Source organism: Coregonus clupeaformis, chromosome 24 (assembly GCF_020615455.1).
Source record: "Coregonus clupeaformis isolate EN_2021a chromosome 24, ASM2061545v1, whole genome shotgun sequence".
In the NCBI taxonomy this organism is placed as follows: Eukaryota; Metazoa; Chordata; class Actinopteri; order Salmoniformes; family Salmonidae; genus Coregonus; species Coregonus clupeaformis.
In genome coordinates, this window is record NC_059215.1 from 10,779,161 (window position 1) to 10,899,730 (window position 120,570).

The following is a 120,570-nucleotide window of genomic DNA, read 5'->3' on the forward strand; positions in this document are numbered from 1 at the left end:
CCTGTCTCGTGTTCATTCTGCTGTTGATACTGGTAGTAACCCTGAACCCATCTTGCCTCCTACCTGCAGTATTGCGGCCATTACATGTGACATCGAAGGGATTGTTAGACAGGCTCAACATCATCAAGCTGACCCTGGGAGGGGCCCTCCTAACCGGTTGTTTGTCCCTGAGTCTGTTCGCTCCCAGGTACTTCAGTGGGCTCACTCGTCTCCCCTTACCTGTCACCCTGGAGTTACTCGGACCCTTGACTTTGTGCGACGGAAGTTCTGGTGGCCCAGGATGGAGGCGGACACTCGAGCCTTCATTGCTGCTTGTACGGTATGTGCAAGAAGTAAGAACTCCACCCAGGCCAGCGCTGGTCATCTACGACCTCTGCCTATACCCAGCCGGCCCTGGTCCCACATTGCATTGGATTTTGTCACTGGACTTCCCCCCTCGTCTGGAAAGACTGTCATTCTTACTGTGATTGATCGTTTTTCTAAGTTTGCTCATTTTTTGGCCCTACCTAAACTGCCCACTGCCAGAGAGACGGCTGATATTTTGGTTGAACATGTGTTCCGCTCTCATGGTCTACCCACTGATATTGTCTCTGACAGGGGTCCCCAGTTTGTCTCCCAGGTATGGAAAGCTTTCTGTAAAGCTTTTGGCATCACATCCAGCCTGTCCTCTGGATATCACCCCCAGACCAACGGGCAAGCCGAGAGAGCGAACCAGGAGATGGAGACCGCTCTCCGCTGTGTCACAGGATCTAACCCTGGGTCATGGAGCTCCATGCTCCCCTGGGTGGAATATGCTCATAACACCTTGACTAACGCTTCCTCTGGTTTGTCTCCCTTTCTGTGTGCTCTGGGTTATCAACCTCCCCTGTTCCCTTCTCAAGAGAGGGAACTGGCGGTACCCTCGGTGCAGTCCCACATGCGCCGCTGCTTCAAGGTCTGGAGGAAGGCCAGGGTAGCTCTGTCCCGAGCTTCGTCGTACATGCAGAGGCAAGCCAACCGTCACAGGTCCCAGGCTCCCGGTTACTCTCCTGGTCAAGAGGTATGGCTTAAGTCACGTGATCTTCCATTGAAAGTGGAGTCTAAGAAGATGGCGTCGCGTTTTATAGGACCGTTCAAGATACTGTCTATTGTTAACCCCTGCGCGGTTAAACTACAGCTTCCTGCCTTCCTACGGGTTCATTCCACTTTTCATGTTTCCCAGATTAAGCCTGTGTCGGTTAGCCCTCTGTGCCCGCCCTCTCGTCCCCCTCCTCCGCCCAGGATCGTGGGTGGGGGTCCTGTCTACACTGTCCGGCGACTTCTGGATGTTCGCCGCCGGGGTCGTGGTTTCCAGTACCTGGTGGATTGGGAGGGTTATGGTCCTGAGGAACGTTCCTGGGTTCCCAGGAGCTTCATTGTGGATCCTGCTCTGGTCCGTGATTTTCATACGTCACATCCTGATAAACCCTGTCGGCCGCCGGGTGGCGTCCGTAGAGGGGGGGGTACTGTTAGGCCTACTGCTGCTAGGTAGCTCTCTCTCTGCTCTCCCCCTCCCCTCTGTCTGTTCTTGATTGCAGGAGTGAAGTCTGGTGTGTGGGAGTCAGGGTTCCAGCTGCAGCTCATTCACCATAATCACCTCAGCCTTAAAGACCCGGTCAAACTTGCCACTCATCGTCAGATCATAGTCAAGACGACCATGTTAGTCTCGCTGTTGACTCAACCTGCTTGTTTTCGCTCTTTGTGTTTTTGGCCTGTTCTAGTTACTTTTCTCCTGTGCCACAGATTATTGGAACCTGACTCCTGCCTCCGCTTCACTCCTGCCACCACCATCCTGCTTTCCACTACCGGACCTCCCTTTTGGACTCACCACGGACACTAGGATGTTACGGTACCACTCCTGCTCAGAACCTGGATCTGTTACCCTCCCTGTAAACCTGGACTTGCTCTTCCCCTATTTTTGGAAACCTGGACAATTGAACTTTGTAAATAAACCTGTTAAACCTTCTCTGGCTCGGTGTAGTTGTCTGCATTTGGGTTCATATCCAGTTAAATCGTGACAGATAATGAGGGGTGTTGAGAGGTGCCAAAATAAACAGAGAAAATAAACGAACAAAAAGAAGCCACAAAATGCCACAACAAAAACCAACAGCGTGTCTGCGTGGCGAGAGTCTCTTCGATGTACGGGGGAAAGGTGTATTTATCCCCGGGACACACCCGAGCCCAGATGTGTCACATTTCGCTGACGACCCTGGATAAGAGCGTCTGGATAAGAGCGTCTGCTAAATGACTAAAATGTCAAAATGTCAAATGACCCTCCCAGCTCCACCCACCGACATCCTATTAAGGAAAACAAGAGCAGAGAAAAATAATATGGCAGACAGAGTGGGAGGGTCGTCACATAAGAAATGGGCAATACAGTGACTTCAGCACCCGTATCTACTAAAAAATCTACTGCAAAGTTGTTAACTATCATGTTCACATATACAGTGGCTTGCGAAAGTATTCACCCCCTTGGCATTTTTCCTATTTTGTTGCCTTACAACATGGAATTAATTGGGATTTTTGGGGGGTTTGTATTATTTGATTTACACAACATGCCTACCACTTTGAAGATGCAAAATATTTTTTCTTGTGAAACCAACAAGAAATAAGACAAAGAAAAATAACTTGAGCGTGCATAACTATTCACCCCCCCAAAGTCAATACTTTGTAGAGCCACCTTTTGCAGCAATTACAGCTGCAAGTCTTGGGGTATGTCTCTATAAGCTTGGCACATCTAGCCACTGGGATTTTTGCCCATTCTTCAAGGCAAAACTGCTCCAGCTCCTTCAATTTGGATGGGTTCCGCTGGTGTACAGCTATCTTTAAGTCATACCACATATTCTCAATTGTATTGATGTCTGGGCTTTGACTAGGCCATTTCAAGACATTTAAATGTTTCCCCTTAAACCACTCAAGTGTTGCTTTAGCAGTATGCTTAGGGTCATTGTCCTGCTGGAAGGTGAACCTCCGTCCCAGTCTGAAACAGGTTTCTCTCAAGAGTTTCCCTATATTTAGCGTCATCCTTCATTCCTTCAATTCTGACCAGTTTCCCAGTTCCTGCCGATGAAAAACATGGTGTTCTCGGGGTGATGAGAGGTGTTGGGTTTGCGCCAGACATAGCGTTTTCCTTGATGACCAAAAAGCTCAATTTTAGTCTCATCTGACCAGATTACCTTCTTCCATATGTTTGGGGAGTCTCCCACATGCCTTTTGGCGAACACCAAACGTGTTTGCTTATTTTTTTCTTTAAGCAATGGCTTTTTTCTGGCCACTCTTCCGTAAAGCCCAGCTCTGTGGAGTGTACGGCTTAAAGTGGTCCTATGGACAGATACTCCAATCTCCGCTGTGGAGCTTTGCAGCTCCTTCAGGGTTATCTTTGGTATTTTTGTTGCCTCTCTGATTAATGCCCTCCTTGCCTGGTCCGTGAGTTTTGGTGGGCAGCCCTCTCTTGGCAGGTTAGTTGTGGTGCCATATTCTTTCCATTTTTTAATAATGGATTTAATGGTGCTCCGTGGTGTTATATCTAGCCTAGCTGTAGAAGAACGCACATCTGCACAGTTTCACGTTGTACATCACTCTGTCCTTTAATTACATGTGCCACTCATTCTGACAAACCATTCATCCGTAAAGCAGCACACTGTCGTAAATCATAACAACGTACAGTACGACGTACAGCACGTCGTACCATACATAACATTTCTCCCCCCTTTCCAAAACCAGGGACTGGTACCATATATAAAAATGTCCATAGTGCAAGAACCTAGAGTGATACCTGTAAGAAATAAACATTAACCCTTAAACGGAAGGACTCTCCAAACTAGCCAGTTCAGTCCATTAACCTGGAGGTTGACTAAGACACCTAACGGAGCCTAAGAATGAAAAGAGGTTAAGTAGTCCCCCAGATGAGCAGGGCGAGTTCGTGCCCGCATAGGCCTTTGTTCAACCGCCACCGCTTGTGGCTCTGGCCCTTGGGGAACCCACAGAGGCTGGGGCTCGGGTGGTAGTGGTGGAGGAGGTCCATCAGGTGGCGTCTCTGGCCTGTATGTTTGTTTTGTGGGCATTCGTATTCCTTGAGGGGCAGGGACTTTCCTGAGGCGGCTGGCGTGCCAGCATGATCCATTGCTCATCATGAAGGTGGCGGGCCCCAGTTGTCGACTGACCTGCAAGGGGTCCGACCAGAATGAGGCCATTTTGTTGCACCGCTGAGGCCGTCGGGCTCGGTCCCAGTCTGACACTTGGATGATTGACTTCTTCACCCTGTGTGCCTTGTCTAAACGCTGTTTCATTGCTCTTTGGTGCCTGGTCACTGCCTGCTTTTCTTGGGTGCACCTAGTCGCCGGTTCTGCTACTCTCTGTGTTCTGAGTCTGTCCAGTGGCAGTTCCATCTCACGACCTAGCATGAGAGATGCCGGGGAGACCTGTGTTTTTGTGTGTTTGCTTGCTCTGTAGTGCATTAGCGTTTGATTCAAAGCAGTTTGGAATGTGCACCCCTGGACCAGGTGCGCTCTGATGCCGTTCTTCAGCGTTTGATTGAAGCGTTCCACCCCTCCGTTAGTTTGTGGGTTGTAGTAGGCCGTGCGGATGTGTTTGATTCCCTTGTTGCTGAGATATGAGGAGAACTCAGCAGAGGTTAGCTGGGGCCCATTGTCCGTGGTGAGGGTGAGGGGTAGGCCCCACCTTGTGAACAGGCTGTCTAGGATGTCCACGATGGCCTGTATTGTGACAGTTCCGACAGGAACCACTTCTGGCCACTTAGAGTGGAGGTCATACGCCACCACCAGGAAGCACTGATGGTGAGGGACTGCGTGTCCATGGATTTCGCCACAGATGTCCAGCTGGATGTGCTCCCAGGGGCGGGACTGCCATGAGAGAGGCTGCAGGTGGGGTGGGGTGTCGTGGTCGATACCTGGACACCACACAAGGTCTCGACATCGCTGTTTGACATTCACTATGCCTAAGTGACCTTCGTGCGCCATGGATAGAACACGTGCACGCAGGCCACTCGGGACCACAGTGCAAAACCCTCGAGAGACACAGACTTCTTCCCAGCAAGAAAGTTCATGCTTCACCATGGCGAAAGTCGCCAGCTCCTCTGGCACCTGTGCTGGCCATCCAGTGCGTATGTAGGTGCACAGGGTAGACAGTGTGGGATCCTGTTCCGATGCTTGCTTCAGCTCCTCCAGTGAGACGACTGACTGAAGGGGAGCGTAGAGCATTTGTACGAGCTCTGTTTCGTTGTCGTCTGGCAAGACGGTTGGATTAGGAGTGTCAAAGGAGCGTGAGAGGAGGTCTGCCACCACGTTATCCCTCCCCGGAGTGAACTTCAGCTGATAGTCATACTGTCTGAGGCGGTTGGCCCATCTGTGCAGCCGAAGTGGCTTGTGGCCAGTTCCTGATGCCGACAGTAGCGTCGTGAGGGACTGGTGGTCGGTTCGGAGCGTGAACAGCCGGCCATATAGGTAGAGGTGCCACCTTTCGCACGCCCAGACACAGGCCAGTGTTTCTCGTTCGCCCACAGAGTACCGTTGTTCAGTGGGGCTCAGGGCCCTTGAGGCGAAGGCGACGGGCCTCTCAACGCCATTCTGCAGCTGTGAGAGGACAGCTCCTTGTGCTCCAGCTGAGGCGTCACATGTGACAATGGTGGGGCAGATGGGGTCAAAGTGAGACTGGGGCTGTGGTGAGCTGGCTCTTCAGTGAGCGGACCGCATCTGAGCAGGCTGCCGTCCAGGCCGATGGCTCGTCCTTCTTGAGGAGCTGGCGAAGGGGCGCTGTGGTCTGAGAGTAGTGGGGCAGAAACCGGAGGTAGTAGGCTGTCATGCCTAAGAATGAGGCCACCTGAGAGGCTGAGGTCGGTTCCGGGATCCGGTGGACGGCTTCAATGTTCGACATGAGTGGGGCAATGCCTTTGGCCGACAGGCGGAACCCCACAAACTCGACGGCTGGAGCTGCAAAGGTGCACTTTCCACAGTTCAGGGTCAGGTTGTTCCGCAGTAGAGCACTGAATACTCTGTGGAGTCGATAATCATGGATGTGGAGGTCAGGGCCGTGGACCATGATGTCGTCCAGATAGACCGCCACACCAGGTATTCCAGCAAGGATGGTGCTCATCACCTTCTGGAAGCAGCTGAGGGCGGAGCTAAGTTCAAAAGGCATGTGTTTATATCTGAACACGCCAGCATGTGTGACAAAGGCCGTGAGATCTCTGCTAGCTGTATGGAGGGGTACCTGAAGATAAACCTGATGCAGGTCGAGCTTCGTGAAGATCGTGGAGCCATGAAATTGTGCGGTCTGCTCCTCAGCTGTAGGCAAGGGGTACTTATCCGGGACAACGGCCTTGTTCACAGCATGGAGATCCACACAGGTCCGGATTCCACCTGACTTTTTGGTTGCAATGACCAAGTTTGAAATCCAGGGGGCAGCATTGACTGGCTCAATATTGCCTGCCTCCAACTGTGACTGGAGATCTTTTGTGATGTCATCACGCAGTGCAAAGGGAAGGCGCCGCAGGGGCTGCATGACTGGGGTCACATCCGGGTTCTCTAGGGGCCTGTGAGTGAAGGCTGTGAGGCAGCCCAGTCCATCAAACAGAGTTGGCCAGTTCTGTTGCCATATGCAGGTAACTTGGTGGATAGCTGACCCACTGTCATCGCTCAGTGTGAATCCCAAGCCTGTAAAGAGGTCGAGACCCAGGAGGTTGGCACCCCGCTTTGAAACGTGAAATGTGAATGATGACAGATGCTTGGTGCCGTAGTGTACTGGGACCTGGAGGGTGCCTACAATGTCTATATTGGATCTACCATACCCACACAGGGCAGTGGAGGGCTGTTGGAGTGGTAGGTAACTGAAAAACTTGTAGTAAGTGGCAAGGTTGAGCAATGACACCGCAGCGCCAGTATCCAGTAGCAAAGGCAAACCCACCTCGCCCAGCTGCACAGTGCATGTCCTGAATGACACATGGTTGGTGGAGACGGTTCGGATTTCAGTGTGTTCATGTTGAGAGTGAGATTAAAATAAGGGCCTGTTCTGGGTGGACCTAGTAGCTGGGGCAGAACGACACACTTTCGCAAAGTGATTATATTTTGAACAGTTCTTGCATATTTTCCCACGGGTTGGGCAGTTTGAAGCCCTTGAATTGTGAGAGCTAGCCCCACAGTTGCCACAGCTACTTCTGTTTGTTTGTCTGTGTGCCTGCTGCACGGGCATGCAGGTGTCAGTGTCCATGCAGCTATCGACATGGGAGGGCGTGCGCAGCGCGTGATCGTTGTAATGCGCCTGCTCGGGCTGAAGCTGCTGTGTGAGAATGGCTGGGGGCCGATTGTATGCTGCAGAGCTGTCTGTTAGCATAGTAGAGCATTCCAAAGCCGCTTCAACCTGGAGTGCTATTTTAATAGCTCCATCAAGTTGTAAATTATCCGATTCCAAAAGCAGTTTCTCCCTTGTCTTTTCACATAACGTCCCCTCTATCAACTGATCCCTGATGATCTCATCCTGAAGTGTCCCGTAGTTACAAGAGCTAGCCAAATCCCTCAGATTAGCCACGTAGCTTTGAATGGACTCACCTGGCCGTTGGTGTCTTTTCCGTAGCCAGTAGCGTCGAAGGAGCACTCGCTCTTTCCCGGCGAAGTGGTTCCGTAGGAGGCTGACTGCTGCCGTGAATGTAGGAGTCGATCCAAGCGCTCTGAAAATCCTCTGTCCCTCTGTACCGAGGCAGTGACGGAGCAGTGCTGTCCTCCGCTTGTCGGAGATTGTAGAAAGGTCCATAGCTTCGAGATAAACGTTAAAACTTTCAAGCCAGTTATTCCACGGGACTGGAGGTTCACCAGGCACGGCGAGGAATGTTGCTGGTGGTGGTAAGCTGAATTGAGCCATCTTCGTCGCCAATGTTATATCTAGCCTAGCTGTAGAAGATCGCACATCTGCACAGTTTCATGTTGTACATCACTCTGTCCTTTAATGACATGTGCCACTCATTCTGACAACCCATTCATCCGTAAAGCAGCACACTGTCGTAAACCATAACAACGTACAGTACGATGTACAGCACGTCGTACCATACATAACACGTGTGATGTTCAAAGTTTCTGATATTTTTTTATAACCCAACCCTGATCTGTACTTCTCCACAACTTTGTCCCTGACCTGTTTGGAGAGCTCCTTGGTCTTCATGGTGCCGCTTGCTTGGTGGTGCCCCTTGCTTAGTGGTGTTGCAGACTCTGCAGACTTAGTGGTGTATACTGAGCTCATGTGACAGATCATGTGACACTTAGATTGCACACAGGTGGACTTTATTTAACTAATTATGTGACTTCTGAAGGTAATTGGTTGCACCAGATCTTATTTAGGGGCTTCATAGCAAAGGGGGTGAATACATATGCACGCACCACTTTTCCGTTATTTATTTTTTAGAATTTTTTGAAACAATTCACCAATTTGACTATTTTGTGTATGTCCTTTACATTGTGCAGCAAACTCTGCTGCTGAGCCGGAGAGAGCTTCTTACATTTCTGCATCAGCATTGTGTCGTTGGGGCTGTTGTCCTGTTTCCATTTTCCCTTAGACGGCCCCTGCTTCTCCTGGCCACTTCTCATAAGGACACGCTTTTTTCCCCGACATTCTCGTTGCCAGTGACCAGAAATTCCGCAATAATGACATGCACCAGGTTTCTCTTCTGCTGAACGAGTAATGTTGTTGGTTTCACTCGGAACCTGCACAACTCTGATGACAGCCGGTTAATTATGTTGATTGATGTCTCTGTCCAGTCATGACAACCTGTCGGTGATGTCGCCGTAGCTTTGTCTCTCCCAATCTTCAAGCTTGGCACACCCGTATTTGGGGAGTTTCTCCCATACTTCTCTGCAGATCCTCTCAAGCTCTGTCAGGTTGGATGGGGAGCGTTGCTGCACAGCTATTGTCAGGTCTCTCCAGAGATGTTCGATCGGGTTCAAGTCTGGGCTCTGGCTGGGCCACTCAAGGACATTCAGAGACTTGTCCCGAAGCCACTCCTGCATTGTCTTGGTCGTGGGCTTAGGGTTGTTGTCCTGTTTGAAGGTAAACACCAGTCTGAGGTCCTGAGCACTTTGGAGCAGGTTTTCATCAAGGATCTCTATGTACTTAGCTCCATTCATCTTTCCCTGATATCCCAGTGGGGGACCCTCCTGACATCCTAGTGGGGGACCCTCCTGTCCGAGGTGTTCAGTGTCCTGTCGTAAGAGACACCTCACCCTCTGTCCTACTAGGTCTTCAGTCTATAGCCCCTAAAGCCCCAGTAGGTCCAAAGCATCTTAGCCCTCAGTTCCCTGATCATCTAGTGGTTTCACAGTTTCCTGCTATGCTAGGCCCACAGTTTCCTCTCCCAATAGGCCCAGAGCTTTCTGTCCTGGTAGGTGTAACATCCCCTAGCTCATAGTCTGTAGCCCAGTCAGGCCCCAAGTCACTAGCTCTGTCAGGCCCCAAGTCACTAACATCTGGGCACTCAATCGGTTTCTCCTGGTCCAGCTGTCTTCCGTTTTTGGGTCTTTTTCTCCCTTTCTTTCAAGTGTGCAGCTATCTCCTGTCCCGGGGGCCCTCTCCTGTCGCTGACGTGGCGGTCGGGCCACGTGCTGTCCTGAGATCACTGCCCGTCCCTTCTGTGGCAATCCAGCCAACCTCAACTCCAATCTCGGAGCCCTCGCCTGTCGTCGCTGTGGGGGCCCAGCTGAGCCCTCCTGCTGCGTCCTGGCCTTGTGATCCAGGGCCTTCGTCTGGTTGCCCTGCTGCGGCCTGGTCTCCTGATCCTAGGTCCTCACCTGGTCCCTCTGCCTGAGTTTGCCACCCGTTGCTGCTTCGTGGGTCCAGCCACCAAAGTATCCAGTCTTTAGAACGTTGTCAAGCTATGGTGCTGCGGCTCTGATGTCTCCAGTCCCGGTGTCCTCAGCTGACTCCTGCTCCTCCTCTGGGGGCCTTCCCTGCCCTCACTGCTGAGGTCCTCCTGTTGCCTGTTTCTGGGCAGAGGGGGTGGCCGCCACCAAATCCACCACTGCATCCTGTTGGATCCCCTCTTCCAGAACTGCTGCACAGCCTGCACTGGTCTCCGCCACGTGACTCACCCTGGTTAGGTGACACACACCTTCCCAACGGGGTGGCCAGATGCACCAAATAACAAATCCTGTTTGGCCAGACGCATATGCCCAACGTTTCTGACTGGGTGGCCAGACACACTCAAGGGCTTTCCCTTTTTTGGCTCCTTCACAGCTCTGCCTCCCTGTCCAGGTGGATGAACACACACTAGTGGCCTTATGTCATCTCCTTTAAGTTAGAGCTTTTTGTCTGGAGTTCACATTTACACAGTAAATGTGGGGGTGGCTGTTAAAAGGCCAGCTCCTATTTAGCAGTCTCAGCACCCCTGAACTATTAGTTGGTTGTACTTGCCCAACACTCCTTATTTTCTCACCATTCCACGTGCACCTCACTGAAACCCATTCCTACCGTCAGAGTGAGATTGCGTCAGAAGTGAATGGGCTTGTTGAACTGTACCTCATGTTTATCTGTATTTGACTTGTGTTAGTGTGTGCATCTAATTAACCACTCCTTATACACTCTCACTTGTGGTTGAACCCAATATCTAATAAACCTGTTCTGAAGACATCAAGACTTGATCCATTGGCACCTAATAGCTCTCTACTAGTGCCCGTTCTACATGGTCCTCCCGGATCAGCCCTTTAGTATTTTTCAATTACAAAACTGCACTATTACAGGAATGCTGCACAAAACGCAAAATATCCATACTGCCCTCTTGAAGAGGGACTCATGGAACAATTTTTTAATGAGAGCTTTTTTTCTGCCCTTTATAAACACATTCATACTGAGACTGTCTCTCTGTAGCGTAAGGAGATGATTGAAGAAACATAATGTGATTGGATTAAGTAATTCAAAGACCCCTGGCCCTAACAATATTATATAGGCTTATAGGTCTGTTGACCAAAAATGTTGGGCTGTAACAAACTGAAGTAAAACCATGACAGATCATCAGAACAATGATCTGTAAATAACTGACCAGCTAAATTACCAGCTAAATGCAATACCCTTTACATGTTTATTTATTGATTTAATACCCTAGGCCTAGACCTAGCTCTAGTTTAGATCCCTGTAATATGGATATCTTCCATACAGGGTTCTAGTGCAATGCGCCCAGAAGAGTGTAATGCTACTACATGAGTTACTTTATAAGTCGATACTTGTAAGAATGTACATTCCTTAATGATTTCCTTCTACCTATGTTAGTCCTGTGTAAATGCTGGCTTTTCTTTGGGTGCTGAAATAAAATAAAAACTTCATTTTATGTGACGTCTGTCAAACTGCTCCTTGTAATCTACTGTGTTACAATGGAGTAGGAAGTTACGACTCAAGCGCGCACTACCACTCAATACTTTCATAAATATCCATTCTTAAACGCTTAGGGCCTTCTGTGTACCTTTGCTTGTCCTGATTGTTATAGAGTTGTCATTTCGATTTGGAATCCATCATTTTTTATATATAAAATATATTTTATGCATCCCCTGCCCAAACAAAAAAATCTGCTGTGCAATGATGGGCTGCTCCTCTGTTAACAAACAATGGCTACCTTGGCAGGGGTCATGTAAAATGCTACTTTTATCAAAAACTTCGGATTTCAGCACACAAACATAGGTACAAGGGAAGCACGTTTTTTTTTTTTTACAAGTATCTATGGATAGCGACTCGATGTAGTTGGAGGTAGTTCGCCCAGACTCATTGCAACTCAACTCCCATCAAGATGCATATATCATGGAGTTGAGTATACTCCTCTGAATAATTAGGGTCTACTTTCTGCCAATTAGTGACTGACAAAAGTTTTACATTTATCAATAAAAAATGGCTGCTCCATCCATATGATTTGTTATGATGTAATTATCCATCCCAAAATTGTACCTCTGTAATGGTAAGCAATATAACGAGTCCATTTGTAGCCCAAACTATAGTCGTCCACTTTCAACCTTCCACATGCAAGCACCGGGGCACGCACCGCCATCTTCTTCTAAACCATGGGATGGACATGCCAATGATGCCTGGCTTTGCAATTTAGCCTACGTGTTTTAAATGTTACAAGGCTGTTTAATTTCAGTGTAGTCTGGTCTTATGCTATGCTATATGTTGACCTTTGTGATATCCAGTGCTTGACTTGAACAGGAGCTCACCGGAGCTGAGTACCGGCACCTCAAATGTTCTACTGCTTGAGCTCCTGTTCATCTTATAGAATGTTAGCTCAAAAGTATTGTGGAGCTCCTGCACCTAAATCGAATCAGTACCAGCACCCAAAATGAGTACAGGAACGTATTTCAGTCCAAGTCTAGCCCTGGTGATATCCATATGGTCAGGTGATTTTTCAGTCGTGCTCGAGGCCCTTTATAGCCTACGACTGGTTTTCCCTGGTCGGGCAACGTGGTCGAGACCACTTGCCCTCATACTGCACATAAAGTTAGAGCCGATCAACCGAAGTCATCAACAGGACATTACGCACAAGCTTTTAACAGTGTTTCCATAAATCGCCGCGCAAATGCCATTATCGAAATGCGAATAAAATACAATTGTATAATTTTGCACAATTTCAACATCTGGGCCTTGCCTTTTTTTAAACTCTAGCTACCATTGTATGTATAGCCATATGGGACGTCCCCTTTTCGTACAGTCCGCCAATCAGAATAGCCAGGTTGGAGAGACGTCATCGGAGAGTATGGGGGAAGAAGCCCGTGGTTCTCCAACGGGGTGGCAGTCTACCGGGAAGAACGACAACAAAGGTAGGTGACCCATGATTCATATTTTAAAGGCACTAGTTATCATTCTCCACTGTACGATTTCGCGTGCGCCAGGACACGAATGGTGACACTATGATTACGTGTATATTTCTTATTTATAGCCAACATTGTGTATGCCTATTGGTCTACAACCACCTATTAACAAAAGCACAACGACTGGTTAACACAAAAGACAAGTCAACAGCCTAGGAACCGGTGTTCTTACTCCTTTGTTACTGTATTTGATCATACAATGTCAGTAGAAGTAATGCCCTGTCTTTTATAATTAATAGGCCTACAGTATTTGTTTACATGTCTGTTTGGGGACATTAGATGGCAATGCTGAAGTTTAAGATTAGATGAAAAAAAGTACAGTAGTGGTCCTCTGTAGCTCAGCTGGTAGAGCACGGCGCTTGAAACGCCAAGGTAGTGGGTTCGTTCCCCGGGACCACCCATACACAAAAATGTATGCACGCATGACTGTAAGTCGCTTTGGATAAAAGCGTCTGCTAAATGGCTTATTATATTATTATGTTTTGGATTACCCACCAGTATAAAGGCAACAGTTTTGTTGACAATAGAGGCTAGGCTACAGTATTACCATATCCTGAGCTGCAGTGTGCATGTTAGGCAATTTGTTACAAATAGCAAAATGGAAAGATGCCGGCATCTACTTTGTGGTAGGCCTACCACGACTGTCACACTTTGTCAAGAAATGCAACACGTCATAACCTGTATCGGAGAAAATATGAAGAAAAGACTGCTCTGCTCTTCCTTTGCATGAAACATTCGCGGCAAAAATTACCCCGCGAGAGTTCTTTATACATATTGGAAGGGGGAGGAGAAATGAAACCAGCTGTTGGTTGTCATTAGTTACCACAGCCACAAAGCCAAAATTGGCTATATCTTAAAAATGCATAAAAACTTCATTTAAGGTTACGTTTAGGCATAGGGTTAGCAGTGTGGTTCAGGCTAGGGTTAGGTTTAAAATCCAATTTTAAGAAGATCAATTGTAGAAAGAGGCGGTGTTTAGCCATGATTAGGACTGTGGCTGTGGTAACTAGTGATGACCCAGCGTGTCGAACTCAGAACTGACGGAGAAAGGGAAAACAATGTGGTTTGCACATTTTGCAAACGCGTGTCTACAATAGTCGCCCATGGATGGGATCATTTGACTTCGCCTATGTAACACCCATATACTTACACAATAATTAAACCTAATAAACTACCCGTTGCGTTTGGCAGTTTCCCTTTTCCGAGTCCTTCAGTCTTATAATGAACCCCTAAAGGGGTCGGTTTTATATTGTACAACCATTAGGCCTTTATGAAATAAGTTAAAGCAGGATTGATTTGTCGAAGAACTATCCTTTGACTATTGCCACACAACAACAAAAAGTCAAGCAGCCCTTTCTCTTTAGAACAAAAGATTGAGCGACCTCATCCATTGGTCGGTTGTCTACCCCAATACCCCATGCTGCCCCCTGAAGCAGAACAGGGTTGGTTTAATTATGGGATAGGCATGTCAGTTGTTATGACAACATAGAGCTTTTGACCTTCCTATGAAGGAGTGGTCCCCATCTTCTTTTTGCCTGATTGGGGGCTGTTATGGCTTCAGATGACAGATATACTATTGTCAAGAAAAACGTGACACTGGTAATTACAAATTTGACCCAAGAAAATATAGGCTTAAATACAGAAGGATTGTCATTTAGTTGTTGGTGTATAATATTTGAAACCAGTACTTTTATTCAAATTATTACAGAGGTGCAAATGTTATATTTGAAATAAATGCTATGATTTCCATGTGAAATGTCTCTGTTTTGTGTCGTTTTTTAGATAACAGAAAAATGGCGACAAATGTGGACCTGGACCAGACCAAAGATGCCACTGCAGAGAAATGCAGCCGTTTCGAACTGCTGGACTGGCTCAATAAGACCCTGGACATCAAATTCACCAGGGTGGAGCAGATATGTTCAGGTACTGTCTCACTAGGTCACACAGCTTCATTGCTATGCTATAACAAGAATCCTAGAGCTGTCTACAATGCTTTTATCACATATACAAATGCAGACTCCTGACACTTAGTGGACAGGTACCTTTCTCTCTAATGACTGATGAAAAGCACATGTTTCACTATAGCAGGGGTCTCCACTCATTTCTAGCATGAGAGCTACTTAAAAAAAATGAAACATGTTGTGATCTACACATTTTTTCCTAGCTTTCAAATAGGCACATTCTTCTCTCCCCTGCAAACTCTTCCGGAGGTCCTTAGTGTACAAGAGAAAGTAGTGCACTATGTTTTCTGCCATTATACCTGGTAAAATAATTGTTAATAGACAACTCTAAGGGGGCCCCTATAAAATCTATGATTTCCCCCCCAAATTCTGTTGTATATTTTCCCAAATTCTGTTCTCAGTTATTTTTCACTCTTCAAATTACAATTGTTCATAGAGAAACAACGAAATTGGATGTTCTGAGTCCATGTCAATGCTTAACCCATAAGAGTTTAATCCCTGTCTAAGCCTGGGGGGTACAAACGCATTGAAGAACATATTCACTACATGGAACAACAGATAGTCCCCCAAAAAAATCGAAAGGAAGTTTGTTCTGAAGTGTCTGTCATATATCTGAGAGATATAAGAAAAACCAGGAAACATTTGTAATTTTTGTACATGTATTTACGCCCTTATTTTTGTCATTAAACAGTATCCATATACTGTATAGTTCCATACATTTTTCCGACTGGTACCGTGGGACCAGTCTTGTGAGGCCTGTGCTACAGACATAAGTTGGCAGATCGGCTGTACCGACTTCAGACGAGTCCCAAGATGCTTGTGGGAGTCGTAGAGCAAAACGGAGAACACCACCGTGTTCGTGTGAGTCTGTGGGCGTCCTAGAGCAAAACACCTTTACATAGAGGTGTCATAATGTTTTTGTAGGCCAAACCGTTCGGATGCTACAGACGATTTTGTGAGAAAAACGGTTTTCGGGATGTCTCATGGTCTGACAAACACTGCTCTAGCTCTGTCACCTTTCTCCGCAGATGCGGAAGTGTTACGTAGGCGGATGCAGTGGATTATCTCAAGCTTAAACTGACAGATTTTATGGGGATGTTTTTATAATACTAATTAGATTTCCGCGGGGTGCGGACATCAACCTTAGGGGGTTAAATCACATCAGAAGACACATTTTTTTAGGTCTGGAAGAACATTTTAACACATTTTGATTGTTTTGTGTAATTCCCCTTTAACTGCGCATCTAGCGAACGAGGAATGTGCCGTCTAATGAACGGGTCTAGCGATGGTTCTGTACTGCTGCTGCTCATTTCATGGCAAAGTTTGCAAATAACCACTACAGTTAACAAAAATATAAACGCAACATGTAGGTTGGTCCCATGTTTCATGAGCTGAAATAAAAGATCCCCAAATGTTTCCATTTGCACCTAAAAAAATGGTCTCTCAAATTTTGTGCACAATTTTATTTACATCCCTGTTAGTGAGCATTTCTCCTTTGCCAAGATAATCCATCCACCTGACAGGTGTGGCATATCAAGAAGCTGATTCAACAGCATGATCATTACACAGGTGCACCTTGTGCTGGGGACAATAAAATGCCACTCTAAAATATGCAGTTTTGTCACACAACACAGATGTCTCAAGTTTTAAGGGAGTGTGCAATTGGAATGCTCACCGCAGGAATGTCCACCAGAGCTGTTGCCAGAGAATTGAATGTTCATTTCTCTACAATAAGCCGCCTCCAACGTTGGTTTAGAGAATGTGGCCGTATGTCCAACCGGCTTCACGACCACAGACCACGTGTATGGTATCGTGTGGGCAAACGGTTTTCTGATGTCAACATTGTGAACAAAGTGCCCCATGATGGCGGTGGGGTTATGGTATGGGCAGGCATAAGCTATGAACACAATTGCATTTTATCGATGGCTATTTGAATGCACATAGATACCATGACGAGATCCTGGGGCCCATTGTCGTGCCATTCATCCGCCGCCATCACCTCATGTTTCAGCATGATAATGCATGGCCCCATGTCACAAGGATCTGTACACAATTCCTGGAAGCTGAAAATTTCCCAGTTCTTCCATGGCCTGCATACCAACCAGACATGTCTCCCATTGAGCATGTTTGGGATGCTCTGGATCGACGTGTATGACAGCGTATTCCAGTTCCCGCTAATATCCAGCAACTTCAGACAGCCATTGAAGAGGAGTGGGACAACATTCCACAAGCCACAATCAACAGCCTGATCAAATCTATGCGAAGGAGATGTCGCTCTGCATGAGTCAAATAGTAGTCACACCAGATACTGACTGGTTTTCTGATCCACACCCCTACTTTTTTTTAAAGGTATCTGTGACCAACAGATGCATATCTGTATTCCCAGTCATGTGAAATCCATAGATTAGGGCCTAATTTATTTATTTCAATTGACTGATTTCCTTATATGAACTGCATGTTGCATTTATATTTTTGTTCAGTATAATAGATAGAAATGATATCAATACTCATGATATACTTCTGCCAGGCAAGCCTACTTTGCAGTTAACATTTAATTGAGAAGGTTTTGGGGTAAGTATTTATGTCAACCCACAAGACGGTTATCACATCAAGTTATCACGGGGTGATAAACAAACGCGTGCACCACACCGACAGACAGGGGCAATATTGCTGGAAATTAATTGGCAGATATTGTGTTAGGTTTGTCTTTTTAAGCCAACAGTGGCTAACCAGGGGTGGGATAATGTCAATGTTGTGTTGATTAGATAGTAGCTGGGAGCTTGCAGTGTCTGATACTTGTGAGATTTGTTTATGACAGTTTGCGGTGGAACATGTGAAAATTGCATGTACTTTCAGAATTGTTACTTATAAGTGAGTGGGCTGCGAGCTACTGGTAGCTTGTGATTGACCTGTTGGAGACTACAGCCTATTCTGTCCTGCTCTCCCTCGTTACTAGAGAGCCTTAAACGTCTATTGTGTGTGTGTGGTGTGCAGGTTCCTGCTACTGCCAGCTGATGGACTGGATCTTTCCTGGGTGCATCAACCTGAGCACAGTGAAGTTCCAGGCCCAGGACATGCCAGACTTCCTCCACAACTACAATCTGCTCCAAGCTGGCTTCGACAAGACTGGTGTCACCAAGGTTAGACTACACCCCATTTTGTCTCTGAAAATAAATGACTTACACCCATAGCTTTTTGTCCATTACATTTAAGTCAATGATCTTTTTTATTGTATGTTAATATTTTATATATGAGCAGAGATTTCTCCTTTTGTTTCTATGTGGTATTTGCTTATTGTTCTAAATCCCTCCCCTTTAGTTTGTTCCAGTGGAGGAGCTGATAAACGGAAAGTTCCAGCCCAACTTCGTATTCCTGAAGTGGTTCAAGAGGTTTTTCCGGGCTAACCTGGCAGGGCAGGTGTATAACCCTGTAGAGGCTCGCCAGGGCCAGGACATCCAGCCTGCCAGATCCCGCTTCCGCTCCCCTCAGAGACTTGACCTCAAAGGCCGCAATTCTGCCAGGCGCAGCTCCAGTCAATCAGGTGTTCATTATTTTACTTATCATGGGTTGAAATATTATTTGTGCTGTTTATGACCTTATATTCAAGATAGATTATTGTTGATCTTTTTGTGTTAATCAATTTGTGCTTTCCTATTTTTCGCGACAGGGGGGTTGGAAACTGACACAGATGAAGAAGCTTTAGGGAAGTATCAAAGGAAACATATTATTTATGAGGATATATGGAGGGAGACTTACTCCTGGGTGGGGCCCAGCACTCTGGGAGAGATCTATGCCTACTGCAGTCTGTGCGACCTGAACCTCAACATCTATCACTCAGGCCTGTTGGACCTGAAGCGTCACTCACAGTCCAAGAAGCACCGCAAGCTTTCCCTGGCTGCCAGTGATGGCACCCTAACGCCAGAGTCAGGAAAAAGCAGACAGGGCAGCTGCAGCGACCCTCCGCCCTGTAGTGAGTTGGTCATGCGCTTCATTCAAGCCAACTGTGTCTCTGGTCCCTCCGCGGCTGGGGACCAAGTGTCTAACAGATACGGCCAGTATGTCCTGGGACTACAGTACCCAGAGGACATAGTGTCTGCCTGCCAAAAGACTCCTTACTGCATATACATGTACGGAGGAGTGGTGCTAGGGCAGGCTGACATGGCTTCTGTAGTTCTAGTGGGGTATTTTGATGTGAAGGCAGCCAGGCACTGCATCAGGCTGTTGGATGTTCTGCAGCCTCCAGGTGATGACAATGCTGGAGACAAAACAGCTGCAGCTCTGGTGGAGACCATGGAGAGGTTTGGGCTTCCTGCAGCTAACCTCGCTGCTCTCTACTCAGATGGTAATGGTTCTGCCTCGGAGCCAATTTTCTCACAGCTCAGGGAACTCAACCCCAATGTGGTGGTGCTAGGTGGGCTGTATGGAGTGGCTGATGCAGCCTGCCATGCTGGAGTGGCGGAGCTCTCCACTCAGGCCCAGGAGCTTATTGTCGATATCTACTCCCACTACTCCTCCTGCTCCACCAAGGATGACAACCTGAAGGAACTGTTTTCCCGCATTAGCAGTGGCCTCACCCTTCCCCTCACCACCTGCTGCCTTAACTTCTGCATGTTAGTCAGGAAGGTTTTGGGAAAGTGGACCGATCTCATCTCCCACTTCAGCTCCTGTAACAAAAAGGATGACATAGATAACAAGAACAAGCTGATCTGCACACAGCTGCAGGATCCCAAACTCAGGGCTATCTTCATGTTTCTGGACCAGGCCCTAGAGCCCCTCCGTGTCTTCCAGGAGCGACTGCATCACCATGAGGGCTCAGCCCGGGCCGACTTGGTGCAGATCCTACAGGACGCCAGCGGCCTCCTGCGCTCCTATGCCTCCAGTTTCCTCCGTCCTCAAGCCGTTGTGCGCTTCCTCAAGGAACGTGACACCTTTCTCCTCAAGACCACAACGTTCCACCTGCCAGGGGCGGAGCTGAATGTGGGCGGGGCTGCAGTGGAGGACTTCCTGTGTGAGTCATCAGAGAAAGGAAGTGAAGCCCTGCAGTTGTTACAGGAACAGGCTCTGTCGTTCTACACAGCGCTCACAGCCAGCGTGGCGGAGGGGCTGCCTCTGAGTGACGGCGTGTTGAGGAGCATGGCCCAGCTACTGAGCCCTCAGGGCAGGCTGAAGGTCACGGGGAAGGCTGTGGGAGATCTGGGGGCCAAACTGGGGCTCTGCAGCTCACCTGAGGAGATCAGCCAGCTGAACAAGGAGTTCCTGGAATATCAGCTGGGAGAGGAGGACGAGGGAGAAAACGGATGTGATGGAGGGGTCCAGAATGGCTCGGCAGCACCCTCACTGGAGCAACATTGGAGCACTGTGCTGAAGGCTTCTGGGTCGACCACCATCTTCAGGAAACTTGTTTTGACCCTCTTAGCCATGCCCTGCCCCCCACTTGAAGCTCAGAAGGTCTTCACACAGGTATGTGTAGACAAAAAGCGTCACACACTTGTATGTCACTGCATGCCTGCATGGAAGTTATTGCATTGGTACAGTCCCATTTATGTACAGTACCAGTCAAAAGTTTGGACACACCTACTCATTCAAGGGTTTTTCTTTGTGACGACATAAACTATGAAATCATGGAGTAACCAAAAAAGTGATAAACAAATCAAAATATATTTTATATTTGAGATTCTTCAAAGTAGCCACCCTTTGCCTTGATGACAGCTTTGCACACTTTTGGCATTCTCTCAACCAGCTTCATGAGGTAGTCACCTGGAATACATTTCAATTAACAGGTGTGCCTTCTTTAAAGTTAATTTGTGGAATTTATTTCCTTCTTAATGCGTTTGAGCCAATCAGTTGTGTTGTGACAAGGTGTGTGGGGGGGGAGGGGGGATAGCCCTATTTGGTAAAAGACCAAGTCCATATTATGGCAAGAACAACTCAAATAAGCAAAGAGAAACGACAGTCCATAATTACTTTAAGACACGAAGGTCAGTCAATACTGAACATTTCAGGAACTTTGAAAGTTTCTTCAAGTGCAGTCACAAAAACCATATTGCGCTATGATGAAACTGGATCTCATGAGGACCACCACAGGAATGGAAGACCCAGAGTTACCTCTGCTGCAGAGGATAAGTTCATTAGAGTTACCAGCCTCAGAAATTGCAGCACAAATAAATGCTTCACAGAGTTCAAGTAACAGACACATCTCAACATCAACTGTTCAGAGGGGACTGTGTGAATCAGGCATTAATGGTCGAATTGCTGCAAAGAAACCACTGCTAAAGGACACCAATAAGAAGAAGAGACCTGCTTGGGCCAAGAAACACGATCAATGGACATTAGACCGGTGGAAATTTGTCCTTTGGTCTGGAGTCCAAATGTAAGATTTTTGGTTGAAACCGCTGTGTCTTTGTGAGACGCGGTGTGAGTGAACGGATGATCTCTGCATGTGTAGTTCCCACCGTAAAGCATGGAGGAGGAGGAGGTGTTATGGTGCTTTGCTGGTGACACTGTCAGTGATTTATTTAGAATTCAAGGCACACTTAACCAGCATGGCTACCACAGCATTCTGCAGTGATACGCCATCCCATCTGGTTTGGGCTTAGTGGGACTATAATTTGTTTTTCAACAGGACAACGACCCAACAGACCTCCAGGCTGTGTAAGGGCTACTTTACCAAGAAGGAGAGTGATGGAGTGCTGCATCAGATGACCTGGCCTCCACAATCACCCGACCTCAACCCAATTGAGATGGTTTGGGATGAGTCGGACGGCAGAGTGAAGGAAAAGCAGCCAACAAGTGCTCAGCATATGTGGGAACTCCTTCAAGACTTTTGGAAAAGCATTCCAGGTGAAACTGGTTGAGAGAATGCCAAGAGTGTGCAAAGCTGTCATCAAGGCAAAGGGTGGCTACTTTGAAGAATCTCAAATATAAAATATATTTTGATTTGGTTACTACATGATTCCATATGTGTTATTTCATAGTTTTGATGTCTTCACTATTATTCTATAATGTAGAAAATAGTAAAAATAAAGAAAAACCCTTGAATGAGTAGGTGTGTCCAAACTTTTGACATTTTGTTACGTTACAGCCTTAATGTAAAATTGATTAAATAAAAACATTTCCTCTACAATCTACACACAATACCCCATAATGACAAAGCTAAAACAGGTTTTTAGAATTTTTTTGAAATGTATTCAAACAAAAAAAGAGAAATACCTTATTTACATAAGTAGACTCAAAATTGAGCTCAGGTGCATCCTGTTTCCATTGATCATCCTTTAGATGTTTCTACGACTTTGATTGGAGTCCACCTGTGGTAAATTCAATTGATTGGACAGGATTTGGAAAGGCACACACCTGTCTATATAAGGTCCCACAGTTGACAGTGCATGTCAGAGCAAAAACCAAGCCATGAGGACGAAGGAATTGTCCGTAGAGCTCCGAGACAGGATTGTGTCGAGGCACAGATCTGTGGAAGGGTACCAAAAAATGTCTTTAGCATTGAAGGTCCCCAAGAACACAGTGGCCTCCATCATTCTGAAATGGAAGAAGTTTGGAACCATGAAGACACTTGCTAGAGCTGGCCGCCTGGCCAAACTGAGCAATCGGGGGAGAAGGGCCTTGGTCAAGTTCCTCTGTGGAGATGGGAGAACCTTCCACAAGGACAACCATCTCTGCAGCACTCCACCAATCAGGCCTTTATGGTAGAGTGGCCAGACGGAAGCCACTCCTCAGTAAAAGGCACATGACAACCCACTTGGAGTTTGCTAAAAGGCACCTAAAGACTCTCAGACCATGAGAAACAAGATTCTCTGGTATGATGAAACCAAGATTGAACTCTTTGGCCTGAATGCCAAGCGTCACGTCTGGAGGAAACCTGGCACCATCCCTAAGATGAAGCATTGTTGTGGCAGCATCATGCTGTGGGGATGTTTTTCAGCGGCAGGGATACTAGTCTAGTCAGGATCAAGGCAAAGATGAACGGAGCAAAGCACAGAGAGATCCTTGATAAAAACCTGCTCCAGAGCGCTCAGGACCTCAGACTGGGGTGAAGGTACACCTTCCAACAGGACAACAACCCTAAGCACACAGCCAAGACAACGCAGGAGTGGCTTCGGGACAAATCTCTGAATGCCCTTGAGTGGTCCAGCCAGAGCCCGGACTTGAACCCGATCGAACATCTCTGGAGAGACCTGAAAATAGCTGTGCAGCAACGCTCCCCATCCAACCTGACAGAGCTTGAGAGGATCTGCAGAGAAGAATGGGAGAAACTCCCCAAATACAGGTGTGCCAAGCTTGTAGCGTCATACCCAAGAAGACTCGAGGCTGTAATCGCTGCCAAAGGTGCTTCAACAAAGTACTGAGTAAAGGGTCTGAATACTTATGTAAATGTTATATTTCCGTTCTTCAAACCTGTTTTTGCTTTGTCGTTATGGGGTATTGTGTGTAGATTGATGAGGGGAGAAAAAACAATTTCCTCAATTTTAGAATAAGGCTGAAACCTAACAAAATGTGGAAAAAGTCAAGGGGTCTGAATACTTGTTTCTGCATCTATATTATTTGTGTCTGTCTGTGTTCTCAGGCTGTGGAGAATGGGGACGCTGCCCAGTTCACTGACAGTGTGGCAGAGAGTGAGCTGGACTCCATTCAGGAAGTAGACCTTACCAATGAACTGACCAATGACAGCACTCTCTCAGACAACAACAGTGTCAACAGGGTTGGCAGGAAGAAGAAAGGTCATGGTCATTCTAGAAAGATTCCATCAGGTAAGTTATTTAATTAGGGGACTGGGATAGGAATATAATAGAAAGTGTTAATATAATGATAATAATTAAGTGTATTAGTAATGTATTGAGTAGCGCCCACAAGAGCACTCAAATGCTTTTTTTAGGGTACAGCTCCATTTTGGGTTAGCATTAGTTTGTGTGTGTACCGGTAAGCAGTTTATCAGGTGGATTAGCACATGAAAGGGTTAGCTTTAATGGGTTGAGTTGCTCAGGATGGAGGCAGCTTTCCAATGTTGGGGTATGTTAGTGTAGCATGAGCATGCTTCAGGTTTGCATTTCTGGATAGTCTTATAGAAGGTTTGTTGTGTAAGTTTAACAGACAGACTAGACAGATGTATATTTCTAGTGGGAAATCATTATTGTTATTTACATGTATTGTTATTTAAAGGTGATGGTATTATTAGAGAGGGGTATCTATCAACATGCCATACCATTGGTTGAGTTAGCTGTAATTGTATGCTTCTCATTTTAATTTGAAAACGTGTGCATGCAAATACCCTGACATGGGCACTGTCACACATTAGAAACCATTTGTCATCATCTCTGCATGTGTGTGGTGCCATTAGCATTGTCTGGTATGCACAAGCCTTGAGAGCAAAAGTGTATTTTGACATGACACCCTACACAGCACCAAAATGGCTACAAATCAAATGGCTACAAATCGAATCATATAATATTGTAGTCGTGATGGCGCATTACAGTAGTATATGGGTTGTAATCTTACACTGTCCATTGATTCTCTCAGTGTTTCACATACTTCTATCACAGGATCCCTGTTAATAATGGAAGCATCAATGTGTTGTTTTCCAGAGGTGAATTACCTTAATGGGACAGTGAAGCCATGCACAGTGCGCCTGCAGAAGATAATCAGTAAGAAAAGATATTGACAGTTACTGAAGATTATCATTGTTAATCATCAATATCACTTAAAGGGGCAATCAGCAGTTGCTACATCCATATTTGGACTTATAAATGAATGATATGTACCCATTGATTCTTGAAGAATATAACTTATAAATGCCTCATGAGCTTAGTTCAACTGTCGTACCGCATCAGAACCCAAAATATAAGCTTGTTTTACTCCAATGTTTGTAAACAAAGTAAATGTAAACAAACACTGTAAAGCCTCAAAACATGGTTAAAACTATCATTTTGATATCATGTCCTTGAATTCATAGACCTGTCTATGAATTTTAGAGTGGTTACATTTCTCCAGCCCCATCCCTCAGATTTCTACCGAAACAGTGGCAGGGAAATCACTTCGTTATTGTTTCAACTGCTGATTGGCCCCTTAAAAGCCCAGTGCAGTTAATGTGACTTTCCTGTGTTTTCTATGTATTTCCACACTATGAGGTTGGAATAATACTATGAAATTGTGAAAATGATAATAATGCCCTTTTAGTGTAAGAGCTGTTTGAAAAGACTGCCTGAAATTTCAGCCTGTTTTGGTTGGATGGAGTTTTGGTCTGCCTGGTGATTGAGAAATTGCTAAGAAGCTATTTTTGTTTCTTTTTGACCATTTGAATTGAAAACAATCACAGTAAGGTACTTAAGAAATGATTTGTTATTGAGATAAAAATGGCTGCATTGGACCTTTATACTCCATTTAAGTGATGTACAGGTGACACATTACCAGAGACGGTTACCAGCCTACAATCCGCCTACTGCTCTTCCATTTCAATTCAGTCAATGCAGGAAGTAACCTGAAATTCAGATTTTCCTCAATGCTTTTCAATCAAACCCTGTCTCTTTAGTTGTCTGTGCACTGTCTTTTCACCTTTGGACAATTTCAGGCAAAACGAATGTATTTTCTGCTTTAAAACATTGATTTGGTTTGATAACATTTGTGTCTGTAGATGGACCAAAGAATGAGGACAATACTGTGTTCGTTGAGGACGAGGTCATTTGGACAAATACTATGGAGGTAATGTTTTGTATTCTTTTGTTGTTGTTTTTTTTGTACAATATTTCATGTCTGGCAGGATTGGGGGAACCAATTAGACAAATATGGTAACTTAAGATTTAACTAAGAGTTATTGTTTTCTTGGGACTCATAATCAACTACGCATAACAGAGCTTCCCTGTAGAAGACGGACATATACAGTGGGGAGAACAAGTATTTGATACACTGCCGATTTTGCAGGTTTTCCTACTTACAAAGCATGTAGAGGTCTGTCATTTTTATCATAGGTACACTTCAACTGTGCGAGACGGAATCTAAAACAAAAATCCAGAAAATCACATTGTATGATTTTTAAGTAATAATTTGCATTTTATTGCATGACATAAGTATTTGATCACCTACCAACCAGTAAGTATTCCGGCTCTCACAGACCTGTTAGTTTTTCTTTAAGAAGCCCTCCTGTTCTCCACTCATGACCTGTATAAACTGCACCTGTTTGAACTCATTACCTGTATAAAAGACACCTGTCCACACACTCAATCAAACAGACTCCAACCTCTCCACAATGGCCAAGACCAGAGAGCTGTGTAAGGCCATCAGGGATAAAATTGTAGACCTGCACAAGGCTGGGATGGGCTACAGGACAATAGGCAAGCAGCTTGGTGAGAAGGCAACAACTGTTGGCGCAATTATTAGAAAATGGAAGAAGTTCAAGATGACGGTCAATCACCCTCGGTCTGGGGCTCCATGCAAGATCTCACCTCGTGGGGCATCAATGATCATGAGGAAGGTGAGGGATCAGCCCAGAACTACGCGGCAGGACCTGTTCAATGACCTGAAGAGTGCTGGAACCACAGTCTCAAAGAACCATTAGTAACACACTATGCCGTCATGGATTAAAATCCTGCAGCGCACGCAAGGTCCCCCTGCTCAATCCAGCGCATGTCCAGACCCGTCTGAAGTTTGCCAATGACCATCTGGATGATCCAGAGGAGGAATGGGAGAAGGTCATGTGGTCTGATAAGACAAAAATAGAGCTTTTTGGTCTAAACTCCACTCGCCGTGTTTGGAGGAAGAAGAAGGATGAGTACAACCCCAAGAACACCATCCCAACCGTGAAGCATGGAGGTGGAAACATCATTCTTTGGGGATGCTTTTCTGCAAAGGGGACAGGACGACTGCACCGTATTGAGGGGAGGATGGATGGGGCCATGTATCGCGAGATCTTGGCCAACAACCTCCTTCCCTCTGTAAGAGCATTGAAGATGGGTCGTGGCTGGGTCTTCCAGCATGATAACGACCCGAAACACACAGCCAGGGCAACTAAGGAGTGGCTCCGTAAGAAGCATCTCAAGGTCCTGGAGTGGCCTAGCCAGTCTCCAGACCTGAACCCAATAGAAAATCTTTGGAGGGAGCTGAAAGTCCGTATTGCCCAGCGACAGCCCCGAAACCTGAAGGATCTGGAGAAGGTCTGTATGGAGGAGTGGGCCAAAATCCCTGCTGCAGTGTGTGCAAACCTGGTCAAGACCTACAGGAAACGTATGATCTCTGTAATTGAAAACAAAGGTTTCTGTACCAAATATTAAGTTCTGCTTTTCTGATGTATCAAATACTTATGTCATGCAATAAAATGCAAATTAATTACTTAAAAATCATACAATGTGATTTTCTGGATTTTTGTTTTAGATTCTGTCTCTCACAGTTGAAGTGTACCTATGATAAAAATTACAGACCTCTACATGCTTTGTAAGTAGGAAAACCTGCAAAATCGGCAGTGTATCAAATACTTGTTCTCCCCACTGTATATTGTAGCCTATGTTTGTTTTTAACATGTTCTTACCTTGCTGTAGTGGGGGTGTGACAAATGAAACCCCAAATAAACTGCATGTGACAACACCTGACAATGGAAACAATATCATTCTTTCAACTCAAACAAACCAAAGCGTGCATGGATCTTTTGTGTGCATGGATCATGGATGTCTCCAAATCTTGACATTATGGTAAACTTATCTTTACAGGCCTTGTTAAATAGAGGTCAGCAGTATGCTTAACTCTGCTGTTGCTTGTCCAATCAACCATTCTCTAAGATTTTACATTCTTTGAATTCAAAAGCCTTAAACTATGCCTAGAATAAGTGCATGCCAGCTTTTCACCCTTGTCTAACTAACCTTATCAGTAAATCTTTCTATTTTTTCTCTCATGTGGGTATGCTTTATGGTTCGTAGTAGTGGGCTAGTGGCAATTATTGGATGTGAGAAGGTGTGTGTGAGTGCTTGAATGCGTAAATGAGTGCGGGTTTGTGTGTGAGCTTGTGCATGTGTGCACATGTACAGTGTATATGTGTAATGCGTGTGTGTGCATGTGTATTGTCCCTCAGGGCACCATTAGGGGCATTTATGGCTGGGAGAGCAGCTTACGCCAGAAGCCACAGGCGAGAACTGTATTTCAGGCTGGTGCCGGCGCCTGGGCCAAGCCACAGGTTCTTGACAACGACAGCAAAAAGGACCAGGAGTCCGAGGCTGCGTCGGTAGGTACTCTCAGAGCTCCTACCTGTGATGGCTGGTGAGCGGAGATACCTGAGGACAGGCTCATTGTAATGGCTACAGTATCAAACACATGGATTCATTCCATTCCAGCCATTACAATGAGCCCATCCTCCTATATCTTCACCCACCAGCCTGTAGGAGAGTCCCTCTAACCTCTGGTAATTGGGACAGTGAAAGGTGCAGTACTGTCAAAACAAGAAAACGTATATTTCCTTAGAAAGGTGTGCGTGGCTGTCATTGGCACATCATTATTTCTGTGCATGGCTCTTGTGATTCGACTTCTAACATTCTGATTTCCCTTCTAACACTTTTTATGGACTTGGTGGTCTCCCATTTCCTCACCTCTATCATTCTCACTACTCTGAAATTGTGCACCATGGTCTGCTGGATTGGGTCGCTTAAAGAAATGCTGACAACCTGACAAACCAAGCAAAGTACCAGAGTAGCGTATTACATGTAAAAAAGGATATATCCAATTGTAGTCACCCATAAGACAACCTTTCAAGTGTCTTTGTTTACATTTTCAGGTTCATCAGAAATCCGTGAATGTGTTCGTCACTGTCTTCAAACATGGCATTGTCAACTATTTTATCTGTGTATTCAAGCATAAATATTATTGATTTTCAGCCCCTGAAGAATGAGAATCAAACATCAACATCCAATGTGTCTACACCGAGTCCCAGGGCAGCAAAGAAGGCCGTTGATTACCAGGTTCCTACTTTCACGACAATTAGTATCACAAATATTTGCTATGCATGCCAACATGCTTCCTTATCATGTAAACCCATGTGAATAACCCTCCATCTCCCTGGGTCTCACCCTGTAGGATGGGAAGGGTTTCCCCATTGGAGAGCTGGTGTGGGGAAAGGTGAAGGGCTTCTCCTGGTGGCCTGGACTGGTAGTGCTCTGGAAGTCCAACAAGACACCGCCTGTATCCATGCGCCGGGTAGAGTGGTTCGGAGACAGCATGTTTTCCGAGGTGAGGACTTGGCTTGACTCGTTGTAAATAACAAGATTGATCTGCAGAATAGATTGATGTTTGATCTGAATCCTTCCTTTGTTTTGTGTTTCAGATCTATACAGAGAGGCTTCTGCATTTTGCAGCTTTCGCAAAGTGCTTCTGCAAGAATTCCTATGCCAGCTTGCCCACCTACAAAGATGCCATCTACCAGGTCCTTGAGGTAGGACTGGAATTATTTTATCACTGTATAACATTCTATTGTAAAGCTCCGTACATCACTGTTTGTTACCTTAACATATATATCACAATATTCCATACTGTATAATACCACAAAGCACCACATCACTCATTCACCACTCATATTTCATGTCTATGCAGTTGGCTGGTGAACGCTGTGGGAAGTCCTTTCTTGCAGCGGGGAATAAGCAAGAGGAGCTTAAGTTGATGCTGGACTGGGCCCACAGTGGATTCCAGCCCACTGGACCAGATGGGTTCAACCCCCCACCTCCTGCAGGTATGTGTGGTTTAGGGTGAAGTTGCTCCTAGATGCTGATCTCCTCACAAATGGTTAAAGTTAGGATTGGGGGAGGGGAAGCTGATCCAAGATCTGTACCTAGGTGAAACTTCACCCCGTAGCGCTTTGTGTTGCTTCCATTATATTTCCACAACAGGGTAACACTTATTCCTGTGTAGTAACACTGTAATTACACTTGTATTAGCAGGTAATCTCAGTTTCCTTTTGTTTTGTTTCATTCCCAAATATGCCAAAGTTTCGAAGGCAGAATCTTCAGACTCGCCTCTGTCAGACTACCAGCCCCCAGCTAAGAGGAAGTATGTGAACAAGAACAGACCATCCTATGGGAATCAGGGCTACAGCAGAGGTAAGTCCTATACCCACCGTAATCCATATTAATTCATAAGAGGGCAGTTATTTTAGTTACTCTGTCACTAAATAATTATAGTTACATCATTTCAATTCCTTTTTTGTTGTTCACAGAGGCAATGGTACAAGAGGTTATGAAAGGCAAGAAAATTGAAGGTATTTCGATTTCTTTCCACTATAATTGTGCTTTCTTGATCTGTATTTCTCTGCACTGATGGCATATAATGGAATCAGTAATTTTACTAATGTATACAATTAATTATTGTATCACCACAGAATTCTGTTTATCATGTGGAAGCCCCCACATCCACACCTTCCACCCACTGTTTGAAGGGAGTCTCTGCCAGAAGTGTAAGGTAAACTAACTACATCTTCTCATTCATTTAATGACTGTTCAGTTAATTTATGTAAATGTATTCACATAGACATGTTAAATCATGTCTGCTTATCATTTGAAAGATTGTTGACATTAATTACCCTCGTCCCCATGGTAAAGCTGTCCCTTGTAACCTTTACAGGAGAACTTTATTGAGACTTTGTACAGATATGACGAAGATGGCTACCAGTCCTACTGCACGGTTTGTTGTGCTGGCCAAGAGGTCATTCTGTGTGGCAATGCCAGCTGCTGCAGGTAAGCACTGCTCAAGAGTAAACTTTCCCCTCTCTCTTCTTTCATTCCCATTTCCTCTTTTACATGCATATCCTCTCTGTCGTTCTCTCGCTCTTCCTCTCTCAGGTGTTTCTGTAAGGACTGCCTGAACATTTTGGTTGGCGATGGAACCTTTAACAAGCTGAAGGATGTGGACCCATGGAGATGCTTCATGTGCTTACCATCCCAGTGCAACGGATCACTCAAGCTGCGGCCTGACTGGAACATGCGTGTTCAAGAGTTCTTCGTCAACAACAGTGCCCTCGAATTTGTACCCCACAGGTTGTATCCCTCCATCCCTGCGCATCAACGCAGACCCATCCGGGTATTGTCTCTCTTTGATGGGATTGCCACAGGTTTGTACATTCTCAACATGGGCTTTCATTCTTCTTGGGGAGATTGTTACTGATGAGGGATTGTGATGTGTTTTATGAGGATATATGCAATGGCAGGTATTTATTCTCTTATCTGACAGGTTACTGTGTGCAGAAAGGTCAGGGTTTGGTCCTTGCTGTGTCTTTTTGGTGTGGTTAATAGTGATGGGTGGCTGTGCATGACCATTGTGCTCTTGCAGGGTACCTGGTGCTCAAAGACCTGGGCTTCATCATTAAACGCTACATTGCCTCTGAGATCTGTGGGGACTCGATCGCTGTGGGTATGATCAAACACCAGGGCCAGATAGAGCATATCAACGACGTACGCACCATCACCAGGAAACATGTGAGTTCAGCATACACACACACATTCATGTTAGAACACATTACAATACACATACACACTCCTATGGTCATTCTCTACAAAAAGGTGCTATCTAGAACCTAAAAGGGTTCTCCAGCTGTCCCCATATGAGAACCCTTTGAAGAACCCTTTTTGGTTCCAGATAGAACCATTTTGGTTCCAGGTAGAACCCTATTGGGTTCCATGTAGAACCCTTTCCTTTTGGAACCCTTTTTTCTAAGAGTGTAACCTGTGTGTGTCTGTGTGTTTGCTTTAGCTGGCTGAATGGGGTCCCTTTGACCTCCTGATTGGAGGAAGCCCCTGCAATGACCTGTCCTGCGTCAACCCTGCTCGGAAGGGCTTATTTGGTAAGGAACCTCTACTTCTACTAGACAATGTAGAGAGCAAATGTCTGAAGAACCTTATCCAGTCTGTTTTCACATCGTTTTATCAGCAGTTAACAGAGTAGCCTACTGTTACATGTACATGCTTACCTTTCCATTGACCTAGTAAATGTGTTTGTTTGGGTTTTAATGGTCGTCTCTGTTTCCAGAGGGTACAGGCAGGCTGTTCTTTGAATATTACAGGATGCTGACCATGATGAGGCCAAGGGAAGATGATGATCGTCCATTCTTCTGGCTCTTTGAAAATGTGGTGGCCATGAGTGGTCATGACAAGGCCGACATCTGTCGCTTCCTTGAGGTAAAGATACTAGCTATTTAAAGAAAGAAAGAAAAAGAAGCCGAAATGTCATGGTCAATGAGGCCTGTCTCGCTCTCCTTCTTTCACTCTCTCCCTCTTTCTCACTCTCTCTGGTCAATACATTTGGCTGTATGTTTGCGTATTCATTTCATAATTACTAATAATCTCATCTTTTTCCAGTGCAATCCCATCCTGATCGATGCAGTAAAAGTGAGCCCAGCTCACAGAGCTCGCTACTTCTGGGGGAACCTCCCAGGCATGAACAGGTAAACATATATACAACTAACACATAGACACATCCCCATACACCTACACACTCCTACTGATAAACACTAACACATGCACTCTCAATATCTTGTTGTTTTTCTTATGTTCAACTCATCTATATGAAGTGAAATGACTTTATGATGGTCTCGCAGAGAGTTCACTCGTCTGTATGTGTTTCTCTCCTTAGACCTCTAGCTACCTCTCTGGATGACAAGGTGAACCTGCAGGATTGTCTGGAGCTTGGACGCACGGCCAAGGTAACACTAATAAGGTCTTGCTTCTAGATTGTTTTATAATTTAGTTGAGCCATAAATACAGTGGAGAAAAAAAGTATTTAGTCAGCCACCAATTGTGCAAGTTCTCCCACTTAAAAAGATGAGAGAGGCCTGTAATTTTCATCATAGGTACACGTCAACTATGACAGACAAAATGAGAAAAAAAATTCCAGAAAATCACATTGTAGGATTTTTAATGAATTTATTTGCAAATTATGGTGGAAAATAAGTATTTGGTCAATAACAAACGTTTCTCAATACTTTGTTATATACCCTTTGTTGGCAATGACACAGGTCAAACGTTTTCTGTAAGTCTTCACAAGGTTTTCACACACTGTTGCTGCTATTTTGGCCCATTCCTCCATGCAGATCTCCTCTAGAGCAGTGATGTTTTGGGGCTGTCGCTGAGCAACACAGACTTTCAACTCCCTCCAAAGATTTTCAATGGGGTTGAGATCAGGAGACTGGCTAGGCCACTCCAGGACCTTGAAATGCTTCTTACGAAGCCACTCCTTCGTTGCCCGGGCGGTGTGTTTGGGATCATTGTCATGCTGAAAGACCCAGCCACGTTTCATCTTCAATGCCCTTGCTGATGGAAGGAGGTTTTCACTCAAAATCTCACGATACATGGCCCCATTCATTCTTTCCTTTACACGGATCAGTCGTCCTGGTCCCTTTGTAGAAAAACAGCCCCAAAGCATGATGTTTCCACCCCCATGCTTCACAGTAGGTATGGTGTTCTTTGGATGCAACTCAGCATTCTTTGTCTTCCAAACACGACGAGTTGAGTTTTTACCAAAAAGTTATATTTTGGTTTCATCTGACATTCTCCCAATCCTCTTCTGGATCATCCAAATGCACTCTAGCAAACTTCAGACAGGCCTGGACATGTACTGGCTTAAGCAGGGGGGACACGTCTTGCACTGCAGGATTTGAGTCCCTGGCGCGTAGTGTGTTACTGATGGTAGGCTTGGTTACTTTGGTCCCAGCTCTCTGCAGGTCATTCACTAGGTCCCCCTGTGTGGTTCTGGTATTTTTGTTCACCATTCTTGTGATCATTTTTGACCCCACGGGGTGAGATCTTGCGTGGAGCCCCAGATCAAGGGAGATTATCAGTGGTCTTGTATGTCTTCCATCTCCTAATAATTGCTCCCACAGTTGATTTCTTCAAACAAAGCTGCTTACCTATTGCAGATTCAGTCTTCCCAGCCTGGTGCAGGTCTACAATTTTGTTTCTGGTGTCCTTTGACAGCTCTTTGGTCTTGGCCATAGTGGAGTTTGGAGTGTGACTGTTTGAGGTTGTGGACAGGTGTCTTTTATACTGATAACAAGTTCAAACAGGTGCCATTAATACAGGTAACGAGTGGAGGACAGAGGAGCCTCTTAAAGAAGAAGTTACAGGTCTGTGAGAGCCAGAAATCTTGCCTGTTTGTAGATGACCAAATACTTATTTTCCACCATAATTTGCAAATAAATTCATTAAAAATCCTTCAATGTGATTTTCTGGATTTTTTTTTCTCATTTTGTCTGTCATAGCTGACGTGTACCTATGATGAAAATTACAGGCCTCTCTCATCTTTTTAAGTGGGAGAACTTGCACAATTGGTGGCTGACTAAATACTTTTTTTCCCCACTGTACTTCACTGGCAAGAGGTTGAAGTTAAAAGTTTGAAGTTCAGGTTACTTCTAATGTATATTTTCAAATGTATGAATGAGTTTCTAGCATCAGATGTGATGTCCATATTTGAAATATGGTTAAAGCTGTGATTGTTATCCGTCTGTTCTTTCCCTTATAGTATAACAAAGTTCGTACCATCACCACCAAGTCCAACTCCATCAGACAGGGGAAGATGGGACCCCTACCTGTCGACTTTAATGGCAAGGAGGACTACCTTTGGTGCACAGAGATGGAGAAGTAAGCCTTTATTATTGAGAGTAAAAGGGTAGGGGTGGACAGCATAGAATATAGAAGTGATTATAGTGTAATTACATTGTTTTAATGTGTTATAGTTACCATTATTCTTATACCATGACTGATCATGGATACTGCTCTCTCTTGTCAAAGTTAATGGTCTTACAGTGTGGAAGTTAAGTGAATGTAATTTGTAATTTCTGGTACAAATACACTTACCCTAAGGTTGTTTTGACATTGTTCTAACATTTTACACATTATGTGATTGACCTTCCTGCAGGATCTTTGGCTTTCCCAAGCATTACACTGATGTCAACAACATGGGTCGGAGCCAGCGGCAAAAAGTACTGGGCCGATCATGGAGTGTACCAGTTATCAGGCACCTCTTCGCTCCACTCAAGGACTACTTTGCCTGTGAGTAGGGACCTCACGTTCCTGTATGCTGCACTGTCGTCAACAACAACAGCCACATGAAATGGCTGATTGTTGGAGAGGGGAGGATAAAAACAGTATCATTATCCTGCCCTGCTTTTCAGTGAATGGAACTACCCTGTGTTTCTCAGACTGACCTCAGTCATCTTAGTCTTTTTGTATCACTGTCTGTTTTAATTAGTTTTTAGTTCATGAGCAGCTGTTTCAATACAGTGTGGTCATATTATCACAATATTCCCAGAATGCACTGACACTTTTTGGTTATTTCGGTTTGTCTGGAGTAGTTCACGTTTGTCTATCATTTATTTGATGTTTTGTTGACATTTGGTCAATGATGGTGAGATCAGACCTCAAACCCTGCCCACTATCTACCTCAATACTGATCTGTGATTGGTCTGACATCTGCAGTTTTATCTCTATTTAATGAATTTTTATAAATAGTCATAAAATCATATTCACTTGTAATTATATGACTGAACCTTCTAATGTTTTGTTACTTGTTTGGAAAAAAAGATCCTCCAAAAGAATTGAAAATGTGAAATTCAGATTCAAACTAAGGTAGAAAATGTGCCTTGAGTGTTTGTTTGTATTTTAACTTGGCCAATATTCACCATGGTTACTCTCTCTGTGGTGCTATAGTATGTTTCGGTTTTTAATGATAGAGGTGGTCACAGGACACGCATTTTGACTAACATTGTCTCACTTGCCATTTATAGGCTTTAATTTTGGTGATATATTCAAGCATGTGGATGCTATATATACCTGCATGCTTTTTTTCTTCAAAGAAAAAGTCGCTGAAAGCCAGTCCTAACAACTTTGATTTAAATAGTAAGATGTGTACCTTCTCCCTCTCTCTTAAGCCAATGGGGAGAGGAATGGTTGTAATCGCAAGTGCCTACTAAACAACTGTTTAAAACCCAGGTACAACACGCGTAGAACTATTTTTCTTCTGTAATTATTATTAATTCTTCAATATTTCAAAGGGATCCGGACAAAGCTCTGAGGAAAGGAGTACATCATAAACGTTGTCTCGTAATCGTTTCAGTAAAACAGACAGGCAGTGTGTAAGTGTGCATCTTTAAAGGGGGCACTTTTTGTGAAAGCAACTGTTTTAAACTGACCTTTTATGTTCTTGGGGTGTTGATGAAGGTCACATGGAGGGCCTAGTCATAAATTACCCACTTCAGTTTCATGCTTGTATTTGATGTGTACTGTTATGACCAGTAGACTGTGTTTTAAGTGATGGTTTTAACCACAGTGTTCTGTTCATCTCTGTCAACAAGTTTGTTGATGATACCACAACACAACCAGCTTTCATAAAACAACTTGAAGTTACTCTATGTACTGAAATCATGAGAACTGTTTGTCATTTGGGGTTATTGAGATTCTTAACTCATTATTAGTTTAGTTTGAACCCTTGTTCCCCTCCACCATCCATACCTTCCCCTCGTGCTGTGTGAAATGTCAGTTCCATACCTTCCTCTCGTGCTGTGTGAAATGTGTCAGTTCCATACTTTCCTCTCATGAAGTGTGTCAGTTCCATACTTTCCTCTCATGAAGTGTGTCAGTTCCATACCTTCCTCTCGTGCTGTGTAAAATGTGTCAGTTCCATACCTTCCTCTCGTGCTGTGTGAAGTGTGTCAGTTCCATACCTTCCCCTCTTGCTGTGTGAAGTGTGTCAGTTCCATACCTTCCTCTCGTGCTGTGTGAAATGTGTCAGTTCCATACCTTCCTCTCGTGCTGTGTGAAATGTGTCAGTTCCATACCTTCCTCTCGTGCTGTGTGAAGTGTGTCAGTTCCATACCTTCCTCTCTTGCTGTGTGAAGTGTCAGTTCCATACCTTCCTCTCTTGCTGTGTGAAGTGTCAGTTCCATACCTTCCTCTCTTGCTGTGTGAAGTGTCAGTTCCATACCTTCCTCTCGTGCTGTGTGAAGTGTGTCAGTTCCATACCTTCCTCTCGTGAAGTGTGTCAGTTCCATACCTTCCCCTCTTGCTGTGTGAAGTGTGTCAGTTCCATACCTTCCTCTCTTGCTGTGTGAAGTGTGTCAGTTCCATACCTTCCTCTCTTGCTGTGTGAAGTGTGTCAGTTCCATACCTTCCTCTCGTGCTGTGTGAAGTGTGTCAGTTCCATACCTTCCCCTCGTGCTGTGTGAAGTGTGTCAGTTCCATACCTTCCTCTCTTGCTGTGTGAAGTGTCAGTTCCATACCTTCCCCTCTTGCTGTGTGAAGTGTGTCAGTTCCATACCTTCCTCTCTTGCTGTGTGAAGTGTCAGTTCCATACCTTCCTCTCTTGCTGTGTGAAGTGTCAGTTCCATACCTTCCTCTCTTGCTGTGTGAAGTGTGTCAGTGTGGTGACTGACATCAACCTTATCTTAACTCAGAAACAGAACACATATTCTATACCAAATGTGTTTTTCGTACCATTTCTGTTTTTAATATGCACCATCAGTTGAACACTGTCTGGACTGTGATTTACGTACATAAGATGCTGGCCTTATCAATTAGTTTTTTTTTTATGAAACAAAAGGAATGAACAATATCGTTCTGTGTACTGTATGTTTTGATAATACTTTTATACCAATACCTCAAATGTTATGTTATTAGGGTCTTCACTAGACTCCTGTTGGTGCTATATTATTGTTCAATTGTTTTCTTATTTTCTTGCATGGAATGTTTAATATTGAGATAATATTGGTCAGGTTGTATATAACATGTCTAGTTGTCCACAGGCTTGTTTAATGTATAGTTGTCACAGTCTCATAACCCCATGTAAAGCTTTTGTCCCACGTCTACAGTCATGTTAGAGATTAGAAATAAACTGCCCAAATTGTATTCTTTGTACTTTGTCTGTGTTGTTGTCAGTCTGTCAATTTATTGATTTATATTATAGTGTTTGTGCGTGTGTGTGCACTTAAAGCTTATGGGTGGTCTCTGGCAAGCTTTCGACAATAATACAATAGGTGATGAATACAATTGCTGAATTTGTGGAAGTGTCTTTAAATTAAACAGGTCATGGGTCAGGTGGTTAAAAAATATATCATATTTCTCCTAGTGGGGCCCATAAGTGGGGACCATAGCCTGTTGTGTGTATACTCCAAGCCTGTAGGTGAAATGTGCTATTGTGGTTTTATACAAGGCCATATGTTGATCTTAGCCTGAACATAGAAAATAAACAGTTGTGTGAAGAAGATCATGTAAGAACAATAGTGGATCAATATATTAGTAATACGTTTTATTCTTGTTTGGCAGTGTACACAGATGGTTGGAAGGATCCCATTGATGGGAATACAGGAACAGGTGTATGTATTCCTGCCGATTTTGCAGGTTTTCCTACTTACAAAGCATGTAGAGGTCTGTACATTTTATCATAGGTACACTCAACTGTGAGAGACGGAATCTAAAACAAAAATCCAGAAAATCACATTGTATGATTTTTAAGTAATTAATTTGCATTTTATTGCATGACATAAGTATTTGATACATCAGAAAAGCAGAACTTAATATTTGGTACAGAAACCTTTGTTTGCAATTACAGAGATCATACGTTTCCTGTAGGTCTTGACCAGGTTTGCACACACTGCAGCAGGGATTTTGGCCCACTCCTCCATACAGACCTTCTCCAGATCCTTCAGGTTTCGGGGCTGTCGCTGGGCAATACGGACTTTCAGCTCCCTCCAAAGATTTTCTATTGGGTTCAGGTCTGGAGACTGGCTAGGCCACTCCAGGACCTTGAGATGCTTCTTACGGAGCCACTCCTTAGTTGCCCTGGCTGTGTGTTTCGGGTCGTTGTCATGCTGGAAGACCCAGCCACGACCCATCTTCAATGCTCTTACTGAGGGAAGGAGGTTGTTTCAGACCTCTACATGCTTTGTACGTAGGAAAACCTGCAAAATCGGCAGTGTATCAAATACTTGTTCTCCCCACTGTATATATACATACACATACATACATATACATACAGTGAGGGGAAAAAAGTATTTGATCCCCTGCTGATTTTGTACGTTTGCCCATTGACAAAGAAATTATCAGTCTATAATTTTAATGGTAGGTTTATTTGAACAGTGAGAGACAGAATAACAACAAACAAATCCAGAATAACGCATGTCAAAAATGTTATAAATTGATTTGCATTTTAATGAGGGAAATAAGTATTTGACCCCTCTGCAAAACATGACTTGTAGTGGTACTTGGTGGCAAAACCCTTGTTGGCAATCAGAGGTCAGACGTTTCTTGTAGTTAGCCAGCAGGTTTGCACACATCTCAGGAGGGATTTTGTCCCACTGCTCTTTGCAGATCTTCTCCAAGTCATTAAGGTTTCGAGGCTGATGTTTGGCAGCTCGAACCTTCAGCTCCCTCCACAGATTTTCTATGGGATTAAGGTCTGGAGACTGGCTAGGCCACTCCAGGACCTTAATGTGCTTCTTCTTGAGCCACTCCTTTGTTGCCTTGGCCTTGTGATTTGGGTCATTGTCATGCTGGAATACCCATCCACGACCCATTTTCAATGCCCTGGCTGAGGGAAGGAGGTTCTCACCCAAGATTTGACAGTACATGGCCCCGTCCATCGTCCCTTTTGATGCGGTGAAGTTGTCCTGTCCCCTTAGCAGAAAAACACCCCCAAAGCATGTTTCCACCTCCATGTTTGACGGTGGGGATGGTGTTCTTGGGGTCATAGGCAGCATTCCTCCTCCTCCAAACACGGCGAGTTGAGTTGATGCCAAAGAGCTCCATTTTGGTCTCATCTGACCACAACTCTTTCACCCAGTTCTCCTCTGAATCATTCAGATGTTCATTGGCAAACTTCAGACGGGCATGTATATGTGCTTTCTTGAGCAGGGGGACCTTGCGGGCGCTGCAGGATTTCAGTCCTTCACGGCGCAGTGTGTTACCAATTGTTTTCTTGGTAACTATGGTCCCAGCTGCCTTGAGATCATTGACAAGATCCTCCCGTGTAGTTCTGGGCTGATTCCTCACCGTTCTCATGATCATTGCAACTCCACGAGGTGAGATCTTGCATGGAGCCCCAGGCCGAGGGGAGATTGACAGTTCTTTTTGTGTTTCTTCCATTTGCGAATAATCACACCAACTGTTGTCACCTTCTCACCAAGCTGCTTGGCGATGGTCTTGTAGCCCATTCCAGCCTTGTGTAGGTCTACAATCTTGTCCTTGACATCCTTGGAGAGCTCTTTGGTCTTGGCCATGGTGGAGAGTTTGGAATCTGATTGATTGATTGCTTCTGTGGACAGGTGTCTTTTATACAGGTAACAAGCTGAGATTAGGAGCACTCCCTTTAAGAGTGTGCTCCTAATCTCAGCTCGTTACCTGTATAAAAGACACCTGGGAGCCAGAAATCTTTCTGATTGAGAGGGGGTCAAATACTTATTTCTCTCATTAAAATGCAAATCAATTTATAACATTTTTGACATGCGTTTTTCTGGATTTTGTTGTTATTCTGTCTCTCACTGTTCAAATAAACCTACCATTAAAATTATAGACTGATCATTTCTTTGTCAGTGGGTAAACGTACAAAATCAGCAAGGGATCAAATACTTTTTTCCCTCACTGTATATACAGTTGAAGTCGGAAGTTTAAATACACCTTAGCCAAATACATTTAAACTCAGTTTTTCACAATTCCTGACATTTAATCCTAGTAGAAATTCCCTGTTTTAGGTCAGTTAGGATCACCACTTTATTTTAAGAATGTGAAATGTCAGAATAATAGTAGAGAGTGATTTATTTCTTTCATCACATTCCCAGTGGGTCAGAAGTTTACATACACTCAATTAGTATTTGGTAGCATTGCCTTTAAATTGTTTAACTTGGGTAAAATGTTTTGTGTAGCCTTTCACAAGCTTCCCACAATAAATTGGGTGAATTTTGGCCCATTCCTCCTGACAGAGCTGGTGTAACTGAGTCAGGTTTGTAGGCCTCCTTGCTCGCACATGCTTTTTCAGTTCTGCCCACAAATTCTCTATAGGATTGAGGTCAGGGCTTTGTGATGGCCACTCCAATACCTTGACTTTGTTGTCCTTAAGCCATTTTGCCACAACTTTGGAAGTATTGTCCATTTGGAAGACCCATTTGCGACCAAGCTTTAACTTCCTGACTGATGTCTTGAGATGTTGCTTCAGTATATCCACATAATTTTCCTTCCTCATGATGCCATCTATTTTGTGAAGTGCACCAGTCCCTCCTGCAGCAAAGCACCCCCACAGCATGATGCTGCCACCCCCGTGCTTCACGGTTGGGATGGTGTTCTTCGGCTTGCAAGATACCCCCTTTTTCCTCCAAACATTATGGCCAAACAGTTCTATTTTTGTTTCATCAGACCAGAGGACATTTCTCCAAAAAGTAAGATCTTTGTCCCCATGTGCAGTTGCAAACTGTAGTCTGGCTTTTTAATGGCGGTTTTGGAGCAGTGGCTTCTTCATTGCTGAGCGGCCTTTCAGCTTATGTCGATATAGGACTCGTTTTACTGTGGATATAGATACTTTGGACCTGTTTCCTCCAGCATCTTCACAAGGTGCTTTGCTGTTGTTCTAGGATTGATTTGCACTTTTCACACCAAAATACGTTCATATCTAGGAGACAGAACGCGTCTCCTTCCTGAGCAGTATGACGGCTGCATGGTCCCATGGTGTTTATACTTGCATACTGTTGAGCTGAATCTCAGGAATGAGTCAAAGAACTACACTTCCCAGAGTGCACCAGCAGCAGCAAACCGGCTGCTTGTCACCTGATCAGTCATTTTCACTGATTTGGAGCACCTGTTAAGGCATGGAGGGGCTCAGTCATTCAGAAGAACAAACTTCAGAGAGAAGACTCCAAGTTCACTCACAGGTTCAGTCCAAGGACGCCAATGGTAAATGGTTAATTCATTGAAGTTATTTAGAATGTTTATTTAAATGTTTAAACTAATTTAAGTTCATTAAAATGTTTAATTAAAATGGTAACTTTTTATTCTGTCTTTAAAGGTTTACAACCTAATTTACTGGCTAATTTACTGGCTAATTTACTGGACAGACCAATCAACTGAAAGCAAACAACAAAAAAAAAAGATTGAGTCAGAAATTTGAGTTGTCCCTGTGTCCTTTGGATGGTGAACAAGAGGAGGACTTGACAGTTGTAAACCACGCGGAGCGGCCTGGCCCTGAGGATAAACGGCTTCAGATCCAGAAATAAGCTGTTGACGCAGAGGGAGTCAAGATGGCGGAAGATGTCCTGGGGAAGTCGGTCCAGCAGCTCAAAAAGGAGAGGACCACTGCAAAAAGCAGCTTCACCAGACAAGCCAACTTCATTTCAAGAGGAGCAAGCAGCATGCTTCAAGTGGAGTTAAAGGAGGAATTCGCTAAGCTTTCAGATTGTTTCAGAAAGATGCTCGATGCCAACGATGACTACAGGATTGGACTGGAGGCTGACATGACTGAGGATAAGGAACCAGGTCTTAATGAACAGCAAGAGGATGACATTGATAGATCTGTAAATGAAGGTGAAACAAAGTTGGCGGAGATAAGAGACATTGTTCAAACAAACCTGTGGTCGAGGTATGGAAGGAGTGAACTTCTTGTGGCAATCCTGGAAGCAGAAAAAGCCAATGATAAAGCGGCTGATGTACCTGTGGAAAGTGCCAATTTGGAGGGCTATGAAGTGCACCTCGCTCTCTTGGATAAGATAATAAAAGAGGCCATCTCAGCAATGTCAACATGGGAGCGATGGATCCCTGTAGGATTAAAGGACGAATTAGATGGAAGAGTCAAGGACGTAAGAGCATTCTACTACAGGCTTGAGTTAAGGAGACCTGAATTTGCCACTGCACGGACGATCAATGAGCAAGGCACAGGAGTGGAACTACTACCCCAACCGGCAACATCCACACCAATAGTGAGAATCAAGCCAATCTCTCTACCTATCTTCAATGGAAGCAAGAGAGAATATCACAGATGGAGGAAAGACTGGGAAAGGCTGCAAAAGCAGGGAGAGCCATCCGGATCAACTGAAGTTAAGAAAATTCAACTCCTGGAGAGTGTGGATGACAAAATCTCAAAAGACCTCAGACTTTCAACCTACACCACTGCCGATGACATGTTCAGAGTCCTGGAGAACAGGTATGGCAACAAGTCAACCATCATAGTGGAAATCCTGGAAGAGCTGGAGAAGATGCCACATGTGAAAGGGAACCAACCAAGAAAGGTCATTGATCTCATACAGTCAGTGGAGAAGGCTCTAGCAGATCTCACAGAGTTAGGAAACTCTGGAGCCATAAATAACCCACTGGTAATTAGATCCATTGAAAGCAAGTTGCCTGACTTCATTAAAAGAGACTGGGTGATGTTCATGGTTGAACCCAGAAACAATGTCACATCAGACAACCACTTTGTCATGCTCTTGAAGTCCCTGAAAAGTCAAGAAGAAATACTAGAGAGACTCGAACAGCTCAGAACTGTGGAGAAGGTGGAAAAATCAGATCGTTTGGACAAGAAGTATGACAGAAAGATTGCCTCAACAAAAACCACAAAGAAAGAAGAGCTTGATGAGGTATGTGGTGATAGTGGGCACAACAACAAAATCTTCTTCTGTAGAAAGTTCAAAAGACTTAAGCTACCTGAAAAGAAAACTGTATTGAGAAAGCTGGGAGCATGCAGAAAATGTCTCGGATGCCATGATGAAGATGGATACTGCAGAGACACTTTCCTATGCAGAAACAAAGACTGTAAAAGGGAAGGTGGTGCCCCAGACCACCATTTTTTCCTCTGCCCAAAAGGAGAAGTCAAAAGAGGGGAAGAGAGAAAGAGTGGAAAAGACGGCAAAGGTGAAGGCAAGCTAACGGAGGAACAAGAGGAGATCTTGTCTGAACTTTCCCAGGAAATGGCAGATCGATGCAGAAAGGCTTTCACCAACACCAACAAAACCGCAGTGACACTCGATGCTTCAGGCCAGTCTGAGCTACCGCAGAGAAATGGGCTCTCTGAACTTCCTGTCATCATGATGTTGATGAAAGTCACGGCAAACGCAGGGCAGAAGATTGGGACTTTAATTGACCTTGCTTCAGACAAAAACTACATTACCCATAAGGCTGCGGAAAGACTGAGGTTAAGACATGATAAGATAACTTTAGTTGTGCATGGGGTTGGTGGTATGACCATGGAGGTGAACACACAAAGTTATCTCCTCAAAGTCAGAGTCAAGACACCTAAAGGGACAGAGAGAGCTCATGAAATGGTCTGCTACGGCTTGGATGAAATCGCCAGAGTGCATCAAGTAATTGAACCTGAGAAGTTGAAAAAATTCTTACCAGAAGTCAAACTTACAGAATTGGAAAGGCCAGAAGAGGTTGAACTTCTCATTAGCCACCGAGAGGGAAGACTCGCTCCCCAGAGGGTAAAAATCATCGGAGACCTTGTCTTGTGGGAGGGTCCATTGGGGAAAACAGTGGGTGGAGCACATCCCGACTTATTTGAAGAAGTGGAGGTTGCAGCATATGAGTCCAAAACACACTTCGCTCGCTCCATGAGGACAGCAGCTGTCAAATATCAAGAAATCACAAGTCCAACAACTGACACAGCCCAGCTACAGCAGGAGGCTGTGACTCAGAGCAAATTTACAGCTGCCAGTAACCGTGAGTTCCTTGAGTGGTGGCACTGGGACAGCATCGGAGCTGCATGTGAGCCAAGATGTGGAGGATGCCGATGTGGAAACTGTCCACCAGGAGGAAAATAAATGACCCTGGCAGAGGAAAGGGAACTGGAGATCATTAAAGAAGGCCTCACCTACAAGAAGGGGGATGCTCACACACCGGCTCCACATTGGGATGCAAGGTATCCTTGGACGGTAGATCCAGACTCTCTCCCGAACAACAAAAGTGCAGTCCATGCTTGTTTCTTAAGGATGGAAAAGCAACTAAGCAGAGAGCCAGACTGGAAAGTCGCATATGCTACCCAGATCCATGAAATGGTCGAGCGAGGCGCAGCCATAAAACTCACCAACAAAATCATGGACGAGTGGAACGGACCAGTGTGGTACGTAAGCCACCTGGTGGCACCAAACCCTCATTCGGTGACAACACCGGTTCGTATTGTATGGAATAGTAGCCAGAAATACAAAGGCGTGGGTATGAATGATCTTCTTCTGAAGGGACCAGACGTTCTCAACCCTATAAGAGCTGTCTTGCTGAGGTTCAGAGAAGGGACGTATGCATCTCTAGGAGACATCAAAAAGATGTACAACTCTGTATGGCTGGAGGAGCGTGAGATGCATCTTCACAGGTTCCTCTGGAGGGACAGCCCAGATGAAGAGATAAGTGAATATGCAATAACCAGAGTCAACATTGGGGACAGACCTGCTGGTTGCATTGCTCAATTGGCTATGAGGGAAACAGCACGCCTGCCCAACTTTCTTCACTTGGAGGATGAGCGCAGAGTCATTGAAGAGGACAGTTATGTGGATGACCTCTTAACCTCCCAAAATGACCTGAATAAACTTGACAAGATCACAGCAAATGTCGAGGAGATCTTGAAAGCTGGAGGGTTCTTCCTCAAACCATGGGTCCGGTCAGGGCAAAGTGGGAGGCAAGGAATGGAGATGGAGGTTCTAACAAAGACACAAAGTAAAACCTTAATTCTTCCAAATCAAATGAGGGACGAAGACAACAAAGCCTTGGGTATCGGCTACCAAATGGATGAAGACATGCTCTACATGTTAACCTCAGTTAACTTTTCCAAAAGGAAAAAGAAGATGAGAGTTGGAAAAAATCTTCTCAAGGAGGAGGTGAGAACTGAGACACCTAACCCACTGACTAGGAGGGCTCTCTTAAGCCAAGTGGCTGGACTGTACGACCCAATTGGCTTAGTTACACCTGCCAAACAGAAGGGGGCAATTCTTGTTAGAAAAGCATTCCAAGAGGGAGGGGGTGGGAAACTAACCCAACAAACCTGGGACCAACCTCTCTCAGAAAGCCTCAGAGAAGAAGCCATCCAGCTTTTTGAAGAATATGTGCAGCTTGGAGAGGTGAAATTCCACAGGAGCCTCACACCAGCTGGCTGGGAAGGGAAACCTTGGGGCATCACATTCTCTGATGGAAGTGACAAAACCTATGGAGCTGTGATGTACTTAAGATGGGAGACAAGTCAAGGCACTAAAGTTCGATTCGTTGAATCAAAAGCCAAGCTGACACCCCTGGATCAGAAGGGAGAAGCTGTAAGAGCTGAGATCTGTGGTGCTGTCTTCGCAGCCAGGATCAGGAAGTATGTGGAAAAGCATGCTCGAATGAAGATCGAGAGATGGTTCCATCTACTTGACAGTCAAACGGTCTTGGGAGCCATTCAAATAGTCAGTTATGGGTACAAAACCTTCTTTGCAAATAGAGTGGGTGAAATCCAGAAGGCTGGACAAGTGCAAGACTGGTGGTGGATCCGTGGGGATCTAAACATAGCTGACATCATAACAAGAGGGGGTGCTCCTGAAGATTTGAAGGAGAATTCCACATGGCAAAATGGACCAGAGTTCCTAAAGTGGCCAGTGGAGGAGTGACCTATAAAATCAGCTGGAGAGGTTGCAGCTCATGCCAGGGAGAGTGTAAACAAGCTCCAGAGGAAGGCATTCTCAGGTGCATTAACAAAAGCTCAAGCAAGAAGTAGTCAGCAGAAAGAAGACCTACAAGGCACTCAGGAAAGTCCAAAGAGTGAAACTCAAGAGGGAATACCTGTGGTAAACCCAACTCTTCTTAGAAGGAAGCCCACTGGCTGGGTTAAAGATCTTGTGGAAGTAAGAAGATTCAGTAGCCTGTCCAAACTGGTGAGAGTCGTTGCCTGGGTTTGTCTAGCAGCCAAGCAGTGGCTGAAGAGGAAGGGCCGGGCCCCTAAACAGGCAAAGAGGGAGGTAAGATCACCCAAGCAACCTGTGCTGACTGTCAAAGAACATGAAGATGCACTCAAAGACCTTTTCCTCGCAGCTCAAGAAGGTACAGATTTTTCAGACACAACTATAAGCAGACTGACAGTGTACAAAGATGTGAACTCTGGGCTGCTAGTTTGTGGAGGCAGAATTCAGACATTCAATGAAGATAAGACAGCAGTGCCAGTTTTACCCTTTGAAGCATGGGTGTCTACACTGCTGGCACAAGAATCCCACAAAGCAAACCACGAGGGAGTGGCGGGAACCCTTTTCCGGATGAGGAAGAAAGCCTGGGTAATAAAAGGCCGTAGACTTGCCAAGAAAATGGTTGACAACTGTGTGGTCTGCAGGAAAAACAAGGCAAAACAGTTTCAACAAATCATGGCTGACCTGCCTCTAGAGCGAACAGGCCCAGCTGCACCTTTTGAATTCACCACCATGGACCTGTTCGGCCCTTATGAAGTGAAAGATGAGGTCAAGAAGAGAACTAGACTCAAAGTATGGGGAATAGTATTCTGCTGCATGGCTTCCCGAGCCATACACACTGAAGTGGTGAGTGACATGTCATCTGAAGGATTCCTGCTAGCCTATCAAAGGTTCACTTCACTGAGAGGACACCCCAGGAAACTCTGGTCAGACCCTGGCACTAACTTTGTGGGAGCCAAACCCGCACTTCAAAAATTCCTTAACCAACTAAACAAGTCTGAACTTGAAGACACAGCTGCCAAGCATGGTACAGAATGGTCATGGAAGATCCACCCTGCAGACTCTCCCCATAGGAATGGTGCCGCAGAGGCAGCTGTCAAAGTAGTGAAGCGGGCGTTAAGCAACCTTGGTGGAGATGGTGTTTTCACGTGGGGAGAATTCCAAACTTTTCTCTTCATGGCAGCCAACCTTGCTAATGAGAGACCCATCGATGCAAGAACTCAAAGCAGAGAAGATTGTGTAGAGTACATCACCCCGAATTCTCTGCTTTTAGGACGTACTCAATCCAAAGGGAGACCCTGGAGATTTCCAGTTTGATGGCTACCCTTACAAAAGACTTAAACATATTCAAGCAGAGTTAAGCCATTTCTGGAAGAAGTGGAGCCAATTGGCTGGACCTAATCTGTTCATAAGGAACAAAATGGCACACCAAAGAGCGAAATGTTGCTGTTGGAGATGTGGTCTGGTTGGCTGACCAAAACGCCCTAAGAGGACAGTACAAGCTGGCTAGAGTGGTCGGTGTCAATGCTGACAGCAAAGGCATCGTAAGAGATGTGCTTGTGAAGACTTTTCCCAGCTATCCTGTTCACATCACAAAGTCAAACAGCAAAAAAGGGCCCACAAGAGCAAACGGTGAAAGAACGAAGAGGCTTTAAACCAAAATCCCAGCCACAATTCTTCATAGAGATGTCAGACGGCTTGTCATTCTACTTCCCATTGAAGAACAAACAGAGGTGTGAAGGGCTTGTGTGACCTCTCTGGATTTGAAAAAACCAGGAGCTCAAGTGGGAGGTGTTGAGCTGAATCTCAGGAATGAGTCAAAGAACTACACTTCCCAGAGTGCACCAGCAGCAGCAAACCGGCTGCTTGTCACCTGATCAGTCATTTTCACTGATTTGGAGCACCTGTTAAGGCATGGAGGGGCTCAGTCATTCAGAAGAACAAACTTCAGAGAGAAGACTCCAAGTTCACTCACAGGTTCAGTCCAAAGACGCCAATGGTAAATTCATTGAAGTTATTTAGAATGTTTATTTAAATGTTTAAACTAATTTAAGTTCATTAAAATGTTTAATTAAAATGGTAACTTTTTATTCTGTCTTTAAAGGTTTACAACCTAATTTACTGGCTAATTTACTGGCTAATTTACTGGACAGACCAATCAACTGAAAGCAAACTAAAAATAAAAAAGATTGAGTCAGAAATTTGAGTTGTCCCTGTGTCCTTTGGATGGTGAACAAGAGGAGGACTTGACACATACTATTGTTTGTACAGATGAACGTGGTACCTTCAGGCGTTTGGAAATTGCTCCCAAGGATGAACCAGACTTGTGAGGTCTACAATTTCTTTTCTGAGGTCTTGGCTGATTTATTTTGATTTTCCCATGATGTCAAGCAAAGAGGCACTGAGTTTGAAGGTAGGCCTTGAAATACATCCACAGGTACACCAATTGACTCAAATTATGTAAATTAGCCTATCAGAAGCTTCTCAAGCCATGACATCATTTTCAGGAATTTTCCAAGCTGTTTAAAGGCACAGTCAACTTAGTGTATGTAAACTTCTGACCCACTGGAATTGTGATACAGTGAATTATAAGTGAAATAATCTGTCTATAAACAATTGTTGGAAAAATTAAGTATATGTTTTAACCGACTTGCCAAAACTATAGTTTGTTAACAAGAAATTTGTGGAGTGGGAGAAAAACAAGTTTTAATGACTCCAACCTAAGTGTATGTAAACTTGCGACTTCAATTGTACATATCCTTTTTTTAAATGTATTTCCCTTTATTACTTTCCAACCCCACCACCCTTTCCCTAATTGGAGTAAACTAGTGAACAACAATGCTTAGGCCTCTACTTCCAGCTTATACATACTATATACATTTTATGGACACAGTCAATTTTACAATAATTATATTTTGTTTGTTTTAACTCCTGAACTTCCTCTAGCCTCAACCTCTCCGATCATTTTCATGATGTCCATCCGGTTTGCTTCTATATGCCATATCTTTCTATCTGTGCTCTTTCACAAAAGCTCTCAACCTATGACCTATACAGTATACTTATTATAGACACAGTACATTACATGCTTTACATTAGTTATCTTGTTGTTATTAGTCCCATCCTTCAACTCCATTCAACACCTCCCATCTATCTCTTAACACCATCCATATTGGATTTCTATTTGCCATATTTTTCAACTGTACTGTGATGTTTTCCAAAAGTGCTGAACCCTTCTGTTTCTTCAGATTGTAAATTGAAAATACTATTTTTTTCTAAAAGTATTATTCTATTATTGATTGATTATGACTTTTCAGATCACCCAGTAGTGCTATCTGCAGGGTTAGCGCCAGGTAAATATTGCAATCCTTTAGCCATTCCTGGACCTGTGTCCAAAAACACACTACAAATGGACAGTACCAAAACAAATGATCTAATGATTCTGTCTCTTCGCAGCAAAATCTTTAGAGCTGGGAAGATTGTATCCCCCATATAAATAACATTCTATTGGTAGCAAGAATTTTGTATAATAATTTAAATTGAAAAATTCTAAGTTTTGAATCTGCCGTTGTTTTGCGTATCAGTTCATAAACACTATGCCATGGAATCTACGTCAAAAATCTCTTCCCAACTATTTTGCAATCTGTATGGGACGGCTGTCAATCCTTTGGTCCTTAAATGAAACTGGTATACTTTTTTATTTATCACAAAAGTTCCTTACTTTTTCCCCCTTCCACTTTCCTCTTCCATTTTTGCGGTAATGATGCAATTATTTGGTTGTAATTTTGGGTAGAACAGACATTTCCATATGTTTTTGTTAGCTGCATGTGGGGGAAAAAAGTATTTAGTCAGCCACCAATTGTGCAAGTTCTCCCACTTAAAAAGATGAGAGAGGCCTGTAATTTTCATCATAGGTACACGTCAGAAAATCACATTGTAGGATTTTTAATGAATTTATTTGCAAATTATGGTGGAAAATAAGTATTTGGTCACCTACAAACAAGCAAGAGTTCTGGCTCTCACAGACCTGTAACTTCTTCTTTAAGAGGCTCCTCTGTCCTCCACTCGTTACCTGTATTAACGGCACCTGTTTGAACTTGTTATCAATATAAAATACACCTGTCCACAACCTCAAACAGTCACACTCCAAACTCCACTATGGCCAAGACCAAAGAGCTGTCAAAGGACACCAGAAACAAAATTGTAGACCTGCACCAGGCTGGGAAGACTGAATCTGCAATAGGTAAGCAGCTTGGTTTGAAGAAATCAACTGTGGGAGCAATTATTAGGAAATGGAAGACATACAAGACCACTGATAATCTCCCTCGATCTGGGGCTCCACGCAAGAGCTCACCCCGTCGGGTCAAAATGATCACAAGAACGGTGAGCAAAAATCCCAGAACCACACGGGGGGACCTAGTGAATGACCTGCAGAGAGCTGGGACCAAAGTAACAAAGCCTACCATCAGTAACACACTACGCTGCCAGGGACTCAAATCCTGCAGTGCCAGACGTGTCCCCCTGCTTAAGCCAGTACATGTCCAGGCCCGTCTGAAGTTTGCTAGAGTGCATTTGGATGATCCAGAAGAGGATTGGGAGAATGTCATATGGTCAGATGAAACCAAAATATAACTTTTGGTAAAAACTCAACTCGTCGTGTTTGGAGGACAAAGAATGCTGAGTTGCATCCAAAGAACACCATACCTACTGTGAAGCATGGGGGTGGAAACATCATGCTTTGGGGCTGTTTTTTCTGCAAAGGGACCAGGACGACTGATCCATGTAAAGGAAAGAATGAATGGGGCCATGTATCGTGAGATTTTGAGTGAAAACCTCCTCCATCAGCAAGGGCATTGAAGATGAAACGTGGCTGGGTCTTTCAGCATGACAATGATCCCAAACACACCGCCCGGGCAACGAAGGAGTGGCTTCGTAAGAAGCATTTCAAGGTCCTGGAGTGGCCTAGCCAGTCTTCAGATCTCAACCCCATAGAAAATCTTTGGAGGGAGTTGAAAGTCCGTGTTGCCCAGCGACAGCCCCAAAACATCACTGCTCTAGAGGAGATCTGCATGGAGGAATGGGCCAAAATACCAGCAACAGTGTGAAAACCTTGTGAAGACTTACAGAAAACGTTTGACCTGTGTCATTGCCAACAAAGGGTATATAACAAAGTATTGAGAAACTTTTGTTATTGACCAAATACTTATTTTCCACCATAATTTGCAAATAAATTCATTAAAAATCCTACAATGTGATTTTCTGGATTTTTCTTTCTCATTTTGTCTGTCATAGTTGACGTGTACCTATGATGAAAATTACAGGCCTCTCTCATCTTTTTAAGTGGGAGAACATGCACAATTGGTGGCTGACTAAATACTTTTTTCCCCCACTGTAACTCCACCAGTCCTACCTATGATATAATTTACGTAGATTATACCTTTTTTAAACATTATTTCAAAAAATAATGTTTTTTTTATCAATTAGTATATTTGAGTTTAACCACAATATTTGTTGCATTATTTGTTCTGTCGTTTCTGGAGGATTAAATTGAAATTGCAACCAACTTTCTATGGCTTGTTTTAGAAATAGTGATATTTGGGAGGTGATTTCCTTTTCAAATAACTGAAAGTGAGAGGTTGTAATCTGAATAAAGGGAAAAAGGCCATTCTTGAACATTGGGTGAGACAATCTTACTAATTTGCTAGAGAACCAGTTCGGATTTAAGTATAACTTTTGTATGACTGAAGCTTTTAGTGATAGGTCTAATGCTTTAATATTTAATAATGTCTGTCCTCCGAATTCATATTCATTATATAAATTGGCCCGTTTAATTTTGTCTGGCTTGCCGTTCCAAATAAATTGAATATTTTTTTCTCATATAATTAAAAAAACTGTTCGTTAGGCGTAGGCAAGACCATAAGCAAATAGGTAAAATGGGATAATACTAAAGAGTTAATCAGGGTGATTTTTCCACAAATAGACAGGTATTTACCTTTCCATGGTAGCAAGATCTTATCTATTTTTGCTAACTTTCTATTAAAATGTATTGGAGTGAGATCATTTATTTCATTTGGGATATGTATTCCGAGTATATCCACATCACTATCAGACCATTTTATTGGTAAACTACATGGTAATGTAAATTTTTTATTTTTTAGTGATCCGATACGTAATATAGTACATTTGTCATAATTTGGTTGTAATCCAGAGAGGTTAGAAAATGTATATAGATCCTCTGAGGCTGTGGAGGGATTCAAGTTGTGGATTTAAAAGAAAACATGAATCATCAGCGTACAATGACACCTTTTTTTTTAAGCCCTGGATTTCTAATCCCTTGATATTATTGTTGGATCTGATTTTAATAGCTAACATTTTGATGGCCATAATAAATAGATATGCCAATAGTGGACAACCTTGTTTCACTCCTCTTGACAGTTTAAAGTTTTCGGAGAAATAGTCATTATTTACTATTTTACACCAAGGGTTACTATACATGATTTCAACCCATTTTATAAGAGATTCTCCAAAATTGAAATGCTCCAGGCATTTATATATAAACCTCAGTCATACTTTATCAAATGCCTTTTCAAAGTCTGCTGTGAATAGCAGTCCTGGTTTCCCAGATTTTTCATAGTGTTCTATTGTTTCCAGTACTTGCCTTATATTATCTCCAATGTATCATCCATGTAAAAAACCTGTCTGATTAGAATGAATAATGTCCGACAATACCTTTTTAATTCTATGCACTATACATTTTGCTAGAGTTTTTGCATCACAACACTGAAGTGTAAGGGGCCTCCAATGTTTTAAATGGACTGGATCTTTATGTTTTCCACTTGTATCCTGTTTCAATAATAATGAAATCTTCTTCTTGAGTGTCTGATAATCTACCATTAAAACATGCTAATAATGGTCCTCTGAGTATATCAAAAAAGGTTTGGTATACCTCGACTGGTATGTTGTCCAACCCTGGAGTTTTATCGGACTTAAAGTCTTTAATTGCATCCAGAAGTTCCTCCTCTGTAATTTCACATGAGTCTTGCTGTATGGCTGTTAATTTGACATTATCAATAGAAACAAAATCTCTTATTAGCTTCAGTTAGAGAAGATGGAGGCGACTGAAACGAAAACATATGCTTAAAGTACTTTGCTTCCTCCTTCAACATATCATTTGGTGACTCTGTAATTTGTAACCAGTTTCAGTAAATTATTTTTGGTAGCATTTCTATGTTGAAGATTAAAAAAGAAATTGGTGCACTTTTCCCCATATTCCATCCAGTTTGCTTTATTTTTATAATATATTACACTTGATCTTTCTTGAATAAGTTTCTCCATTTCTTCCGAGCCTCTATGTTACAGTTTTTATTGCTATCCATCTGTTCTGTTAGACCTTCTATTTTCTTTGTTAGTATGGACTCTATTGACCTAAATTGCTTTTGAGATGAGTACTGAATTGTATGGCCTCTAAAGGCACATTTGAAAGTGTCCCATACATTTACATTTTAGTAGACACTCATATCCAGAGCGACTTACAGTTAGTGCATACATTTTCATACTGGCCCCCCGTGGGAAACGAACCCACAACCCTGGCGTTGCAAGTGCCATGCTCTACCAACTGAGCTACAGGGGACTACAATAAGGGGATTTGCTGTACCTATGTTATGTGGGAAAAAATCAGTTATAAATTCCTCTGTCCTAGTTAAAAACAAGTTATCATCCAATAGGCTTTGATTAAATTTCCAATATCCTAGCCCACGTGGAAATTCTGTATGCCAATTATATGATGAACCGACCGCATTCTGTCCCCTATCAACACTTTTTTAACTTTTGGTGCCAACGAGAATGACATAAGAAAGAAGTCAAGAGGACTAGCTTGATTGAGTCTCCGCCATGTATATCTCACTAGATCAGGATATTTAAGCCTCCATACAGTGGCGGCTGGTGAAAAATATTCTCGGTGGGGCTGTGCCATACTTTTTTTTTCCTGTAACCATCGCGATATATTTTAACACAAACTGCAGGACAGCAGTGCTCAGTGAAACATTCAGTAATTATTTAATGCCAATATTAAAAAGTTGAGGCATTCTTACACAAAAACATATTACACAAACCCAAGCCTTTCATTTGCATTTAAAGTGAACTTTTCACCATTGGTAGTAAACAGGCAACGCAACAGGCATGCTGTCAGAACAGAGTGGAAAGTGGACAATAACATGAAATTATTATAAAGTTTATAGGAAATCTTACACTGTATAAAAGGATGTATAATATAGAAATGGATATCAAGTGGATGAACTCAAACCTTTGACTGGAAGAATAGCATACAGTATTTTATGATCATACTAAATGTGACTAATTGTTAATGTGCTCCAGAACTGCAACAATTAATTGATACAAAACAACATATATACAGTAATATTAGCAAAGACACTATTAAGACTTTCTAGAGTACCATATATAACTGGATTTTTATGCTAAGGTCAACTATATACAAAGAAACATGCGGCCAGAGCTGCTCTGTGTGTGTGTGTCTGTCATCTTATTTGTACAGGAATTTTGCCCGTCTGTCCTTCTGAGTGGCAAACCTCTCAATGACCCTTTGATTAAAGTCAGGAATGTCCCTGACAAGTTTCTTCTCCATGGAGAGCATGGCCAGAGCGTTCAGGCGATCCTGTGTCATGCTGTTTCTCAGGAAGGTCTTGATCCTTTTCAGTGTAGAGAAGCACCTTTCTGACTCAGCAGTTGTCATGGGTGTGGTGATGAGGATCTTGAGGAGGCTGGCAGTCTCTGTGAAAGTGCTCTGAAGGTTGTTCTCCATGAAGAACTGGTACAGGGGCACTGCACCACTACAAGCCTTGAACTCACTGTTCTCATAGATGAGGGACAGTTCGGTTTTGAGCTTGGCCTTGTTCAACATGGGGTACGCCTCCACGGTTGTTTCAAGCGCTGTATCGGGAACTTCACACTGTGTTGTGGGAACAACTCTCCGTGCAATAGTGTTGCGCTGATGAGGTGCTGGGTGAAGGAGAACCTCTCTTTGGCATGACTCAGGATGGTATCACATACCTGTAAAAGATACATCATCAGCTTTAATTTGCAATTAAGCTATTTTGATGCAAGTGATCCTGACTGACACATGCCTATGTCCAACTCAAGTATATGATTACCAAGGTGCTGATTGTTCAGGGTTTTGGCTACATACTACCAGGCCTGAAAAAAGTTCTAGTGGGAAACACTGACAATTACATCACAACTTACCTCTATAGCCAACCTCTGTTGTTCTCCTGGTCCCAGCATCCTCCGTCGCTTGATGGGCTGTTGCTGCTCGTCAGATGCGCTGTCCCCACACAAAGAGGGAATTGAGGCCCTGGGTCCAAAAAATTTAGTTTAATTTGATAACTTGCAATCAGACTTCTTAACTCACTGTAATTCCCCCTCAACACACAACCAGTGACTTTTATTTATATATATATATATATATATATATATATATATATAGACAGACAGACAGACAGACAGACAGACAGTGTGTGTATATACACACAAACTATGTCTAGTAACTGCTTTTAACCTGTGATGTACATAATTAACTGATGTTATTACGTTTTAAAGCCTTTTTCTATTACATTTGTGAGAGGGATGCAACATCATTTTGTTCTGCTGTGCACTTAGCAATAAAGTTAATCTTCAATAACAACTAGGCCTCTTCTAGAAATTGACCTGGTGGACACCTGAATAATTATTACAAACTGTGTAGTACTTTCCTGCATTATTATCAACGTCTGATTGTGTCTTCTCTTTCCTTTTAAAATACTAAAACAAATATAATTGTGACGGCTCTATGATAATCACTCACTTTGATGACCAGACACATTTAGGCTTTTAAACTGTTGTAAGTGAACTATTCATCTTTCTAACAACATCTTTATCAGCCAATAGTAAATATAGTTATTTACCTGATTGTTAGCATGCTGTCTGTGAACCTCTGGACAAGTGCTTTAATGAAGACAGGGTCGATGTTCCTCTTCTGCAGCTGGCTGAAAAGCATGTCCACATTTTGGCATGATCTTGTGGAACAGTGCCAGGAAAAAACAGAAAGCCTCGTCTTCGAGCATCCTCACAAAGCCCCCCGCCTCTCTGACAGTCGGGGCATCAAAGTTCCCAGAGTCTCTGATGGTCTGGAAACACGTTAGGAGGTCATCCCTGTACTCGTACACAGTGTTTACAGCGCGACTGTGGAAGTTCCACCGTGTTGTAGAGGCTCTGGGGAGTCTATGCGCAACCACTTCGTCAAGCACGGTGGTTCGCTTGGGAGACCTGGAGAAGAAAGCAGAAAATCCTGCAAGGTCGGAAAAGAAAGTGCCGATCCTGGGGATGCGTGAAGTAGCCTGCTGCATGATGAGGTTCAGCTGATGTGCATAGCAGTGGACGTAGTGCGCATTTTCGTACACATCCACTATTTTACGCTGCACTCCGCCGGTGGCTCCCCTCATCACACTTGCTCCGTCGTAAGCCTGGGCAATAAGTTTGGCCTTTTGTCCATGTGAGAGTATGGTGCTGAGCCTCTCCAGCAGCGCTGTAGCGATGGTGTCGGCGGTTGCGTTCTCGATCAAAATGAACTCGAAAAAACGCTCTTGGACGTTACTTTTAGCATCGATGTAGCGTATCACAAGCACCAACTGGCAGTGGGTGGAAACGTCAGTCGTCTCGTCAGCTTGAATGGCGATAAAATCAGCACTCTTTACTTCCTCCAGGATGTAATCCTTAAGCACTGACAGCATACAGTCCAACAGCTCGTTCTGTATCGTCTTTGACGTGCCCTTAAAAACGGTAGCTGTCTTCAGGTGCTCCTCCAGCACACTGTCGAGGGAGGCAACAAAATCCACTAAGCCCCGGAAAATGCCGGGGTTGTCCGAGGAGTCAGTCTCCTCGTGCCCACGCAAGGCCAACTCAAAAGCCCCACAGAACTTCACACAATCGATAATTTTGGATAGAATGTGCCTGTTTTTATCCACCTCCTCATTGTGTTTCCTCACCGCAATCCTGTGGCCGTCATCCAGCTGCGTAGCAATGTTCACCCTTCCTAATACAGCTAGCTTTACAGAGTTGTCCATGTGTGCCCTGGTGTTCTCATGTTTCTTTACCTTCTCTGACAGGTGCTTCATATCCCTCACTCCGGTACCTGTCCATGCTGAATCTGACCCCGTCGTTTTAAAAAGCAAGCACGGAAAGCAAAATAAAGCATTAGCATCAGTGCACCCAGCTAGCCAAGCCTTCCTGGTGTACCAGCTACGCGAGAAGCCGCGCATATACTGCTTCCCTTTCTCGCTAGCCTGCTGTCTGATTGAGAGGTCAGGTTGATCTGGGCCCAGCTCTTTCACCCGAACTTTCTCTGACAAAGTTCTCCTCTCAAACGGATCTTGGAGGAGAGATTTCACCGAGTTAGGGTTGGGTCTTGGAGGAGTAACGTTTGCGCTCGCCATTGTCGTCTAGTAAAAATGGCGCCACTGGAGCCCGGTCCTTATTTTATCAGGGGCGAGCTTGGGGCGATAAAATAATCGCCCTCCTTGGATTCGATTTAAGATCGCTGATTGGCTACATTTTATGTCATACATTCATATCTTAAATTAGCAATTGGCTTAACTGCTACGTAGACCCGCCTCCTCGGGGCACTTTCTGTATCGCCCAGAGCTGACGAGGCGTTTGACAGGCAGAGGAAAGGTTGCGAATATGATTTTCTATCATATCTTACACATATTACTGTGTGCATTCCATATTTCAAACACACAAATATTGACATACTGATGTTTTTATTATTATTATTTTTATTTATTTTTTATTTTATTTTTTAAAATAATTTTATTTAAGGGGGCGGCGCCCTAGCGCCCTCTATCGGCCAGCCGCCACTGCCTCCATATATCTACTAGTTCTAATGTTTCCATGACATTCACGATTTCCTTAAGAGCATGAGGGTGATAGTTTGTAGTGTGATTTCCTTTACGGTCCATTGAGCTATTTAAAATAGTATTATAATCTCCCACCATAATAATAGAGTTTTGTATTGCTTGCAGGGTTGATAATGTATTATATATATTGTCAAAGAAGTGTGGATCATCATTATTTGGTCCGTAAAGTTTAATGAGCCATATCTGTTTATGGTCCAATAACATATTTTAAATAATCTACCTTGCGGATCTGTTTGGACAATTTGCACATTCGGATCGAAATAACTATTAATTAATATCATCACCCCTTTTGACTTTCTTTGCCCATGGGAGAAGTATATTTCGCACCTAGCATGTATTTGCATATTTCCGTAAGGGAACGCCTACTCAATTCTCCCTTGCGCTCCTTCCAAACAACGCAATTTTTATAAACGTTGGCAAAGGTAAAGTCTACAAATGTTAGTTTTGGAAACAGAAAACTGTATGGAGATCAAATGTTTCATCGATGAGAATATTAGCAGAATGTCTTCTCCCACTACCTGCCACTGGGCTTCCTCTCATCATCATATTTGGTAGTGAGTGGAACCGCCAACCGGATGCTTCACATGTATACAGCAGGTGAAATATTTGGCTCATTGTTCCAGCCGTGACCGCCTTCACACTCCTGTACAATAGGTGGTGGTGTATGCACCTTTCAGTTAGTTACAGTCTATGGTTGCGATCCGCTAATACATTTTAAAGAAGAAGAAGAGTTCCTGGGGAAGATCTCATTTGTCCTCGCGTCATCTCTTGGCTCTCCAAAACACATTGGATGAGAAAGCCAGAGCCCCCGCCCCTCTGACCTTCTCCTCCAATGGGTTTTGAGAAGGAGACTAGGACGCGAGGAGTGTGCAATTGAGGTCTTCCAATGTTCAGCTTGTTCAGGCTAGCTAGCTACCACTACATTCTAACCGTACAAGAGCCAAGACACGAACGAAATAAGCCGCCGGTGAACGGCGAGAAAGTATCTACAAGTTTTAACCTTTTTGTATTTTTGTGTAATTTGATTTAACTGGTGGAAAATTAAGACAATGTAAGTTAAAAAGCATGTTTCTTGAAAATGGTTCATTGTCAGTAAAACTAGCTAGGAAGCTAATGTTAGCGATGATGTCGTTGTTGAAGGATGGGTGTGTTTGATAGCTAACAGCTAGCTAGCTGTTGTATCGTTAGCTAACAGTTCCGGATTAGCTAAGTATTAGCAAATTAGCTAAAATGGCATAGGCGAATTATTTAAATAACTTTAGCTGTATAACGTGGTAACATTATAGCTATAACTAATGTTAGCTGGTACTTAACTCACTGTCAACAACGTTAATGATGGCCAACTCGGTTAATGTAACGATAGCTAGTTTAGCTAACCCGGTAATTTAGGTAGCAGGGCGTAACGAACGTTAGCTAAAGCTTTGACTAGCTAGCTAATGTTAGCCATAAAGAACATTTGTGCGTGTCTTAGCTAACTAGCTACCTAGCTAAAATGTAACGGTTTGCTAGGTAATAATGTAAAATAGGCAAGTTAGATGTATCTTTGTTTGTCTCTACTTCCATAACGTACATTTGTCTCATGTGTTCCCATGCCTAGTTAACGTTAGAAGATGGCTGTGAACGTTTACTCTACATCTGTGACCGGCGACAACCTTAGTCGCCATGATATGCTTTCTTGGATCAACGAGTCTGTACAGATGAACTACGCCAAGATTGAGCAGTTGTGCTCAGGTCAGTAAGATGACGTCTAGATCAAACCGGAAATACGTCCATCGGCATGGCTAATTAGCCTGTGATGGCTGTTGATCCGAACGCCATTCAAAGTGTGATAGTTATTTTCGATCAACCGTTAGTTGGAGATACTTTCTTCGTTTTCGATTCTGAAGGCATCGGTGATTTATAAACTTCTGTTTCCAGTTGCAGGTGGAAGTCCCAAAAAAATAGAATATTCAGAAAATTAATACATCGAATTTTTCCACCATGTGAGGTTAATGGCGAACATAGCTACTAGACATCTGGTATTTCCCATCTTTGCAGGAACTAGTAATTTCTAAGCAAAGCAGTGGTGGCCACATGTCAAACAAGATGACAGCGCTTGACCCAAACACAAAGATTTGCACACATGCGATAGGCCATTTCTCACTTGATACAAAAAGTGGATTTAATATTTTTCTGAATATTCTGTTTTTTGAAGTAACACCTGAAGACACCGGTGCCTTCAGAATCGATAACAAAGACCAAATCCGTTGCTGACAGGTGTATAAATTCCAGCACACAGCCATGCAATCTCCATAGACAAACATTGGCAGTAGAATGGCCTTACTGAAGAGCTCAGTGACTTTCAACGTGGCACCGTCTGTCCTCGGTTGCAACACTCACTACAGAGTTTCAAACTGCCTCTGGAAGCAACATCAGCACAATAACTGTTCGTCGGGAGCTTCATGAAATGGGTTTCCATGGCCGAGCAGCCGCACACAAGCCTAAGATCACCATTCACAATGCCAAGCGTTGGCTAGAGTGGTGTAAAGCTCGCCGCCATTGCACTCTGGAGCAGTGGAAACGCGTTCTCTGGAGTGATGAATCACGCCTCACCATCTTGGCAGTCCGATGGACGAATCTGGGTTTGGCGGATGTCAGGAGAACGCTACCTGCCTCAATGCATAGTGCCAACTGTAATGTTTGGTGAAGGAGGAATAATGGTCTGGGGCTGTTTTTCATGGTTTGGGCTAGGCCCCTTAGTTCCAGTGAAGGGAAATCTTAACCCTACAGCATACAATGATATTCTAGACGATTCTGTGCTTCCAAATTTGTGGCAATAGTTTGGGGAAGGCCCTTTCCTGTTTCAGCATGACAATGCCCCGGTGCACAAAGCGAGGTCCATACAGAAATGGTTTGTCGAGATCGGTGTGGAAGAACATGACTGGCTTGCACAGAGCCCTGACCTCAACCCCATCGAACACCTTTGGGATTAATTGGAACACCGACTGCGAGCCAGGCCTAATCGCCCAACATCAATGCTCGACCTCACAAATGCTCTTGTGGCTGAATGGAAGCATGTCCTCGCAGCAATGTTCCAACATGTAGTGGAAAGTCTTCCCAGGTGAGTGGAGGCTGTTATAGCAGCAAAGGGGGGACCAGCTCCATATTAATGCCCATGATTTTGGAATGAGATGTTCAACGAACATGTGTCCACATACCTTTGGTAATGTAGTGTACCTTGCAGTGGGTTGGGGAAAGGTAATGGCAGGAGTAGAGTATTATAGCCTATAGAAGTTGACATGATTAGCTGGTAATTGAATTATGTTATCACATTCACACAGGTGCTGCTTACTGTCAGTTCATGGACATGCTTTTCCCTGGATGCATACCGTTGAAGAAGGTTAAATTCCAGGCCAAACTAGAGACTGAGTTCCTCCACAACTTCAAACTTCTGCAGACCAGTTTTAAGAAAATTGGGGTTGACAAGGTGAGTGCTTAGTGTCTTTTTACCTCAGTGTACTTTTGGCTATTCGGTTATTCCTAAATTTCAGCCATTGAGATTGATTGAGTGACACTTTTTTCCAGATCATTCCTGTTGATAAATTGATAAAAGGCAAGTTCCAGGACAACTTTGAGTTTGTCCAGTGGTTCAAGAAATTGTTTGATGCCAACTACGATGGGAAGGAGTATGACCCAGTCAGTGCTCGCCAGGGCCAGGACACTGCTCCTACGCCCAACCCAGGGCAGGTCGCACCCAAGCCCAGGAAGCCCACCACTGGTGAGGAAGACAAATTAATCATTTCTAGCATTTTTATTGTATTCTAAATACCTAATTGAAAATATAGCTGCAAGCAGCAATGGGGGTTCACATTATAATCCAAGTTACTCTCAGTCAGCTGGTAAAAAAAAAAAGATTGATCCAGTGTCTTTGATGCTTGGACCCTTAAATGCATACTGTATGCATTTCTATTTCAGTACAGCTCCACGGCTCCCCACATGTTATCAAACCATCTGTGAGAGTCGGTAAGGTGGTTTAATGGCCAAACAGGGATCTCCAATGGGCACCTATGGTGGGCTATCACAGTCATGGTCACTATGGAAAGGAATATTGTTGTAAGGCTAGACACGAGTCAGTGGGTGTTAATGTGCAGTTGTGTGTCTAAGGTTGAGGGCATGCACACAGTCCACAGTTATATTATTATTTCCTAGTTTGCTAACTGTGGTTTGTGTTGGATCTAGCTCCCATGAGGTCTACAACAATAGTGACCAAACCCCCGCCCAAGTCAGCAGGGAGTGCCTTGCGTAGGCCCGGAGGGGCAGGGGACGTGGAGAGGGAGGAGCTAGCCCAAGAGGTATGGTCTTTCGGCGTGTCACCGCTAATATAAGTTGTTTTGATGCTACAATGAGATTTCCCCTCAATCTCCTGAATGGTTCTTTGTGTGCTAGTTGAATAGTTTATTGAAGTTGTAACATGAGTCATGACAGCCCCGCCCATTCATTCTCCTATCACTAATGTATTCCCTCTTCTGCTCTCGCCTCAGGTCAGTTCCTTGAAGGCCACTGTCCAGGACATGGAGAAAGAGAGAGACTTTTATTTTGGAAAGCTGAGGTCCATTGAGGTCATCTGCCAAGAGGTGGATGGAGAGGCAGATACAACTATGCAGAAGATTATGGATGTTCTATACGCCACTGATGTGAGTCAAACCTCGCCAGAATACTCTCTGACACAGACACAGCTGAGAGGCTCAGTCTTCATTTTCATAACCAATGATTCTGTAGTAGGAAACTAATGTAGCTTTGTATTTGAATATTTAAATAAAAATTGTTTCCTGTTTACAGGAGGGGTTTGTTATTCCTGATTCCGATGCTGAAGGAGAAGAACCAGAAGAGTTCTGATGAAAATGGACACAACTCTAGTCCATACCATAATCACACACACTTATACACACACACACACACACAGGTTAGTGAACACACGTTTGCATGTGCAATGTACATACACACGCACTCGTGTGCTCTAATGAACATGCACTTACTCACACATACTGCCACTGTGGATTAAGTTGCCTTTGGATCATACACTGGCTGCCCCCTTGGTCCAAGTGTTTGTTGGTCCAAGTGTTCTTTGGACCATAATACATTTCAGAGAGCCTGCTGATCCAGCCACCAGAGAACAAGAACCCTGGATGAAATTCTAATGGGTCCTTCCTTTCTGGTTTCTCTTCTGCCTTGTCCTTATTCTGGCCTCTGCTGTGCCTTTCAACTTTGGCCTGTTACTTTTGAAATATGTTCAGGTTGTCTTTCTATTCCTTATATATTTCCAATTGACCTAAACAAAACTGTACTAGGTTATTTTGATATATTTGCAAATATGATTAATTATTAAAGATATATGAATATGTTTACTCTGCCAATGAAAATTACTGTAATTTTTATGGTATGTTTACACACATTCATTATATACTTGAGTTCAAATTTGTGGTTTAGGCGATCAGCATTTTGTATTTAGTTTATATGGTTTATCTGCGGAGGTATTCATCACATTACTTTTTTTGAAGTAAAGAAAGTAATGTTTTATTGAGCACCTTAAAAAAAAAATAAAAAAAAAATACTGTACTTCTTACTTAAATGCTAAATTATAGACTCATTCTGCCATTTGTGTGTTGTATGTAGGCTAGATTTACACTCCAGAGACTAACGTCTCTACCGACCTATGTTCTAATTTACTTCCTCATGTAAGGCAAAGACCGGATGTATGGTTGCTTGTCCACACTGAAGAAATACTTCCTTCTAGTCTACGATAAGACCAGAACTATACACTCTTAGCAGAGGAACTGAGAGCTGTCTTTTAGACCACGGAAGTCTGTTTTAAACTTAGGAGCAATATAAGGTTTCTACAAGCATCTCTTGTCTTTAGAAATGAAGTATTGATTGGAGACACTAAATGTGTTTTTAGGTTGAAGAAATAACTTGTTTTGACAAGTTGTATGTTATTAAAAACTCATGTGTACAATTTTCTAATTCTATTTATTTCTCCACTCATTAAAATGTCCTGACAGACTTCTGCATTGCTTTTGGCAGTTGGTTCTTGGTAGAATAACTACAGAAATCAAAACAGAAATAGTGATATAGGCTGATAATTAAAAATACATGTAAACATGCCCAGAGTAAAGGGCCATAAATAAAAGGTCTAGAGCCCCACTGTGTGATGGGGGACCCAAGCAGAGACGTGGGTAGCAGGGTGTACTTGTCATTCTGGGTGGTGTCGATGCTGCCATCAATGGGCAGCCCTTTGGGTGGGCTGGATGCTGTTACTGATGGGGCTCCTTGCCTGGTCTTTGGGGGTCAGCAATAGGGAGCACCTGCCTTGTGGGGGCCACTGTGAGGCAGGGGACCTGAGTGGTGGTGTGGGCCCTATTCGTGTCTTGATTCTGGTATATCCCGTTGAGAATCGCCAGCTCCAGCTGCGTCTTCATGTTTTCTTTCCCTCCGCTGTAGGCACCAGGAGTTTCCTGACTTCCACCGCTCTCCTCATTCTGACCTGGGTGCATTCTGCCTTGTCATTCACTCTGATCAGTACGTACAGGTCCTCTTCTAGATTTTCCATGCCGGGTTTGCCTCTGTTCTTTCTGTTGTCCCTCACTGACCCCCATTCTTGCATTTTGATCTGGCATCCGGTTTCCGCTTCCATCCGCTTGACTGTGAGCCCATGAGGCCCCAGTATTCTGCCAACAAAGTTATAGTTTGGGTAGTCTTTCACAGGCACAAAGAGCTTCTCGTGCAGGTGAAAGATGGGGCCCGGGCCTTGGGTAACTGCAGAGGTTGTTTGTTTACAAGGCTGTTCACTGGGTCGTTGAACATGTTTTCCTGCAATCTGTTGATCTCTTCGTCCAGAAGCTTCTTGGTGTGTCAAGATGCAAAACAGATAACTGCTCATCTTCTTTTCGTGTAACAATTGTGTCAAATAGTCAGGACTTCTCTGTCTCGCCTTCCCTTCTGTCTCCCGACTGGCATCTTTGTGCCATCAAGAGTGAAATGTTTTTTATAAACAGAAAAAAACTTGGAAAACTATTGATTTGTATCCCCCTACATTTTGATTGCTGTAGTCAGAATTTGGTTTAATTTGTTGTTTGAAAAAAAAAAAAAGACTACCTCTATAGATACCATTGAATACAATGTTATGAAGACTGTCTCACATTGATATCACCAAAAGAGCATTATTCTTCTGTGAGAATTTGAGCCAGTGTCAAAGATGTAAAGCCATGGCCAGTGTGAGCTTGTGGACTGTCACAGGGGCACTGTGAAGGTCAGACGGTAATATCAATATGAAGCTAGTTTACATTAGGTTTAAACTTTAAATGCATGTGTTTGATCACTAAATCACATTTTGAATCTCTTGAGTATTCATTGAATAAATTGCCTGTGTTATCAAAATCATTCACAGCTCTGCCTCTGATGACAAGCAGAAACATACCACAGCTCAGGTAAATCCAGAACAAAATAAATCCACACACTGGTATGCTTTTTTTTTATTTGCACAGACACCGTTTCCATTCTAATTGTCTGGGTTTTTGTGAACTTGTCACCCACATTTTGTTCAGTTTCTAATTCATCTCACCTTCCTGAAACATTTTCAAGTGAAAAATTGTTCATGATGGTTTTAATATCAGTCTGACTGAGGTCATCTATATGCTCCCTCTGCAGGGTATGGCGGGGGAGATGGAGCATTCGGGGAAGAACAATGACCTCAGGGAGGAGGACATGCCGGCGCAGGGGGGAGTGGAGAATCAGATCAACGAACAGCACCTTCGCTGCATCGAAAGCATGTTCAGAGAGGCTGACACGGATGGAGGAGGGGGTGAGTGACCCGACCACATTATACCACCTCCGCATAACTAGTAGTCTACCCCAGTATACATTTTAGCCCCTAGTGGATCCCTGCCAGTTTCACCCACCAGCTGCACATTTCTACATAGTGTTGTCATACAAACACACATAACATTGAGTCATTCTGTCTGTCAGGGTTGGATATGGATCAGTTTCGGGATGTGGACATTATCTTTATGAAGGTGGACACCAACTGTGATGGCAGTGTGGACTGGGTGAGAGAGGAAAACAAGACAATGAATGGGAGTGCTGTTTTGTCATCAGTTGACCAACTCCTCTGGTATGTGAAAAACACTTAAACACATTTACATTCTTACTCTCTTTAACAAAACCTTTGTGTGGTTTATACAGGATGAATATGCTTCTAGAGTACAGGCCACTCTACTTTCCCAAACCACTCAAGATTGTGCCTGTGTAAGTGACATTTAATAGGCTTTGTTTTACAGGTTCCTAAGTAGTACGTGTGCAGTGTATGCGTCCTTGAATTTTTGTGTCTCTGTCTGTGTAGTGCACACTGTGAGGTCATTGTCCGGCTGCAGTTCTACCCATTCCAGCCCCAAGCCGGGAAGAAGAAGACAGACTCTGGGGAGCATGGCCGGAACTCAGGGGGTTCTAAGGGCCGCGCCCACAATGGACGCTACCTGTCAATCAGCCGAAATGGTGTACTCAACTACTGGAACGAGAGGTTCTCGCTGCTGTGCACTGTCAATGTTAGTAGTCTTTGACAATAATGTTTCATATGATGTGAAAAAACTGAAGTAATACATGATGTTAACAGAAATGGAGAACAACCAGTTCTGAAACACTGTTACAAAATAGGACATCCCACAAGCAGGTATGCTTCATGTCATGCTTGTGTGATGTTCTATTCTCTTGCAGTGAAACATTCTCTGCATGTTTTTCTCTGCTCTAGATAAGTCAGATGCAGCACACAGTGGGCCAGCCCGTCAGGGTGACAGACATGGTCTGCCTGAGCAACATCAACCTGCTCTCGATCTCCTCCACAGGACGAGACGTGGGTGTATCTGTGGGAATATCTGTGCAAATACGTATATGCATGAAAGCATATTGATATGCAGTAATATTATGTTGTACAATGTAATACCTACTGAGTTATAGCTACTGTATGTTGTGCAGTGTGTGTTTGTACAGTGTGTTTGTGTATGTTTTTCTGTCACCAGAATACTATGACATCAGTGCTAGGCTGGACAATAGAACAAGTAAAAATTCACCCAAGGCTGAAAAACGGCCAAAGAACATTGGCTGAGCTGGAACACTAGTTCGAGGCCATAGCAAATGAATTGAACAAACCTTTGCGGAGCCGCTTCGGACTAGAGTGATGCTTAGAACCTTTTTATTTTACCATTACAATCTGTTCTTAAGATGAAACAGAAAAACAACAACTTGTGTAGAAAGTAAATAGCAATAGTGTCAAGTGTGCTTATGTCTACATAATGAGGAAGTAGGAAAACAAATGGAACTTCTGACTATTTCTGGTCTAGCAATCGATGACAGCAGAGTACGCTGCCCAACCTTATGTCATGAGAAAGAGGAGATTATCCTGATTAAAATGGTGTCCGACTTGAATAAATCTAAATATATACATTGTGAGATATTTGGTGAAATAGACAGACATGTCCATGTAGAATTTTCCCATAGGGAAACAATTGGGCAGCCTCAGAGCTCCACCTGTTTTGCAAAATAAATAAATAAACGTTTTTTTGACCTTGCCTGTTTTGCATGTTATTTTGGCATTAATACGTGTCACATATCAGATTGCAAACAATGTAAAAAAATATATATATATCATTGAGTTAATAAAGCTGCATACAAACATGGTCTCTTTTTTGTTTTTTCTTGAGTAAGGCAGCTCCAAAATGCAGGTGTTTCAGCCTAGCTCAGTGCTTTCTGTGGTGGTGGTGGTGGGGCAAGCCAGCAGAAAATTACGGAGCGTTGCGCCGTGATTGGCTCAGTGTTCTGTCACTCATGGGGACACTACGTCACCGCCAAGTCTAAGGGTAGACTTAGAAAATTCAAGCCCCTTGGTTGCTGCCATAGAGTTACATTAGAAGTGCCCTTCCAAGAAGGCTCAAGGTCATTGGCCACAGATAAAATGACGTCAAATCACATATGTACAGTAGCTTTGATTGGACTGATACACAAAAATGTATGCACGCATGACTGTAAGTCGCTTTGGATAAAAGTGTCTGCTAAATGGCATTTTATTATTATTATTATTATTATTATCATGTCAACATCTTACTTTCAAAATCCTAGCTAGCAGTCATCATCATGAATCAAATCGAAAATCTATTGGCAAATCCTTTTTAATCCTTGTCATATGAAGAGAAATAATGAAGAGAAATTATAGATAAAACGTATCGGTGCTCATCGGCCATTGGACATAAACATTACACAACAAGTTGGAAATCGCAAATTCAACAATGAGTGGTTTGGAAGGAATCGTGACAGTGGCTAACTGCAAGCATTGCAACTGGGAAGTCGTGAATAAGCGAGCTCTGACTGGGAAAATACGTTTTGAACGGTCATCCAACTCAGAATTGTAAATCCGGCCTCTTTCTCTTTCTTTGATGACAAAATTTGCCCATGAAGGACCGCCGCGCCACCTTCCTGTTTAAGTGAGCACAGCACAACAAGGTGAGTCCAAAAATGTATTGTATGCTGCTGCATAAATGATGTAAAATGCCAGGGAGATAGTATGACTTTCTTAGCTACAGTATACATAAGTGTATGTTGTGTAGGAAGCTGTTAGTAGCCCATGTGCCTCACCCTAATAATTTGGTCTATTTTCACCTCTTAATTTCACCTACTGTTCTAACTTGGTGGTGCACATGTAGCCTATAACCTGTTTTAGAGAAATGTTATCATCGAATAGTGTAAGAGCTTTCATTGTCTGCTTAGATGCCCCCTTTATTTATCCTACGGTTCAGACTTGGTGTACAGGGAGAACACTGTAAGAACGGCCCATGTTATGAATTCTGTCGCTGTACATTTCAAAAGTGCTGAACAAATAGTTATATTGACTATGTCCGACGTAGCTCGTTGCCTCTTATCCGCTTGACATCCCCTTGTGCCATAGTTTGTACATCTTAATTGTCGGTAGAAACCACATTTGTTTAAGCAAGTCAGCCATATCAGCTATGTTTTTTTTAAAGGCAGTAAATGAGGCTTAATTAACTGTTTCGCTGCCAGACAAGGCTCCGCTGATAGCCAGGTGTAGCAGTGGTAAGGCTGGGACTGCTGTTGGGACAGCTTTATGTAGGCCCTAACAGTTTGTGGGTATCGTTTGTCACCGTTATAGTGCAATTAATGTATTGTTTAGTGTTGAGTTGTGTAGTGGCTTTGCTGGCATGCATCCCACATTATTATTTTTTTGCCCCACCAAGATTTACATGCTAAAATCGCCACTGCAGCATAGTAAGCTGCCCAAACTTACATAATTAGAAAGAATACGTTATCCTGATTAAAATAGTGTAGAACTTCAAAACATCAAAATACATACATTTTGAGATATTTGGCAAAATAGACAGACATGTCCCTATTTCCCCAGAACAATGGCAGTCTGAAAGTTTTAAGAGCAGTCTTTTATTTAACCAGCTTACCATTTATCTGCTACCATTTGCCTTTAATATTTAAAATGGTGGTTTGAACTAGGCCTCAATGTGAAAGCGTGGCAATAACTTATTAACTTTTCATTATTCACAGATCTACTCCTCTGATGACATGGCAGGCAGACAGACAGGCATACTCCTCTGATGACAGGTAGGCAGGCAGGCAGCACACTTCTGAAAACGAACTGCTCAGCAAAGCAAAGGCTCTTTGGAGTGCTACCAGATTTATTTCAATAAGCTCATTTTCAATGTCTGTGTCTGTGTTTATATGTTAAGGGGGTGTTACTTTGGCAGATAATGTTATCCATGTAAAGAAAGTGTTTTTTTTAAATAATTAAATATATGGTGTTTTCGGTTTGTGTTTTATGGTTATTTTATGGTTGTAAGTGATAAAATTAACTAGCAAATATTTTATATCTTGCAATTCTGAGTAATTACTACTTCAGTAAGGATATACACTTAATTCAGTGACCTTAGGTATAGAAACTTTTTGATCTGATCGACAAATTTTTCCCCAAAAAATTATGAACTGCATTTGCTAATTAATTCCAATAGATGGAAGCATAAAACCACAAATGAAATTTCAAAAGATTAGTTTTATAATAATAATAATATATAATAATAATAATAATAATAATAATAAAGGTGGTGTATCCTAGTTTTCTCCCAGGATACACCACCTCCCCTCACCAGCTGCCAGCTTCCCCTCACAGAAAAACGCCTGGGCACGGTTTTTGTCCAGCCCTTTACACACTGCTAAAAGAGGGAGGACTGAAAAAGTAACAGATTACTGTGAATTAATATAATGATGATTCATGTTTAATATTACCTGTTTTCATGATCATGTTTTGAAATTATACTTGATGACTATTTCAATAACGATGAACAATAATCTTGAACATTAATTCAGTCACCTCTGGTCGAGAAAAACGTATTTTCCTAGTACATTCATTGTGAAATTCATCAACCAGCATCAAGCCGCACTGCCTTCTCGCGCAAGTAGCCAACTCAACAAGCCCAGCCACAAGCTTGTGCCGTCAACGGCCTTCTCGCTCAAGCGAGGGACGTATGTGGTAATTTGCTGCGAGGATTGCATGATGTAGTCTCTTGGCGGGCTGTAGAAGATGCACTTTTATACTCTAAGGTTGTTCACTTGCACTGTCATATGAGATATTAACATGTCCTAAGTGCACGCATACTAGGGTTGAGGTTAACGCATCTGACTGGTAATTAGTTGAATCATATAGATCCAAGATGGCGTAGCAGAGTGGTCGTGTTCTCTTGTGTGTCCATGTAAATAGCCTGTTTTTTGTATTTTTTTTGTATTTTACGTATATATTTCCCTATCACACTTTTCATCCTTCTACTAAATATACTTTCCTGCAACCCGCCTCACTCAATGTGGAACAGATTCTATTATTTACTCACCTTTATCTAGAATCGCCAGTTGAAACTAGCCAGCCGGCTAACTAGCTACTTGCTATTAGCCACCGTTAGCGGTTTTCACCCAGAACATCGGATTTTCTGCCGGAATAACTGAATCACTGGACCTTAACACCGGATCTAGCTAGCCGCAACCGAATGGATGTCGAATGGATGTTGCTGTAGGCTAATCACCACTGCCCCCGAAGCACCAGTTAGCCTTGAGCCTTGAGCTAGCCCCGGCTATCTACCTCTCTGTCTACCGGACGGGAGTAGCCAGCTAACTAGCTACTTGCTATTAGCCACCGTTAGCGGCTTTTCTCCATTGTCCATGGCCTGCACTACCTACCAGCCAGCTCTAGCCTAGACTATTATCGGCCAGTCTGCACTGTCTGCACAGCGCGTTATCGACCCAGAACCTATCAGATTTTCTGCCAGAATCATTGAATCACTGGACCTTTAGCACTGGATAATCGCAACTAGCTAGCTGCAATCAAATGAACATTGTTGTTGGCTAATCAGCCTTGAGCTAGCCTTGAGTCAGGCACATCTCCCGGCTATCTACCTCTCTGTCAACCGGACGGGACATCCTAGAGTCGACACGGAGACCTGCCGATCCATCACGACTGGTCTGACGAAGATCCATCTGCTAGCCCCGGCCCGCTAGCACACGCAAACAGCTGTGCTTCCTGCTCGCTGTGCTGAAGCACCAATTCGAACTGCTCTCGGACTCACATATTGCTGTTCACTGGACCTTATGATCACTCAGCTGCACAGCTGATGCCTGCTGGACTGTTCCTTTACACGGTACCCTGTCCTGTTTATCTGTTTAGATTCAGCCCAAACTTTATCGCCATTACCAGTTGTTGTCTTAGCTCTCTCTAATAACACCTGTGATTGCTTTATGCCTCTCTCCCATGTCAATATGCCTTGCCTATTGCTGTTCCAGTTAGTTCTTATTATACAATTTCACTGTAAAACCCCAAGTCCCTCTCAAACTGCCTCAAATAGTTCCTTTGTTCCACCCCCCATACACGCCGAGACCGGCTCAATCGGTGCCTCCAGTGATGCTATCTCTTTCATTGTTACCCAACACTTAGGTTTACCTCCACTGTACTCATATCCTTCCATATCCTTGTCTGTACATAATGCCCTGAATCTTTTCTACAACGCCCGGAAATCTGCCCCCTTTATTCTCTGTACCCAACGCACTAGAAGACCAGTTCTTAAAGCCTTTAGCCGTATCCTTATTCTAGTCCTCCTCTGTTCCTCTGGCGATGTAGAGGCTAACCCAGGCCCTGCAGCCCCCAGTATCACTCCTACTCCCCAGGAACTATCATTTGTTAACTTCTGTAACCGTAAAAGCCTTGGTTTTCTGCACGTTAACATCAGAAGCCTCCTTCCTAAGTTTGAGTTATTCACTGCGTTAGCACACTCTGCCAACCCTGATGTTCTAGCAGTGTCGGAATCCTGGCTTAGGAAGGCCACCAAATGTTTCTGAAATGTCCATCCCCAACTACAACATTTTCCGTCTAGATAGAACTGCTAAAGGGGGTGGAGTTGCAATCTACTGTAGAGAGCTCTATCATACTATCCAGGTCTGTGCCCAAACAGTTTGAACTTCTACTTCTAAAAGTCCACCTTTCCAGAAATAAGTCTCTCACTGTTGCCGCTTGCTACAGCCCCCAGCTGTGCTTTTCAGGGAAGTTAGGAGCCAATATACACAAGCAGTTAGGAAAGCAAAGGCTAGCTTTTTCAAACAGAAATTTGCATCCTGTAGCACTAACTCCAAAATGTTTTGGGACACTGTAAAGTCCATGGAGAATAAGAGCACCTCCTCCCAGCTGCCCACTGCACTGAGGCTAGGAAACACTATCACCACCGATAAATCTACAATAATCGAGAATTTCAACAAGCATTTTGCTACGGCTGGCCATGCTTTCCAACTGGCTACCACTACCCCGGCCACCAGCTCTGCACCCTCCGCTGCAACTTGCCCATGCCCCCCCCCCCGCTTCTTCTTCACACAAATTCAGACAGCTGATGTTCTGAAAGAGCTGCAAAATCTGGACCCCTACAAATCATCTGGACTAGACAATCTGGACCCTTTCTTTCTAAAACTAGCCACCGAAATTGTCGCAACCCCTATTACTAGCCTGCTCAACCTCTCTTTCGTAACGTCTGAGATCCCCAGAGATTGGAAAGCTGCCGCGGTCATCCCCCTCTTCAAAGGGGGTGACACTCTAGATCCAAACTGTTACAGACCTATATCCATCCTGCCCTGCCTTTTCAAACGTTTTTGAAAGCCAAGTTAACAAACAGATCACCGACCATTTCGAATCCCACCGTACCTTCTCCGCTATGCAATCCGGTTTCCGAGCTGGTCATGGGTGCACCTCAGCCACGCTCGAGGTCCTAAACGATATTATAACCGCGATCGATAATAGACAGTACTGTGCAGCTGTCTTCATCGACCTGGCCAAGGCTTTCGACTCTGTCAACCACTGCATTCTTATTGGCAGACTAAATAGCCTTGGTTTCTCAAATGACTGCCTCGCCTTGTTCACCAACTACTTCTCAGATAGAGTTAAATGTGTCAAATCGGAGGGCCTGTTGTCTGGACCTATGGCAGTCTCTATGGGGGTGCCACAGGGTTCAATTCTTGGGCCGACTCTTTTCTCTGTGTATATCAATGATGTCGCTCTTGCTGCTGGTGACTCTCAGATCCACCTCTACGCAGACGACACCATTTTGTATACATCTGGCCCTTCATTGGACACTGTGTTAACAAACCTCCAAACGAGCTTCAATGCCATACAACACTCCTTCAGTAGCCTCCAACTGCTCTTAAACACTAGTAAAACTAAATGCATGCTCTTCAATCGAACGCTGCTGGCACCCGCTCACCCGACTAGAATCACTACTCTCGACGGGTCTGACCTAGAGTATGTGGACAACTACAAATACCTAGGTGTCTGGTTAGACTGTAAACTCTCCTTCCAGACTCACATGAAGAATCTCCAATCCAAAGTGAAATCTAGAATCGGCTTCCTATTTCGCAACAAAGCCTCCTTCACTCATGCTGCCAAACATGCCCTCGTAAAACTGACTATCCTACCGATCCTTGACTTCGGCGATGTCATTTACAAAATAGCCTCCAACACTCTACTCAGCAAATTGGATGTAGTCTATCACAGTGCCATCCGTTTTGTCACCAAAGCCCCATATACAGTGGGGAAAAAAAGTATTTAGTCAGCCACCAATTGTGCAAGTTCTCCCACTTAAAAAGATGAGAGAGGCCTGTAATTTTCATCATAGGTACACGTCAACTATGACAGACAAAATGAGGGGAAAAAAATCCAGAAAATCACATTGTAGGATTTTTTATGAATTTATTTGCAAATTATGGTGGAAAATAAGTATTTGGTCAATAACAAAAGTTTCTCAATACTTTGTTATATACCCTTTGTTGGCAATGACACAGGTCAAACGTTTTCTGTAAGTCTTCACAAGGTTTTCACACACTGTTGCTGGTATTTTGGCCCATTCCTCCATGCAGATCTCCTCTAGAGCAGTGATGTTTTGGGGCTGTCGCTGGGCAACACAGACTTTCAACTCCCTCCCAAGATTTTCTATGGGGTTGAGATCTGGAGACTGGCTAGGCCACTCCAGGACCTTGAAATGCTTCTTACGAAGCCACTCCTTCGTTGCCCGGGCGGTGTGTTTGGGATCATTGTCATGCTGAAAGACCCAGCCACGTTTCATCTTCAATGCCCTTGCTGATGGAAGGAGGGTTTCACTCAAAATCTCACGATACATGGCCCCATTCATTCTTTCCTTTACACGGATCAGTCGTCCTGGTCCCTTTGCAGAAAAACAGCCCCAAAGCATGATGTTTCCACCCCCCATGCTTCACAGTAGGTATGGTGTTCTTTGGATGCAACTCAGCATTCTTTGTCCTCCAAACACGACGAGTTGAGTTTTTACCAAAAAGTAATATTTTGGTTTCATCTGACCATATGACATTCTCCCAATCCTCTTCTGGATCATCCAAATGCACTCTAGCAAACTTCAGATGGGCCTGAACATGTACTGGCTTAAGCAGGGGGACACGTCTGGCACTGCAGGATTTGAGTCCCTGGCGGCGTAGTGTGTTACTGATGGTAGGCTCTGTTACTTTGGTCCCAGCTCTCTGCAGGTCATTCACTAGGTCCCCCCGTGTGGTTCTGGGATTTTTGCTCACCGTTCTTGTGATCATTTTGACCCCACGGGGTGAGATCTTGCGTGGAGCCCCAGATCGAGGGAGATTATCAGTGGTCTTGTATGTCTTCCATTTCCTAATAATTGCTCCCACAGTTGATTTCTTCAAACCAAGCTGCTTACCTATTGCAGATTCAGTCTTCCCAGCCTGGTGCAGGTCTACAATTTTGTTTCTGGTGTCCTTTGACAGCGCTTTGGTCTTGGCCATAGTGGAGTTTGGAGTGTGACTGTTTGAGGTTGTGGACAGGTGTCTTTTATACTGATAACAAGTTCAAACAGGTGCCATTAATACAGGTAACGAGTGGAGGACAGAGGAGCCTCTTAAAGAAGAAGTTACAGGTCTGTGAGAGCCAGAAATCTTGCTTGTTTGTAGGTGACCAAATACTTATTTTCCACCATAATTTGCAAATAAATTCATTAAAAATCCTACAATGTGATTTTCTGGAATTGTTTTCCTCAATTTGTCTGGCATAGTTGATGTGTACCTATGATGAAAATGACAGGCCTCTCTCATCTTTTTAAGTGGGAGAACTTGCACAATTGGTGGCTGACTAAATACTTTTTTTCCCCACTGTACACATTGTTGGATTACTTCATGGAGCAAAACATTCAAACTGAACCCCTGCAACTGGACACTGACATTTTATGAGACTCCTGTTTACATTTACATTTGACATTTTAGTCATTTAGCAGACGCTCTTATCCAGAGCGACTTACAGTTAGTGAGTGCATACATTTTCATACTGGCCCCCCGTGGGAAACGAACCCACAACCCTGGCGTTGCAAGCGCTATGCTCTACCAACTGAGCTACATTAAACAAAATGCAGAGTAGTATTATGGTAATGTTATTTGAAATGAATTTTTGGGGTTAATGTTTCATTTCTCCATGAGTCCTCCTGACCGTGCCTTGCTGCAGCACCAGGAATAAAGCTCCAGAAGGCCTCATTTATTAATTTTTTTACTACACACAAATTATGCCTACGACAAAACACACAATAAATGTGATTTACAAATCTTGAACTTTACATGGAAACATGCAGTTTACATATGTTTTACACTCAATTGAGACTTCAAAAAGGAGGAGAGGCCAGTAAAGACACATCCAGCCAATGAAGAGGAAGATATCCCAGAAGTCTCTGGTCTTTGTTCCTCAGAGAAGATCTCGTTTAGCCACAGGTGTAAGCCACATTCAGGTACTTGTAGGTTCCTACACAGGGATCTCCATACAGAGAACTGGACGCCGGGACATTACACTCGCTCTTCCCATCACACCTCTTTTCCACCTTACTGGCGGTGGTGGATTGGCTGAGGCAGTTGGTGTTGGCTAGTTGGTTAGCGAGCCGATTAAAGGAACACACTAGCTGGTCATGGCGACCATAGTTGGCACTGTGGATCTGGATCGTACCTTCATCACATTCTAGTAGAGCATCAGAGCCTTCACATGTGATGCTGCGTGTTGCTAGGATGCAGGTGTAGGTGGTTTCCAGGTATTTGTAGATTCCGACACAGGGATCAGAAGTACGGAAGACTTCAGTGTTCACTTCACACACCTGTTTCCCATTGCACCTCTGTGAGAGGACCTCCAGGGTGCCCGTCTGTGAACACTGTGTGTTGGTCAGCTGGATGGCAGTTCGTCCTTCTCTGCAGGTGGTTCCGTCAGTCTGTCCATACAGAGCTCTCTCAATGAAGATCACTCCAGAATCACAGCTCAGGAACTGGACGTTGTCTCCATTGTCACAGGTGACCACTCTAGTCACTGCAGCCGGTAGTGTACAGCAAGCTGCAGCCAGCAAGGTGAACGCAGTCAGTCCTAAAAGGAGCATGATGCTGGGTACAGTTGTGGTAGTAGCTGCTTCAGCTGTGGTTGTAACAGATAAGAGGCTACAGATGGTCACCTGGCCAAATACACCTTTAATTAACATACAGTGGGGAGAACAAGTATTTGATATACTGCCAATTTTGCAGGTTTTCCTACTTACAAAGCATGTAGAGGTCTGTAATTTTTATCATAGGTACACTTCATCTGTGAGAGACGGAATCTAAAACAAAAATCCAGAAAATCACATTGTATGATTTTTAAGTAATTAATTTGCATTTTATTGCATGACATAAGTATTTGATCACCTACCAACCAGTAAGAATTCCGGCTCTCACAGACCTGTTAGTTTTTCTTTAAGAAGCCCTCCTGTTCTCCACTCATGACCTGTATTAACTGCACCTGTTTGAACTCGTTACCTGTATAAAAGACACCTGTCCACACACTCAATCAAACAGACTCCAACCTCTCCACAATGGCCAAGACCAGAGAGCTGTGTAAGGACATCAGGGATAAAATTGTAGACCTGCACAAGGCTGGGATGGGCTACAGGACAATAGGCAAGCAGCTTGGTGAGAAGGCAACAACTGTTGGTGCAATTATTAGAAAATGGAAGAAGTTCAAGATGACGGTCAATCACACTCGGTCTGGGGCTCCATGCAAGATCTCACCTTGTGGGGCATCAATGATCATGAGGAAGGTGAGGGATCAGCCCAGAACTACACAGCAGGACCTGGTCAATGACCTGAAGAGAGCTGGGACCACATCTCAAAGAAAACCATTAGTAACACACTACGCCGTCATGGATTAAAATCCTGCAGCGCACGCAAGGTCCACCTGCTCAAGCCAGCGCATGTCCAGGCCCGTCTGAAGTTTGCCAATGACCATCTGGATGATCCAGAGGAGGAATGGGAGAAGGTAATGTGGTCTGATGAGACAAAAATAGAGCTTTTTGGTCTAAACTCCACTCGCCGTGTTTGGAGGAAGAAGAAGGATGAGTACAACCCCAAGAACACCATCCCAACCGTGAAGCATGGAGGCGGAAACATCATTCTTTGGGGATGCTTTTCTGCAAAGGGGACAGGACGACTGCACCGTATTGAGGGGAGGATGGATGGGGCCATGTATCGCAAGATCTTGGCCAACAACCTCCTTCCCTCAGTAAGAGCATTGAAGATGGGCCGTGGCTGGGTCTTCCAGCATGACAACGACCCGAAACACACAGCCAGGGCAACTAAGGAGTGGCTCCGTAAGAAGCATCTCAAGGTCCTGCAGTGGCCTAGCCAGTCTCCAGACCTGAACCCAATAGAAAATCTTTGGAGGGAGCTGAAAGTCCGTATTGCCCAGCGACAGCCCCGAAACCTGAAGGATCTGGAGAAGGTCTGTATGGAGGAGTGGGCCAAAATCCCTGCTGCAGTGTGTGCAAACCTGGTCAAGACCTACAGGAAACGTATGATCTCTGTAATTGCAAACAAAGGTTTCTGTACCAAATATTAAGTTCTGCTTTTCTGATGTATCAAATACTTATGTCATGCAATAAAATGCAAATGAATTACTTAAAAATCATACAATGTGATTTTCTGGATTTTTGTTTTAGATTCCGTCTCTCACAGTTGAAGTGTACCTATGTTAAAATTACAGACCTCTACATGTTTTGTAAGTAGGAAAACCTGCAAAATCGGCAGTGTATCAAATACTTGTTCTCCCCACTGTATATTGATACTGTTTCCATGAATCGAGGACAAAGACAGCATCACCAAGTTAAGGTCGGTCGAAAATTCTCTGTGCTACACCAAACAGTACCTATCCTGTAACTCCCAGTAATGCATACCAAAAATCTTAGATTCAATCACATTATCTGTTGTAACAATCTGTAGCTACAGTTCTCTGTACTTTACTACACCTGAGACACACTGAACTGTACTACACTGTTCATACTGTATTTTTTGTATGTTACTTTTACCATATAACATTCTTGTTGAATACCCAGTTCTTTTTGAGTTAGCATTAAATATTGTACACTCCGCTGTATTTTAGATTTGTACAAATAAACATTACTTGGATATATCTGAATGTCTAACGTTTGTTTGATGCTACAGAGCTTGTATGGCTTATATAAATATATTCTGTGAATCCATAAAGGCAGACATATTTTGAGGATTGATCGAAAATATCCATATTTATTTTTTTGGTCCTTTATCCGGCATAGGTACACTGGCAGTGGTTGGTTGTGGAAGGAGAGTGCTTGTGGTGAATGGTCTTGTCCCATCTGCGGTGTATGGCCAGCTGGATAAGACTGCCAGAAGTGGTGTAGGGCTCATTGACCGTAACCACCAACTGTTTGGACCTCTTGCAGAAGGTTTGCTGGTACTGCAAGTCTCATGGAAAGACATGGTTGTGGTGTTACCATTTTCTACTTTTTGTGGAAGGGATGTAGGGCAACACACCTTTGTTGGTAAAGGTGTCAACCGATTGGGACATAAGTGTTTAGAGACAGACTAGTGTATTTATGAGGGACATTGGGAGCTGCTTTTAAAAGGAAAGATCAGTCAACATCTGAGGGGCTGCAGAAGGTGTGAAAAGTGTTAGGAGGGCAGTTCTTACACAGCATGTATTGCTGTGTATGGGAGATTGAGGAGAAATGGCACCTTTCAATCGTTCTCATACACACAATACATTTACTGTCTCTAAGCACAACCCCCTTCCTCATTTCAAAGACCTACAGTTGAAGTCGGAAGTTTACATACACTTAGGTTGGAGTCATTAAAACTCGTTTTTCAACCACTCTATAATTTTGGCAAGTCGGTTAGGACATCTACTTTGTGCATGACACAAGTAATTTTTCCAACAATTGTTTACAGACAGATTATTTCACTTATAATTCACTGTATCACAATTCCAGTGGGTCAGAAGTTTACATACACTAAGTTGACTGTGCCTTTAAACAGCTTGGAAAATTCCAGAAAATTATGTTGTGGCTTTAGAAGCTTCTGATAGGCTAATTTACATCATTTGAGTCAATTGGAGGTGTACCTGTGGATGTATTTCAAGGCCTACCTTCAAACTCAGTTCCTCTATGCTTGACATCATGGGAAAATCAAAAGAAATCAGCCAAGACCTCAGAAAGAAAATTGTAGACCTCCACAAGTCTGGTTCATCCTTGGGAGCAATTTCCAAATGCCTGAAGGTACCACGTTCATCTCTACAAACAATAGTACGCAACTATAAACACCATGGGACCACGCAGCCGTCATACCGCTCAGGAAGGAGACGTATTCTGTCTCCTAGAGATGAACGTACATTGGTGCGAAAAGTGCAAATCAATCCCAGAGCAACAGCAAAGGACCTTGTGAAGATGCTGGAGGAAACAGGTACAAAAGTATCTATATCCACAGTAAAACGAGTCCTATATCGACAAAACCCGAAAGGCTGCTCAGCAAGGAAGAAGCCACCACTCCAAAACCGCCATAAAAAAGTCTGACTACGGTTTGCAACTGCACATGGGGACAAAGATCATACTTTTTGGAGAAATGTCCTCTGGTCTGATGAAACAAAAATAGAACTGTTTGGCCATAATGACCATCGTTATGTTTGGAGGAAAAAGGGGGTGGCTTGCAAGCCGCAGAACACCCTCCCAACTGTGAAGCACGGGGGTGGCAGCATCATGCTGTGGGGGTGCTTGCTGCAGGAGGGACTGGTGCACTTCACAAAATAGATGGAATCATGAGGAAGGAAAATTATGTGGATATATTGAAGCAACAGCTCAAGACATCAGTCAGGAAGTTAAAGCTTGGTCGCAAATGGGTCTTCCAAATGGACAATGACGCCAAGCATACTTCCAAAGTTGTGGCAAAATGGCTTAAGGACAACAAAGTCAAGGTATTGGAGTGGCCATCACAAAGCCCTGACCTCAATCCTATAGAAAATGTGTGGGCAGAACTGAAAAAGCATGTGCGAGCAAGGAGGCCTACAAACCTGACTCAGTTACACCAGCTCTGTCAGGAGGAATGGGCCAAAATTCACCCAACTTATTGTGGGAAGCTTGTGGAAGGCTACCCGAAACGTTTGACCCAAGTTAAACAATTGAAAGGCAATGCTACCAAATACTAATTGAGTGTATGTAAACTTCTGACCCACTGGGAATGTGATGAAAGAAATAAAAGCTGAAATAAATAATTCTCTCTACTATTATTCTGACATTTCACATTCTTAAAATAAAGTGGTGATCCTAACTGACCTAAGACAGGGAAATTTTACTAGGATTAAATGTCAGGAATTGTGAAAAACTGAGTTTAAATGTATTTGGCTAAGATGTATGTAAACTTCCGACTTCAACTGTATCTGTAAACCTCCCCCAGCCCATTGACTTTGATCGATCATTCTTGTCAATAGTAGCAGGGGATTTTTGTAGACGTGTCTTTGTATTGTGTTTTGAGAATCTGCAGAGAGAAGAATGAGGTGGTTGTGTCATTACTGTTGTCTTGATTTTATACCTCAGTGTCCCTTGCTCGTTTTTGTCCCACAAACTTGTGGTGCTCCATAACCACAAGGTGTGTCTCCTCCCTCATGCTGCCACTTTGGGGTATTTTTCAGCAGGGCCTATGGAAGGACTCCAGATAACCTGAGTTTTACAAAGAGAGAAGGTAAGAAGAGAATAGGGGTAGACTAAATTGATTACATGGTCTGGTTTATAGGTTTGTCCGGCCGACCGGTCAGGTAGGTAGGTCCGGCCAGCCAGACGGCCAGATCTAATTTACCTAGCTCTCTGGCTGGCCGGCCAGCAGGACCTAGTAGCCTGGCCGGCCGGTCAGACCTAGCTGTTTGGCCGGCCGTCCAAATCTAGCTGTCTGGCAGGCCGGAACTAGCTCTCTGGCTGGCCTGTCTGGCTGGCCTGCCTATCTGGCTGGCCGGACCATCATGTCTGGCTGGACGGCCGGACCTTCCTGTCTTGCTGTCTGGCCGGCCGTCCGGACCTAGTTATCTGGCCGGCCAGACAGCTAGGTCCGGCTTGCCGGGTGGCAAGATAGTTAGGTCCGACCGACCAGACAGCTAGGTCCGGCAGGCCAGACAACTAGGTCCGGCCGGCCAGACAGCTAGGTTCGGCCGGCCAGACAGCTAGCTAGGCTGACAACCCTTTAACTTTTTCCACATTGTGTTACGTTACAGACTTATTCTAAGATGGATTAAATTGTTTTTTTCCTCATTGATCTACACACAACACCCCATAATGACAAAGCAAAAACACTGAAATATCAAATTGACATAAGTATTCAGACCCTTCACTCAGTACTTTGTTAAAGCACCTTTGGCAGTGGTTACAGCCTCTAGTCTTCTTGGGTATGACGCTACAAGCTTGGCACACCTGTATTGTGGGAGTTTCTCCCATTCTTCTCTGCAGATCCTCTCAAGCTCCATCAGGTTGGATGGGGAGCGTCGCTGCACAGCTATTTTCAGGTCTCTCCAGAGATGTTCGATCGGGTTCAAGTCCAGGCTCTGGCTGGGCCACTCAAGGACATTCAGAGACTTGTCCCAAAGCCACTCCTGTGTTGCTTTGGCTGTATGCTTAGGGTTGTTGTCCTGTTGGAAGGTGAACCTTCACCCCAGTCTGAGGTCCTAAGCGCTCTGGAGCAGGTTTTCATCAAGGATCTCTCTGTACTTTTCTCCGTTCATCTTTCCCTCGATCCTGACTAGTCTCCCAGTCCCTGCCGCTGAAGAACATCCCCACAGCATGATGCTGCCACCACCATGCTTCAACTTAGGGATGGTGCCAGGTTTCCTCCGGATGTGACGCTTGGCATTCAGGCCAAAGAGTTCAATCTTGGTTTCATCAGACCAGAGAATCTTGTGTTTGCCAAAAGTCTTTAGGTGCCTTCTGGCAAACTCCAAGCAGGCTGTCATGTGCCTTTTACTGAGGTGCGGCCAGATAGCTAGGTCCGGCCAGCCAGATAGCTAGGTGCGGCAGGCCAAACAGATAGGTTAGCCCCCTGTGTGGCCAGACAGCTAGGTCCGCCCAGTGCGGCCAGATAGCTAGGTCGGCCAGAGAGCTAGGTGCGGCCGGCCAGACAGCTAGGTCTGCCCGGTATGGCCATACAGATAGGTCCGGCCGGCCAGACACATAGGTGGGCCCGGCCGACCGGCCAGATAGCTCGGTCCAGCCAGCCGGACAGCTAGGTCCCTCCGGCTGCACCTAGCTAGCTGGCCGGCCGGCCGGCCAGATGGCTAGGTGCGGCAGGCCAGACAGCTAGGTCTGCCCGGTGAGGCCAGATAGTTAGGTCCGACCGGCCAGATAGGTCGGTTCGGCCTCATGGCCAGACAGATAGGTCCGGTCAGCCAGATAGATAGGTGGGCCCGGCCGGCCAGACAACTAGGTCCGGCCGGCCAGACAGATCCTGTAGGTGGGCCCGGCCGATCAGATAGCTGGGCCCGGCCAGCCAGATGGCTCGGTCCGGCCAGCGAGACAGCTAGGTCCTGCCGGCCAGCCAGACAGCTAGTTCTTGCTTGCCGGCCGGACAGCTAGTTCGTGCCTGCCGGCCGGCCAGACAGCTCGGTCCAGCCAGCCAGACAGCTAGGTCCGGCCGGCCAGCCAGACAGCTAGTTCTTGCTTGCCGGCCGGACAGCTAGTTCCTGCCTGCCGGACGGCCAGACAGCTAGTTCCTGCCGGACAGACAGCTAGGTTTATCCGGCCGGCTAGATAGCTAGGTCCCGCCGGCCAAATAGTTAAGGCCGGCCAGCCAGATAGCTAGGTCCGGCCAGCCAGATAGCTAGGTGCGGTCTGTCAGCCGGCCAGATAGCTAGATCTGGCCAGACAGCTAGGTTGCAACGGAGGACAGACGGTTTTTACGCACTGCCCACTTCAGCACTCGGCTGTCCCGTTCTGTGAGCTTGTGTGGCCTACCACTTCGCACTTCGCGGCTGAACCTCCCGAGTGGCGCAGTGGTCTAAGGCACTGCATCGCAGTGCTAGCTGTGCCACTAGAGATCCTGGTTCGAATCCAGGCTCTGTCGTAGCCGGCCGCGACCGGGAGACCCATGGGGCGGCACACAATTGGCCCAGCGTCGTCCAGGGTAGGGGAGGGAATGGCCGGCAGGGATGTAGCTCAGTTGGTAGAGCATGGCGTTTGCAACGCCAGGGTTGTGGGTTCGATTCCCACGGGGGGCCAGTATGAAAAAATGAAAAATTAATAATGTATGCACTCACTAACTGTAAGTCGCTCTGGATAAGAGCGTCTGCTAAATGACTAAAATGTAAAAATGTAAAATGTTTCCACTTCACAATAACAGCACTTACAGTTGACCGGGGCAGCTCTAGCAGGGCAGAAATTTGACGAGTACTTCAGTAAGGCCATTCTATTGCCAATGTCTGTCTATGGAAATTGCATGGCTGTGTGCTCGATTTTATACACTTGTCAGCAACGAGTGTGTCTGAACTAGCTGAATCCACTCATTTGAAGGGGTGTCCACATACTTTTGTTCATGTAGAGTATCTGTACTTTACTATTTATATATATTTTTTACTTTTACTCCATGACATTCCTGAAGAAAATAATGTCGTTTTTACTCCATACATTTTCCCTGACACCCAAAAGTTACATTTTGAGTACTTAGCAGGACAGGAAAATGGACCAATTATCAAGAGAACATCCCTGATCATCCCTACTGTCTCTGATCTGGGCGGACTCACTAAACACAAATGCTTAGTTTCTAAATGATGTCTGAGTGCTGGAGTGTGCCCCTGGCTATCGGTAAATTTAAAAAAACTAGATAATCGTGCCATCTGGTTTGCTTAATATAAGGAATTTTTGCTACTTAAGTATATTTTTAACTATTACATTTACTTCTGATACTTAAGAATATTTAAAACCAAATACTTTCAGACTTTTACTCAAGTAGTATTTTACTTGGTGACTTTCACTTTTACTTGAGTCACTATTAAGTTATCTTTACTTTTACTCAAGTATGACAATTGGGTACTTTTTCCACCACTGACAGATGCCAACCACACTCACCAGTAGTCTACACACATCACAGTAAAGTACTGACTGCAACTCACGTTTTCTTGTGTGGTTACTTTGCCTAACGGTTGAGTGTTGCTTTAACTGTCCTTCCCTCAGACCAGCAGCATTTTAAGACAACCATACAAACAGAAAGTGAGACATCACCTTCCATCCTGTCCCCGACCTCCAACCTTCAGCAGTCGAGAGCAGGTAAGACGACATACCTTAAAGACCCTACAACTAACGCTATGGGACTGTTTCCTGGCCTCAGATGTGTAGTGCTCTGTCATTTTTTAGAGAGTATTAGTCTCCATCTCTGTTGTTCAAAGTCAGAAGGGATAAGGATGTGCCTGTTCATTTATTTTGAGTCTTTGTTTCTCTGTAGTTGAGGGTGTACAAGGCCATGCCCTACAGCATTCTGCTCCCCATCACCCAGCCCCCCATCCCAGAGCTTCTGAAGGACCATCAGCACAGGTCACATGAGGTCACAGACACTGCCACCAAGCAGAAGAGGAGCAGTAAGCGCTGGCCCCACTCACACACACGCTACATGGCTGCTCCTCCACAACCAGCAACTCCCAGGTACTAATGTCACCCTCGCTGAATACACTATCCTCAGAAATAAAAGTCTGGCAGGAACTATTTAACATGTTTGGTGTAGTTGTTTTAGATAGATCAGATCTAGAATGTATATCTTATTTGATCAAATAGTGAAGAGCAAAAAAAATGTTTTATTGCAAGTTTAGAGGATATTAACAGCTGGTCAAAGGAAAAGTTTCTTCAAATGTGGACAGTGAGGGAAAATGCAATATGTACAAGTCACATGTGTGTCTAAGAGTTCTCCCAGGGTTTAGGCCTCCTCTCCATCTGCGAGGGAGTTGGAGTTTGGTTATTAGGTTTTATGTCCAGCTTTGACAGGCCTGGGACCTCCTCTCCTGCTTGGACTAGCCGGATCACTTCCTCAAATGATAGGGGTGCATCTGTGTTCGCTGACGTCCCACCAGTGGTACTTTCACAAACACCAGAATTTGAATCTGCAATAGTCAAGTGGTTGAACTTCTCCAACTGTTCAACGTTGTCACCCGTGGAGGATGTCGAGGACAGGGCAGTAGAACTTACACGCCATTGTTTATACCCATCCAAGTCAATGGGCTCGACAAACCTGGCAAGGATAAATACAATGAAGAATGTGAAAAACAAACAAATAGTCACAATCTGTAAGATGTATAGCCATGGTCATTTCAATACCCTTTGGTTTTCGGGGGGAAAAAATGGCTTACAGAGGAGAGTACAGCTGTTGTACTTGTCAACCCAAAAACTAAGGACCTACTATTGGGAGACTTGTAAACAAATGATCCTCTTGAAAATAAAAAGTAAATTTGTTCTAATTAAATATATCATCCCACTACAGGGTTCGTACAGACAGTGGCAAGCCAAATTCAATGACTTTCAAGTACTTTTCAAGCGCTAATATTTATTTTCAAGGACCATCAATTTGTAATAGTTCCTATATGCAATTGTTTCTAGTCGCCACCAGATGGCAGTATATCGCCACAACCTAAAAAAAAACACGAACTTACTATTCATCACTACCTTACAAGTTCTACTTAATAATACGTTTCACTACTTATTTACTACATACATGAGTGGTAAGTCAGTACTGATGATGTTGACTGATTTCCTTATATGAACTGTAACTCAGTAAAATCTTTGAAAATTGTTGCGTTTATATTTTTGTACATAATATTAGATTCTCTTTGTGTTTAAATTGTCTTTATGTTTCACTAAAGTTGAGCTCCCACAGGCTGTCCCAACACACAAGGCCCTTAGTTGAATCTAAAATGTTGTATTCTATACCCATTTGAAGAGAAACAAGTTATTAATGTGTTTGATAAGATTTAAGATTCTCTCTGGGGACACTATTTACATTTTAGGGGACACACATGGGTCCTGGACCCCAAATTTGAGAACCACTGTACTACTAACCTTTCTCCCTACTTGCTTCAATGCTTCCTCTCGCTGTGTATCTCCTTTGCCTCCTTCATTGCAGCCTGACTCACCACGGCGTTTACCCTCTACTACATCCCTGGTTGGGTCTGGCAAAACCATTAATAAACATCAATATTCTGCAGGCTGGATTGAATTTACATTTGCCCGGCATATTAGCTATCGATGTGACGTTTGGCGGCGCCTAATCAGTCAGTTCTGTACATACCTGGCTGAGTGGCAGTGTGGGTGCCCCACTATCTCAATTGTTTACATTTTTGTTGTTGAGCCCACTATTTAATAATAAACAAATAAAGTACTATTTATTCCCCATTTAGTGATCATGTATATGCTTGGTAAAATAGACATCAGCACGTACCGATTGTAAAATAATAATTTAATCCCCAAAACAGTTTCCTCGCTGGAAGCCTGAAGACTCTTCAAACCACTCTGGAAATTCGGATCCACCTCGAAGTCATATGAATCGAACCGACTGTAAGCAGAATCCATTTCACGCGTAGAATGTTATTGCCTTTCATGAAGCTGATACATGTATTGAAATCTGCAAATATATACTTTCATCTACTACACTGTATGTATTTGTTCGATGTTTTCTTGTCCAAGTGAAAGGAAATACTTCTTCGGAGGGGGTTTATCGGCAGTTGGCATCCAACGTTATGGTGCATTACCGCCACCTACTTACTGGAGTGTGGGGCAGCGACCGGGAGAAACTAAATCCAACCTGCCAGACACGTTTCTAAAAAAGATAATGCAATATTTTAGACAGTAAGTCTAATGACGTTCTACTTAGTATACTATTTAAACTCATTTCTGGTATCCCCTTCTCCCTCATATTGGATCTCAGCCTTTCTCTTTCCCTCTCATACTGCCCACAAAGTATCAGTACATGCTCCACTGTCTTCCTGGTGTTAAGTTGCATCAATTCAAATCTGGTATTAGGAACAAAAGAGGTCAATACACGTCTTCTAAATAGACTAGTATTTTAATTAATGCAAAACCTTCAATGGTAAATATGATGTTCGTATATATGGGCTCCCTGAAATACCTCGCAGGGCATTCAGAGAACTAATCCATTGTTTCAGATTGTTCTTCAAATACTCTTGACAGTTCTCAGTTCCCGCTCTCTGCTGGCCAATCAGAGTAGAGACTGAGCGTGGTTTAGACTTACTCAGCCAATCCGTTGGCGCACCCCTGTTGCCAGGCATAAGTTCTTATCATAACAACCTGTCATGGTGAGAAGAGCCAGCTCCCCTAGACACCATTCCTACGTCCAAGGATGGTTCACAGATCACAAAGGACCAGTATAGTCTAGTATTTGGAGACACACATTATTATCTTATCTTACCCCCTAAAACAGCTCTTCACATCAATCACAGCTTGCCAGGTGACACAACCCACATCAGCACAGTCCAGACCCTCCATGCCTTAATCATTAATACATTCCTTCCAAGCTAGTCATCCCATCAATTATGAGAATAATAAATTCCCACACTGGCAATAATCACACTTCCTGTTGGATGCTTTCCTATCACATTTAAAGTCTTATTCAACCGACTGTGTCCCATCCTTAGTCTTGTAAAGGTGGCCTCTCTTCTGTCTCTTCCTGCCGTTCTCCCCTCCCCGACCTTCCTCTGTACTTGGAATAGATTCCTGCCCTTAGTGTCTCTGTTCCACTGCTCCTGCCATCTCTGCACCATCACTGTCCATATCAGACTTTTTGCCTCTGCCTTGCGCATTGAAACTACAACATCAACATCCCCACTACAAAGTGCTTGTTTAGTCAGTACATCAGCTGCCTCATTCCCCTCCACCCCCACATGGGCTGGGACCCAAGTAAATCTTGTCTGTATACCACAGCAGGTTGGTGGTACCTTAATTGGGGAGGACAGGCTTGTGCTAATGGCTTGAGTGGAATCAGTGGAATGGTATCAAATACATGGTTTCCATGTGTTTGATGCCATTCCATTTGCTCCGTTCCAGCCATTATTATGAGCTGTCCTCCCCTCAGCAGCCTCCACTGCTGTATACCCAACTGTCTAATCCTGCCATGGGTTTGTAGTATGTCATAAAGCAGGTCTTGTCTGCTACGCAAGCTAAAGGACTGCAGACTCATTAACACTGCACATGAATCAGAGCAAATAACTACTCTGTCTGGCTTGACTTCCTCTACCCACTGCAAGGCCAACAGTATCTCCAAAAGGAAAGATGAAGAAGAGTGCGAGGGTAGAACCAACAGGAAAAATGCATAGATTGCTCCCCCAGTGGACAATTTAAGTATTGTTGTTGATTTGCTATCTTCTCGTTTTGCCAATACTGTCATAGGTTCCACTACTCATGGAAGATAAAATGCTTTTTGAGCTTTTGAGAATGGGGAAAAGTTAATAGTAAGCAGAAATGTAACACTATGGTGTGGTTGAGTGACACTGCCCCTGAAAAAAAGCCAGCTGCTAGCCACACCTTGGAGTGGCACCTCATGGTCTTGAGTAACTGGGGGGGTTGATCTTTCTATGATGACGCTCTTGTTTACTGCACTATGCAATTGGATAAGCAGTCCCTTGGCAGATCTGGGAAAACCGTTGTTGACATCAGGAGGAGTGAAAGTCAGAGAGGATTGAAGAGAGGGAGAGAGGAACAGTAAGGGTTCCCTGACTACACAGTGACAGGACATCTGATCTCATGAACTGCTTAGTGTGGTTTCTCCTTTGTTTGTGTGCATGTGAAATACAATGAACAGCTGGCCATATACCCTATCCTCCTCACCCCTGCAGGTCTCAAAGTGAGCTGTCAACTTTGCTCTTATAACCTGCTCAGGCCACTGATCAGACGCAGGACCAGCAGGTTATGACTTTGTGACACTGGTCAGATGAGCTCAACCAACCCAGAGTACTAACAGACAGCCACATGGCTACAGTACATACAGTACCAGTCAAAAGTTTGGACACCTACTCATTCCAGGGTTTTTCTTTATTTTTACTATTTTCTACATTGTAGAATAATAGTGAAGACATCAACACTATGAAATAACACATATGGAATCATGTAGTAACCAAAAAAGTGTTAAACAAATCAAAATATATTATATATCTGAGATTCTTCAAATAGCCACCCTTTGCCTTGATGACAGCTTTGCACACTCTTGGCATTCTCTCAACCAGCTTCACCTGGAATGCTTTTCCAACAGTCTTGAAGGAGTTTGCACATATGCTGAGCACTTGTTGGCTGCTTTTCCTTCACTCTGCGGTCCAACTCATCCCAAACCATCTCAATTGGGTTGAGGTCGGGGGATTGTGGAGGCCAGGTCATCTAATGCAGCACTCCATCACTCTCCTTCTTGGTCAAATAGCCCTTACACAGCCTGGAGGTGTGTTGGGTCATTGTCCTGTTGAAAAACAAATGATTGTCCCACTAAGCCCAAACCAGATGGGTTGGCGTATCGCTGCAGAATGCTGTGGTAGCCATGCTGGTTAAGTGTGCCTTGAATTCTAAATAAATCCCAGACAGTGTCACCAGCAAAGCACCCCCACACCATCACACCTCTTCCTCCATGCTTCACGGTGGGAACTACACATGCAGAGATCATCCGTTCACCTACACTGTGTCTTACAAAGACACAGCGGTTGGAACCAAAAATCTTCCATTTGGACTCCAGACCAAAGGACAGATTTCCACCGGGCTTATGTCCATTGCTTGTCTTTCTTGGCCCAAGCAAGTCTCTTCTTCTTATTGGTGTCCTTTAGTAGTGGTTTCTTTGCAGCAATTTGACCATGAAGGCCTGATTCACGCAGTCTCTTCTGAACAGTTGATGTTGAGATGTGTCTGTTACTTGAAGTCTGTGAAGCATTTATTTGGGCTGCAATTTCTGAGGCTGGTAACTCTAATGAACTTATCCTCTGCAGCAGAGGTAACTTTGGGTCTTCTTTTCCTGTGGTGGTCCTCATGAGAGCCAGTTTCATCATAACGCTTGATGGTTTTTTGCGACTGCACTTGAAGAAACTTTAAAAGTTCTTGACATTTTCCGGATTGACTGACCTTCATGTCTTAAAGTAATGATGGACTGTCATTTCTCTTTGATTATTTGAGCTGTTCTTGCCATAATATGGACTTGGTCTTTTACCAAATAGGGCTATCTTCTGTATACGTTATTTCATAGTTTTTTTATGTCTTCACTATTATTCTACAATGTAGAAAATAGTACAAATAAAGAAAAACCCTGGAATGAGTAGGTGTGTCCAAACATTTGACAGGTGTTGTATATGTACAGTACAAGTATGGACAACATTAATTAAGGTACAGAATTGCATAGTATAGTAGTTTATTCATTCCGACAATATTCTTACAGACGTACAAAATATTATTTAGTTCTATAAGATAATACAAAATCAATGAGTACTGACAATTGTAAGTGCCTTGGTGTATCCAAAAAGGCAGATAATAGGCATATGTATCTGAAATAACTGTACCCCCTATCATAATGGGTTCTAAAGTACTTCCCTCTATTCATTCATCCTAATTACTGAAAGCAGAATTCCAGAACATAGGCCTTGGATTCTCTATGTCCCTTGTAATCTTTATCAGCTGTCCAGTGGTGTCAATACAGTGAGGGAAAAAGTATTTGATCCCCTGCTGATTTTGTACGTTTGCCCACTGACAAAGACATGATCAGTCTATAATTTTAATTGTAGGTTTATTTGAACAGTGAGAGACAGAATAACAACAACAAAATCCAGAAAAACGCATGTCAAAAATGTTATAAATTGATTTGCATTTTAATGAGGGAAATAAGTATTTGACCCCTCTGCAAAACATGACTTAGTACTTGATGGCAAAACCCTTGTTGGCAATCACAGATGTCAGACGTTTCTTGTAGTTGGCCACCAGGTTTGCACACATCTCAGGAGAGATTTTGTTCCACTCCTCTTTGCAGATCTTCTCCAAGTCATTAAGGTTTCGAGGCTGACGTTTGGCAACTCGAACCTTCAGCTCCCTCCACAGATTTTCTATGGGAATAAGGTCTGGAGACTGGCTAGGCCACTCCAGGACCTTAATGTGCTTCTTCTTAAGCCACTCCTTTGTTGCCTTGGCCGTGTGTTTTGGGTCATTGTCATGCTGGAATACCCATCCACGATCCATTTTCAATGCCCTGGCTGAGGGAAGGAGGTTCTCACCCAAGATATGACGGTACATGGCCCCGTCCATCGTCCCTTTGATGCGGTGAAGTTGTCCTGTCCCCTTAGCAGAAAAACACCCCCAAAGCATAATGTTTCCACCTCCATGTTTTACGGTTGGGATGGTGTTCTTGGGGTCATAGGCAACATTCCTCCTCCTCCAAACACGGCGAGTTGAGTTGATGGCAAAGAGCTCGATTTTGGTCTCATCTGACCACAACACTTTCACCCAGTTCTCCTCTGAATCATTCAGATGTTCATTGGCAAACTTCAGACGGCCCTGAATATGTGCTTTCTTGAGCAGGGGGACCTTGCGGGCGCTGCAGGATTTCAGTCCTTCACGGCGTAGTGTGTTACCAATTGTTTTCTTGGTGACTATGGTCCCAGCTGCCTTGAGATCATTGACAAGATCCTCCCGTGTAGTTCTGGGCTGATTCCTCACCGTTCTCATGATTATTGCAACTCCACGAGGTGAGATCTTGCATGGAGCCCCAGGCCGAGGGAGATTGACAGTTCTTTTGTGTTTCTTCCATTTGCGAATAATCGCACCAACTGTTGTCACCTTCTCACCAAGCTGCTTGGCGATGGTCTTGTAGCCCATTCCAGCCTTGTGTAGGTCTACAATCTTGTCACTGACATCCTTGGAGAGCTCTTTGGTCTTGGCCATGGTGGAGAGTTTGGAATCTGATTGATTGATTGCTTCTGTGTACAGATGTCTTTTATACAGGTAACAAACTGAGATTAGGAGCATTCCCTTTAATAGTGTGCTCCTAATCTCAGCTCGTTACCTGTATAAAAGACACTTGGGAGCCAGAAATCTTTCTGATTGAGAGGGGGTCAAATACTTATTTCCCTTATTAAAATGCAAATAAATTTATAAAATTTTTGACATGCGTTCTTCTGGATTTTTTTGTTATTCTGTCTCACACTGTTCAAATAAACCTACCATTAAAATTATAGACTGATCATTTCTTTGTCAGTGGGCAAACGTACAAAATCAGCATGGGATCAAATACTTTTTTCCCTCACTGTATGTTACTGCTCCACCCCCTTACTCACAGTTGGAGTTGGGCTCTCCTGACCCACCACCGTTTACAGCGGAGGAGTATCTGTGTCGCTGTAGCTTGGTCGGGGTCAAGGCGTTTCGTTGGGTGGAGGAGCGAGATGATCGGGCGAAGCAGAAGGACAAGGACTTGGAACTGCTACAGTCATAGTTCCCATCCTGAGAGAGAGATGGAGGGAGATAGGGAGAGGGGGGGGGGGGGCGGGGACAGAGGAATAACATACATTAGCCAGTAAGTTGAATATGAGTGTGAGGCTCAGTACAGTGAGTACAGTATGTGTTTAGTTTGGGGACCCTTTCTCAAAACCAAGCAAGCTAACTAGTATGTGTGGACAGACATGAGCCACTAGCCAGTAAGTTGAATATAAGTGAGGTGCAGTATGTGTTCAGTGTGTGGATCCTGTGTTGGGTAGGCCTACAGTACTCACCTCCAGTGTCACGTTACTTTCCAGGCTTAGGTCTCTTCTGAGAGCCTGGTTCTGACTGTTGGCCTGACTGGGGCAGTTATCCTCCTTCTGGCCCCGGCACGCTTCCTCTCTCTGCTTCATGAACCTCTGGTTCACAATCCTGGTAACACTGTCATTCCTGTGTACTGGTGCAGCAGGGGGGCAAGAGGGCACTCGCTCTGTTTTTTTTTTAGTTGGACTGCTTTTCCCCTTCTGCCCCCCGCCTGGTGCTGTCGCTGGTGCTGGCTTGTCTGCTCGACCACTAATTTTGCGCAGGAACTCTGTGACTAGGCCGTACCGGTCGGCACCACCAGGTTTTCTGGTGGGTTTAGTGTTGTTCCCTCTGCTCAATTCACTGTTTATTGTGCTATGGTGAATAAGCCTTGGACCAGCTCTGGGATTGATGGGGCGGGCCCAGGTCGGCCCAGCAGGACCCCGATGGGACAGGCTCCACAAAACACCCTCCCTGCCAGGGGTGGTGGAGGAGTTGGAGGTGGTGAAACCAGTTGGGGAGATGGAAGATGAAGATGAAGCAGAGGCAGAGTGTCTGCGGTACATTTTTGGGGAGGTGGAGCCTGACTTGGGCCTCTCGGTCCTCCCTGGGAGCCTCTCAAGGGAAGAAGAGATCTGTTGAGTGCGGGCAGAGAGGTGTAAAGGGTTGCCTCTCACTGCACTTACACTGTAGGGCCCATCCGTCTGTAGACCCACACTCACCATCTGTGGGTGCATCTGGGTCTGAGTCCCTGAGGTGGCCACGTCCACCGTCCACCCCCCACTCACGATCATCCTCCCCTTCCTCCTCTCCGGCGAACTGGAGTGAACTGCCTGTCGTAAGCTAGCTGTCATCTCCTTCATGTCGTCGCTCAAGTTAGCGGAGAGCCTCAGACATAAGGGAGTGAGAGAGCTTTGGGACGTACTAAGCCTGGCAGAGATTACACTGGTAGTAGAATTTCTATCAGTGTTGGTAATGTGCCTCAGATGAGCCAGATGGACTCTCCGTGCAGACGGGGGACTGTAGTAGATGCGGAGGACAGTCTTCTCTGGGGCAGTGCGGCTACTGTCCAGGGACAACTGGTCCAAGTCCAGATTAGGGAAGCTAGGGGGCATGATGGGGTGGTCCCAGGTCTTAAAGGGGTCCTCTCGGTCCAGCTGGGCAGCCTCTTGGCTGAGGTAACACCAGTTCTTCTTCTTGGACCATAATGTAGAGCGGTCTGGTCTGGTCTTATTTCTTGTCTGTGGGGAAATAAGTATTTTCATATTATGGTGGAAAGAGCACAGAAACCCAGGGAAAACAGCCATGTAAAGAAATAAATCTGCTCTTCCCAATTCAAAGGCACACTGGGCCTAGCAACACCACGGGCTAGTAGCTAGCTAGTCGTCTCGTATTTCTGTCTGTCTCCTGGCAACAGCTGAAATATTTGCAATTGGTATTTTTGATTTAAATTGCTATTGTGTTTGCCTGGAAAATAATATTCTATACATTAAAATGTAATCATGGCAACCACAAACCTGTTTTAAGTTATCGTTCAACATGTGGAGGAAAACCACTTCCCTGTTTTGAAACAACAGGATGTGATGAATAGATGTAGATGGACTATAAACAAAGTTAATGTTTTACACTTGAAATGTAGCCTACTCATTGTTTTTGGACAATGACACATAGACCACAAGCCAGTGAGTCATGAGTTCAGTGTGTTTTCTTTTCTACCCACACAAACCAACACTTTCTTCCAACTTTCTCTCCCTCTCTCTCTCCCCTTTCTCTCTCTCTGGCTCTTTCTTTTTCTCTTTTTCTCTTCATTGCTCACTTTCTCCCTCTCACATATTCCCTCTCTGGGTCTGTCTGAGTGTTGTAATGCAGTGGACGCACATGCTAGTCCTGCTTTTGGCAGTAGCCCCAACAAGAGTTTAGCCTAAATACTGTGGAACGGTTGATCTCATGATGTCTGTACTGTGTGCAGGCAGGCTAGGAGGAAGCCCTGCCAAATAGAATACATCAGCTGGGCTTACTGCTGAAACACATCCAATCACATGCTCCAAACACATCACAACACAGGACAGATAAACATGGGCGCCTGGTGGCTGGAGGAAACAGAAAAGAGGGGAAAGAGAGAAAATAAAATACTTCCTACCTCAGTTATCTCACTCTGTGTGCCTCTAGGGTGGCCTGGCTGGTCTGGATACCCCTGCGCCTCAGTCTTACCAGTGCTGCACTCCATCTGAGTTATTAAAATAAAGAGTGAGGTATTACAGTTTGTGATGATTTCTCAGAATCAGGATATATGTCTGATCCACTTGCCATAGAACATAACAGTGATGTATCTCTCATTGTAAGGGATGATGCTCTTAAGTATCAACTTATGTAATTGGACAGTGACTTCATAGGCTGAGCCCACAGCGGGACAGGGGCATTAGCTCACCCTGGAAATTAAGCCGTTCCAGTCTGATGCCCATGTGGCCTTGGCATCCTGTCCTGCCATGCTGTCCTCTGAGTCCTGCAGCTCTGTGCCCAAATACTGCAGCAGCACGTGTAGCATAGACATAGTCGTAAGATCTCTGCTCTTAAAAAAAAAAAAAAAGGACAACATACTTTCAATCTTGTCTTTCATGGTTACCTACTGAAAGAAAGTGATTTATGAACATTTCTGTTACAGTATGTTGCAATTCATGTTCCCCTACATTCCCTTTCCCTCATACCTCCTTGCCCTCCAGGCCAGATCTCTTCCTCACACCGCGCTGGTGGAGGACCCAGAGCACCTTCAAGGTGAGCTGCATCATGGGGTCCCTACAGCTGTCGAGGTGGTCTGACTGTGTTGCTCGTTTTACGCTCTCCTTCACCACTACTGTGCGCAGGCCTTCATCCGTTTCCTTCTTGGCTGAGACCTCTGTGTTGTTCTGTGTGTCCTGATCAGCCAGGGATGGGATGTCGGTGGGATCCCAATTTCCTTCAACCCTCAACTCTCCTCCTTGTGTCACCAATGTCTCCACCCTCCCCATTAAGGCCAACAGCATGGCCTGCAGAAGCTCCAGAGCCTCATACAGGTGGCCTTGCATGAGTGGGTCCAGAGCCAGAGGCTGGGCTTTACCCTGAGGGTAAGACTTTGCCCGGGGGATGTGGGGAGATAAGGGAGGGGAGGGGTGGCCATTCTTGGCCGGTGAGGCAAAAAGCTGGATAGCTGAGGTCACAAGGCAGGCATGATCTCGCAAGGCAAGGAGGGCCTCATGGTCTTTCACATTCAAGGCATGGGCAACACTGCCTCTGCGTGTATAACTCTGCTGGTTGTCCAGCGGCTCCCATTCCCCACCTACAGACCCCTCTCGAGGGATCTGACTGAGGGGACTCAGCCTCTCTGTCTGAGGTTGGTCTCTACGCTGTATTTCCATCACCTCCTCCAGTGAACACTCAATCACACTCCTTCTCTGCTCTTCCCTCTTCTCCTGCTCAAACTGCATATACTCCATCCTCAAGCTCTGTTCACCATCCTCTACATCCCTCACATAAAGTGGTGGTAAATCCCCATGTTCCCTGGCCCCCTTCTGTGGCTGCTCCTCTTCCTCCTCTCCTCCTCCTCCTCTTCCGCTCTCCCTCATGTCGCTCATTTCCGCCCGGAGGCCACGGTTCTCCACCTCCAGCTCTACAATACGACGGCTCAGCAGCGTCGCTTCCTCCTCCACCAGCCGCAGGTGAACCTTGACCTCTGCCTCCCTGGTGTGGGGGGACTTGGCAGTACCACCCTCAGAGGAGTGGGCAGCAGCATCTACGTCTTCATATGCCGAGCGGTACTTTGCCAGCTCTTCACGCATGCTCTCACTTTCCGACACCATCTTGGTCAGCTTCTTGCACATGAGAGCTGATTCCTCCTTGGCGAAGTGGAGCTGGCACTTGATATCAGCACTGTCATCCTGAGGAGTCAAATGGCACAACAATGTGATTAAAAATGACTTAAAATGTACTCTAATGAAGTCACTCATATGAAAATATAATATTAGATCTTTACCTGGGGGGACAGCTTCTTCTCAGTCTTGCTGGTTGGTGATCTGACATTTTTCCTCTTCAGAGAACTCTGAGAAGTAAAGTAAAACAAATGTCAAAGAATTCTGATGATTCAACAGTATCATTAACGTGATAGTTGCCACCCTATGAAAACATGACAGAGGAGGAGAGGATATAGATGTCATCCTAATAAACCATCTTTCTTTCAGCTTTCCTCTCCTGTCTCCTTCCTGTCTGTCACTCCTGTCTGTATCTCAGAATATTCGTAGAGATTCATACAGGATATCAATGTTTTCACACAGCATTTACTGTCCAAGCAAAACAAACTAAGAGAGTCAAAGTACATGTGTACACAAATACATTTGTTCCATTACAAACACACAGTTGTTCTATGTCTTATAAAGTCCCAACATCAACTTCCTGTATGAGTTGTGTATGTTTGCACTGCAGAGTATGAGAGGAATGTAGGCTGGTGTCACCGTGTCAGTCTCTGTCTGGGGCTTTCTCATGTCTCAAGCAGGGATCACTGGGGTTAAAAGTACTAAAAATATTCTTACTATATTCTTATATTTTACTGAGCCGTTGCAGTGGGAATAGCCCCATCAAAACTAGGTCTGTAATAAATAGACCCAGAGGCAGTGAACAGTGGATGATTCTGGTGTTAAAAAAACAACAATAAAAGGCACTGTGACAACCAATATAATATTACTATCACCACCCTTAAGGTCTCAGTCTCAAAGCAAGGCAGCAACCAAGACAGGCAAGTTGCAATAACGGTGGTGGTCGTTAAAATGTTCATCTTCCTTTACACTGATGTTGACTAGGTTCCCTGGTAATAGTCTGCCCAGATTAGGTCATCTAAGTGGATTTCCTAGTCAGGATCAAAGGGAGTAGCAGCTGTCTCAGATGAGCAGACTAGGCTGGGCTGACGACAAAGCACCGAATCCTGGATTAAACTAAAACACGTGTAGCTGGACTGCACTGCACTGTCATTAAGAAAGACCTGCATGGGTGACTCCATGGCCACCAGTTGATGACATGGAATTCAGTGATAGTATGGCAGTATGCCAGTACCTAAGACACAGCCTTTTTGATGCCGTAATACATCCTCCTGACTCAGATTTACCCATACTTAATAGAACCAGAGGAGAGAGAGGGGAGAGAGAGAGAAAACGATGTACCTATTTTGGTCCCTCTTTCTCTCTCTCTCTGTAGTCCCTGGCGAGAAGAATGTCAGCCTCCTACATGCCGTACCACTCTACCTCACTCACTGCCCACCGTCAGCTGCTAGCCATGCCCTGAGCCTTAGGCCCAGCAAAGTCCTAGGATCCAGTCAGGATCATGTGTCACCTCACTTAAGAGTGACAGCAGGATGCATGGGGAGTAACTGGTTGAGATGGGCTAACTGAAGCGTATAGAGCACTATATGAAAGAATAGGACTCTTCCACATGAAAAAATTCTGTAGTATGCTATGGTTTAAATATTATAGTATTCACTGTAGTGTTTTTGCGGACTTTACTGTAGTATTCACTGTAGTGAATAATGTAGTATTTACTGTAGTATACTGTAGCATTTACAGGTAACTATAGTATAAATACTGTAGTAAAAGAAAACTGTAGCACACACTATAGTAATGAATGCATGTTTTAGCATATTGTAGTATACTGTAGTATTTACTGTAGTGTTTTTGCGGACTGTAGTATACTGTAGTATTTACTGTAGTGTTTTTACTGACTGTAGTATACTGCAGTATTTACTGTAGTGTTTTTGCAGACATTACTGTATTATTTACTTCAGTGTTTTTTTGTGGATACTACTGTAGTTTTTACTATAGTATTCTACAGTATACTACAAAATTCTATAGTAAGCACTACACGATCGAAGGATACTACAGTGTGTAATGTTGTATTTTACAGTATACTACCGTTTAATTTACTATAGTAAATTGTAGTAATTCTTCATGTGGGCTGGACCAGAGTATTGTGGGTTAGTGGAGGGCTAATGGCTAAAAGGATTACACTGAGGGCAGTGGATTAAACTAATACAGTTGGTGGTGGATAGTAGTAGTTGATGGTGGTGTGTAAAAGCAGTACCTCTCTGGCTTTCTTCATTTCGGCCTGTAGAACTTGCTTTGCCACCTCGAGCTCCTGTTGCCTCTCCCGAAGTGCCTCATTCTCCCACTCCAGCCAGGAGTTCTTCTGTTGCACCGACTCCAACTCATTGTGCAGGCGGAGGGATACACTCTTTGCTACCTGTGAAAAGTAGTCCACCACAACAAACTTTAGATGCTATAAAACACTAACAGACAACTGTCTTTGTTGGAGGGAATTAGAGGTCGTTATAGATTACATTCATTTTGTGCCTTTGTCATAGAAAATTACAAGATACTTTTCCAGATATCAGCCTTCAAAACAACAGCCCTGTGTTTTATGCATTGATGTAATAAAGTGAATGAAACATCCCTCGAGGAGCAACCTAAGGCAGGTCAGATTGTGCATGTGATTGTAAGGTGGTGTTCAGCAGAATATTATATTGTGCTATTTACTCTCCAAGAGAAACTATACTGTATCTAACACAGCAGAGACTGTATTTTAACATATTTTGGCAGTAATAAAAAAGACAGAACATCTCTGCGTTAGAATGTGAAGAGGGGAAAGGGGGAAGGGTGAAGCCAAGAGTATCAAATTCTCTGCTATGCTACTGGTGGGCATTCTATCATCACACACAGCTGAGCAAAGAAACTGAGCATTGCAACCTCCAACAGAGGAATCAGCCCACATGCCAGTACATTTTCCACAGTGATCTACCCACTCACCCCTTGAGGCTGATCGGTCGGAATAATTGTATTTGTCATAATGTCTCTTTAATGTCTTTAATTGGGCAGCGCACGGCAAGTGGCAACCACAAAAATGCCCAAACAAAAGCACACACACTCATGGATACATGAAACAGACATACTTCAAATTTCTTGAAGCACATCTGACAGGATGTAACAGTAAGCTGAGCCATATAAGTAATTACAGTTTAATGTGCACTTATAAACTGAGTCATAGGATGTGAGCAGTGCAGTTGATCGTAAACATCCTGAACTCGTTAAACAGTAGAGTGGAATGTACAGCCATTCAAAGGTATTTTTACGGGATTTGGTACATTGACTGGAATCATAATGATTCACTCGACCCTGTTGATAACATTATGCATCAGATCAAGAGAAGGAGGGATTACTGTACAATCCCTACAGGAGAAAGATGCCTGAAAATGAAAAGTTGCTTTGAGTGAGCACTCCACACACATACAGTGAGGGAAAAAAGTATTTGATCCCCTGCTGATTTTGTACGTTTGCCCACTGACAAAGAAATGATCAGTGTATAATTTTAATGGTAGGTTTATTGAACAGTGAGAGACAGAATAACAACAAAGAAATCCAGAAAAACGCATGTCAAAAATGTTATAAATTGATTTGCATTTTAATGAGGGAAATAAGTATTTGACCCCCTCTCAATCAGAAAGATTTCTGGCTCCCAGGTGTCTTTTATACAGGTAACTAGCTGAGATTAGGAGCACACTCTTAAAGGGAGTGCTCCTAATCTCAGCTTGTTACCTGTATAAAAGACACCTGTCCACAGAAGCAATCAATCAATCAGATTCCAAACTCTCCACCATGGCCAAGACCAAAGAGCTCTCCAAGGATGTCAGGGACAAGATTGTAGACCTTCACAAGGCTGGAATGGGCTACAAGACCATCGCCAAGCAGGTTGGTGAGAAGTTGGTGTGATTATTCGCAAATGGAAGAAACACAAAATAACTGTTAATCTCCCTCTGCCTGGGGCTCCATGCAAGATCTCACCTCGTGGAGTTGCAATGATCATGAGAACGGTGAGGAATCAGCCCAGAACTACACGGGAGGATCTTGTCAATGATCTCAAGGCAGCTGGGACCATAGTCACCAAGAAAACAATTGGTAACACACTACGCCGTGAAGGACTGAAATCCTGCAGCGCCCGCAAGGTCCCCCTGCTCAAGAAAGCACATATACAGGGCCGTCTGAAGTTTGCCAATGAACATCTGAATGATTCAGAGGAGAACTGGGTGTAAGTGTTGTGGTCAGATGAGACCAAAATCGAGCTCTTTGCCATCAACTCAACTCGCTGTGTTTGGAGGAGGAGGAATGCTGCCTATGACCCCAAGAACACCATCCCCACCGTCAAACATGGAGGTGGAAACATTATGCTTTGGGGGTGTTTTTCTGCTAAGGGGACAGGACAACTTCACCGCATCAAAGGGACGATGGACAGGGCCATGTACAGTCAAATCTTGGGTGAGAACCTCCTTCCCTCAGCCAGGGCATTGAAAATGGGTCGTGGATGGGTATTCCAGCATGACAATGACCCAAAACACACGGCCAAGGCAACAAAGGAGTGGCTCAAGAAGAAGCACATTAAGGTCCTGGAGTGGCCTAGCCAGTCTCCAGACCTTAATCCCATAGAAAATCTGTGGAGGGAGCTGAAGGTTCGAGTTGCCAAACGTCAGCCTCGAAACCTTAATGACTTGGAGAAGATCTGCAAAGAGGAGTGGAACAAAATCCCTCCTGAGATGTGTGCAAACCTGGTGGCCAACTACAAGAAACGTCTGACCTCTGTGATTGCCATCAAGGGTTTTGCCACCAAGTACTAAGTCATGTTTTGCAGAGGGGTCAAATACTTATTTCCCTCATCAAAATGCAATTCAAATTATAACATTTTTAACATGCGTTTTTCTGTTTTTTGTTGTTGTTATTCTGTCTCTCACAGGTAGCTTAGTGGTTAAGAGCGTTGTGCCAGTAACCGAAAGGTCGCTGGTTCTAATCCCCGAGCCGACTAGGTGAAAAATCTGTCGATGTGCCCTTGAGCAAGGCACTTAACCCTAATTGCTCCTGTAAGTCGCTCTGGATAAGAGCGTCTGCTAAATGACCAATTATTTATTATTTATTTATAAATAAACCTACCATTAAAATTATAGACTGATCATGTCTTTGTCAGTGGGCAAACATACAAAATCAGCAGGGGATCAAATACTTTTTTCCCTCACTGTAAACACACACAAACACACAGACGCCTCACCTTGACGTCATGCTCCAGGGAGCGGACCAGTTCCCCGTCCACCTGGCCAGTCTGGGCCACTCTGAGGCTGCGGCGCTCTGCCTTGCGGAGGCGGTACTGCAGGATGCGACACAACTTGTTGGCCTGCTCCAGCTGCAGCCGCAGCTCCTGAAGCTGATACACCTCATCCTCCAGGAACAGGTCCCGCATCTCCAGCATCTCACAGCGCAGCTCCTCCATCTCATCCTGCACAGGACAACCAACAATCATCATCATCAACAGCATCATCAACAACAACAGCATCAGGCTAATTTTAGGCTCTATTATGCTACTTTAGGCACAAAGAAGTGTCAGTTTTGAAGGTGGACCAGTTTAATACTTATTTTTTCTGTGCGTGTGTGTGTGAGTTTTGGTTGTTCTATCCTTGTGGGGACCTAAAATCTATAAAAGTCCCCACAAGAATAGTAAGATAAGGAAAATTCTCCCTCGTGGGGACATTTCCCACATCCCCATGAGGACAAAGGCTATTTTAAGCTTAGGGGTTAGGTTTAGGGTTAGGATTAGGATTAGGGTTAGGGTTAAAGTAAGGGTAAGGGGTTAGAGGTTTAGAGTTAGGGTTAGGGAAGGGTCAGGGTTAAGGTTAGGGTTAAGGGAAAATAGGATTTTGAATGGAAATCAATTTTAGGTCCCCACAAGGATAGAATAACAAGACGTTTGTGTATGTGTGTGTGTTTGCGTGTGTGCACTGTGTAGGGGAGGAATTGGACCAGAAATCGACTCTGGCATTTCAAACTCATCGCCCATTTTTTTTAGGCCCCAATTAATTAGCCAGATAATGATAATTTTGCCAACTGTGAGTAATTACTTTTGATGGTCCTTGTGCATGCAGCTGCTCCTGCAGTCGCATGCCAGTATTTAAGGTTGACATGGCCAATTACAGAAAGTATCTAATCCGCTCTGCTAAGAAAAGTCTGTCTCTCTAACCTTGACAACAACTGATGTCATGTGCGTGCCTGCGTTGTTGTTTCAATCCTTCAGTATTCATCTCTATTCAAATCAGTCGATATTAAACTTATTTTCTTTATTATAAGAGGGCTTGGTCAATGTGTGAAATGTGTGAAATAATAAAAAGGCAAATTTTACGCGTAATGACATGTCAATTTAATGAATCATCTTACTTTCAAATACTCATTTTCTGATCTCAAATCTTCGTTTTCTCTGACAAGATCCTCGTGCGTCTCGTCCACGAGCTCCCCGGTTAGTTCTGAATAAGCCAGGGATGCTCCGCTGACATTCAGCGAGGGAAGGGAAGCAAGAAGGGACCCTCCGCATCTAGGAGAATGGTTTCCATCCCCACCAGAATGCATGATAGAATTGTCCTGTGATAGGCCTATCCGTATGAATGCGTTGCCTCCAGTACTCATATCGCGTACACTGATTTGAGCATTCCCACTCGACCTGTCTCTATTTGCCTCTCCGTCTCCACCACTTGGTCCAGTCTCGCAGCTTGGAGACCGAGTGTCCGCAGAAAGTTGGTTTCCCTCCGATGCAGTCAGAAATCCCTCAGCGCAGTCAGAAATGTCAGAACTTCTGTCCGAGTAGGATAGCTTCCCTGACACACAACCTGAATCCTTGCTCAAATCCTCTGAAGCATTGCTAGCATCAATTCGTTTCCTCGGTGTGCTTTGATTTTTTTGGCACTCGGTAACGGATGGTGCGCCCCTTCCTGTGCGCTTCCCTTTCTCCAGTTTCATCTCCTTCCCTTTGCCCATGATGCGCCGCACAGTCCCGGTTGACCTGGATGAGCCTGGGGCATCTTTGGGCGGCGCATTCGATGGGGTTCGCTTTTTCTTCATGCTGACACCCTGTTGCGCCTTGTGCTGTCTCTGTCCCCGGTACGCCTGTCTTGGCACCGGACTGTCAACATCTCTGCTGTTCATTTCTTTTCCGTTTATCTTAATATATAGCCTAGTGCATAAAACGAAGAATTGCCCTTAATTAATTCATACAGTCTATTATTCTTTGTTGAGTCCAACAAAATAAACGGAATGAGTTATAACAGAATTGCCACGGCTATTTTCTGTGGAAGCGACTGACCGAAGGAAGGAGAGACCAGCGCACTTCAGTTCATCCTTCGGTCAGTCGGTCAAGTGTGTGCTGTCACATTGCTTGATTTAAACCGGGCGAAAGATTTAAGCATACCCCAACCATCGCTCGCGCACTGTGGCAAATTATGCGGTGCGCCAATGACATTGCCAGTTTTGCGCATCACGCACGATCATAGGCTATGGTCTATGGGTCATCATGGAGATATACAGTACCAGTCAAAAGTTTGAACACACCTACTCATTCCAGGGTTTTTCTTTATTTTTACTGTTTTCAACTCTCGCTCTCTACCGCACCTGCAATTTCAACCTCTAAATGCTCGTCTATGAAAAGCCAAGTGACATTTACTCCTGATATACTGACCTGTTGCAACCTCTACAACCACTGTGATTATTATTTGACCCTGCTGGTCATCTATGAACGTTTGAACATCTTGGAGAAAAATCTGGCCTTAATGGCCATGTACTGTTATAATCTCCACCCGGCACAGCCAGAAGCGGACTGGCCATCCCTCAGAGCCTGGTTCCACTCTAGGGAGTTTTTCCTATCCCCCGTGCTTCTACATCTGCATTGCTTGCTGTTTGGGGTTTTAGGATGGGTTTCTGTGTAGCACTTTGTGACATCTGCTGATGTAAAAAGGGCTTTATAAATACATTTGATTGATTGATTGATTGATAGTAAAGACATCAAAACTATGAAATAACACATATGGAATCATGCAGTAACCAAAAAAGTGTTAAACAAATCAAAATGTTTATTATATTTGAGATTCTTCAAATAGCCACCCTTTGCCTTGATGACAGCTTTGCACACTCTTGGCATTCTCTCAACCAGCTTCACCTGGAATGCTTTTCCAACAGTCTTGAAGGAGTTCCCACATATGCTGAGCACTTGTTGGCTGCTTTTCCTTCACTCTGCGTTCCGACTCATCCCAAACCATCTTAATTGGGTTGAGGTCGGGGGATTGTGGAGACTAGGTCATCTGATGCAGCACTCCATCACTCTCCTTCTTGGTAAAATATCCCATACACAGCCTGGAGGTGTGTTGGGTCATTGTCCTCTTGAAAAACAAATGCTAGACCCACTAAGCCCAAACCAGATAGGATGGCGTATCGCTGCAGAATGCTGTGGTAGCCATGCTGGTTAAATGTGCCTTGAATTCTAAATAAATCACAGACAGTTTCACCAGCAAAGCACCCCACACCATAACACCTCCTCCTCCATGCTTTACGGTGGGGAATACACATGCGGAGATCATCCGTTCACCCACACCGCGTCTCACAAAGACACGGCGGTTGGAACCAAAAATCTCCAATTTGGACTCTAGACCAAAGGACACATTTTTTTAGTAGTGGTTTCTTTGCAGCAATTCGACCATGAAGGCCTGATTCACACAGTCTCCTCTGAACAGTTGATGTTGAGATGTGTCTATTTCTTGAACTCTGTGAAGCATTTATTTGGGCTGCAATTTCTGAGGCTGGTAATAATATGGACTTGGTCTTTTACCAAATAGGGTTATCTTTGCCATGCAAACTGGTTATTATTTCTAGACAAAAGTATGGGAAGATGAAACAGCCCATCCAATGGGTGTACTCAATTCAGCTTGGGCAGCTGAGGTTCCGGGTGACCCCAGTGCGTCCCGTGCGCCCATGTTCTTTTTTGATAAATGACTCCCTTAAGTGGCCAGAAAATAGAAATTACAACTCTTGCGACGCTGCCACTAATAGACTATCAGATGACGTGATGTATTTTTGCACTAATAAATAACACCCGTTATTCTGGTCGTCACTAGTTACCATATCCACAAAGTTGTAATTATGTCTAATTTCTCTTCTTAAACTCTGATTTTAAACCTAACCTTAACCCTAACATTAGCCACACTGCTAACATCATGCCTAACCCTAACCTTAAATTAAGACCAAAAAGCACATTTTTGTTTTCATGAAATGTTACGATATAGACCATGTTGACTTTGTGGCTGTGGTAACTAGTGACAACTCGTTTCCTGGCCTTTTTCAGTGCTTTGTCCTCGGAGCGGCACTGTAGTCCATCATACCCATCATGGATCACTATTCTCCCATTGGACATAATGGTAGGAGAGTCAAGAGATTATTCTGTGCTAAAATGTATCCAGGCTGTTGTCAGTCATTAAGGACAGTTGTCCATTAGAATCTGAATTCGTTGAACTGACTTCCAAAATAAATCGCTAGGCCTATATAGGCCATCAGGCTACTGAATATATGCCCATATTAGGCAATATGGAATTCATGTGCATTACAAAAAAGCACTGAGAATCTGGTGGATTTCTTACTGATCTATGCACAAATGAATTTGAGCTCTTTATCCGTTCTATATATCCTATTTCTATTTTTCATTTTCTTGCACTGTCTAGAAACCGAGATAGGGATTGGCTCACAGGCTTATCAGTAGCATCGCCCTTGCCGCCCACTTCCGCCACCTAGAGTTCTTCAAGCTGAGTGCAATCTTCGTTGTTTAGTTTTCGTACAGAAACGCATTTGGACGTAGAAACACTGATAAATAACATGTATTACATTCCTTAAATTCTTTACATTGTATTTAGGCACTTTCAGTCGTTAGCTGACATTTGCTAGCCGTTAGAATCTGTGATCCAGCACCAGCTCACTTGGTGCGCGTTTTTCGAAAAATGCAAAGACTTTGGAGTGTACTAACTAGCTGGTTGGCTAACATTAGCTGGAGCAGGCTACAGTACAGTAGAAGCCCAGTGGTCCTTGCTAGCCAGCCATCACAGGTCAGCAAGCAAGGGTATTTCGCAATGAATAGTAAATTGATTTTCACACAATCTTTTATTATTTTGTGTTAATAACTATAATTATTTTTATATTAATTAGCTTTTGGTACTCGCTGATGGATGTTAATGTGTGTGAAGTTTGGATAGAGGTTGGGCCACAAGTACCAGGCCACAATAAAGATGTGTTTTTGAGTGACATTGCACAATACTGCTCAGTATGAACAGCGAGGAAGAGTTCTACGATGCTGAGACAGGTGAGTGCATGCATTAATAATAATAATAATAATATGCCATTTAGCAGATGCTTTTATCCAAAGCGACTTAGTCATGTGTGCATACATTTTTACTTATGGGTGGTCCCGGCGATCGAACCCACTACCCTGGCGTTACAAGCGCCATGCTCTACCAATTGAGCTACAGAGGACCATTATGAGGGAGGTAAACCCACTGCTTAGTGCAGAGGTTCCAACCTTTTTTGGTTTTGCTCTGCCCTGAAGTACCCCCTCGTGCATTTTAGCAGTAGGCCCCTACGGTCTCATGAGTCTTCTCAAGTATCCCCTGTATATAGGCCAAGTACCCCCAGGGGTCCTAGTACCCTTGGTTGGCAACCACTGGCTTAGTGTATGTGTGACCCTTTTTTATTGTATCTCTCAGGTTTGGAATCAGATGATGACTCCTGTGAGGTCAGTTTTAAAGATGCCCTAGTGTATGTCCTGGTTCGAATCCAGGCTCTGTCGCAGCCGGCCGCGACCGGGAGACTCATGGGCGGCGCACAATTGGCCCAGCGTCGTCCAGGGTAGGGGAGGGAATGGCCGGCAGGGATGTAGCTCAGTTGATAGAGCATGGCGTTTGCAACGCCAGGGTTGTGGGTTTGTTTCCCGGGGGGGGCCAGTATAAAAAAAATATGTATTCACTAACTGTAAGTCGCTCTGGATAAGAGCGTCTGCTAAATGACTAAAATGTAAAATGTAAATGTAAAATGTATGACAGCAAGCAGTCATCCAATGCCAGCACACCACAGGAAAATTGAGTGTGGGAGCGCAGGTGAGGATGCAAAGGAAATATCTACAGTATCTCACAAAAGTGAGTACACCCCTCACATTTTTGTAAATATTTGAGTATATCTTTTCATGTGACAACACTGAAGAAATGATACTTTGTTACAATGTAAAGTAGTGAGTGTACAGCTTGTATAATAGTGTAAATTTGCTGTCCCCTCAAAATAACACAACACACAGCCATTAATGTCTAAACCGCTGGCAACAGAAGTGAGTACACCCCTAAGTGAAAATGTCCAAATTGGGCCAATTAGCCATTTTCCCTCCCTGGTGTCATGTGACTCGTTAGTGTTACAAGGTCTCAGGTGTGAATGGGGAGCAGGTGTGTTAAATTTGGTGTCATCGCTCTCACACTCCCTCATACTGGTCACTGGAAGTTCAACATGGCACCTCATGGCAAAGAACTCTCTGAGAATCTGAAAAAAAAGAATTGTTGCTCTACATAAAGATGGCCTGGGCTATAAGAAGATTGCCAAGACCCTGAAACTGAGCTGCAGCACGGTGGCCAAGACCATACAGCGGTTTAACAGGACAGGTTCCACTCAGAATGGAACCAGAGTGGAGCTTGACGCCTTGATAAGTTCCTTTCCTGAGGATGGCTCACCCCTCACAGTTCTGGGTGACTTTAACCTCCCTACGTCTACCTTTGACTCATTTCTCTCTGCCTCCTTCTTTCCACTCCTCTCCTCTTTGACCTCACCCTCTCACCGTCCCCCTACTCACAAGGCAGGCAATACGCTTGACCTCATCTTTACTAGATGCTGTTCTTCTACTAATCTCACTGCAACTCCCCTCCATGTCTCCGACCACTACTTTGTATCCTTTTCTCTCTCGCTCTCCTCCAACACTACTCACTCTGCCCCTACTCAGATGGTAATGCGCCGTCACAACCTTCGCTCTCTCTCTCCCGCTACTCTCTCCTCTTCCATCCTATCATCTCTTCCCTGGTGGAACAAGCTCCCTCACGACGCCAGGACAGCGGAGTCACTCACCACCTTCCGGAGACACTTGAAACCCCACCTCTTTTTTTTAAGGAATACCTGGGATAGGATAAAGTAATCCTTCTACCCCCCCCAAAAAAAAACATATTGTAAAGTGGTTATCCTACTGGCTATAAGGTGAATGCACCAATTTGTAAGTCGCTCTGGATAAGAGCGTCTGCTAAATGACGTAAATGTAATATAATGTAACAGGCCTCGCCATGGTCGACCAAAGAAGTTGAGTGCACATGCTCAGCGTCATATCCAGAGGTTGTCTTTGGGAAATAGACATATGAGTGCTGCCAGCATTGCTGCAGAGGTTGAAGGGGTGGGGGGTCAGCCTGTCAGTGCTCAGACCATACGCCGCACACTGCATCAAATTGGTCTGCATGGCTGTCGTCCCAGAAGGAAGCCTCTTCTAAAGATGATGCACAAGAAAGCCCGCAAACAGTTTGCTGAAGACCAGCAGACTAAGGACATTGATTACTGGAACCATGTCCTGTGGTCTGATGAGACCAAGAAACTTATTTGGTTCAGATGGTGTCAAGCGTGTGTGGCAGCAACCAGGTGAGGAGTACAAAGACAAGTGTGTCTTGCCTACAGTCAAGCATGGTGGTGGGAGTGTCATGGTCTGGGGTTGCATGAGTGCTGCCGGCACTGGGGAGCTACAGTTCATTGAGGGAACCATGAATGCCAACATTTACTGTGACATACTGAAGCAGAGCATGATCCCCTCCCTTCGGAGACTGGGCCGCAGGGCAGTATTCCAACATGATAACGACCCCAAACACACCTCCAAGACGACCACTGCCTTGCTAAAGAAGCTGAGGGTAAAGGTGATGGACTGGCCAAGCATGTCTCCAGACCTAAACCCTATTGAGCATCTGTGGGGCATCCTCAAACGGAAGGTGGAGGAGTGTAAGGTCTCTAACATCCACCAGCTCCGTGATGTCGTCATGGAGGAGTGGAAGAGGACACCAGTGGCAACCTGTGAAGCTCTGGTGAACTCTATGCCCAAGAGGGTTAAGGCAGTGCTGGAAAATGATGGTGGCCACACAAAATATTGACACTTTGGCCCCAATTTGGACATTTTCACTTAGGGGTGTACTCACTTTTGTTGCCAGCGGTTTAGACATTAATGGCTGTGTGTTGTGTTATTTTGAGGGGACAGCAAATTTACACTGTTATACAAGCTGTACACTCACTACTTTACATTGTAGCAAAGTGTCATTTCTTCAGTGTTGTCACATGAAAAGATATACTCAAATATTTACAGAAATGTGAGGGGTGTACTCACTTTTGAGATACTGTATGTCCTGTATGCACAGTTTGCATGTGTATTCAGTGTCCATAGTTTGTGTCTTTGTGTTGGTGTTTGTTACAGGAAAACCCTGCCTGCTCCAATGATGTCCAGATGTGACTACAGTGTATGGGGCATACTAAAGAAATGCATTGGCATGGTGAGGATGTAGATGTAATAACACGTTTAAGATGTCTGCAACACTTCTATGCCCTAAAAAACATTTGCTATACAGACGCACAAACAGAAATCATAACAATGATACAAATTGGATGACGTTCTGTTTTAGCCACATCTTACAGAGGAGTTCATATAAGCGCTTTAGGCTACATGTACTAAACAAGCTAATATCTATGAATCGCTCTTTTTTGGGGGGGTCATTTGCTGCATTTACACAGGAGCTGTCCAAAATAACGATGCCCATCATGTTCAACGAGCCCCTGAGTTTCCTCCAGAGAATGTCAGAGTACATGGAACACACTCACCTCATCCACAAAGCCTGCATCCTGTCAACTCCATAGACTGCATGCAGGTAAACAAAACAGATAGGATACACTGATACCCTCCACTCAAAAAGCCTATTGTTGTACCTGCTCTTACCGGGAACTGAAGAAGAGGCTCACACAATGACATACTTTGTTTTCTCCTTTGTTATCTCTCTCTGTCAGGTGGTAGCTGCTTTTGCTGTTTCTTCTGTGGCATCTCAATGGGACAGAACTGGAAAGCTATTTAATCCTTTGCTAGGAGAGACTTATGAACTCACACGGTACTGTTTGGCATTTTCAAAAGAGTAATCATACTGTACCTCTTATCTTTTTCTGGAAACCTTTTGTTGATTTTCAGAGGATAGATTTGACTTATTTAAACTATTTGGATAATCTATTTATTGTTGAGGTGTCGGATTATGCACTGTTTAAAGTTTGCTTCTTGTCTGTCTTAGTGAGGACAAAGGGTACAGGTTGATCTCAACAAGTGAGCCACCATCCACCTATCAGTACCTTCAATGCCCAGTCTCTGAAGCAGGAGTTTGAGTTCCACGGCTCCCTCTACCCCAAACTCAAGTTCTGGGGCAAGAGCGTGGAGGCAGAGCCTAAAGAAACCATGACAATGGAGCTGCTCAAGTGAGTGAGTGAGTGTGTGTAAGAAAGTGTATGTAGTATGTATGTTGACATATGTGTGTACTAAACACATATACAGACTCTCTTTCTCACATCAACAGCTAGTGGCTTGTTAACGACTTGTTTTGTTGCAGACATAAAGAGGCGTATACATGGACAAACCCTCTCTGCTGTGTACATAACATCATCATGGGCAAACTGGATTGAGCAATATGGAACTGTGGAAATAGTCAACCACAAGTAAGACAGCAAAGACCAAACCTTTATTCTTTGTTCACAACAAACGCTTATTATTATTTGATTGAATTTACTATGTTAAATGTTCTCCCTCCTGTCTCTTCTGATTGGTCAGCACAGGGGACAAGTGTGTGTTGAACTTCAAGCCGTGCGGCATGTTTGGGAAGGAGCTGCACAAAGTGGAGGCCCACATTCAGACTGAGGTGAGGGAAGAATAGACTCAAGCATCATCAGCCTTAATGATCACACAATTAGGAATTTGTTATTTCATAGTTATATGTCAGTTGTTATGCATTCTGTCAGCATTGACGTACAATAACGACTGCATGTTTTAAGTTGTAGGTCACTGTTTCGTGTGGTTGGTCCAACATTTATTTTGTTTGCTTTGTGTTTGGAACAGTAAGAAGAAGTGACGTGTGCTTTATGGGAAGTGGACAGAGTGTGTACAGTGTGGAGCCTAAAGTGTATGAAGCCAACAAGAAGTAGTCAGAGAAGGTGGATACTAAGAAAAATAAACAGGCGAGCACACAGACCTGTGATTTGTCCAATTGTTTTTAAACAATGGCAAAACATTTGGTGAAATACTTTTTCTTAAACAGTGTTTCTTCCTTTCACATAAACATGCAGTGGCTTTAGGTGAAGGTAAGGTACACTACCAGTCAAAAGTTTGGACACACCTACTCATTCAAGGGTTTTTCTTTATTTTTACTATTTTTTTTACAATGTAGAATAATAGTGAAGACATCAAAACTATGAAATAACACATTTGGAATCATGTAGTAACCAAAAAAGTGTTAAACAAATTAAAATATATTTGAGATTTTTCAAATAGCCACCCTTTGCCTTGATGACAGCTTTGCACACTCTTGGCATTCTCTCAACCAGCTTCATGAGGTAGTCACCTGGAATGCATTTCAATTAACAGGTGTGCCTTGTTAAAAGTTCATTTGTGGAATTTATTTCCTTCTTAATGCGTTTGAGCCAATCAGTTGTGTTGTGAGAAGGTGTTTGTGTGGGGGGGGTATACAGAAGATAATATGGACTTGGTCTTTTACCAAATAGGGTTATGGCAAGAATAGCTCAAATGAGCAAAGAGAAACGACAGTCCATTACTTTAAGACATGAAGGTCAGTCAATACGGAAAATGTCAAGAACTTTGAACGTTTCTTCAAGTGCAGTCGCAAAAAACATCAAGCGCTATGATGAAACTGGCTCTCATGACCGCCACAGGAATGGAAAACCCAGTTACCTCTGCTGCAGAGGATAAGTTCATTAGAGTTACCAGCCTCAGAAATTGCAGCCGAAATAAATGCTTCATAGAGTTCAAGAAACATTTCAACATCAACTGTTCAGAGGGGACTGTGTGAATCAGGCCTTCATGGTCGAATTGCTGCAAAGAAACCACTACTAAAGGACACCAGTAAGAAAAAGAGACCTGCTTGGGCCAAGAAACACAAGCAATGGACATTAGACCGGTGGAAATGTGTCCTTTGGTCTGGAGTCCAAATTGGAGATTTCTGGTTCCAACCGCCGTGTCTTTGTGAGACGCGGTGTGGGTGAATGGATGATCTCCGCATGTGTAGTTCCCACCGTAAAGCATGGAGGAGGTGATATGGTGTGGGGGTGCTTTGCTGGTGACACTCTCTGTGATTTATTTAGAATTCAAGGCACACTTAACCAGCATGGCTACCACAGCATTCTGCAGCGATACGCCATCCCATCTGGTTTGGGCTTAGTGGGACTAGCATTTATTTTTCAACGGGACAATGACCCATCACACCTCCAGGCTGTGTAAGGGCTATTTTACCAAGAAGGAGAGTGATGGAGTGCTGCATCAGATGACCTGGCCTCCACAATCCCCCGACCTCAACATAATTGAGATGGTTTGGGATGAGTCGGATGGCAGAGTGAAGGAAAAGCAGCCAACAAGTGCTCAGCATATGTGGGAACTCCTTCAAGACTGTTGGAAAAGCATTCCAGGTGAAGCTGGTTGAGAGAATGCCAAGCGTGTGCAAAGCTGTCATCAAGGAAAAGGGTGGCTATTTGAAGAATATTTGGATTTGTTTAACACTTTTTGGTTACTACATGATTCCATATGTGTTATTTAATAGTTTTTGATGTCTTCACTATTATTCTACAATGTAGTAAATAGTAAAAATAAAGAAAAACCCTTGAATGAGTAGGTGTGTCCAAACTTTTAACTGGTACTGTATGTAAATGTGATATTTCAATTTGTAATACATTTTGGAAAATTTCTAAAAACCTGTTTTTGCTTTTTCATTATGGGGTACTGTGTGTAGATTGAGAGGGGGGGGGGGAACAATTTAATCAATTTTTGAATAAGGCGGTAATGTAACAAATTGTGGAAAAAGTCAAGGGGTCTAAATACATTCCGATGAGAGGAATCCCAATGGCCGGCAGTGGGAGAAGATGGAGCGAGATGGATTTTGGCCTACATTCTGCAAATATTCTCATCGATTAAACATTTTATCTCAATACAGTTTTCTGTTCCCAAAACTACAATCTGTTACGAACAGAATGGACAAAGTTTTGTAGACTTTACCAGTAAAAAAAAATTCATTGTTTAGAAGGAATGCAAGAGCAAATTTCGTAATGCACACGTGCACTTCCCTGAGTAGGTGTTCCTAACGGAAATATGTAAATATATGTTAGAACGCCCCAATATGATCTCGCTAGCTCATGCTTGGCTCTGCTCATTGCTTGTTCTGCCCACTGTGATTCATTTGCTCCCATTGGGCGACAGGCTGTGGTGTATCTTGGGTTAGCTATAAAATTATTTGGTACAGTGGTTTCAACCTCCTATTTGTGATGGGCATTCCGAGACATTTCGGTGAGCCGGCTTCTGGCTACTGTGGGAAATTATTCTCTTATATTTTAGATGTGCTGTTAGCTTAATAAGAAAGCATTAATGATTAAACATAATAGGTTTGTACTGTACTGATATAAATTGGTCAACATAAGCTGTGATTAATGTGGGGAACTATTAGGGGGTAGGCTGAGAAGACTTGTGTCTCACATACACACACACTGCCTCTTTGTTAGAACGCTCAAGGACATGTGTTCTGCTACAAAGATGTCTGGGGTTGCTGACTCGAGACAAGTTGTGGAGAAAACAACTGACACCTGGCAACAGTGAAGCGCCAAGGGGCTGGGACCAGCCTGTGCGCCAACGATAGGCTGAGTAAGTCTAAACCACGCTCAGTCTCTACTCTGATAGGCCAGCAGGGAGCGGGAACTATCTCTGTCAGAGTATTTAAAGAATAACTTATAACAATGGACCAGTTCTCTGTCTGCCCTGCGTGGTATTTCAGTGGACCCGTATATACGAACATCATATTTACCATTGAAGTGTTTTGCATTAATTAAAATACTAGTCTATTTTAGAAGGCGTGTATTGACCTCGTTTTGTTCCAATACCAGATTTGAATTGACGCAACTTAACACTACCAAACGGCTCTTCGTTCAAAATGCTTAACATTTTACTAAGAATCATGAAAACATTTCCAATGTAAAGCGCAAAAAGTAGGCTACCATTTATGAAATGCGCGTTCAAATACATTTTTACCTGTCCTAATTATTAGAGCACCTGATTTTTTTGTTTTGTTTTTTTAAGTTTTTGTAAAATTATTTTTAGCACATTGCAAAAATTTCCGTGGACCACGCTCTCCCCACTATTTATTGTTTCTGCAGTGAGGATTCAGCCTCTTTAGTGAATTATTTGGTAACCTATCTACATATAATCGTTGTTTTGAGCTCAAAAAGCAGTAGCAGTGTGTAAATCAGGGAGCCAAATGAACGGCTCTTTCACCGATGCGATTCGGTTCCCGACATTCAACAAAAATATCAATTCAAAAAGAGCAGTTGGTTAAGGAACGATACATCACCTCCTATTAGATTGTTGCGTTCTCCTCTAGCTACTCCTGCAATCTGATTCCAAGGCCATCTGGCATCTTTATTTCAAAGTAAAATGTAAATTGGTGTTTATTTTTTATCTACTGGAAGTATTACTTAAAGTAGCTAGATACATATTGAATTCAGGATAATGCAATTAAAGATTAGACTGCTACATTGTTGATTATAACAGTAGCTAGCTATTTAAAATTCGCAAGCTAGCTAACGTTAGCTAGGCTAGCAAGCTAACGTTTGTCATTGTTTATCATCTTTACCCTCTTTGCACAACGCCAGATCATCATCATGTCGGGAGCTCTGTTCCCGGTGTGGTGTCGGTGTCCTGCGGCTCCTCCAGCAAATTCCTGGTTGAGTTTCGGGCAGGGAAGATGACCATGAAGGGTAGCACAGTGACTCCAGACAAGCGCAAGGGACAAGTCTATGTTCAGCAGACTGACGACTCCCTCATTCATTTCTGTTGGCTGGATCGGACCTCTGGAAACTTAGATGATGTCAGTGGCACTTTTCTGTTGGTGCTGAAACTGCACCCCTCTCTCTGTGTCCTTTGTGTTGTCATGGTTAACTAACCCCAGTGATGAATATTATTGTCCCTATTCAGGACCTGATCATCTTCCCAGATGATTGTGAGTTCAAGAGAGTGAACCAGTGTACTACTGGTCGGGTGTTTGTGCTGAAGTTAAAGGCTGGCTCCAAGAGGCTGTTCTTCTGGATGCAGGTGTGTATGGCATGATGAAGATCCTATGGCTGTGTTTACACAGGCAGCCCAATTCTGATATTTTTTCCCACTAATTGGTCTTTTGATAAATCATGTCATCTCTTTTAATGTCAGATCATTTTCAGAGCTGATCTGATTGGTCAAAAGACCAATTAGTGAAAAAATATCAGAATTGGGCTGCCTGTCTAAACACACCCAACGTGATCGACACCCCTGCCTCCTTTGTATATTGTATATCACTCTGCCTCCTTTGTATATGTCCCGTGTAGCTCAGTTGGTAGAGCATGGCGCTTGCAACGCCAGGGTTGTGGGTTCAATTCCCACGGGGGGCCAGTATAAAAAAATTAAATAAAATGTATTCACTAACTGTAAGTCGCTCTGGATAAGAGCGTCTGCTAAATGACAAAAATGTAAATGTATATTTCTCTGCAGAGGAAGGTAATGTTATCAGCTGCCGATTGTATGAGAAAAATATGTTCCTGGTGTAATAGTGTCATTTCTATTTCCCTGTTATAGGAGCCCAAGACTAAGGATGAATAGTACTGCCGTAAAGTGAATGAGTATCTGAACAACCCTCCTATGCCTGGAGCCCTGGGCAGTGGAGGCAGCAGCGGGCATGAACTGGGGGGTAAGGATTAAAGAAGGGTGCACTGCACAGTGCACACACTCGCAAACAGACCACAAAGGTATGTTGACACAGGAAGATTCCAATTATTATTATCAATGCATTCTCTGAGACGATAGTTCCTTCACCACTCAGCCTCTCCTTTGTGCATGATGTGTTTATCCGTTCGGGAACATTTTGCATTCTTCCTCCTGTCCTAGGCAAGGGTGGACTGCAGAGTCTCCTCGGTAACATGAGTCACAACCAGCTCATGCAGCTCATTGGACCAACTGGACTGGGAGGTCTTGGTAAGTGGCTGTTGTTTAGTGTACTGTCTGTACTGGCTGCACAGTCTTTATTTACCCCTCGTAGCAATGTGCTTAAAACAGCTGGATTGACTGAGAATGTGTTCTGGGCTGGAGTGCCTGACTTGATTGGGTTCAGTCATTAATTGCAAGTCTATCATAACAGGATTGTTTGGGAGACAAATTAATCGGCTCCCTATTTCTGTCATGTGTCTGAATGTGTCCACCAGTCTTTCTGAATGTGTCTGTCTGTCCGTCTTCTGTCTGTAGGAGGTCTTGGGGCTCTGGCTGGGCCGGGCCTGGCCAGCCTGCTAAGTAGTGAAGGTCCTGCAGCCGGCAACTCCTCTTCAAGGTACCACAAGCCAACAGACTTACTTCACTGCTAAATTAATGAATTTAGTACATTTATACACTTGTCTCTCTTCAGCTCAGACTACACACTCACTAGCCAACTTTTACAGATCGCTTATTCTACATTTACTACAACCCCTGTGAATTTAGTTAGTCTCTCTGTCTCTCTCCCGCTCAGTCCATCTCAGTCTCCTGTAGTCACCCCCACCTCCACTGCCACCCGGCTGGGCTCCTCCCAGGTGCCAACCACACCCATCACCCCGTCTGCCACCAGTGCAGTTTCACCCATGGCTTCATCCGCCACCCCTGTTGCTCCCTCCCTCGCAGCCGGGGCAGCCAGCCCCACCCAGCCAATCCAGCTGAGTGACCTGCAGAGTATCCTAGCAACCATGAATGTACAAAACATATAAATTAGAGAGCAGCTCACAACCCAACTCAACAGTTTAGAACAGTGGACAGAGCAATAAGCTCTTGAAGATGATAAGGGACTTTAATCAGGCTGTTACCAGTTAAATAAAAAGCCTTGCAGCAGTAGATCCATGACTGTGAATTTGAGAATGACCCTCTGTATTTGTAGCTGTCTGATATGTTTGAAATATGAATGACTGTGTTTGTTCTCTCTACAGTGGACCTGGCCAGTGTTGTGACCCCTGAGATCATGGCTCCTATCCTGGCCAATGCTGAGGTCCAGAAGAGATTGCTACCCTGCCGTCAGGAGAGTCCCTGCCTCAGAGCACCGACGAGCTCCACAACACACTCACCTCCCCACAGTTTCAGCAGGTATAACACACACACTGCTCTGAGTATGTGTTTAGCAGTGCTCTTCCTTTCTCTGTAGAGTACACTAGAGTAGCAGTGTTAACACTATTACTATTTGTATGATAAAGTGATCTTGGTCTTTTTTAGCTACCGCTTGAGTGCTACCTTTCGTATACTATTGTATGAGTACAGTATGTATGATGTAAAGCAGTGATTATTCTCTTTGTAGGCCATGAGTCTGTTCAGTAGTGCCCTGGCTTCAGGGCAGCTGGGGCCTCTAATGAACCAGTTTGGGCTGCCAACAGAAGCTGTTGATGCAGCTAACAAAGGAGGTCAGTGTCCTGCGTACAAAACATGAACTCAGGGACTTTGTTTGTATGCATGTTGTTCCATTGTTTAGAGAGAACACATAACATGCAGTCTCCTGCCTGTGCATATATTCCTACATAATGTTGACATAACATTAGTGTCTACCATTTTGAATAAGATTTCCATAAGAGGTTATGCCCTGCTGTTTTCATGTGTGAAATTCTAATTGAGCTTTCCTCTATTCCAGACGTTGAGGCTTTTGCTAAAGCCATGGAGACAGACAGCAAGTCTGAGAATGATGACGAAGATATGAGTTTGGATTAGTACCTGTGTTAGTTCAGTTTGATTAAATGTTTTTTATTACATTTATTATTTACTGGCTGATTTGTTATTTAGAGCACTGAAGCTGTGTACCATTTCCTTCTGAACATGTCCTGTACTCAGAATATATATTTAATGGCATGTAAGACACCTACCCTCTCTTGAGTGTTATAAATTAACAAATTAATGATGTACACATGCTCAAATCCTCAGAGCTTGAATCAACATAACATTAAATGTGTTCCCTGATATATTGCAAACCAGAATACTGTGACTGTTTAGGACTTGGGCCTGGGTAGACTAGTGACAGCTGCATGTGCCAATCTGTGACCTGTAGCTTCCTGACCAAAAAAATAACACTCCAGTCACATGGTCTTAATGGTCAGAAAATATTTTTAAAACATTTTATAATTTAAGAAAAAATACTTTTACAAAATGTACTCCATCCATGAGCACAACATTTTCAGAACAGTTCTACCATTTCACATTGTAAAGAAATTACATGAGGTAATTTTTGAAGCATACATTTGCAAAACAGAGACATCCATTCAC

At 44.0% G+C, this 120,570-nt stretch overlaps 5 protein-coding genes and 3 pseudogenes across 9 annotated transcripts; 5 read left to right on the plus strand and 3 right to left on the minus strand.

The window, feature by feature from the left end:
• Nucleotides 1-12,797: 12,797 nt before the first annotated feature.
• On the plus strand, nt 12,798-37,683 carry LOC121538067. 2 transcript variants are annotated; one of them, XM_041845820.2, is made up of 25 exons: nt 12,798-12,812; nt 14,646-14,786; nt 17,819-17,964; nt 18,143-18,365; nt 18,492-20,284; nt 23,400-23,583; nt 24,415-24,474; nt 25,461-25,528; nt 27,885-28,034; nt 28,681-28,764; nt 28,880-29,032; nt 29,127-29,234; nt 29,393-29,528; nt 29,785-29,895; nt 30,012-30,053; nt 30,174-30,253; nt 30,416-30,528; nt 30,634-30,902; nt 31,121-31,266; nt 31,541-31,631; nt 31,817-31,965; nt 32,146-32,231; nt 32,420-32,489; nt 34,304-34,422; nt 34,700-37,683. In XM_041845820.2, exons 2-25 carry the CDS (start codon nt 14,657-14,659, stop codon nt 34,839-34,841), a joined length of 4,653 nt encoding a protein of 1,550 aa, XP_041701754.2. In that variant the 5' UTR covers nt 12,798-12,812; nt 14,646-14,656; the 3' UTR covers nt 34,842-37,683. The 2 variants fall into 2 exon arrangements, with proteins under 2 accessions (XP_041701754.2, XP_041701755.2); XM_041845821.2 differs by lacking the exon at nt 27,885-28,034.
• Nucleotides 37,684-59,286: 21,603 nt separating this feature from the next.
• LOC121538064 (microtubule-associated protein RP/EB family member 1) lies at nt 59,287-64,405 on the plus strand. The gene is made up of 7 exons (XM_041845815.2): nt 59,287-59,462; nt 60,009-60,142; nt 61,732-61,877; nt 61,976-62,168; nt 62,630-62,742; nt 62,932-63,084; nt 63,230-64,405. The coding sequence occupies exons 2-7, from the start codon at nt 60,022-60,024 to the stop codon at nt 63,284-63,286; spliced, it is 783 nt and encodes a 260-aa protein (XP_041701749.1). The 5' UTR covers nt 59,287-59,462; nt 60,009-60,021; the 3' UTR covers nt 63,287-64,405.
• On the minus strand, nt 64,054-66,021 carry LOC121537212 (annotated as a pseudogene).
• Nucleotides 65,102-68,007, plus strand: LOC121538065. Of its 4 annotated transcripts, XM_041845817.2 has the most exons (6): nt 65,102-65,874; nt 66,095-66,248; nt 66,413-66,557; nt 66,629-66,691; nt 66,786-66,987; nt 67,191-68,007. In XM_041845817.2, exons 2-6 carry the CDS (start codon nt 66,098-66,100, stop codon nt 67,347-67,349), a joined length of 720 nt encoding a protein of 239 aa, XP_041701751.1. In that variant the 5' UTR covers nt 65,102-65,874; nt 66,095-66,097; the 3' UTR covers nt 67,350-68,007. The 4 variants fall into 4 exon arrangements, with proteins under 4 accessions (XP_041701751.1, XP_041701750.1, XP_041701753.1 ...); XM_041845816.2 differs by having other exon boundaries at nt 65,102-66,248; XM_041845819.2 differs by having other exon boundaries at nt 65,102-66,248; nt 66,413-66,492; nt 66,817-66,987.
• An 8,746-nt stretch (nt 68,008-76,753) lies between these two features.
• LOC121537436 (L-rhamnose-binding lectin CSL2-like) lies at nt 76,754-77,436 on the minus strand. The gene has a single exon (XM_041845069.2). It carries the CDS (start codon nt 77,413-77,415, stop codon nt 76,759-76,761), a length of 657 nt encoding a protein of 218 aa, XP_041701003.1. The 5' UTR covers nt 77,416-77,436; the 3' UTR covers nt 76,754-76,758.
• An 8,987-nt stretch (nt 77,437-86,423) lies between these two features.
• On the minus strand, nt 86,424-105,338 carry LOC121537211 (protein SOGA1-like). The gene is made up of 10 exons (XM_045207036.1): nt 104,334-105,338; nt 103,177-103,401; nt 100,171-100,329; nt 98,081-98,146; nt 96,780-97,985; nt 96,503-96,643; nt 96,215-96,301; nt 94,065-95,315; nt 93,633-93,795; nt 86,424-86,563 (listed from the first exon to the last, which is right to left on the minus strand). Exons 1-10 carry the CDS (start codon nt 105,093-105,095, stop codon nt 86,517-86,519), a joined length of 4,107 nt encoding a protein of 1,368 aa, XP_045062971.1. The 5' UTR covers nt 105,096-105,338; the 3' UTR covers nt 86,424-86,516.
• A 2,373-nt stretch (nt 105,339-107,711) lies between these two features.
• On the plus strand, nt 107,712-113,391 carry LOC121538062 (annotated as a pseudogene).
• Nucleotides 113,392-116,887: 3,496 nt separating this feature from the next.
• Nucleotides 116,888-120,261, plus strand: LOC121537210 (annotated as a pseudogene).
• Nucleotides 120,262-120,570: the final 309 nt, after the last annotated feature.

What these genes read in the sequence shown, in the direction of transcription:
- LOC121537436 (XM_041845069.2), bottom strand. Translation starts at nt 77,415, where the DNA reads ATGCTCCTTTTAGGACTGACTGCGTTCACCTTGCTGGCTGCAGCTTGC.
- LOC121538065 (XM_041845816.2), top strand. Translation starts at nt 66,080, where the DNA reads ATGCTCCCTCTGCAGGGTATGGCGGGGGAGATGGAGCATTCGGGGAAG. An exon ending in TCAGTTGACCAACTCCTCTG is followed by an intron (nt 66,558 to 66,628) that starts GTATGTGAAAAA and finishes TGGTTTATACAG; the next exon opens with GATGAATATGCTTCTAGAGT. An exon ending in CGCTGCTGTGCACTGTCAAT is followed by an intron (nt 66,988 to 67,190) that starts GTTAGTAGTCTT and finishes TCTCTGCTCTAG; the next exon opens with ATAAGTCAGATGCAGCACAC.
- LOC121538064 (XM_041845815.2), top strand. Translation starts at nt 60,022, where the DNA reads ATGGCTGTGAACGTTTACTCTACATCTGTGACCGGCGACAACCTTAGT. An exon ending in GCCCAGGAAGCCCACCACTG is followed by an intron (nt 62,169 to 62,629) that starts GTGAGGAAGACA and finishes TGTTGGATCTAG; the next exon opens with CTCCCATGAGGTCTACAACA. An exon ending in ATGTTCTATACGCCACTGAT is followed by an intron (nt 63,085 to 63,229) that starts GTGAGTCAAACC and finishes TCCTGTTTACAG; the next exon opens with GAGGGGTTTGTTATTCCTGA.
- LOC121537211 (XM_045207036.1), bottom strand. Translation starts at nt 105,095, where the DNA reads ATGAACAGCAGAGATGTTGACAGTCCGGTGCCAAGACAGGCGTACCGG. An exon ending in CAGAAAATGAGTATTTGAAA is followed by an intron (nt 103,402 to 104,333) that starts GTAAGATGATTC and finishes TGTCCTGTGCAG; the next exon opens with GATGAGATGGAGGAGCTGCG. An exon ending in AGGAGAGCCCAACTCCAACT is followed by an intron (nt 86,564 to 93,632) that starts GTGAGTAAGGGG and finishes TATCCTTGCCAG; the next exon opens with GTTTGTCGAGCCCATTGACT.
- LOC121538067 (XM_041845820.2), top strand. Translation starts at nt 14,657, where the DNA reads ATGGCGACAAATGTGGACCTGGACCAGACCAAAGATGCCACTGCAGAG. An exon ending in GCGCCTGCAGAAGATAATCA is followed by an intron (nt 24,475 to 25,460) that starts GTAAGAAAAGAT and finishes TTGTGTCTGTAG; the next exon opens with ATGGACCAAAGAATGAGGAC. An exon ending in AACCTCCCAGGCATGAACAG is followed by an intron (nt 32,232 to 32,419) that starts GTAAACATATAT and finishes TTCTCTCCTTAG; the next exon opens with ACCTCTAGCTACCTCTCTGG.